This window comes from Chlamydotis macqueenii, chromosome 10, assembly GCF_036417535.1.
Source record: "Chlamydotis macqueenii isolate bChlMac1 chromosome 10, bChlMac1.mat, whole genome shotgun sequence".
NCBI classification, from domain to species: Eukaryota; Metazoa; Chordata; class Aves; order Otidiformes; family Otididae; genus Chlamydotis; species Chlamydotis macqueenii.
This window is the reverse complement of record NC_141565.1, coordinates 2,983,405-3,115,247: the sequence shown is the minus strand read 5'-3', so window position 1 is coordinate 3,115,247 and position 131,843 is coordinate 2,983,405. Positions and strand designations below refer to the sequence as shown.

Here is a 131,843-nt window from a genome sequence, read left to right as displayed (position 1 = left end):
CGAGCTAACTAGTCATTGCCTGTACCTACAACTTCGACACCAGAAAATTATCCCAGAGGAAACCTTTCCTTCTTATCTTCCATCCTTACATGTGACCAGATTAGCAGACTGAGCTGAGCTTCAAGAATAAGGGCAAGCCCTAGTCCTACAGCTGATTGTCAATATTATGTGCTTCCTAGGTTCTTCCTGGGATCCCATCTGCTATAAATGAGTGCTGCCATTCCAAAGGAGACCCAGGCACAGATCATAGGAGAGTTCTTTCTGGAAACTACTCCAGTAGTCTGGACACAGTCTATACCCTGCTTGCAGCGCTCCATCTCAAACAATCCGACACCCAAAAGTCTTCAGGCCACTGCATAGCACCCGTGTCACACAGTATGCCCGCGGCACTGCTCTCTCAAACAGCATCTCACCGGGCAGCAGCACAGCGTCACCATTATTTCAGTCCCTGTGAACTGAAAAGGAAAATAATAATAATAATAATAAAAAAGACTAATAGTCCTCTTAGTTACTTTGCTGAGATACATTCCAAGAGAACGTGACCTGAGTAAGCGTGAGAAGGGAAGTTTGGTATGCGAGAAGGATGTTTTTGTTTCTTCAAGAAAGAATGAGATGCGAACTACAATTCACACAGCTGTGCAGCAAGTGAAGAGGAGTGATGGGACGAGGGCCCAGATCATCCGCTCTCTGATCCGAGGATCTACACAGTGGAGATCTCCTCTAAAGATGCATCTGAAATCTAAAGGCCCATCTAAAGATCATCATAATGTGTTGGGGTAGATGCAGGCACAATCTTAGGGTGCCTAGCAAAGTCTATCCTATCCCTAGAACATCAGGATTGCTACAGCAGGCAGGAGCACCTATTTGTTGTTTTCTATGTCAGTGAGGCTGATGGGTCCTGATTGTGCCAGACTTCTGCCCAAACGCGGTGCAGGTGCCTCCGTTCTGGCTCCGCTGGACTTGTGTATGTATGACTTTGTGGTGTGTATGTCGTAAGTTCAGTGCGTTGCACCTGTTGCTCCATCCGTGGGAGTCCTGTTGGGCTCGCTGCTTGTGTGTTGCACATTTGGTTTGCATGCATGCGGTGGCTATCTGTTAAAGGACTCGGGCAACCTGCTCACAGGATCTGCACTTTCTAAGGGTTACGTTTCTAAGGAAAGAAAATAATACTTGTTGGGGAGAGGCCACCCGGTGCTTTTAAATCCAATCCAGTACCCAGAAAATCCACACGTGTGTGTTCGCCTTGTGCAGGAGTAGACATTCTGTGAACCGAAGCAGGGAATTGGTCTTGTTTGTGTTTGGATGCAGAGGACTGACACATGAGGGGTCCAAACTGCCTTCTTTTCACCCAAATCCCACTCAGGCCAACTGTTAGTTCCTCACTTCCATGAGCAATACGCTAAATTGGAAATCCTAGTTACAAAAAACCCAAACCCACATCTGAAATGAGTCCACTTGACCAGCAAAAACCTGGTCCCGCTGCAAGCCTGAGTTTTGAGCTACGGTGTGTCCCTTAGACCTGAGCCTGCGTTCCATGCCTCGAGGGCGGTGGAGATGGAGCATTAGTTGTGTTGTACTCTGGCCCTGCAGGGACAATCGTGAGCTCCTGCTATCCGTGAGCAGAGTGACGGGCCGTGGCACCGATCCCGTGGTCCTCATTGCTCCGCTGGGAAGGCAGAGTTGGTCCCGTGTTTTGCATTACTCCGCATCCTGAAAGCCTTAAAGAGATGATGGAATCTCAAAGCAGCTTTTCTCTCTCTTCTCCACAGGCAGACTCTCTCTCTTGTGTGCTCTCTACAAATATTTAAATATGAAATGTATTTAAATATGAAATGTACTTAAAAGAAAATTCTTTAAAAGCCATGAAATAATTCGTAGCATATGCACGCATATATAGAAGCACATACGCATGCCCAATCACACACGCATACAAGAAGAGAGGATTTTACTTTCCAAATAATTTTTTTAACACAAAATCAAGCATACATTTTAGTCTCCACTGTAATTATAATCAACATCTTCTTCTAGGATGATAAAAAGAGAAAAGTGGGAATCAGGAAAAGGGAAATGTTACAAGCCTTTTCATTAGGGTTTTATGTATTTAAAGAATTTACATTTTTAACTAGTGGCAAATTTATTTCATACTGCACAAGCTCTGAGGATCCTTTGGGATAAACAGCACGAAAGCTGTCATTTTAGAACAATCATCTATTTTCTCTTTATTGAAAGTTTGCTTTTTTTGCCACGGTGTTTTGCGTGTGGCTGGAAATATTTGTTCAAAATTATAATCGTCAAACAGCTTGTTCTGTTTGGAATGGATTTGTTAAAGAGAGCTGCTTCTGTTATGAAAATAGAGGGAACGGTGCCAGCTGGTTTCTCTGGGCTGCAGGTTGCAACCTGGGAGATCTCCTCTGTGCCCTAACGCGGGGTGTAAGGTTCCCTAACAGTGCGACTACCAGCCACGTGCAGAGGCGTGAAGGAAAACCTGCCGTAACCTTCACAATTTGAGGAGAGAGAGCCTGAAATCTGTGTGTGGAGAGTTGTGGGTGTCACAACTTCAGTGTCTGTGAGACATGGACATCCAGTCATTTTCCATGGGAACTAACTGATTACCCAAGGGGTAATGGCTTCAAAATAGAGGGGGACAGACTCAGATCAGATATTAGAAAAAAATTTTTCTGCTGAGGGTGGTGGAGCACTGTCCCAGGTTACCCAGAGAGGCGGTGGATGCCCCATCCCTGGAAACATTCCAGGCCAGGTTGGCCGGGGCTCTGAGCAACCTGATCTGGTTGGAGATGTCCCTGCTCCTGGCAGGGGGGTTGGACTGGGTGGGCTTTGAAGGTCCCTTCCAACCCTAACCAGTCTGTGATTCTATGAATTAGCGGATGGCTTCATTCTGTTTCCCATCAAACAATGCTTACGTCACTGCTACTGATCTAGCCAGTCTAGACTAGATCTTTGGGGCTTTTTGGTTTGGCATACTCCAGATTATACAATCTACCATCAGTATAAGAGGGGTGTGTTGGCGATTTTTCATCTCTAGCCTGCGTCTTGGGATGGGAGCATGGTAGCCACCTGGGGTACCACAAAGTAATGTGAACTGAACTTTTACCTTTGGCCCATTTTTCTGAAAAAATCATTGCGACTCTTCACAGATGCTGTGTCTAGTTCTTGGGCTCTGTTTGTGTGTGTATTCAAGACCCACTGTTGGTTACAAGGGCTTAAAGATCCTGGTTGATGAGAGATGCCTATCAGCAAATTCTAACCTGAAAAAAAGCAGCCTCCTGACTTCTGAAATGAGACTGCCTCAAATGCGAACAGTCACTAGAAGATGCAGAAGTATGGGTGTCACGAAACTTTGCTCAAGCACAAGTGAAGACACAGTGCTAGGATCTGCTTCACATCTTGCTGGTTATTTGCAGATCTAGAACTGACCTGTCTTTGTCTGAGTCCCGTTGGTCCTTATTGTGTTGACTGTGGGAGCTGAGAACACCAGGATTTTTGTCTGTGTTTTGAATTTTAATATGAATAGCAGAGAACTATTTATTGTCTCAACAACTATGACTTTTCTATTCAGTCCAACAGAAATAGAGAGAAACAAAGTCTCCTCCTCAACTCAGTGATAGCTTTTCAATGGGGCACTATGTCTTTGAGATGGCACTCAAGGGCTGGGACAGGATGGAACATGAAATCTGCCAACTTTTAGCCCAAGAATAACGTTCTGCTTTCTTAGACACGAATTATTTCCATCCTTGCCTTCAGTCTAGGTTTAAGGTAAATCCATTTGTAAGTCAACACATGTTTCCTGGCCTTACGCTCATTGTAAGGCTGTTGCTACTGTGTAGCGCTATTGATAAAAAAACACTGTCACTGAGTTTCGGTGTCCTTGGAGCAATCCCCTTATCCTGAAATGCTTACTAACATGTAGTCCTTCCTCCTCCAGATAAGTGTATTGTTTGCTGTCCAATTAATTAAACTTCTCATTTGTTTTATTTTTGGATACTGTGGGTTGCAATAATTCTTTCTTTAAGTCTTCTGTTTAACTACTAAATGTAGAACACAACCATTGCGCGTGGTGGTTGTTGGTATAGACTTTCCAAAGGTCACCAGCAAAGACTGCATGTAATCGTTCTTGTTTTGCGAATTCGGAAGTCACACCCAGCAATAGTTTCATCGCAAATAGTGATGTTTGTGTAGATTTAAGAGGATCAATAAAATCTCCAGATGCTGTCTGTTTGAAACCTGTGGTTTTTTTGATGGACTCATTGCTACGTGTTGCTCCCAAATGCCCCAAGAGAGCTGACAAAATAGTTAGATGTTTTGGAAAGCAGTGACTTTCACACCAATAAAAGCATTAATTTAATTCTGAAGTAAGAAAATAGGGTTAATAGTGTCTTTCATTATCACAAAGCATCCTTGGGAACCAAAATATCAATGCAAAAATCAGTAGCAGGACGATCCCAGGAGGCTCAGTGTTGTTGCTAGGCAACTCTTCACATAGGCTTTAAGGCACTTGTACGGTGATACGATTGGGATAGAAATCAGAGTTGCTGCTTTCTTTAGAAAAAAATAATAATTAACACGTTTGTTGGCTTTTTGTGGGAGAGAGGTAAGAGAGTGATCTAATATGTACCGCAGCTAAATATAAGGCTTGAAAAGAAACACGGCTATCTCTGTGCTCAGATCATATCATCTTACAGAAGAGTTTGGAGAGCAGCCCTTGAGGTGTCCTCATCTGAATAGTACTGAAACCAAGTCCATTTGCTGCTTTCAAAAATGAATGAAAGGAAAATTATTAGTCACTAAGCTCTTCTTACCAACAGACTGATGTGCAAACAGAAGCTGCAGATTCTGCATACGTGTAGCTAGGCGTTCTTCTTGGGGGAGATTATTGCCAACAGCCATCGCTAGGTGACAGCGAAACTGTGATTTAGCTCTGGACCGGAGCAACTTGTACCAGTCTCAAGAAGCATCCACTGTAGGCAACGTAATGACTGCAGCCTGATTTCTGCTTCCAACATTTAATGGAACTATGGAAAGGTGAAGTTGAAGCTAAGTTAATTAACAGCCCTTTTCCTTCATTTTTTTAATATCTCACTTTTTTTTTTTTGTCACATCTCATTTATGGCGCACTCCTAACTGAGTTTTAGAGCTGGGGATGTATTTTATTCCACCTGTTAATCCTGTAAAAATGTCATTCTCAGCTGGTTAGCAAAGCTCTGCAAACTGTTCTCTTGGAACAGAAATAAAATAGATTTCCAGCTACAATATACAGAAAAGATTGTGTTTCAGCCTTCGGGTGTGCATGATGAAATCTTGGATCCATGGACAAGCCAAGCACGTGGGAATACTTAAGACATTATCTTCTTCAACCTTTTAACCCCAAGTCTTTAAATTCAACACTATTTGCTACACAGACACTCTTTAATTGGAAAACGTGAAGGGCTTTGCAAATGAGATGATTGAAAATCTTTGCTTCAGTGAACAGGCCCAAGCTTCCTCTGCAGAGGCAGCATCTTCCACACCGGCTGCCTCTGTCGCTGGAACAATGAACATTTTATTCCTTACCTGGCAATTCATGAATCGAAAACAGTTGTAGGAGGCAGCTCTAACATCAGATGTTCCCTCTCAAATGAAACAGGACAATACACACCACCAAGCTGAGAAACAAACTGGAAGCTATTTCTGACCCTTTTTTTTTTTTTTTTTTTTTTTACTTTTTAAGGAAAGGATGATCAAAGGAGCACCTATATTTCTTTTTGCATTACGGATGGTGCTTTGGAACTAGGGCTGGTGAGCTGTTGGAATTGTTTTGCCAGAAGGCTGTGATACGGGTTGGTAGCCAGCTTGCTCCTAGGGGTCTCTGACGACGTCACCACCGTGCTGTTTGCTGCAATGATCTTTACCTGGGAACAGAGGGTTCTCCTCACTGAAGCAGATCCGTCCACTGAATGTTGGACATCTTCTGTTGTAGTGCACGTTCAGTTACTAGAAACATTCATTAGCCTTGAAGCCTGCAGTCATCCCATCTTCTGTAAACTTAAGAAAGCCTTCATTGCATTTTCTTAAAAAAAATGAATAAATGAGAATCCTTCCAAGGGCTGTAAAATTGTGGTTCAAACCACAGAAACCCACGAGTGTCAGACTGCTAACAGAGCAGATCCAGCACTGTGTCAATGTCATGAATCTGATTCTTCTCTTACGCAGCTAAATTTCCGTGATTTCTGCTCTTGCGTTGTCACCCGTAAAGACTCCATTTGTCAGTGGGTTTATGCTGCTCTTCCCAACACACCACACTCCAAAACAGAGCACAGCTGTAAGGCTTCATAAGGACAGCCATGAAATATTTCTGTACGAGACAGAAACACTGCTAGGTAGGAAGACTTAATGTTCATTTCCTGACCTTCATCGCTTTCCTTCCTGGCTTTAATTGCACTGGATGAAATCCTCAAGTAGCACTGGGAGGCCCAGCTACGCCCTCGGCATTCCCTCCGCACGGCTTGGCTGCTAACGGGGGAGCAACGCTGCTTTTGACAGCTTTGCCCTGTGGGTTTTTTTTCTGTGGACTATATTTGTACGCTCTCCTCTGTAAGCCATGAGAAGTATTTGCAACATGAAATTCTCCTTGACTTTCTCATGTAACAGAAAAATTAGCAGAAGTCTCAGCTCAGTAATTTGAAATAAAGACTGAGTGCCCCATGCCTTGCTTTAAAGAGTCAGGCAGAGACTCAAAGAACACACAATTTGGCTCGGGTGTGTATGCTGTACTGTATTTTTTATTTTTACACACAGCACAGTATACTCTTATGAGGGATGAGTGGTGTCGGCTCAAGCCGACAGCAGCGTGGGAGGTCCTGTACAAACACTGTGGCAAATGCTGGTGACGCTCTTGTCAAAGGAAGAGGTGCAGTGACACTGTGCTTTTCAAATGGGACACCCTGCTCTGGACATCAGATTCGGAATGAGGTGAGATATTGGGAATTCTGTGCATGAAATGAGAACTGAGACTCCCACGTAATCCTCACGTGTCTGAAGATATCCGTATAGAAGAAACTTCAAGTAAAACACAATAGGCCTATACTAAAGACCTTGCTAGATTTTCATATGAAAAATTTTCTGTTGGTCAGAGCAACTTGGAGCTTTTAAGTGGGAAGCAGCTCTTTGAGCATCCCTGCTGATGCTCAGATTCTAAAAAGAAAAATAAATCAGTGAATAATAAATCCTTTCCATGCTTTGCTTCTGTTCCTGTCCAGATGTAGCTTACACCAGTTCAGCTCTGCCCTGATTTATTCTCTGTGAAGTGCAGAAGGGTGGCAACATTGCCATCAACGTTTGCCAGCCTCTACGCTTAGTTGACCAGTGATTAAAAGGAGATCATCTAAGCTTCTTCACACTGCAGCAAACTCCACAGTGCATTAGCATTCTGACTGCAAAATTTAAGAGAAAAGGTTAATATAAAACTCACAGTTGAGATAGCAGAGAATATTAGAGGTGACATGTTGGCCATGAGCTCTGCTTTGGGCTCTGGGGAAAAAAAATAGAACAAGGTTAGTTCTAACCTTGAAATTAACCTTTTTCTATTTTTTTCTTCAGCCAGAAGAGGACCTACAGGCCAAGATGTCACCTCTAATTTTTCGTGTGTATTTCAAACATATACTTTGACCCCATTTGTACGGTTTAGTCTTTGGACTTATCCATTATAATGTGGCTGCAGTGCTGATGAGTCTGTTTTGCTGGGACTAGAGAAAAGATTCAACATTATTTGTGGGCTGCTTTAGAATTCTTGCTTTGTTTCAGCGGAACCTAATGCAGTTGTCTAGTATTCACTGTGCTGGTTTTTTTCCTGTGGCCCTACTATTTTATTTCTTTCCTGGCTATTTGTTCCTTGTCATTTGCAGTAATCTGATTTCATTTGTTCAGCTCTTGGCGTAGTATCCTAACATAGTCAGCTGCTGCAATGAATGTGTGGAATTTCTGCAATCTGACTAAATATCAATAGACTATTGAACTTTTATATTATGCGTACTTGTAATCAAGTCAACTGCTTGAGTATTTGCACATCTATGCATTTAGATGTGGAAAAAATAGTCTGTGTTTATGTAATTAAAGTCTATATCATAATGCTTAGGCACAAAAGGGCCAAATTAAGGTTTTGCAGGCAAGTTTAATTCCAGCAATTGCTCTTTGTTTAGTGCTTGACTTTGCAACCTGAAAAATACCTGTAATGTCATTTCTTTATTCATAATATCCACTGAAAACTGAGATGGAGAACTGTCTGTGGTCACGGTTCCTAGCTGGTGTTCACTATCAAGGCACACAACTGTTAAAGGTGGGGTACAGGAGAGGAAGTAAAAGCTACCGAGCTTTCTCAGCACGGACTTTGTATCAGGATGGGAACTGTGAGGAGGCAACATCGGGGGCCTGAGGGAGAGGAGGAGATCGCACCAGGAGCCATAAAGAGTCTAGGAGTAGAGTGAAGTGGGGACTGGGAGAGGTAAGGGGAGAGAGAAAATGGTGTCAGTGGGGTCAGTCCCCACCCAAAAAGTGACCTGAGTTAGTCATATTCTGCTTCAAGCTCTGATATTGCTCTGCTGTGTTACCTTCCACGCTTGCTCTTCATCTTCACATCTCACATTTCATTGTGAGCCACTGAGGACAAGGATTGCTTCACCCTGTGTGTTTGGTGCCTTGGAACCCCGATATAAAATCACATCTATTAAACTGAGAGGCAGCAACATTGCATGTGCAAGACAGAAGAAAATAAAAGGCAGGTTGAGAAGCGTACGGCTGAGCTGTGGAACCTGCTGGAAATAATGAAACGCGTCTGTTCCCAAATAATACAGTCAGGGCCACAACATATGAAGGTTTGAGACCAGGGGCTTTCTTTCTGATATCAGGAAGCTGCAGGCTAGCTTCAAATTGTAGGATTTCATCTGCTTGGTATCAATTAGATGCTAAACCAGGAATTAAATAGCTTGATAGAAATTAAATGGACTCCTTTGAGTGGAAATTGAATGACTGGATTGAAAGGAAGTAGCTGGACAAATAAGCAATGTGAAAGACAAGATCAATATTAATCAAATAAAAAGATGATGTCTATGTCCAGAACTAACTTGGTCGACATGGGGTTGGAGAGGCTGAAAGGAAACCAAAGGGGGACTTTGATGAGAAAGTGTTTGTGACTATTGGAAAATGAATGATCAGAATTGCAGCCGAAGAAGGCTAATTGTGCTGGAATTGGGCCATTTCAAAAAGAAATTTAAAGTTGTAGAAATTATAAGAGAAATAGTAAAAGAAAAGAGAAATTGTAGAAGACTTCAGGATATATATCATTTGTTGCTAATACTGGTCTGGGAGAGACTTGAGCCATTTTTCACTAACAGGTTTATGGTGTTTGCTGAACCCTTCTGCATCAGGTGCTTCCCTATACAAGACAAGTCATGAGTTGCTTGTAGTCTTATCTCTCTCCTTCTGGGGATGGAAGACCAGACAAAGAGCACTTCTTGACCAAAACACAGAGCCTACAGCTCTACTTCTCCCTCTGATTGCTCTGGGATGTGAAGCAGCAGCTTGAGATGTTGGTCGTTAACAGCATGTCATGGCACACCGTGGCAGTTTTCTAGGGTTTTTTCGTTTGAACCGATGGGTGTCTTTGATGTGTAGTTTATCTGGAATGACCAGTGTGGTGGCATGCTCCACACCAAAAACCTCCTATTTTGGATCCTTCTTACTTTAAATTAACCGTGGAAGTAACTGTTAAACCAAAGACATTTCTAATTCCTTATGCTACCTCCTCTTACATCCAGTTCTCTTTCTGCACAGACGCAATGCTCCGTTTTTGAGTATGTCATCTGAGGGACCTGAATATGTGTCTCAAGTCTCTAGCCTAGAGAATAAACTTCATAAACTTCTCCTGTTATTCTTGTCCCCAGTCACACTTGTTAATCCTGTCAATCTACTAAATTTCACCAAAAGAGGTGACCTTTTTCTTTTTTGTTTCTCTCTTCATGTATTAATTCCACATCTGAGTTTTCTCTGCCTTCTACACCTAAATAACAGGCAATTCTTTCTTTTCAAGTGCTCAGAAAGTTGTCCAGTGTTGCAGCCTTATGCATCCCTGATTGCTATAATCTTCTCCTTCCTTAAGAAACCTCCGCCAATGTCTGGAAAGAAGACAGGAGAGTTTTAAAAGTGCATCCAGTAAAATCACAATCCACAATGACTGCCCAAACCACAATGCCATCTTTATCTCTGCTCACCCACAGAATGTCTGCCCTCATGTTCTTTTTTGACTTCAGTCAGAATTTCCACCCAGGCCTAGATCTCTTGCCCATCCAAAAGGAGAAGAAGTGGTGAAATAAATGGCTTTGTGCCACTTCTATGCTCCTGCTTCATGGCCGCGGTCTTGCGTAGCCTGTGGCAGGCAAGAGACACACCGTAGTTTGTGTCACCACCGTTGTGGTGGGCACAAACTGCAAAATCATACCAAAGCCCTGGTCCTGCTCCTAGCAGGGAAGAGTCCAGGTGGAAGACAAGAGGCACAGAACAGGGTATACTGTTTTGTCTCTACCTATGGGAACTTACAGCCTGGGGAAGTTTTCCTGCCAAAGGCCAGATGCACATTGCTGACTTCTTAATATCACCAGCAGAAAACATGCCTTTGCCACCAAGGACTAAGAGTCTTGATGCTCTAGACGGCTCAGCTTCTCACTGTGTCTCACTTCCCGCTGAAATAACTCATTGTTCTCTAATCCACCAGACACTAACCTCACCAAACCAGGCATGCATCTTTCCTTTTTGTCTCCAAGTCAAATACTGGGAGTGGGGAGAAGAAATGAATAGAGAAACTGGCTCAGATGTCATGCACGGCCTTGCACTTCACAGATTGTGTATCCCTTGTTGCCATGCACCTCCTGCTTCTTTCATGAAGACCCAAGTGAAAAGGCATCAGCTGATAAACATGGACAATATTCAAACTCCTAAATGGGCTGAATGTGCAGGGATCTAATGCATCACCGGCCTGTGGGACTGCAGCTTCCCAGGCACTTGACAGTTGGTGGTTTTTTGGAGGGGAGATGTGGGGGAGTGTCCAAAACTAGGGTAATTTATCAGAAATAAATCCTTCTTACCAGCTACAGGATCATTTCACTTGATTAGCATTAGCATCTATTAGTGGTTACTTGCACCATTTGTTCTACCATTTCCTGCCTTTCCGCGTGATAGCCTCTATTTAAAATGCTTGAGTCCAGGAAAGTGTGATCAGCTTCTCTCCAGCATCTGACACGCGCACTCTCTTCCCCTCATTTCATGCTCTACTTTGTTTTCTAATTCAGCTCTGCCATGAGGAGCCACTTCCTCCTCGTGATAGAGACGCTGTAATGATAATTGTCTTTTGCAAAGCAATTCAAGGTAACTGATCAGAACAACGAGAGCAGCAGCTGCAACTTCTAACGAAGTTAGAAACTGTCAACCTTATGGTAATCATTGTCTTCAAGAAAAAACTTCACTAAATTTTCACACTCAGTGCGCATGGGCCCTACATTCATTGCCACTTTGAGGGAGATGCACAGGAGGTCACCCGTTTGGGGGCTGTCGTATCATCATTTCATAGCTACAGGATCATGTCTGCTCTCTGAAGCCTTCGCACTAAAACACCGTCCTTAAAGCAGCCCACCGTGCCTTCTGCCAAATGTCCTACACCAGACAGTTTCAGCAGCTCTCGCCCTCAGAGGCTCACAGAAAAGCACACAATGCTTTCGGTCTGATTACCTCAAACACCACGAGGACCAAACGCATTTAGGGCATGAAAAGCTGACAAAGGATCCGTTTCTTAATGGGAATAACTGGTAGCTAAGGTAGGCATGAAAACAGGCAGACAGGAAAAAATTACCGAATTTGGAAACGGTTACATCTTTGCATTCTGGCTTTAAAAGTGGAACGTTGGAAAAGTGTTCTCAAACTTAAGAGACTATTTTGCCTTATGTCTTGGGCCCTGTGTTAACTGTGTTGTTCCTGTGTGTTACCAACCAGCTTTCCCACGCCTCGCGAAAGCCACACAGGACACTTGAACCTGCAGTTCAGAAACGCGAACGGTGGTTTCTCCCAAACACGGGAGCAGGCTGAGGGACCGCAGCAAGAGTTGCCAAGGCTGCAGCCCCAAAATGCAACAGTTCAGCAGCAAAATTGCGCTGCAAGTTTTTCCGCAATCTTAGATCTGCAGAGCTGCTGCTCTTGCGGGTGGCATTTGATCCTCCTCTCAGTACTTCTTTTTCCGCTCTTTGTTGCCATCCCTGAGAGCCCTCATTGCAGGGGCCTATTTCCACGGGTGTCAGGAATGTGGGAATTCTGTATTTCTGTGTGTGCGTGGCAGGATGTCTCTAACTCACAGCTCGTAAAAAACGCTTTGTCCCTGGGTTACGCGCGGGGCGCTGCCCTTCCGAAGGCTGCAGCACAGAGCGCTCTTTTAAACACGCACAGAGACATTCTCCTGCTCACTGGAGGCTCAAGCCAGTATTAGCTTCTGCATTGCCTTGTGATGATGAATTTTTTTTTCAGTCCTGAATGAGGCTGTTTCCAGTGTAAACAATCCGTCTTTAGCTGGAGGTACATACACAAGTGCTTTGAGGAAGTTCCTACTGCTCTTGCAATATCACGCTGAGAATATTTTATGCTGTTCCCAGCAGATCTTACTATTATTTCTGTAAATATTTGCTCTAAGGAATAGCAAACAAAATTTTGGAAGACTGTAAAAGCATTATTCAAAATCATGGTTAAGATTCAAGGAATGTCCTCTTGAGTCACTATCTGCTCTCTTTTTTTTTTGGCTGGCTTCTTTTTTTTTTTCTGGCAAAATTATGTGTGAATCTGAATCCAGTTTCTTTATTAAAAAAAGTAACAGGTGTGCAAATGCCCATACAAGTGTATCTCTTATTTGTATGGCAGCTGTATCTAAGGACTAAATGCTCTGTTAGCTCTGCCATCCGCAGAAGAAAGTGCTTTTCCCTGAGAACGTGCAATGGTTAAAGGTGAACAGTAATCGAGAGACAAGGTGGTCTCCATTTTCAGGCTGAAGGAGGAGAAGCAGCTTGCACAGGGTTACACCAGTAACCTGGCAGACCTGTGAGCCAAAGTCCAGTCTTGAGTGAAGTCCTCCAATGGCCGTACATGTTTGTGTTAGGACACCTTGTGTAAGAGAAAATCAATCTAATGCTTCCTCTTCAGCCACTCCGTAACACATTGCGTAAGAGATCACAATAACCTATTCATGTGTAAAAGGTTCTTTGATTTACATTTAGCTTTAACTTAATTTTTTAAGTACCACGATTAGACTTACAAGTGTGAAATTGTTTTCAAAATGAAAATCAATTCAATAATTGGTATTCTATAACTTAATTTACATTTAGACATAGGAAAATAGATCATATTCGATGGTCCAGCCAAAGAGCATCAGTGTTTGAATTTCAAAACCCTGAACTAGCCACTCTCCAACATGCATGTCTTAGAGATTAGACTCTAATAATTTAAAAAATACCACTTGACTTGTTGGGCGTGCAACTTTCAAAGATCAACTTCTAAAATTGCAATTGTCATCGTTAGAAATTAATTTACAGTCTTTAACGAAAGCTGAGGTTCCCACGCAATCACTTAGCTGTGGTAGATGGGCTTTAAGAATTACACTGTAAATGCAAAACTCATGACAGACCATGGAGCCTGGCAAGGGTTGGGAATTAATCATAGAATCATAATCAGAGAGATCGCTGATAAACTGATTGTTATTGCTGAATCTTATCATCCTTTATCTCTCTGCTGGGAAAAACTCATCCCGACGGGAGGGCAGAAGAAACTTCATTGTCATCTGAGGACCGGTTTCTGCTTACACGAGAGCTAGTGCAACGCTCTGCCTCCTACTTACTGTCTTTGAAACGGGCTAAGCTCCATCAAAGTTCTCTGAAATGCTTCCTTTTCCAAGGTCTCTCTCCTAATTTTTTCTGTCCATTCTGCTCCCATCCAGGCAGCTGCGAAGCCCCGTTGGGGAGCAGTGGGGAAAAGGATTTGGGAGCCTGAACAGACATTTCCCAATAACATCTACTTTTCGCATTTTGCCATCTTGTCTCTCCAGTTCTTACAGCAGCTCCCTAATTACAGCAATGCTGCTAGGATGAAGGTTTTTTAAATATTCTGACATCTTCCCAAGTCTGGTGAATAGATGTAATAATTAGACAATGGGATTTTTCTATTCCTGCCCGCCCGCACCCCCTTCACTGACTGTTGCTTGTGGTTCTATTATTATCTGGCATATTCTAACAATGTTCTTCCTTTCAAAAGATTTTGAAGAGTGCAGCACAATATCAGAGAAATAATTTAAATATATGAGTTAAAGTCAGAAAGAAAGGACAATGGACCTTATGTTCATTTCACCACATAAACAATCCCAAAGTGCTTTGTGTCTTAACATACCATTCCCTAGGAACATCGAAATTTTCCATGCCCGTATTCAGAGCTGGAATGAAGTCTCTTTTTTTGTTGTTGTTGTTATTCCTACACAGAGATTAAATGGGAATAATTTCTGTGGATAAATACGCACTCTGTTTGTGATTTCAAATGGGGTTTTTTGATATATGCTGGGTGGATTCTACTGATTTGACTTCTCATCTGCTTACAGTGTTTATCTGAGTATCTTCTAACTTTCTAAGTTTTCCAGAGTAGGAAAAGGAACATACTGCGTGTGCCACACAAATATTAAATGTCAGTACCTGTGATGCACATTTTATTTGAGAGGGTAATAGTTTGTAAGACCTTCCAAAACACCATAGAGGAAATCAAGCACATAAATTCTATTTCTTAATGTTGTTTCAGTTGTTTAAAAGTTGTTTGACTTTATGAAACAGTTTCTGCAGTGAGGCAGACGGAAGTGTATGTGTCCACACGTTGTTCTCGTCCCCAGCAGTGCCACCTCGGCACCACCTGTGTCACCTGCATCAACACAGGGAAGTTGCACTCGCAATCTATGGCACTCCTCATATCAGCACAGGAGGGAAATTAATTAAACTCCAAAAGTAGGAGTATTTCTTGTTTTGAGTGGTGTTATAGCTAAAAATATCATGCAATATAACTTGCAAATAGGAAAAAAATCAACCTATAGTGCATAAAACACAACTGCGTCATCTCTCCCTTCATTGTACGGATGGACGAAGCTGGCTAAAATATTAAATGCAAGGAAAAGAGTAAAGATTTCCTCAGTCCAGGTTTGTCTTTATTTCAAGCTACACAACTCTGTTCTAATTCCACAGACACAAGAATAGGTTTTTTAGAATGAAATTATGGGAAAGATTAGAGGCCAAAAGAAAAATTTACTTCCTCCAAAACAAAAATGTGACTCATATAGGTGGTTTTTTGTACAATTTTCATCAAGCTGACTAGAAATTAAGAATTAAATTATGTAAGGGTGAATCCAAATATGAAAAATCTTCTTTATATTCTGTATACAGATGAAAAAGAGACTATTTTGAAATAGAGACCTTCCCCCAGAACAACATGGCTGCTAAGGGATGCAGTTGACTTCTAACAGCAGTGTCTAGAGCCTTAGGTTGTCCCTGACCCCCGCCAATCTAGAGGACAGAGGATCGTGTTGCCGTGTTTTCCAGTTCTGTTTGTGTGGATATGTGCTGCTTCTCCTTCCAGTCTGAAATGAGGAGGACTCTTCTGCATCCTGGCACAACTTGGTGTCTGAAAGAGTTCTCTGAACTGGTGACCAGTTACTAGATGTGAGTGAACAAATACAATTGCTCTTCTTCTGATTTTTACTTCAAGATTTCAAACAATTCCTTGAGTTTGAGTTGTTATAGTCTAGATACAATCAAAAGAGTGTCTTCTTTGACAGGGCAAATGCCAGTAGATAGCAAATGAGGTCAGTTCCCTTGGTCTGCTTATGTCAGTAACCTGCAAAGGGACATACCGCTACAGGGAATTATGGATCACTGGAGAGGAAGGCACTGGTTAAACTCTCATTTAGTTCACTGGTGTGGTTATTATTATTTTTTTTCAAGCTGAGAGGAGATGGGCACAGAGAAAATCCTTTATGCAATTTTTGTAGCTGACTTGATCATCCCCAGATGTATGTTCCATGTGCTAATTAATTGTAATTCCAAAAGCTTTTTAACCATGGTAAATTAAGGGTGTCACTTGGTATTCTAAATGGGATACATCACCTCCCACAAGATGGGCAGAGCTCACAAAATTCATGGTAGGGTGTTTAGGAGTTAACACACAGCAGGCTTAGATGTATGTTCTGTTAAATTATGCTAAAAATAGCCTGTGTGGGGGAAAAAAAAAACCAAAAAAAAAAACAACCCACAAAGCAAAAAACCATAGGCCCTTTTCCAGTTTGAAGGTTAATTATCTACATGATGGTAGTAAGGCTAGATACAGCACCACTGGCAATTCAACATCTGCAGCTGACATTAATGGATTTGCAAGGAGATGTGGGTGCGCTCAGGGTGGTTAAAAAGGGAATGTATCTCAGTATTTTGGAATGGAGGAGCTGTATAGAGCAGTATGGAGAAGATAGCTGGTAACTGAAAGAAAAATAGTTCTTATTTTTTTTTTCCCTTGTCCAAAAGAAGCACCAGAAGCACAATCACAGAGCACCTCTTAAAATGGTTCTGTTTCTTTTTCCAAGACTATCATTTTCTGGAACATTAATATAGGTTTTTATATATACATATATATGTGTGTGTGTGTGTGTGTGTATGCATGTGTAGAAACTGAGCCCATGTTCCTCAGAGAGAAGCTAGGACAACTTCTCTGGAGCCAGAGGTATTTTGGAAGCAGGTTTTTTTTTAACACTCAGAAGGGTGTGGACACTGGGCTTCAACAGTGTCGTATTCAGATCCAGCATTACTGGTTTTACATTCCTTTGCTACTTTTGGTATGTTAACTTCTGGAGATCATTTACCATTTTGTTGCTTATTATTGTGACATTGAGCAGTGTATTCTCATTTTGCAGAGACTGTAAAGAGTTGTAGTTGTTCAGTGGCTCTCTAGGGCAGTCACTTAAAATGCCGTTCCTCACATTTTTCCTGTGACCCATCCTCTTCCAGGCTTTATGCTTCGTAACTTCAGCTCAGACTGCAGCAAAAGAGTGGTTCCTTCTTGCTTGGGTCGTTATTTTGAGGGTATGTACATCCTGCCCCTTCTTTTCAGAGAACTCAGCAAAATTTGCTTTTCATTCTTCTCTTTCAGACATGGCCTTCTTAATTAAAAATTTTTACAAGGATGTTCTCTTTTTACACTTGTTTAATTCTGAAACAACCATATCAAAAGAAACTACTAATGCACTTGGATTTGTATCTAATAATGAAATTAAAACCTCTCCGCTCTGGTGGCCTTCAGGTCTCTAATTTTCCATTTTATTCAGAGAAGAGCTAAGCTGCACATATGAGGTATTTTTTCCCCTTAGATAACAACCCAGCATGATTACAAATGAAACTAAACTCCCTCAGAATTTTTCTGTAAAATGTCTCCATCTTACATCCTAAAAATAACCCTAGGAAATTGCTCAGCTATCGTCTTTGGCCACATTTATGGACTATTTCTTTAATGCTCTGGATTTGAGAAAGCCCAAGATTTTTCTTGGTGTTATCCAGCAGGTGCAGATAACCCATTTGCAGCTTTTCAAGGTTTTAAAGTGGAAAAAGTGCATGTGTCCTGTCCTTCCCTTGCCCTCTCTTGAGCATGTATGCATCCACAAAATGTACACTTTCTGCTATAATGGCAATACTCCAAGAGAATAAAAATACAGTCTCAGGGGTTTGGGACTCTTTGCTCAGGTTATGCTTCCAAAGTGAATTCTGTATTGCATTACTTCCCCCCCCCCCCCCCCCACTTTCTCCATCACCTAGATTGATCTGAACCAATATTCATTCTTCTTCAATAAACAGCAATATGATTAAAAAGAAAACAAACCCAAATCCATCAATGTTTCAATAATCCTCACATAGCCACAGCTACACAGGTGCTACATGTGAGAAATAAATTGCCGGAGCAGTAGGATGAAGCCATTCAGGTAAACGCCCTGGCAGATGTTTCTTAAGTAACATGCTTTTTTGTCTTAGCATGCTGTCAGGCATGGAGAAATGAGAAAGTGTACCTCAGTGCAGATACACTTCTCATCTGGTATTTGATTAAATTCTGGGCCTTTGACTGAGATATTTTTTAGTCATGGCATGTGATTTGAGTTGCCAGTCTTCATGCCCTAAATCACCTACCAGTTCACTGTGAAATGCCATACCAAATGTCCTGAATAGGTTTTGGATTGCACAGATATCTGTAGTGCTTTGTTTATTACAGAACAGCACCTCATTCAATACCATGTCCTGTGTCCTTGCTTTGATGCCACGCTGGTGTGAATCCAAGGTACTCTTCCAAAACGAATGGAAGAAGCATTAGACTTACACTGCCAACATGAGGTCAGAGCCTTGTCCAGTCGAAACATTTTAAGGAGATGATTTTTATAAAGGAAAAGCTAGACAAACCTTGGGAGCGTAGTCTTAAGACATAAGCAGAGCCAAGCCCTCCAGTCAAGTCTGGCACACATTTGATGAGCATCGAAATGCCCCTGGTTTATTCCAGCAGTACTTTCTTGTTGCCCCCCCTCCCCTAGTCCTCAAATCCCTTGACAATCCAGCTGGTATACCTGCAACTGCATGTCATCTGGCAATAGGTGAAGCTGCTTCCCTGGAATTTGGTCCTGAAATGTATTTTGTCTCTGACACTATTGTGTCAGAGTATGAGCGTCTTGGCTGATTCAAACGCTTAAAAGCTTTTCAAAGCTTGGTGTCTGTCTTCCCAAAGAGCAGCGTTCGTTTTCTTCTGCCCATCAGTGGATTTAGCCTGTTCTTTGCCTGATGACAGCTGGCTGTAGGTAACGGAGTGAGATCTCCCGAGTGACTAGTTCTACAACACATGAGGTTCAGCACAGAGAAGGAGCTTTCATTTGGCTATTACTATGTTTCAGCAATTATCCCTCCAGAATATTTTTTTTTTTGTCTGCCTTTGGTTCATCTGCCTGCACTGCTGTACAGACTGGTGCTTTGAGGGAAGGGTTTGCTCACAAGTGCCATCAGCATTTTTCTCATTCCAACAAGTGCTTGAGCTAAGCTGCACTGTGTCTTTATTTTGCAGCTCTTACCATTAAAAAAAGAAAACCAAACACCACATTTCTTTGGCTCACAGCTCCAAATAAATAGATTTTACTGTACTAACTATTTATACATTGCCACAAGCTATGAAGATTGACTTATCTTAGCTGCTTCAGCAGTAACTTCCACAAATAAGAATGGCTTTGTCTTTACAGAGGATGGAAGAGACTTATTTCATATTCACAGAACCTCATTCATATTGTTGATAGGCGACTCCATGGTATATGGCCTGCCAAAATCTTTATAGGCCGTTGACAAAAAAATAAATTTTAAAATGCTCTTCAGTCCTGTGTAATTTAGAGAGGAAATGCCTGTCTCTTCTTTTCAAGACACAACATTTACAGGGTCAAAAGCAGGATACAAGAACAACTTGACTACATCCACAGAAAGTGTACTGGAAATGAAATACTAACATCAGATATCCCTGCAACATCATTTTAAAGCAATAAGCTTTTTATCTGTGTAAGCTTTCTGGTCACCTAGACTGAGGACAATGTCTATGAAGGGTTTTTCCACTTACATTTAAACGAATGCGAAAGGAAAACTAGCCTATCAACTGGAAAAATTTCCAAATTAATTTTGCTTTCAAGGCCCTTGTGTATTTTTTTTTTCTAAAAAGAGAAGCAATCCTCTGGTCCTAATCCTACATTTACTTATTTCACCACCTCAACATCTGGGTTCACTTCCATCTGAACAGAGACGATGTGCAGTTTATATGTCCCGATTGCATGGCGTTATTTGATTACCTTCCTTTGAATAAAAATTCTTTGCTGTACATCCCAGTTCCAAGTTCCCACTGTTTGCTGCTGAAGTGCTGTCTCAAATATCAGCGCCAGGGCCCTTGTGTTTTAGAAAGGGAACCAGCACTGCTAGCTTCCATATCTTTTGCTTAGAGCATCTCAAGTTTATTCTTTGTTAAGTCAATGTAACAGACACCAACGTGCGTTTGTGCTAACACCAAACAAACCAAAGGGGTGACAGGGAAACACGAACATCTGTGTGTCCAGTTTAGCACCAAATTACCCTCACACAGCGCCAGGGAAAGGACCGTTCACTTGGTCTGAAATTCCAGCTCAGAATATCGAGTGCAAAAAGGCAATGGCCTCTGATTTCATTCATAGAAAGTGTTCCTCTGGCTTAAAATGACACGCTCAGCACGAACATTTGAATGGTGCATTGAATTCCCACTTTCTCTTTCCAAACGCCAATGTGGAAAATTAATGTTGAGGAAAATTGTCTATCACCCTTTGCCATTGGCAGCCACTAGATGTTTCAGGACATCTTTGGAGAGACTGTTTGTTTGCGACTTGTGCATCAGCCCAGTTTAATAACCCAGCACCAGCTGTATGCACCTTACTGGGCCAGTTTCTCTGCTGTGCTGGGCCTTTTGCAGACATTGGCACTGGTACAAGTCCAGATCAAGATGATAATGTGATGCCAGTGTTCAGAGATAAACAGCTACAGAAAATGCCAAGGAATACAAACCCAAGTCATTTAACCCCCAGTTCTCACAACCACGCAGTGTGCAGAGGAAGCTATAAAAAACCTCAGTGAGAGAATGTGAAGCTGCTGCTGGTGGTGGTGGTTTTTACTTCACAGTAGCTCCAGGTAAGGCAAATCAGTGGTTGCTTGGTGTTGCTTAACATACCTGCCCCTCTGATTGAGCCCCACAGTGGTTCCCCAAGGCTAGGCCTTCTGTTGGACGCTCATTTGGGGATAAAAGCAGTCTGAATTTGCTTATGCTTATTTTAGGCATGAGTATAATCTGGTTTAAATATACACCTTCTGTGTGAATGTTCTTCTGTGTAGAGCAGGTTTCAGCTGCCTTTCGGTGCTAGGAAGGACATTTCATTGCTTATCTGGCCTTTCTTCCTGTCAATTGTTGCAAATACATCTACATCTTACTGGGTCTCTGTAGCGACTCCCAAGATGAAGTGAAGGGAATTACAGAATTCCACAGCCACCAGTAAATTGAGAAAGATAAAAACGCCTTTGAGCGCAGGAATAATCCACCCAGACCAAGTTACGAATCTGGCTTGGAGTACAAGACTTGACTAGGAAAACGTAATTTTTGATACTTTCAAAGGGATTCCATGGATATGAAAGCTCTGAAAGCTGCTTCCTGTGGGAGCACATTGGACAATGAATCCCAATATCTATCAGTGAGAGAGAAGCTGAGCTTGAGGGAGATTTGGCCACTATGCTTGGTTCTGGTCCATTAATTTCTGAAAAATAATTAAAAGTGGGGTTCAATTTTTTTTTCTCTCTCTCTTTTCCTGAAATCAGTTTGCCTTGTAATCAGGCTATGATCCACTGGTTGACCACTGACTACAACTGTGCTCCTAACAGCCTGTCCTGGGAGAGCACGTTCATTCAGCTGTCTGGAGCACTGCCCATGTCCAGCTTCTGGAAAACAAATGCGTTCTCCTCATTATCTCCAAACCAACAGACCAAACTGACCCTCCTGATCTAGAGGAGTGGTTGCCCCACAGCCTGGTGTGATTGTTTTCTCCTCCCTCTGCCTGTGGCATTTGATTATTGTGTAGGTGTGATGACCACCTTACTGCTACCCTAGACTTTCTAAATGGCTTTAATGGAACTGGCAGACGGAGGTGGGAAGAGACAGGAGTGGACTGGGTGCCGATGACAAACTTGTACAAGCTCTTAAACGGCGTTAGAGGCAGATGCGCACATTCTGTGGTGTAACTGGAATCTGAGTGGCTGCTGTTGGTGTGGCATGGGTCCAAGCTCGTTAGACTGGCCAAGCGTTGGGCTTATCAGCCACAGCCCTGTACTGTGTTAACACAATTGCACAATGTTCAGATTCAACCTGCTCCTCGCATCCCGTGGCTCCGTGCACTGGACCAGCCCACTGGAGGTTCTCCTGACAACACCAGAGGGATAGTTCCATGCTGGGCACATTTCGGCATCAAAGACCATGGCGGGACACTACAGCCAAAGCTGCTTTGTTTGTTTACTGCTGGAAATGAACATGCCAACCTCATTTCAATCTGCTCCTCGCCCTGATCTTGATTTTTTCTCCCCCAACTATTTGCCCTTGACCATGTTTATAGCAAGTTATGGATATTTTGTTTAACCATGAATTGAAACATATTATACAGCCATTAAAATTCAGAGTTTTGTCTTCAACTCTAGGAAAGTATTAAATTAAATTGTCCTCATCCTTGACGGAGTTTAATTTTTTTTAGTCTATCAGTGTTTCTCAGGCGAGCCAAGTGTCACATTGAGGCATGATTTACATATTCATGAAATGATTCGTATTCAGAAGCATTGTTTAATGTTTTTTGGACAGTTTTTCATACTAATAAGTGTTTAACTCAAGAGACTATGCAAGTAATCTGAAAAACTAAAGCCTACCATAATTTTTGCAAAATATTAGTTGTAAGTCTAAAATAAATAAATAAATAAATGAGTGCTGAATTATTGCATTTCTTTGTTTTATCAAACAAGTTACATACACAGCAATGAAATACACTTTTTACAAGAAGATAATGAGGAATGTCCTTATTTCTGAGGCACAGTTATTTTTCTTCTGCTTCTTGACTGTAGATCAAACAGATATTGGACAGTTATTCTCAAGTAACAGCGGGGTTCAGGTTTAAGCTTGATTTATACCAGTATTTCTCATGCATGGAAAATGTGCACTTGTGCTCCTCTAGCTAAATTAAATTTTGATTTTCAATTTATATATTTGTCAATCAATAAATATGTTTGATGGTAGCAAATAGACTCTCTCTTTCTTTTTCTACTGAACAGACTCTTCTCTCATTTTTGTCTGTTAGATACCGAGTGTAGTGTTCAACTGGTCACGCGAGAGCCTGAAGTCCGAGCTCTGCTCCACGGAGGCTGCGTGAATTTTCAACAGCCGATGGATCCTACTAGGTATTCTCCTGGAAACAGTTCAGCGAAGCCTGGTGTCGGCATCTTGCAGAGCCCCACTGGATTTGCTGGGAACGTGACTCAGGCAGTGCTGCCAGAGCTGACTGCAGGCACGGCATTTGTACTCTTATACTTTATACTTCTTAATCTGCCAGTGTGCAACCATGTCTCAGTCAAGACCCATGGCCTCAGCCCTGAAACTTGTGTGTATAGTCATTCCAGCCTTACTCTGAGCCCTACTGTTACACAGCAACAGGTCCATGAGTGCTAGAAGAAAGATGTTATACGGACTCCCTATGGTTTTATACCACGTAGTTACAAAACTACACACACTTCTGTGTAAAATTGCACGTATCGTGTGGGCGTAATACAACAACAAGCCCACGAGGAATCGGTGCTTTGTGGCAGATGTTCTCTCTACTCTTGCATTCCCTCTTTGCCAACACGTGCTAAAGGCCCATCCTTGCCCAAGATACTCTGGGTGGAGCGGTGCCGGACAGACGAGGGACGCCATGCCATCTGTGTTTTTGGTGTGGCTAGGCAGCAAGGACCAGGTCAAGGAAGCTCAGCAAAGGCCAGTAATGTGCATGCTGGTCCCACATGGATTCCAGCACAGACCAGCTCATCACTTTACCACTGCAGACGTTTCTAACTTTGGGCTGGGACATGAAGAAATCTTAGGGAAAAGAGGGGAAGAGGAGTAACACTGCAAGGCATCCTGACTGTGAAGACGATGTGCTATGGTAGAGAAAAAACCCTGGGCTGTGCCTTGCACCCTAAGACATTTTCTAAGCACAATCCATTTTAAAGAGAAAACAAAAAATTCAAAGTAGTTTAAAACATGGAAACTATCAGTCTTTTCCATGATGCTGTCTAAAGGCATCCCCACTATGCGTTACTCTGGTTTATGGTTGGATCTTTTGACAAGAACTTGACTTTTTCAGGAGATGTATCAGGCGGAATCAGGTTTGCTGTGATGTTCCCTGGTTGACTATACATACACTGTGCATAATGCATTTGAAGACAATGCATGTTTTATAAACAGAATGAACGCTTCCTAGTATTGAAGTTGAGAAAGAGGTCTATGTGGGAGAAAGCAGCTTATTCCCAAACTGATTCCTCTGACTGGTGGAGAGCATGCGAGCTATTTTCTCTGATGGACCATGAGTCTTTCTTACTTGGTTGTGACCAGTGACTAATTCCTACTACAGCTAATGGTTAAGTGTAACAGTAGCTGTTAAAGAAAAGCTAAAGCACCCCTGTTGTTCACTGTTTTTCAATACAGAGCCACTTTTTGAGGTTCCCAGACTCAAGCCTTTCCTTACAAGGCCTGTAGGGAAATTCCTTGTTTAAGGAATGATCTCACACTGGAGGGTTCGTAGAACAGTCATTAGTAAAACGCATTCAGCTTGAACAGATAGGACGGCTTTAGGGATTGCATGACGTTGCTGGGCGACTATCAGAAGACTGGAAAGGGGCAAATGTGACAAAAAGGCGGGTGCATTGCTCAGAGAACCTGAAGAACCATTTCCTACAATGCATAACTGCAGTGGCATTTGCTGCTGTGGGAGGCTGAGCAGGACTCATAGGTTCACAAATGGACGAGCCAAGTTCATAGAGAAATGTTGCTGAGCATTGAACAAACTGAGTTTGTACAACCTTCAGTACAAGGTGCATCAAACAGATTTGAGGTATCTGTCTTAAACATCCACTGGACATTGGGGATACTTGTTCCAACTGGTAGCAAAGCACATCAGGATATTTCGGGTGTGCGTTGGTGTGTATGCATACACAGGTCTGCCATGGGTTGCCATTCATGGAGTGAAGGGGTAGGCAGGACAAGGGGTCCCTTGACATACTCAAAAGATCAGACTGGGCACTGTATAGATTTTCCCAAAATCACACATATTTGTGATTAAATTCAGCTACCTTCAGCAGCAATGACTCAATTTGCATTGGCAATTATGTTGATTTTGCATGTAAATTAGGTACCTGCTTTGCACATGCACTCACAGACCTTTCTTGCCTTGTGACTGACAGAAAGCGGGGGCCTCCTTTCAGAAGCAGGTTAGTGGTAGAGGAGGAAAAATGCCAAAAGTAAAACCTCTCAAAAGCCTTTTATTTGGTTGCTTTCCAAGCCCCAACAGCTGCAGAGGGTGATTAGCTTCATGTGGTGTCGGCTGCGTTTTCACCCAGCTTTATTCTGTGTTTGTTTGCTCTGTGGGACGTTTGTCCTTGCTGAGACTGCAGCTGCGCATGCCCCACGTTGACCCACTGCCGCAGACGTTTCTGCTGGAGGGAAAGAAGTCACCACCCAGGAAGGGTGACAGCTCTGCTCTCCCATGCCTTCTGGTGTCTGTCATCTTCTCCAGCGTGCAGAAAACGCTGCTCTGCAGAAAACACACTTCAATGCTGACATCTCCACGACACTCTCTTCAGGTGAGACCTCTCTGGAAACGTATTTGGTGGCCCATGCAGACAGACAGCAAGGCCAGCATTGTGTCTCTTGGGGTAGGAGAGAGGAACGCAGTGTCACTCGCACGTCACCACAGTCCAAGGATTCAAGGGCACCCTGGCCAGCTGTACTGCATGACAACGGTGAGGACAAGAGGAGAGGAGGTTACAGCAGTTTCCTTTTAATTACAAGTACCGGCTCATTGTCTGGCCTGGGTTTCTTACCCCACATCCGTTCCTTTCTTCAGGCCAATATTATTTTCTATAGTTCCTGCAGAACTATGGTATTTCCTGGTTACACTCATAATTTCCCTTAAAAAAAAAAGCTTTAAAAAGCTCCAGGAGGCTGTATGGGGCTGGGAACCCAAAGACCTGGGCTGGGTCTGGGAAGCACATTTGGCTCCTTCACAGCTTTTTACCTCTGAAAAGGAGACAAACCACAGGTCCTCACCCAGGCTGCTTTGAGCCCTTTGGAAGCTACCAGAGTACCAGTGCTGTGCTGTCAGACTGAAGCAGATAAAGCAGCACTGGTCTCAGGGTGCCAACAGGTCCCAGACATGACAGCAGGGCCAGCATCACCAAACCAGCATGCCTCGTATGCGCCTAACAGCTCTCAAAGATGAAACCAGGCCCTGCTTTTCTCATCCAGTCGGTGTCCTTGTTGCAGCTTCCATGATGACTGGGCAGGGATATGGAAGTGGTAGGGAACTGTGTCAGAACGGCTGTGTGTATGCACAGGTAACCCATTTGCTCAAGGACTGACGGAGCTTTGGTGTCCAAATGTTGTACAGCGGTCTTACAGAAGCAAGCTTGTCAATCAAGCCCTGTATTTTTTTACTAGGATAACTCTGACTTTTTCAAATTGCTGTGCTTTTCAGTTCATTCTGCATTAAGTGAAGTGACAGGCTGCTGCTTCAAAAAGTGGTACAATATCCTAATGTATTCCCTGACCCCAGCCCACCTTTCATAGCCACGCCATGACTTTGCTCACCCATCCTTTTTCCCTGTGACTAGGAAATCCTGTCACTGCAGAACAGAGAACAGGACCCTCTTCTCCACACAAGCATATATTTGAAAACATCGCTATTTAATGACACCTTCAACACTGATCAAAAATTTTTATTTCAACCTTTGGCTCAGTTCAGCGCGCTCCACATTTTTAGTCCTTTTGTCAGCTGAGCTTGTACTTACATTCACCACCGCTCTGTTAACGTCTCATTGAACTGCACCCCAATGGTGGCTCTCTCCTTGCTGCTGTAAGGCCAAGCGTTTGGAGAATAATCACTTACATTTGCATACCTCCCCTCATACAGACATCTTAGGAACTGTTCAGAACAAACAGTAACCTCCACCCCTAGTCCAGCTGAGGCAGCAGGAGAAAATTAGGTGGGCAGGATTCAAGACACAGGGGTGGTCAGGGACTGACTCAGAGCCTGATGTCAATAATTACTCTACTGGAAAAAAATGGCACTCTAAAGCTTCTCAGGGCATCTTGCTACACATATTAACTCCTTTCCTTCCACATTTCAACTTCACTCATCCTTACTCATTGATCTAAAAAAATGTTTCCTGGATTTCCTTTAAGTGCCCTAATGTTTCAGACAATTAATAAATAGCAAATGTTCGCTCTGGCACTGCCAACTTCTCCCATGCTTCCATGACTGCTGTGCATACCAGCCCGGGGCAAGAAGCACAGCAGTACAGCCTGCGGCAAAGAAAGCAAGAAGACTAACGTGTTCTAAAGCCCTGTCTTGCTATGAATGGACAGGACAAGAAAATACCTTCTCTCATGCACACATGCCTTTCCTGTTTTTGTCTGCTCATGAGCAGAACTGCCACAGCTCTGCACATGAACCCCGAGTTCACGATAGCCTCCACCCAGGAACACCGCAGATTCTGGGACCATCTGTTTAGTTGCTGGGCTGAGGAGTACTGGTTTTACATGAGCTTGACTTCACTTTCTCTAGCTCCTCCACCTTTTTACGGCAGACCAACAAGTCATAAGAGAGGAGCTGCAAAACCAAGGAGTACCGTGAAATGAGTTAAGGTCGTCCGACGGCCTTACAACTGGTAGACAGCTCTGTCACGCCGGGTGTCGCTGACAACACCAACCTGCAGTTTACTCGGCGTTGCTCCGGCATGAGTTGAGCAGGGTGTTTTGTGAGTACGTGAATAACAGTAGTGGTCTCAGCGGCAGTTCGGTGCTCCCAGTTGTACGTGTCCTGCAACGCTCTCCTACTTGGTCAGACTGTGAAACCTGTTCAAGGAGACTGCTGCTGTTTGGCTAATTATAAGCAAATGATTACACAGAAATCAAATCCCTTGTACAAAACTTTACATCTTTTATTTTTTTTTCATTTCCTACTCCTAGGTCACGGACTGCCTCTTAGGCAGTATGGTTCGAAAGACGCATGGTGGGAAGGCCTCCGCAGGTGATCCTCGGAACACTGAACTAATCTGCACAGAGGAAGATTTCTGCAGAAATCAACCCCTAGGAAGCATCTCCTCCGCTAACTCCTGTGTAAAGGGCCACTGCTCACACTGCCAAAGTTAACAGGATTTACATTCAAAGCCTCCTCTTCTGCTGCCTGCCTTCTAAGCTCTTCTGGTTTGCTTCCAGCTCTCCCCATCTTGCCTCTGTAATGCTTAAGCTCTCCTAATTCTTTTCTCTGTTACCCTGGCCTTCCCTGCAGCTCTCTCATCTGCACGGGAGCGAAGCTGCCGCAAAGCCTCAGGAATCCTAACGAGCGGACAGTCCCCCAAAAGGGCACGCTTCGCTAAGGAGCTGGTTTTGTTGCTGTCAGACATGAATGAGAGGTTGCCTTCCTCACTTGTTACCTCCAAAATAACCACAAACAAATGTGATCAAAAAACCAAAAGAAAAGAAAAAAGAAGGAAGAACCAAAATATTTTTACTATGACTGCTAGTGGTCAGGGTATGCGGGATTATTGTGATACAGTCCCTCCAGAAGACGAGGTTTTCTACCATGGAGGGTGAGCCAAGATTTGTTTCCTTCTTCAGCTTGACGTTTTCAAGTACTGATTAGGTCTCTGTCACTTGCTCCTTTTCCTCAGTCACTTTTAACTCCTGACAGTACTAGAGAAGAAAAAAAGCTACAAAAAAAAAAAAAAGAGATTTCCCATTCCATCTCACATTCTTTTCAAACGCTTCCACTCTGATTCCTGCAGTACCAACAGTTTATAATTGTGGAGTTATTTCAGCCAAACACATTAGCGTGCATTAAATCCCCCGGTCCCTCGTAGGCCCTTAGGGGATGCCGCAGACAATGTGTTTCACGGCTGGGTAAACCGAAGCCGTGGACAAGGAAGGCAAGCTGCACAGTTGAGATTATAATGCCACCATCTTAGGTTCCTGCTCCTTTCTGGGATTTTAATTCCTTTTCAGAGTGTGAAGTAGATTGAGGGAAAAAGCCTTGCCTTTCGCACTGTCAGAGGTAGCTCGTGTTTGTAATACTGAGGACCGCAAACAACAGGGCAATGCAGGGCAAAATGCAATGAGAAGCAAAGACACAGGACGTTGACTTAAAAAAAAAACTACCTCAGCATCACAAAGCAGGCGAGTATTTTGCTGCTGTTTCATTTTGACTCGATTTGACAACCTCGTTTCACCCTAACATCACAGGAAATCACAGTACAATCTTTCTACGGCGTAGTGTTAAATATAAAGAGCCCTATATATGTTTTGCTTCAGAAGAGAAGAGAGTTAACATTTATAGGCTTTGCCTAGCAGGGGCTGCCTAGGGCACCAAAACTGCCTGCTACGTCCCCTCCCAATTAAAACCAAAATGGATAGGTTTTACTATTCCTGTGTTCTTTTGCCTTTCCGCTTGACTGAGCATTACTGGATGCTGTCTCTCTGTCAGTCACATTTCATCTTCTCCTCTTGCCTCTAGCCCTTTTGGTCCAGAATTGATTTTTCTCACCACTTTAAGCAGAAACTGTGAGATCTGTATGTTGGCACATTTCTTAGAGCTTTACGCAGCAGTGGCAGCGGGCTGCATCCTACATGCAGCTGCTGAATATCTTTATTCCCCTCTTGAAGGCAGCGGAAGTTACAGACACTCAATAATCTTAGCGGCTGTTCAGAATTTTGCGTAATTAAATCCATTTTTGATGCTTCTAGCAAATGTTTCCATGAATGTGTACGCATACGTATGTATAAATACATAGAAATATGTGCAGGCATGTGTGCATCTGCATGTATACATGCACATGTTTTCCAAGTGGAAAATTTTGCTTTCTAAATAAGTTTGTCCCTAAGCCGTGGGAAAAATATCAAAAACTCTCAGTCCTTTAAATAAAACTTAACAAAACCACATTCCAATCGTATTCTGTCAGTTTATTTTCTAAATAACTAAAATAACCTCTGATCTAATTTGTGATGTGAATTGAATAACTAATTTCTACAGTGTCCCTCACGTGAGTAGCTCACAGCCCTGTATTGCAGTTGTTAGTTTGCTCAGGTAAGCTGTCCCTTAGACAAGGGACACTTAGGATGCCCACCTTCCTGCTGAAGTTCGTTCCCTTCTTTAAGACAACGAGGGATTAGTGTTATGGCTTCCCTTTGATATGTTAGAGAAGCTGTGGGATTTTAGGTGGTTTCAACACAGTGAAGGGAAGTAGAAGACAAAGTGTAAAGGGCAGAAATGGACCGATATCTGTCCTTGGATTGAGCTGAACAGCCGAGGATGCTACACTCTCACAGTTAGAGTGGGGTGCATCCACCTCTACCTGCAAACACGGGGATTTACTCACATAGAATCCTCTGAAGAAGTGGATTCAAGATAGAGTGAGGATTTGGGGTTTATGTCCACTTCAAAACCATGGTGACTCATTCAAATATTTGAAGTAAAGGAAAAGGGAAAGCAGTTTTTTCCCCGTTTGAGTGCCTCCATTCTCACACCAGTACGTATAGGCCATATTAATGCAGTGTACTGTATATGAGAGTGGTTCTGCAAGGAACCAGTAAGGCAAATACAATCCAAAGGGGTCAGAGACAGGCAGCATCTCGGTGTTTCAGTAGGGCATTCCAAGGGAACAGCCTTTATGCAGAAAGTGCCATTAGGATGATGTCCTGAGCTTTTGGCTTAAATAACGAAAGATAAAAGACAGAAAAACAAGCAAGAAAGAGATCTTCCCATCGTTACATGGCATGAACTGGTGTGTCAAACACACAGAATTCTGAGAAAATAAGAGTCAAGAGGAATCTTTCTTTTTCTCCCATAATTTACAGTGATTTTTGCATTAACTGACATACAGCGCATCAAACAAGAGTGGTGGTTGTGCCTTGAGCTTTCAAGATCTGTCTCATTCTTGCCGCCAGAAGCAGTAATGGCCCATTCCGGCTCAATGCTAATTTAGCCCTTCTAGCTGCAGCAACAGCAGCAGAAGGAACAGCTCCGGGCTAGAGCCGTGTGTGTACATACGAAAGAGCGTCTGGGCTTGTGTGTAAAACACAGACTCTGTGCGTGTGCACATAAATGCATACAGGGTTTTAAAAATTCCACATTTTGTGGAACTTGCAGCTATGAGCAACAGAGCAGGCAGAATGATTTGCTGGTACGGTGTGAAAAGAACGATGCGAGTCTCTCAGAAGCCACTTCCACTGCTTGAGAGGCTGTGTGGTTGCTCCCCAGCAAGAAAGGTTTGCTGTATCGGGTAGCTGATTTATCTCTGCCCTACTGTTTTACAGCACTCACCCAAGTGAGAACACTTTCCCATACATCCATTCTAGATCCGTCACTCTGACACGCAATAGCATCCTTTTGGTTGTATATGGAGCCATCTTTTGAGAATAAGCGGAGATTTCAGCAGGCAGCTGGAGAGTCTGTGGGGGAGAATCATTTCTGTTTATTGCCTTCTCGGTGTGTGAAGGCTCAGTAACGCCAAAGGAAAAATAATACCCAGGGTAGGGAAGGTTTGTTGAACAAAATGTATTTCCCTTCACTTCATGTCCCATTCTTCAGTTCTGCAGGTAACTGTCTTCACTTATTTTGATTATAGTTAAAGCCACTGGGGCTGGGCCTTACATTGCTACGAATCTGTACATTAACTCTAGGCATCTCTTTGGACAGTAGAGCAGAGCAAACTGTCATTTCCCTGGATTTTCTAGAATCAAATGTGTTCACTGCAATGAATATCACCTCATAATTGTCATTTCCAGTGACTATTACCTGCGTCATTTCTAGACACAATTTCTCTGCTTACAGAACTCTTATAGAAATTATCTGAAGACAGGAGGAAAATATTTGAGAATAGAATCTCTGATAAACAACAATAAAATTTAAAATTGCAGTTGAGAATGTTTATATGCTTCCAGTAAGTGTTTCTGTGCATTAATCTCATTCAAAATATATTTACTGAAGAGAACTGTAACACTGATACATATATTTTCCCTTTCACCACAAACATGTACTTTCTACTCTCACACCGTGTTGCTTGGCTGGATGACATGAAATGCCCAGGTAGATCATCATTAGTCCTGAAGAATTTTTAAAACATTATTCCCTACTTCTTACTAGGTAAGGTTAAAGTTAGAACATGGTTTGATTTCTGAGGGACGGTACTGTCTTACGCAGTGTAAATATTTTTTTTTCCCTCTCACCTGAAAATTAATCTCACACAATTGATGCAACTTCCCTTTTTAGCAGCAAGAGATGTAGCTCTGTTGGTACTGGTGTAACCACTCCTTCAGCAGCCCATACCGCTATCTACCATCAGCACAGCTTGACTTGGCATGAGTGGTGCCTTGAGGTCATGTCACAACTGACCTCTTTAATTTACTGAAAGAAATTCGTTAAGAAATTCTCTCAGCCAGACTGAGTAAGATTTGTCTCATTTAATTTTACAATATAATGTTTCTATATCAGCTAGTCAAGGAGGCTTTCTTGGCAAGGAATAAATGGTCTTTTTTAGGGCAAGTTTTCATCAGACTTACTTTAGACGTGAACCAGGAAGACAGGAATTGGCTCTTAGACTTTATTAGAATACTTAGACCAGGTTTCCACTGCCTATAAAGGGATGCTGGGCAATTCTTTGCATGGAGGTTTCTGCATTTAGTCAGATCAATACCCTTATTTGTCTCAGAAGGAGCATCTTGCATTCTGTTTGCTGCATGTATGAATAAGAAATGCCTTTGGTCTGGGTGAAATAAAAACTGAGCTTCTGTCACAGATACATTATTTCTCCTAGGGTTCTTATGATTCCTAGATGGTATGAACCTAATAAATACACACAAAAAAATCCATAAAAAACACTAAAGCACAATTGAGTCACAGAGGCATGAGAGTAATAACCTCGCACCTTTAGTATTTTTACTGATTAAATGTGCCTATGCAATTGCCATGGTGGCTGCCAGTTTGTGTACAGCCTGCTGTCACAGCACACCGGTCATTTCATCCAAAATCCTGCCCTCTGTAACTCTGTGTTTCAGGGGTTTGTTCAGAGTCTGAATTTGTCCATGAGATCCTTCTATGGAAGAGGAGAAAACTGTAGTCAAAAATAGCAAATGTAAGAACGATTGTTTCATGCCATGAGAAACAGCCTTGCCCCCGGCAGCATCCATTCTATTATCTCTGACCCCATACAAAGCTCAGCATATATTATAGTATCTCTAAAACTTAAAATATTCCAGACTCACTGGCAGTTCAATTAAAGTTCATCTTGTAGGAACTTGAACAATATGCTATAAAATAAAAAACAGCTCCCATCCTTTCACAGTTATCCTTAAGGGACATTAGGATTTAAGCACCAGTTTCAGATACAAATTTTTAAAATCTCTTTTTTCCTTTAGCTGAGTCTCTGATGGAACTTTCATTAGAACTGTTTCCTGTATCCTCCTTCATCTCCCACAGAAAATATAATTTTTCACTACCTATGCCCAAGTAATTGTCAGGGCAGCAAACACAATATTCCCAAATGAGAAAGGGAGAGGGGTTAGAATTTTATTGTACATTAATGTAAAGCAGCATTTAAATTTTCATCTGAATTAGGTAATGCATTTACTGATTTTTTTTTTTTTCCTAAGCCATGCAGAGAAAGAAGATGCTATTCCCTACACCAAGACACTCTAGGCCTTCATGGCCCTGTCCAGCTGCACCTGGAGCCTCCACCCGCATCCTCCACCCGTGGGCCCAGCAGCCCCAGGACGTGGCACTTAGGGACATGGCTCAGTGTGGACTTGGCAGTGGTAGGTTAACGGTTGGACCCGATGATCTGAAGGCTCTTTTCCAACCTAAATGATTCTGTGATTCTATTTAAGCTCCCCTCAGGCCTAGGAGCTATAGCTTGTAGGAGTATGATTTTGTAGCTCGGCCACAGCCATGCCAGGAAATGGGACTTGATCTTTACGTGTTAAGCGCCCTTCCCAGCTTGATCTCAGACCTGCCTTGACACCATGAACTCACTGATTATCGGGCTCTTTTCCATCCCCAGCCCTGCCCAGCTTGCCTCACTCAGGTATCGTGGGCCTGCCCCACTGGCTGTGTCATCCTCTGGGCTCCCTGGGACGCTCCGAAAGTGGAGTGTTGTCTCTCTAGAACGACAGAAAGAGACAGATAACAGCTATACAGAAAACTTTCCAGTAGAAGCTCTACCAAGACAAACAAACAAAAGATCTTTTGGGTAAAACCATGTGAAGGCTAGGTAGCTTCAGCTTAATGCCTATGTGAAGCAAGAAGTATAAATTGTTATTTTTTTAGTTCCATCTCTTAGAGACAGGATAAGCTAGATACAACAGGATAAGCTAGATACCCCAGCAGCTCTTCTGAATAACGTTCCCATTGCAGATACCTCTGGGGTATCCAGGCCAGCTGAAGACCACTGAAAAGTGGCCTTTAGTGACCACGTTCTGTGTGACTTTGCCGTAGGCCAGGTCTAAACACAGGAGCTCAGTATTTGAATCGGTTTGATCACATAGAAACATGTGAGCTTAGTGAAAGAGAAGGTTTCTCTCAGTGATAGCGAAGAGTGTGATAGATGTATTCCCTTGCCTGCAGTTAGAGCTCGCTGCTCCTCTCTGTTTGAGCAGGAGATCCCTGTGCTAGAAGAAAGGCAGCAGCTCGGCTTGAGGGAAGGCAGCTTTACAGCCTTGCTGCAGCGCAGGGATGTGCAGGATGTTTGCTGATGTCCCTGATACCTCAAAAGCATTCAGCAGAAGTCTACAGAGGGCAGGTATGCCGACTGGCACTGCCTCAGTTTGCTGTGCTATCTGGAAGATCATCATCAGTTACTGCAAAGGACATTACTGGCAGGAAGAACAACATGAATTTGAGGGAGGAAGAGAGGAAGCCTGTTGGGAAGAATGAAGTTCAGTTTCAATGGGAAATCTATTACTGACTCCTCAGATTTCTCTGTCCAGCTTGAAACCTTCTCACATCTTTCAGCTTATTGCAAATTTGATACTTTTCAAAAAGTTTGACCCCCTATGATGGTTTTCCACTTTCCCTCCCTTTAATGTCCAAGGCTTATACTAACCTCTGCAGGATTTCTGTACTGTGCCATACCTAACGGTTTTCCAGTAGTTGATTTCTCAGAACATATGAAAAAGGAGACCAAAACCCCATCTATTTGAAGTATTTGAGGGAAGGGGTTCATCTGTTTGTTTGTTTCCACTGGAAAATAAATTAAACAGGAGAAAGGGATGGAGTTAATAAAGGAGAGGCAGGGAAAAACAAAGGAAAAGAGCAACCTGAATTTGAAACTGTATGGTGAGCCTTGCAGAGCCATTTCAGAAGAGTTCTACAAAGAAAGCTAGTTTGATGAGCAGGAATTATTTTGTTGTGTTTGATTGATATGAGCTGGTGCCTATCAGTAATTCACATGTATCTACCTATTCCTGGGATATGCTGTGAAGCCGTGGTGTAGAGAGCTCTCCAGAGCCGGTGGTGAGAGCAGGCAGCCTTCCAAGGCAAACAAGGAGCTTTAAGCAGCGGTGATTAATTCATCAACCCAACAAACCGGAAAGCTGGATCTCGATGAATGGCTCATTAACCTAAACCATATTAAGCTGCTAACACTAGTTAAAGTCACATGTAATAGTGACTGACACTAAAGGGAACACCAAGTGGCACATTCACCCCTTATTCGCTCCTGAACTACTTGTGCCTGAAGAACGTGATGGAGCCCAGCATGGCACGTGGGCTAGCGTGGAGAGGACCTCTCGGGAACAAGCAGAAACCAAAGTTCAGGCTCTCACCTCTGCAAAGCACAGCAACGTCAGCTATACTGTGAATAGTGGTATCCAATGCACGTAATAATTTCTAGGAGGTAAAAAACCCCCACATGTCAGTCAAGCACATCTCTACCCCTGACACACAACTGTGTCTGAATCAGGGCTTGATGTAGAAGTCTGTGAGACTTACTCACGGCATTTCTGCACTTTTAACTGCAGCCACAGCAGCAAGGACAAGCGGCTAGCTGCATTCAGTAGTGGTTATTCCAGTTGCTACCCGGGCCTGTGTTCGAGCAGATAGAAGCCATTGCTCAAGGCAGAATTCCAGCTCTTCTGCAATTACTGCCTCACCACTCCTGTTTGCAGATGAGTTGATACAAGAGTTGACAAGTGGTATACACTTTTGGTACATAATTGAACTGAAATGCAGTTTGAAATAAATTCTTCTAGAGCACCTCTTGGAACAGCTTCTAGAGTTGTTTCCTGTATTAGATTTTCCATAGACCTGGCTGCTTGGGACAATGAATTTTCTTTATTTAAACCGAGAATCCTGTACCTCTGTCTTCTGTCCCTCTGGTTAAACATTGCTTTCATGTCATGGGGGAAGTTTAAAAACATTCTATTTGCCTTTTTTTTTTTTTTACTTTTGTTTTACTTCAGCATTTTTCTTTAACCTACAGGGAAATCCTAACTACAAACACTATTTCTTTCTTCAGCTGTACCGGTTTGGTGTACAAAGAATTAGATATGAGAGTCCTGTAAATGCTAATGGAAAATTCACACCTTAGCATCCTTTCCCACCAAGCTGCAATTTGTTCTGTCCTTTTGAGTCTTCCCATCCATAAACTCTCTGTGTTACTACTTAGCATTCAAACCCGAGCTACCTGAAGCTGAGTAGCTTACTCACCATAGTTGAATTGAATTTGCACCTACCTATACTGGTAGTCAGCTGAACTGCAGGCTCACACACAGAATTCCGCTGTCTTCTTTTGACAAAATATGCTGCTGACTTTAGCAAAATCCCTGCTGTCATATCACCAGTCATTCTTTCTAATAGTCCTTACTGCCCCCCCGGCTTTTTTTAATCTCCTGCTCTTTCTTCGGAATAAAGCAACGTTTGCACACCAGCAGACTTCATTTAAACGGGCAGGATATCAGGTTTGTTCACGTTTCCAGGTACCACTGAAAACAAACACAAACAGTTAAGTTATTACCTGATGGTAAAGGATCTCAATTAGTTCTGCACTCTGTTCTGGTTATCGGAACTTTTGCTCACCGCCTTTTGATGGAGCGCAGCAGTCTCTCCACAGCTAGGCTCTTTGACTGTCCGTAACTGCTTGTGAGCGGTATGTGCCTAAATCCAACCCCACTGCTGCAATTTAGCAGCCAGCATTGGAAGTGGCTTGAAGATACCCTTCTATTTTACAGGTTAGGCACTGATCTGGCACCTGCTGACTTACACCAACTGTGCCGTTTCCTTTTCCTGCCAGCAACCTCAAGGCAGTATAAATTTCCAGTGATACGATTCTCAGGACAAATCTGTGGAGGTTCTTGATTTTGTTCCCTAACTAAAATTCTTCAGCCCCTGTGCAAGTGAAGGTGGAAGAAGGAGCTTTCCGCACATTATGCCTCATGTTGGGGGCTGTGGGGAAAGAAATTACAGGTTTGCTTTGGTTAACAACAGATGAAATATGAACTTCCTTTTATCAGTCATCAAAATACATTGAGCAAGACTAAAAGGCAAATGGATAAACAAAAAGAACATCTGTATCTAATTACTCTATAAAAGCAAGAAGAGTTAAAAAAACAAAAAGCAAACTGCACAGGAACAGCAGATCTATTGATAGGATGATGCTTTTCTGTCCCTGTTTGCCCTGCAAAGAGCAGTTTCCCGGCAATTTAAGTCACTGCGGGCTTGATACTGCTTGTCAACACTGAATGGAAAAGGCAAACATCACTTTCAGTCACACTGTAGTTTTGTTTGGCTGTACGGGTGACTCACTGCCATTTCCGTGTAACAATGTTCCCTTCATCATGAAGGACTTAGGGGTATTTTTGGCAGGTTGTCCCACAACGGTGCTTTGTTCTCTGCTACCTCCAGCTGTGTCTCTGTAAACTTGGGATGCAACGTGGGGAAGGAAAGTGTGTGATTCAGAGGGATTTATTTTTCCCCTCTTACTCCCCATCTGCTGGCTGTCTTTCAGGACAGAGGATAATGCAAGCTTCTATTCTGCATCACAGAATTCCCAAATGTATTCGCTGGGGAATGCAATTTCCCAAACACATTCTGTGCAAGCACACTCTGAGGGCTCCCCGTGACACCGCCGGTAAAGCGACCCAAGGCCATAACTGTTGTATTGACGGTTGCAATACAAGCCGCAAATTGCCCGCACCTTGTAGCAAGGTATGTTGAAGGGGTTTAAGGAGAAAGGTAGATGATCACTGTGCAGGGATTTGGAAAGGAAATGTCATCAAGCAACATTCAGAGGCAAAATACAAAGTAAAAAAAAAAAAAAAGTACTGCTGATGGCAGATGCTGGTTGAGCAGGATGCAAATTGCAATCAACCCTTTACAAAAATAACTGGAACAGACTTTGTCTTCTATTTGGAGAATTATCCTTTTGCATTTGCTGCTCTCTTTTTTTTCCCTCTTTCCTGGGATTTTTTTTAAATGTCATTTCTGATCAGTACTTCAGGATGATCCATGCTTTCACAGGTCAATCAATAGGCAAATGTAGGCAAAAATGATCCATAAATGTCCCAGGAGAAGTGCAAGCAGGGTGACGTTGCTTTTTCACTCTTTGTATTCACTATAGACTGAAAGAATCAAACCCACCTTCTTTCCGCACCAAATACACTGACCCAGTACATATGTTCAGAAGCACTGAACACAAGTCAACAAACACTCACCAGGAGGACATGGAAAGTGTAATGCTGCCAACAGAAAAGGCAGAATTTGAAGGTAATACCTCACTACTTCATTAAAAAAAAAAAAAAAACCAAATGAAAACAAAAGGAATTCTTGACTTCAGATGTTTTAAATTCTTTTTTTTTTTTATACACAGAAAACAAATATCTGCATCTTGCTGACTTGCTAATTGCAGCTTGTTTCCTTCTCTCAAAGTGTTAATTCAGGGGATTAACAGCTAGTTAGACTTCAGATTTCCACTATTTAAAAGATAATGATCTAGTGCTAAAGCATCCTCCAAAGTCACCTTGCCAGTGAACCTTCTCCAGGACGCAGGTTCTGTAGAACTTCCCCTGGCAGAACACATGGGGTCTTCGCCAGCTGCCAGTCACGTAGCATCATTTAATTTAGTCATGCATGTTCTGGGCAAGGAAGAGGACTTTCCTTACAGGCTGAAGTACAAAGTAAGTTTGGAATGGTGTCATGTGGCAGTTGAGAAAGGGGCCAAGTCCAGGTCATCGCTGGAGATAGCTCCTAGCAGAACAGCGGAGGGAATTCAGGCGCTGAGCTTCCCACTGAACTGCTGTTACAGATCTCGCTTTTAGGCAGATGGTCTTGTCTGGAATAGACTTGCCTCTGCCTGAGTTCCTCATCATCCCTAGGAGCAGTTCTGCTCTGGCTGTGACCTTTCCACATCTGGACGAGCGCAAGAACTATTGAGAGGCAAGACATTTTAAATAGACTATCTGCTTGTTAGGGTTCTGCTCATTCTAAACCTACTTGGAAATTTTGCATAATATTTGGCAACTAGATTATTTTTCCTTCCACAGGTTCGAAGAACTGAATTCTGGCAAAGTCACAATGTTTGATTACGACCTTTTCTTTTCAAAAGGTTTCGATTAAAAGCTTTAGTTAGATTTGTAAAGGGACCTGTGCAGATTTAAAAAGAAAAAACAGTTTGACCCAAACCAGACTTGCTTTGCTGAGTGGCGCAGGTACGTGGCTCAGAAATGGCTTGCAGGCTCTGTAAGCAGATAAGCACCGTTATCTAGCACCGTTTCAGAAGACGCTAAATCCTCTATATTAAAAGCATTGGTGATGTAAATTAATAGCAACCGACAGCAAATTCTGCTCAGTGAAAGCAGAGTCTAGCGGAGGGGCAGAGGGGAACAACAAAGCAAAGGCAAACTGGAAATCAAATTCTCTCCCCAGCTCCTGTCACATTGTGTCTTCCTGCCAGCTCCTGCACTCTCCATACTACTATAAACTGCATCTTTTTTTAAATTTTATTTCTTTCTTCTCTCTTGCATTGCATGCTTTAGGCAGAGATTTCTGACTGAGTAGATGTTTTTGTAAGTATCCATGATGTTAAGAGCATGGATTGTATTTGCTTTAAATAGGAACCATGTCCCTAAACTTCTTCAGCTTTCTAGGAAAAACTTCCTAAAATAGAACTTCAAATTGGCAGAAAAATGTAAGCATTTTCTATTATCTCCTAATGAAATGTGTTAGCTTGTAACTTGAACATGACAGCTGGTTATGAATCATAGAATGGTTTGGGTTGGAAGGGATCTAAAGATCATCCAGTTCCAACCCCCCTGCCCTGGGCAGGGACATCTTTCACCAGACCAGGTTGCTCAGAGCCCCGTCCAGCCTGGGCTTGGACACTGCCAGGAATGGGCCATCCACAGCTTCTCCAGGCAACCTGGGCCAGTGCCTCACCACCCTCACAGGGAAGAATTTCTTACTTATGTCTACTCTAAATCTACTCTCTTTTAGCTGAAAGCCATCATCTCTTCTCCTGTCACTACATGCCCTTGTCAAAAGTCCCTTCCCAGTTTTCTTGTAGCCCCCCTGAGGTACTGGAAGGCTGCTCTAAGGTCTCCCCAGAGCCTCCTCTTCTGCAGGCTGAACAGCCCCAACTCTCTCAGCCTGGCCTCACAGCAGAGGTGCTCCAGCCCTCTGATCATCTGCGTGACCTCCTCTGGACCCTCTTCACCTGGTCCATATCCTTCTGATGTTGGGGGCTCCAGAGCTGGACGCAGTGCTGCAGGTGGGGTCTCACCAGGGCAGAATAGAGGGGGAGAATCCCCTCCCTCGACCTGCTGGCCACGCTCCTCTTGATGCAGCCCAGGATGCGGTTGGTTTCTGGGCTGCAAGGGCGCATTGCTGGCTCATGCTGAGCTTCTCGTCCACCAGCACTCCCAAGTCCTTCTCCTCAGAGCTGCTCTCCATGCATTCTCCACCCAGCCTGTGTTTGTGCTCGGGAGGTACCACACGCAATGCCAGGTTCATGTTTATATAAAGCTTCCAATCTGATCTTGGTGTGTCTCAGCATTTTTGGTAGGTAGCTGTCTGGATTACCGTCATGTTCTACACAGCCAAACTAGCAAAAAGCTAAGTGACTTGACTAGCAATTTGTGACAAGTGGAAATAGGATAAGGGACTTGAGAGATTAAATCCTGCACATTTTATGTGAGTAACTCTAACTGGTCTGGATCCCAATTTCATGCCTTACTGCCTTAATCACAAAACGAGCCTTTCTCTGGGCAGCAGCTCCAGAGAGAAGAGAGAAACATAAAGCCTGTCTCGCAGAAGTCATAACTCGCACGCTGACAGCCCTCTAAGGGAGAGGCTTTAGCCCTGCTTTCCTAGCAGCCATTTTGGGACCACAGTCGGTATTCACCCAGCCAGCCGTGCCAGCCTCCCAGCCGGGACTGCTTTATCTTTCGGCTCTTGGTTTTGCTGTGATTGCACACAGTTTGTTTTCAAATGAAGCTCACAACGTGGAATTAAAATACAGTGTGTTCAGAATGTAGGACAGCATGGTAATTTAAAGGCAAGAAAGGGTCTGGAAAGCCTGTAAGGGATATCGGAGAGGAGAAGTGGTTTCCATGACAACAAATCCACCAAAATCTTTGCATTCATATTGATTCTAGTGATGGATGAGCCAATTTGGGGGCAGGGAAGGAAAAAAAAAGGAGAAAAATATTTAACCCTGATGAGAATGCATTTTCCTTAGGGAAAAAAAAAATTACAGAAGTCTTTCTCCCTGAAGTCCTTAGCTCAGATCTGGGCTACAAGGGACTCAACGCAAATCACGGCTAGCCTGGCCAATTTCCCTGCGGTCTGTTCCGTTTGTAAGGTGTTTTGTTAATTGTGCCCCCCAGCTGAGCTAGGCAGAGGAGAACGATACTGCACAAAACGGGGCTGAAACTGCTGGAATAACATTACAGGGGACGAGGGGGATGGATTTTCTCTGAGTGTGACGGAACGCAGCACTATGTGGCTCCTCTGAGCAGCCAGCGCTGGCGCAGGCAGGGAGCAGCGCGGGAAGGAGCGGATTGTGCTGCAGTGGAGCCGCCCAGGACAGCTCTCTGCTGGGCTCTGTTCTTCATGGAAGGCTTTCTTCCTTTCCTCAGGCCAGGCAGTGAGTGACACGCTTGCCCCTACACTGACGTGAGCATTTACGTAGCTTTCGTGGTGCTCTATGGGACAGGTGCTCTGAAGCACTTTAGGAGCACAGGCTCAGCTGCTCCAACGGCTTCTCCCTTCCTGAGTCATGATGTCATTGGAAATTAGCCCCTGGTAGGTCATTACGTACCTCAGTTCTTTTTAAATTCTTCACTGCATACATATCCTTTTTAAAAAAGTGTGCTGCTGTAGGTCTTAGTTGTGTATAGACCACTCTATGACTCTATGATATGAGGAGGATGAGACAAAGGAAAATGGACCAAAGGGTCACAAGCCTTCAGCGAGAAACTTATCAAGAAAAAGTATTTGGTGCTGTATGATCTCATTTGGGCACCGTTACTGCAGGTAACACACGCTGCTTGCAGCCCCTGACACAAACAGCCTGCGTTTCATTGACCTGCAGAACTACAGCTACACAGTGAATCTGCCAACACCTTCCAAAAGAATCCTTTGGTTTTGATCCTTTACTCCTCAACATTTTACACTCTGTGCACGCCTCAAACACCATTGCTCTTTTAAAGACACGGCCACGTTATCTTTTAATGCATTAAAAGCTGTTGCAACAGGACTGACACCTCCTGGCCATCAGCGGAGCTTTAGGGACGATGGCCTGGCTTACCATTCCCACCCCAGGGGGACGGGGCAGGAAGAGGTTTGTTCTGCTGCAGTACTGAAAGCAAACGCAGAGAAGCAGAAAACAGCGCTGCTGCTGCTGCTCGAGGGACCCAGCAAAAACCCAGTGCAGCGCATGCAGCAGTTCATTGCTGAGATCCCTGACACAAGAGCAACGCCTTCCAGAAATCAACACCCAGGCTCTGATCCTACTCTGCACACTAACATCCATTTCTAATAATCGCCCCGTTACAAGGTGATATACATACACAGAGTAAGGGAACTCATTTGTGGTTACGGGCTGCGGTGTCAGCCAGAAAAGGCAAATGCAGATGCACGAAGCTACTACACAGTGAAGCGTCGGGCTGCAAGGAAGCAGGCTTTCCAGAAGGGTTTTAGGGTTTGAAACACTCGCCAGATTTCTGGAGGGTGAGGGCAAGGAAGAGACGTAAGCGCTGCTGCCAAGAAGCGATGTGCTGAGGACTGGGTCACCGGGAGCTGAGCAGCCAGCTGTTGCGGGGACAGCGGAGAGGCTCTGTTTTCAGAGAGGCGTGGGGTCTGGAAGATCTGGTGACTCAGGCCCATTTTTCTTGCAAAGTGGTTAATTCATAAATCCTACCATCTTGAGTTTTTTAACTTCCAAGCTAAATTAATTTCAGTCCTTAAACAGATAACAAGCTGAGACACCGCTATGGCTTATTTTTAAAGTTATTGCTTTTAGATGCTGTTGGAAAAAATATGGGGACATGAAAGCTCTTTAATGTAGCATTTGCCATTTTTGTTACCATAACATGTGTTGCCGTGTTTGGTATCAAGACTGAAACTGCGGAAAGAACCTCTTCAGTCCAACAATCATGGTGGAATGGCCTGTGAAGGTACATGGGGGGATTGCCCTGAGCTCTTTGATGGCAGCAGCACGGATGCACCAATGATGCCTCATAAGAGACCGCCTCCTCATGCAATATTTTGGCTCTCTCAAACTCAGGCTAGATTAATCTTGGTTGGTGTCTAATGGAAACATGAGGAACACTGTTAGAAAGAAGCTCTTCAAGTTCTTACACTCTTGCCCTCACTGTTCAAGATCTACTTAGGTTTTGCAGCTTAATCTGATTCTCACCATATGCACATCTCTAGTTTGAGACAAGAAGTGACTTAAAAAAGAAGCTAGTTTGCCTCTGGAAGTCATGATGAAATTCATGCTGTTAATGTAACCAACAACAACTAAGGGTGACAATAATGGTGAAAAATACGGCTTGGCTTCCATGCAAGAACAAGTCATAGATTAGGACTTGAGAAGTCTTGGAAAAATTACAAGAAAGAAGTATCATATATCAATAAAATTACACATGGTCTGGAGATCAACTGAGACAACAAACAAGCATTCCCATAGCTTAAGCAAGTGGCAACCAAGGAAAATAGCAGACAGTAGATTTCCAGGCTACCAAAAATAATACCTTTCTGTTACAGTCCGTAACTAGACTTTCAAATGCCATCCTAGTGCAAGTTACAAATTAAAAAAATATAGATAGCTTTAAAAACAGGACACTACCTTCTCCACTGTTCCTCGAGGGTGCTTGTAGCTGGGGTAGGAAAGCAGGGCCTGAGGCGAGCAGGTCTCAGCGGAAGCACGACTTCCCTTGGCTGGCCAGGCAGCTCTTGCCTCTAGGCAAGGTAGTGGCATCTTGGTCCTGTTCCGCTAACTGCCAAACTTCTCCCCTTCCATTTGTCCTCCACCTCATTGCAGGCAAAGCTGTTTAGAAGTAGAAAAAGCACCATGCCCTGTTGAGAGTCAATTGATGGAAACATTACTGTTCTGTGAAGTGTTAACTTCCCATTTTCATCTACGTATTTTGGAGGTCACTTTGGCTTGCAGGCTTACCACTTACACAGTAAACGAAGCTTCAGCTGGACCTATAAAGAAACCAACCATCAAGTCTCTGATTTTAAATTCATTTAGGCTTTGTTCCTACAGTGGACTTCGGTAAATTTGTGATTTAAATTTAATTTTATTTTTACTTATTTATTTAACTTTTAGGTCCTTCTGAAACCCACTGAAGGAGCTGAACATAGCATTACATAAACAGCTAGCATGACACCTACTCCTCATAGTACAGCAACTGTTAATCAACATTACTTGGATTTAAGCACAGAATGTGTTTTAAGTGGCTGTTTGCAATATTTCTCCTGTCTTCCTGCTACATTCTTGCAAATCTCTGGACAGTCTCTATGGGTTAACTAACAGAGTTTCACATCATCTCCTGTTACAACAATGGGAAGGAAACAAAGCAGGCAGATGAGGGAACTTGCTGAATACCCCAGTGACAAGTCAATGTTGGTGCCCTGCTTGCACCGTTTGGTTTATTTTTAGGAGGAAAAGCCTTCCCCTTTGAACAGGGAGAGCGAGCTGGACAAGCAATGCAGGTCCTAGGCAGAAGAGAAGAATTCAACGCCTGGACATCCAGTGTCTTAAGTAAAAATAGGCTTTTTACTGTCTCTCTGCATACAGAGATGTTCACCTGTAAGTAGCAATTTCCCAGAAAGTTTCTGATTAACCAGAGCAGAGAGCTCATCTGCTGTAACTCAACACAGTTTCCTTGAAGCCAGTGGGTTTAACTAGGGGAGAATCTAAATTACAGCAGTTAGCTCAGCTTTGATATTCACAAATTATGTCCTTGAAATGGATATAGAAATCAGTTATCCCTCATGAGACTAAACAAGGGCTCTGAAAACTCAGCAGGCATTACACAGTGCATTAGGGTGGTGTGAAGCACACTGCTGAACCTAGCAGTGAACCAGCATGGTAACCTGACAGGGTTAGTGGAGCTGACTCTAGAAAGTGATCATTGTATTAACTCCCACTTACAAGAATTAATGCTTCGTAGCACGCCTCACATCTTAAAGCACTCCTGGACACTGAGGAACCCTCTAACTTCCCTGTGAGGCAGCTGAACAAGTACTTCATCTCCAGTTCACCACTCTGAAAATTGGGTCACAGCCATATTGACTGGTTCGTTGAACTCTCCGTTAGCTAACGGCAGAGCTGAGAGCAGGCTCTGACCACCGGCCCCACATGCGGCCCACGGCCATGCTTCCTCACGCCCTAGGAACGGTGTTCCTCACTTGTGTGGGCTGCAGAGTGGGCTTCCCCAAGCAAACTACCATCGCTAAAATCCCCATTTTATTTATTCTTTACTAAAACATTCTTCTGCGTTCTTCTGTTCATTTATTTATGTACAAATTAGACATGTTATAGGAAGTCTAAAGACAAGACTTTGCCTGAATAGTCAATGTGGGAGAGGTTTGGCGCTAAGGAACTCTCTGTCCTCATAAAGACAATACAGCTGTGTCCTTCACCAGCTGCTGTGTGGGAAACAGCATCTGAGGGAGAGGAGCTGGGGTGGGGGGGAAGGTAAAATAGGAAAAAAATATAAACAGAATAATTTGAGACAGCCGTAAACTACTGAAAAACAGGCATCAGAATGGGGAGCTGGAAGTCTGACACCCTGCACTACTCCTGAGTTAAGCAAGGGACGCATGTAAACTGTTGTCTCTTTTTAAGGGCAACCACGTACGGGACAGGAGGTCTGGGCTCAGGCTCTCAGATGGGTGCTCTCGTCTTTCCTCGGTGAATCACTGACTCCAGTGAGAGTATTCTCAACAGTAACTCTTGCAGGAACACTAAGGAGAGCCTGGCAGCCGCACACACCTTCAAAAATTCCCAAGTATGATGAAAACATGTATGCAAAATACCTAAATGAAGGTACAGGTATGTCAAAAACTAAGAGTATCACTTTTATATCTATGTAGAATGCTGACCTGTCAGGTAATACTAGTGGTAAAATCTTAGATATTAAGCTAATTACTAAATTACATTTAGTAATTTAGGTACGTAGATTTAGGAGGTAGATTTAGATTGGATACTAGGAAAAAATTTTTTACAATGAGGGTTGTAGAACACTGGTCCAGGTTGCCCAGAGAGGTGGTGGATGCCCCATCCCTGGAAACATTCCAGGCCAGGTTGGCCGGGGCTCTCAGCAACCTGATCTGGTTGGAGATGTCCCTGCTCCTTGCAGGGGGGTTGGGCTGGGTGGGCTTTGAAGGTCTCTTCCAATTCTAACCATTCTGTGATTCTATGATTTTAAAAGCTAAAAGAATTGACCCTGAAGAACTTTGCAGGTTTATAATTAATGTAGACACAATGTTACTATTGGACACGTTTGCACCAAAATTCAATAACTTTTACTTTTCCGTACAAAACATGACAATATAAAAAGCAAACCCTGGGACACCGTGCAAATCTCTCCCACAGTCAATCTGAAACGTAAACACAAGGCCAAGTCCAACCTAATTAAAAGAAACCAGATATTAAACCACTTTTTTTTTTAAGCTAAGTGCTTGTGGATTTTGCACTTTTGCTAGAGGATAAAGCTAAATGGATTTCAGTCTGCTACACTTATCATTTGTTCTTTCCACACAGAAACATCTGGCTAAGCCAGGCACTGGCCAGATGTGCCCTGCGCACACGAGTGTCTCTGCTGCCTGTTAAATACAGGGTACCGGGATTTTTTTTTTCCAAATAGTTGGTCCTGATGCCAGCATGTAGCTTAGGGAATGATACCAGTGTTAGGAAAAAATATAGGAGGCAGAAGTCTGAACATACTGCATTACCAAAAGGAAAGGAATGCACATAAGGAATATAATTTTGATCTGTGAAAAACATTTAGACATTTGAAATCTGCAGGAAGAAAGCCCTGGATATTAGCAGTGATAATGAGAGACTGTCAGATGCTAACACTTTGAATCACTGTATTTACAAATACATCGCATTTCCTTTAAAAAGTGGGATTTTTTTCTCTTTGCACGTGACCACTGGTCTATTCCAGCCGCACTCAGCAGCTGACATGGTGACTGTTTAGTTACGATTCCCGCAAAGCCATTTGAGCAAAGTGCCTATGTCAATATACATGTTGATTGGATTAGCATGGAGGATAACGGATTTATGGGAGGAGTAACCAGGATCTGTGTTATTTTGAAGCATATCTAAATTGCTTACAGTAAAGGAAAAGGGAATAGCAAGCCATGAAACCTCAGAGCGCGCTGCACTCGGGATCTGATAACAATATCAGGGTGATGGCTTTCAGGGAACGGCTGCGAAGCAGCATGCTGTGCGGCTTTCTGCAATAACGATGTCTGGAGCCCCCAGGCCACCAGCCCCCTGGGAGGGTGTGTAATTGCTACCTTCTGTGGCCCTCGAGGTGTCGGAACCAGCCGAGCAGTCGTGCGTGCCCCGCAGCCTGCTGCAGGGACTCGGAATGACATTGCAGCCGCAGAAACGCGCAGCGCTTGGGTAAATCCACACCCAATCCCTGGAAGACTATTTGAGTGTAAAGGCATTCCAGATGGGAATTTAAATGCTAAATTTCATGTCATATGATTTAGCAGGTTAGCTTAGCCCTCATTTGTGCACCATCTGTCATTATTTCAGGGAAAAAAAATGCTTTTAACTCATCAGCCTTACAAAGCCAGAAAAGATTGCTACCTCCCACCAAAGATGACCACTGTAAGATGTAATTTCAGAATAATTACAAATTATAATGACATTCTTAGGGAAAATTTTGCTTTGCAGTTGTTTTAGTTAGCAAAGTCAGGATCACTACTCCAGCCTTGATTTTTTGTTTTGTTAGGATTTTTTTTGTTTGTTCCTGCACACACAACTGATGAGATGTGAGAATGGGTACATCTGCCTGGCAAATCCGTGCTGTGCACCGATCGTAACCAACAGGCACAAAAATGGACCCAGACTACAATGCAGTCACTCCCTTGGCTGAGAGTGTTGTCAACCGTATTTATGGTTTAATTTCCGTCACTGCCAATTTGGGAGTGAAATGCTGTACTTAAAACCTTAGCATATTTGGAAAACCAGCAGCTGTTTATCTGCCAAAGGATAATGAGCTGCTCTTTGCTCACCTGGATTTCATTATGTAGGGAAAATAAGGCGACTTTTCCAAACAGAAAGAATGACAAAACCCAAGAAACAATACAAAAGAATGCAATGAAACACAACAGTTTCTATTTACAGGTATTCCTTTACTATCAAAAGTGAAATAAGGTAAATCTCAAAAGTTATTACCTATTTTGAAAATTTAGTTAAATAAAATAAGCATTCTTTTCCCCTCTCTGTTTCCCTACGGAGCAGGCATGGAAGGGCAGAGTTTCCCAGACACCGAGGTCAGTACGTCTTTGTACACCTTCCATTCACCACCCAAAGGTGAGAACCCTGCTGCACTGAATGATGTTCTTGCCATTGGTCAGAAAAGCTTATTAAATTTATAGGACCAGAGGGACTATTACGATAATCTCACATGCGATTTTAGGTTTGAGTTGATTCTTATTATTTCCTGCTCTGCTAGATTAAAAAACATCCCTTCCCAAATACTCCATGGTCAAACTGCCAGCATCACTGTCATAGTCACATGGTAACACTTGTGCTTCCTGGCACGACACATAGAAATGGTTTAGGATTTTGGTTTTGGGGTTGTTTTTTTTTTTTTTCCAGTCACTTGTGCCTGTTCACAGTGAGTAAACATCAAAGGTATCGGGAGTAACATTTGATAGCAGTAGAGGGGAAGATTAATTGAACATAGACTAAAGCCGCCCTTAGAAAGCTGTGAGAGATTTTGGAAGTACATGTGCTTTAGGAAAGCTTTTGACACCCTTTCCCACAGCATTCTTCTAGAGAAGCTGGTGGCTCATGGCTTGGACAGGTGTACTCTTCGCTGGGTAAAAAACTGGCTGGATGGCCAAGCCCAGAGAGTTGTGGTGAACAGAGTTAAATCCAGTTGGCAGTTGGTCACAAGCAGTGTTCCCCAGGGCTCAGTGCTGGGGCCAGTTCTGTTTAATGTCTTTATCAACGATCTGGACAAGGGGATCGAGTGCTCCCTCAGGAAGTTTGCAGATGACACCAAACTGGGCAGGAGTGTTGATCTGCCTGAGGGTAGGAAGGCTCTGCAGAGGGATCTGGACAGCCTGGACCAATGGGCCAAGGTAAACTGCAATGAGGTTCAACAAGGCCAAGTGCCGGGTCCTGCACTTGGGTCACAACAACCCCACACAGCGCTACAGGCTTGGGGAAGAGTGGCTGGAAAGCTGCCCAGAGGAAAGGGACCTGGGGTGCTGGCAGACAGCGGCTGAACAGGAGCCAGCAGTGTGCCCAGGTGGCCAAGAAGACCAACAGCACCCTGACTTGTGTCAGGAACAGTGTGGCCAGCAGGAGCAGGGCAGCGATCGTGCCCCTGTGCTCGGCACTGGTGAGGCCGCACCTCGAATACTGCGTGCGGCTTTGGGCCCCTCACTACAAGAAGGACGTTGAGTTGCTGGAGCACGTCCAGAGAAGGGCAACGAAGCTGGTGGGGGTCTGGAGAACAAGGCTTATGAGGAGCGGCTGAGGGAACTGGGGTTGTTCAGTCTGGAGAAGAGGAGGCTGAGGGGAGACCTCATTGCTCTCTGCAACTGCCTGACAGGAGGGTGTAGGGAGGCAGGTGTTGGTCTCTTCTCCCAAATAACTTGTGATAGGACAAGAGGAAATGGCCTCAAGTTGTGGCAGCGGAGGTTTAGGTTTGATATTAGGAACAATTTCTTCACTGAAAGGGTTATCAAGCACTGGAACAGACTGCCCAGGGAGGCAGTGGAGTCACCATTCCTGGAGATACTGAAAAGATGTGTAGATGTGGCGCCTAGGGACATTGGTTTAGTGGTGGACTTGGCAGTGTTAGATTTATGGTTGGACTCAATGATCTTAAGGGTCTTTTACATCGTGAATGATTCTATGTTTCTATTATTCTAATTAGAAGAACATATTGCAAGTGGCAAAAATGAATCCAGAACTATTCACAAAATGCAGCTATAGGGAAGAAAAGAAGCACACAAAAAAAAGAAGGAAGCGGTGAGATTTCATTAGGTGTCTTTGCAGGGAACATAGGTAGTGGTTTATCCTTTGGAGAGACCTGTATCTGCAGTGCTACTAGCTGGATACAAGAGCGACGTGCCGAGCGCATTACTTTGATGTGTATTTGATCTTTGCTCTCATCTGCCCTGGCTTTCTCTGGCCAACACTGTCTCCAGTTTCAATCCAGGAGAACTATATTGTCTAACCTCTGCATTTCTGACCTGTACTCAGAGCAGATGTGATCTACCTTGGGTTGTAAAGCCTGCCTGTATTCACCAGTCCCACAAAGCTCCTGCTGTTAAAACTGAGGGAAGTCAAAATGCTGGATTTATTATTAAATCTGACTCCAACGCTATCTGCAAGGGATGAAGATGTCAGGCATCAGTCTATGCCAGTGTCAAGGGTACAGGGACTTGTTGCTTCCAGAGGAATTAATGGGTAGGACTCATTCAGTCCCTTCATACTAATGGCCAGATCCTTCTCTGTATCACATCATTTCAGGGACAAGGAGAACGTAACCCCAAGAATCAGAATTTCACATCTTCTCATTTAACACAGCGTATCAGAGGGAACCTGGCCCTCCAGGGCAAGGCGTGCTCTGGTGCATGTGTGCCGCAATCCCCGCACGGTACCCACATCCTGGCTCCCACATCCTGGCACCCACTGCCTGTTGTCACCTCCCACACAGCCTGGCAGCCAGCGCAGGTTACCGCAGAGCTGGCCCCGAACAGAATGCGCCACACAGCAGGGCCTTGTTCTTGCTGAGAGACAGAAAATTCCTTCTCCTGCCTTCCCAGCTGTGCCCAGAACATGGCTTCTCCCCCATGCAGATGCTTAAACTTCCACGAGTCCAACTGCTCCGCAGCAAATGTCTTTCCAAGCTCCTGGTCTTCAGGTTTGTGATGTCTGAATTAGTTTAGCCTGTGCAAATTCATAGGCTGCTGACTCCCTAAGCCTAATTTTTGTGCTTAAAAATCCTAAGACATAGGTCTAAAATGAAGCGGTTATTTTAAAACAGTAAGTAAAAGTTCTTTACATTTTATATTATTAAAAAACAATAAAAAACATATCAAGAAGGTGTTGCTATTACATTTGCTGGAGAACTCGTGGAAGGATATGCTGATTCTGCCGTTTCTTTCAAAGCAGGACCTGATGTGACCTGATGTCCCTCGAAAGGAGAAGTGGCTGTAAGGATAACGACCTCAACAAGAACCAGGAGACAGGGCCCCTGCTGTAGACTTTGCTGTGTCTTTTTAAACCCTCAGTTTCCCAATCTGTACAACACAGCGTTACAAAATTTAGCTGGACCAAACCTAAGGAATGGGATGCGACCATAGCGAAACAGGCAAAATAGAAATCTCTTCCTTGGGGTTTGCATCTATCCAGTCATACACCTTACAGTAATTTCTAAACTAAGCTCTTGAAAAGACAGAAACTAGTTGATAACTGAAAGGCATTGTCAATCCATTATGCAAATGGCAAAATAATTGAAAGGACCAGAGGACTGGGCAGAACACAGAGTGACTGTGGTTTCACAAGACCAAGCTATTGCACAGAGGGATGCAGAGTTGGGGTGTTGTGTTATTGAGCAGATAAAAAGGCAAAGAGGGGGGTCTACCTTGTAATGGAAACAGTGCTTCAGGGCCAAGGACTGCTGTGACTCCAGATGTCAGTAGTTTGTTAAACATAATACAAAACAACATAAAATGTAAAAAATGCGACTGGAACAAAAGGTTAGGCTGTCTCTCTCCATGCCTCAGTGAAAAGAATGAGAAGAAAAACAGAGTAACTTGGCAGCTGGTGTTCCTCAAATCTTGCCGCCACTCTGCTGTCTCCTCCGTTGCCAAAGCGGTTGTATCACTACCCAAGCAGCACCCTACCATTAAGCAAATAGGGTCTCTGTCATCCCAGCTTCACATAAACAGTCCCCTGCCATGGCAAAAGCATCCTTTCATTACCACGCGGCATCTCGCTATTTCCAACACAGCATCCCACTACGGCCTTACAACTCCATTACACAGCGACGTGTCAGCAAATTCTCTCACTAAGTGGCAAGTTCAAGAAAGCATTACTGAACTAAACAAACAGGCCTGCTCGGTGTTCTTTTTTTAAAGCTTCTCCAACTTTCTTTCATCTTCCTACTCCCATCAAAGGGTCAGAAAGACATTACGGGTGAACTTGGGTCACCATGGCCAAAGGTCTTACCTGGTGCCTTGGCAGCAAGCAGACTGCACGGCCCAGCTGTCCCCTTTGCTCATCTGGGACCACTCTGACCACCCTGAGGAAGAATATTCCTTCCAGGAGAATGGAGGTCATCCCACCTCCGCGCTGCTGGACTCAACTCTTCCAGCAGAGCTAACGCTGTTATCTACAGCCAGGACCGTTAGCATGGACCTAGTTTCCGGTAAAGATACGTCAAAGACAGCCTTAGAGATTCTCCCACTAAGAAATCAGGTAATGAGGTGAAAGGAGCAGGACTTAGATTCTCTACTCTGAAGGATAATTAGATTTCAAAACTTCAGCTGTATTTCTAAATGGAACAAAATCCTCAAATTTTGAAAAAGCATATTCTGAATTTGTTTTTAAAAAATGCCTGTTCTCTTCTAATTTGACTAAAAATAGTAAAAATTCAAAGCAGCAAGTCATTGCAAGCTGCGAAATAAAAATCTAGGCAAGCTTTTGAGGAAATGGCAGTAAATTTTATTATACCAGCTGCTGTTATTGGTAAACAAGTCAGGTTTTGGGGCACGCAGCTCCTGCTTCGGGTCTGAAACAGAAACGGTCTTTGACTCCGTTCCAGATGCATCATCTGGTCTAATAAAAGATATTAAGTTTCCCGGCATGCCTTGTCTTATTCATATGTTTAGACTTCTTCTGCTACAATAAATAGTAATAATAGGATATTTCTGTAAGAGAAATGACATTTCAACAGTGTTAGTACTTCTGTCATCAAAACGTCATTCAAGAAAAGTGGCCTGGGTTTGTCAAACTATCCTTTTCAGCCGGCACAGGCTTTGATATTCTGTATAACAATTCAATTTAGCACAAATTAGCAGTGCTCTAAAATGATACACTGGTAAAGTGTGATGATAGCTTTCGTTTGGGAAAAGCTTAAACAGGCTGGAGATGGAGCAGCAAGAGGAACAAAACCAGCTACAGCAGAGGCACCGCAGAGCCTGAGATCCTGTGGCAGCCCCAACCCCGGGACGCGGTAGAGACAAAGAGTGTTGTAGGAGTCAACCGGCAATTTTTAATTTGTCACTAACGGGACCACCTACCGCTGAATTAGAGCCACATATCTTTGAGCACGGCCGAGTCACCAGCTGTGACGAGAGCGTCATTGTGCTGCAGTATATGTCCTGGAGAAATCTTTTCAGTTTTCCTTAGGAATATCCTGCACGGGTGACCGGGTACTTCCCATGCAAGGCTGTTTTATTGGGATACATTGCTATGTACTACGTGCAAATAGACACTGGCTTTCCTCATCTGTCATTTGATGCTCCTAAAGGTGAAGGGCATCCTTTTTGGACAGTTCTAGTATTTAAGATTTTATGACTAAACATACAAAGGAAAAAAAAAAAACATTGAGCGCTTCTCAGTTTGCACCAAAGCCTCTTTGGTGAAATGGAGTCTCCTACTTGAAACGTTGCAGGACTGGATCCAAGCTAAGTTTTCTGTGAATCTGAACACTGCCTATAACCAGGAGCTGCTGTACTTAATTGTCCTGGTAGCTCAGCCTGTCATGGGAGGCAGACCTGCCCAGAAACAGCAAGGGAGACTCTCAGCTAGGAGTAGGTATCTGTTGCACAGAAAAAAAACATCATATCGCTTCCTAAATTATCCCATTCTCCCCAAACCAGCTGGTCTGGATGAGCACGGAGAGCTATAATCCAACTGCCTTCTTACTATTTTCCCACTCAACTCTCCATACTAACATGAGGTGGAAGGAGCGGCAGAGCAGACAGCAACCCCATTCCTCCCGCAAACAGGCAGCCAGAGACTGCGTGGAAATAATGAACACAAAGCAGCCCTGACTGCTGAAAGATGGGATCTCACAGCCAAGCCTGTGCTCTCACAGGTCTTCGGTCATGGACCCTCGGTTAGGGTGCCTTAGATGTTCCAGAGAAGTCAGCAGAAACAAAATCAACAGATCAATAACTCCAATTCAATCACCTCCTCCTGCTCAATCCATACGACAACAAATAATTCTAATATCAACCTTCTGTAGGCAGCAAGTTATTCATTATCTGTGAACGCTGACAGTCTAAGAAAATTGCAAGACAATCAGTTTTTTCCATATAAAAATATGATTGTATATTTTTCTGAAGAACCACAGGACAATACTGACAACAAGAGGCTAGATTTGGAAAAGAAAATGAGCTCTGGAGAGGTTTACTGGTTCTGTTGAAAAAGCATTACCAATCCACTACTAAGAAGAGAGTTTTCTCTCAGACAGGGGCCAGTAGAAAACTAAGACTAGATATTTTACACCTGATAGTAGGCATTAAAACCACGTCTATGTCCCCAAACATTTCCTAGTAAAACTATCTTCCATGAGGGTGCTTGGCTGCTTTGATGTCGGGAAACCAGGGGCGGGACAGGGGCAATTTTGTATATCTGATTAAAGAAAATCCTGTTGTTTATGTCAGAAGGACACAGACTCCGAGCCAACCTTTCTGTGGGAAAACTAGTTCCATCTCTAAGCGAAATTCTGCCAATTTTCTGCCATTTCCACTGGAAGAAGACCTTTGTTCTCCTTTTGCAAACTGTAACCCATCATATGAAGTGATTCACAGGAACAGCACCAAAGCAGCTTTTCCTTTCTCTGGCAAACATCCATCACCCTGTGGCTGATATGTCGTGAGGAACTCACCTGCTTTTCCTTTCAGAGTGAAAAGCTTAAATTGTTTTAGCTCCCAGATTTGTTCCTGATTGTTTCAGTTGCCAGTGAGCTTGGATAGGGGTTTACCACTGACTCTGTGTCAGTTGTCTGTTTAACGGTACCATGGGATTTCTGTCTAATGTTTAACCATGGGATTACTAGTACCTCATTCCCTATGGCTTAGAACTGCATTTCCACTCCTAGTAAAGCACAGATAACCAATCCTCTTATTTTAAGTGTTATATTAAAGGGCTCCAGACAGTACCTAGAGTGAAAGGTACCCTTCCATCAATAATAATCTTGAGAGAAACTATTAACTAAACTTCTATTTCTTTTAAATATAAAAAGATGACGATGAACATCCACTCGGAGCAGGTGGGATGCTGACTAGCTCTGAGTTATACTGCCTGCTGTTACTCACTCTGTATCTCACCGCTTGGCCCAAGCCCCGTACGGGTTCACCTCAGTATCCTCGATGCCCAGGATGAGCTTCGGCTCCAGAGAGTCTTGACACCTTGCTGGTGTGTACAAAATTCACTTTCTGCCTGCACGGATCTCTTGAGACTGGAGAGAAACAAAGTCATTTAGACTGACAGCTGAAAACCAGTGTGCTTAGGGAACGCGTCCTTTTGAAAGGAGAGTATTCACAAACTTGCCTTGCTTGAAATAAAGTATAGATATTCTCCTTTTTCAAAAGGATTCAGTCCACATTATTGAGGAGTAGCCTGCATATTTAGATTTAAAATGGGATTCTTCCATGGATTTGAAATGACAGACTATTGGACACTCAAAGGGATGGCTGGAGCACTGCTGACTTTCTTATCTGAGTGATCTACTCCAGCGAAAACTACTGAGCAAAAAAGCTACATAATCTGCTTTAAATAATGTCGTTAATTTGAACAGCAGATGCCTATCTGGCCTTCTAAGACAGCTTTGAAAAACCGCAATTTTGATTTCATCATTTAGAATTTATTTTAGTGGAAAATTATTTCATGTATCCCACCAAACCTAAATCAGAATGTCTTCACCCGTTCGGCAAGATGCCACCCTCAGGCACTGTATTTCTCCAGCCTGTTTGTGTTACCTCATTGCATTGCTCTACGTTTTCCCAGGAGATGCTAACTAGGGAAGGATCTCTCCACCGAAGCCATGCAATGCTGAAGCATCTGAACAAGAGGCATCGTTCCAGTACTCAGGGTAGTCAGGAGGATACCATCCTCCTGAACAGGTAAGTGCTTGCGTGCTCTTGGGCACTTTGCCTCAGGAATACTGTCAGTGTGCCGTTGACAGGACAGCTTCCAAGGCATGTCTACAAATGTGATAAACAGTGTACCACAAAGACCAGCATGACCTTTACACCATTACACCTTCACCTGGAAAGCTTATTGCTGTTGCCTCAAATGCCAGTGCCTGTCAGGACGGTATAATTGCTCTTTATTATTACGTCTTGTGACTTTGCCTTTCCTCCTCCACATGACATTTTCTTACTACAGTAATGCTAAGTATTTTAATGTTCCTGTGCTTTTGCTTACAGCCCTCAGATAAGCATTTCTTACTTGCTCTTTACTGGTACTGTTCTTGGAGACTGCTGTTCCAGCCATTTACTTCATGTAGAACATTTCTTACCTGCCAGCTTATTTACATCATGCCTCCGAGTGCCAAGACACCTGGAGAGGAATTCACAAACTTCTGACATCCAGGAAAAACACTATCAGCCTTGACAGTATTTTTTTTAAAACTGCCATCTTCTCACACTTGTTTTTCCACAACACGTAGATGTAAGAGTGCATTTGTGTGTGCAGCTGCTGAGGTCAGAAAAGGGCAAATAAATAGAAATTTTTTTAGCAGCTAAGTATCTTCAGTTCCAAATTCCTTAACTAAAGACAGCCAATCCATATGATGGCAAGATAAAGGAAGGTAAAACAGAGTATGACATTGCAGCTGCACTGCTTAGTGGTGATGGAAGCAGCAGGACAACGTGAATTCACCAACAGACTCAGTGGGCACTGCCACTCCTTACCACAGAGAGAGGCCTTGGGTGGACCTGGCCCCAGGAGAGTTTTCCCTAGAGAGGGGCATTTAGCAGCCTTAGCTAAAAGCAGGTGATATCTTTCATCAAATAGTTTCTTTAAGGAAACTTAGGGTTTCAGTCATCCAAAATGACTCCTTAATCTGGAGTCAACTTGGGGTATTTTCTACAAAAAAAACCAAACCCTATATATGAAAATAAATTAGAATAGTATTTAGATTTTCCTATCATTAATCCCATTTGACACTTGAAATAGTCTAGTACACAAGAAAAAGTTTAAACAATGAGCAGAAATAATGACTGCCTGCCAGTAACTGCTGATATTTGCACAGGTTTCCAGGGCACCTGCATCTCTCACCTTCCTCACCTTCCGGTCCAGAGCTCACGCTTAGTAACATAAAACCACCAAGAACTGAAGAGCTCCCTCGCTGACACCTCTTACAAATGAGACGATGACTTGCTACTATATCTGTTTGAGAAACTGCCATCACCTGTGTCTTGACAGACATTTTCCAAAGATTAACGCTGGCAGGTAGGAAAGTGTGCCCTTTTGAACAAAAGCTGGCATGTTCTCTTAAATGATGCCTTAGTAAGCCTAAGCCCAGAAGCCCTTAGGCCCAGACAGCTGCTAGGTACAGGCCGTAAGAGTGGCAAACCCACTCCAGGACGGGGAATTGTGTCTCCGTGCAGAATATGCATTGCCAACAGAGCTGCAGGGCAGGAGAACTACAGCCACTAAGGCACTTGGAATGTGTTCTGCCTCTGACGCCACCACCTCTGAAGTCAAGAGATACTGAAGTGGAAATTTAGTTAGTGTTTGTGGTCTGGGAAAAATCCCTGTCCAAAGCATAAAGGGGAAGTGCAGTACTTCTTCAGTCTCCTTCCGATCCCACTTCCCACCAAAAGTAACATTAGGTTCCCAGGTCAGTCTCAGGAAAAGGGGAGGCTGGTTCATTTATTTGATTTTAGAGGAGGGTGAATATTATTTGTCATTATTATGTTGTGGGACTAAGCTTCTTGACAGCTGGCTTTAGGCACCATCCATCAGAAACACACCAAACAGTCTTTTTAGAAAGTGGAAATAACTTTCTGCAGACAATAACCAAGAGGAGGAGATGCTTAACGTTATCGCATCTTACCAGAGAGCATATGAATTTGCCAAGTCTTACTTTTATGACTGATGAAGACAGAAGCGAGCAGAAGAATGGAGGAAAGTCAGTAGAAAATGAAGATAACATCAAAACATTAAGATTTAAAAAGAGACAAAATTATTCTGAACTCCAAACATCACTGGATGGCAGAAGCGAGACACATTATGTGTAATACAATTTGTGTTCACTTTGAATCTGTTCTATGCTGCACATGAAGCAAGGAGGCATCAGCAGAAACAGCTGTGCTGCCCTCATTCCCTTCGCTCATCCTTCCAGGGAAGTATCTGCAGTTACAAGATCTTCTGGAGTCACACATTTGGGTTTACCAGGCTTTTGTGTTTTCCTGCCCACTGGTAAGGGCACAAACACCTACAGCATAAGATAGACCATGTTTATACATCCGAGCGATGGGATCCATCCCAAACTATTCACCGTTCAAAACCAGAACCGCGTTGTTCATTTTTATCTTAGTTATCAGTCTGCAAACAAACCGGTCTCATGAGAATCTTATGCCATCCCATCAAAACTTGAAAACCGTTTGGAACCTCAAACAGATTTTGATGTTCAAGTTATGTGTTCTTTTTCTTTACATGAACAGCTAATTAACGTTATCAGCTTAGGTTTCAACTTATCTCTTACCTACAGGACATTCATTTTAAATGTTCTTATCAGAGCAAACCAGAAATAATCTTTGCACTGGCAATCTCTTTAGCATGGTGACAGCACTTGTCTATTTTCCTACTATAAATAACTTCTAATAGGTTGTGCTCTGCCCTTCCCAAATAATTCCTCACAAATACCTTGAATCTGAACTTCTGAGAGTCGTCAAACAAACGTCCTTCTGCAAGAAAGACATGAATGGATGCTCTACAGCCACGTGTCACACAGACTGCAAGCTTTTTCTGTTCTTTCTAAAACAACATGGGAAACCTTTTCAGAAGAACATGGTCGTTTTGGGTGCTCAACCTGAGAGCCTAAATAGGTGTTCAGAGCACTGCTGCTCAGCATGTCCTAGAAAACAATCCTTTTCTGATTTGTTGAGAACAGACACTTGAAATCACAAATCCCTTTTAACAATCTTAGCTTGTTTTATATCTCAGTAATAAACCCAATTTGTCTTACAGCTACTGTCCCAGTGACGCTTCTCTGGCAAAAATTAGAAGAAATGCCCATTACTGTTTGACATTGGTTAGTGGTTTATTAAGAGGAGTAAGTACAGAGTTCTACGGTGAAATTAGATTAACTGCAATGTAACCAAGTGGCCAAGCTGCCGAGCAAGATTGAGCAGTCCCAGCGTGTCCCACGCCACAGGGACTTGCCATGCTTAGCACAGGGCTGCTAGCTGATCTGGCTCTTGGAGAAGTCGGCTAACAGGTATTAACTGAGCCCCAGGCACAGTCATGTGGCAATGGACAGCTGAGACTGCTGGAAAGCAGTGTCACTCCTCCCCTGTGACAGCCTCCTGTCTTCTCCAGACTTCCACGTGGCTCCTGAGGTACCCGGTACGTAACCTGCGGCTGCTGGCCACGTAGACTATGCTGGGTAGCTCCCAGGAAAGCTGGCCAACCTGCAGCATGGTAATTAATAAATATGCAGGCAGGCTGGAGAGGTGGGCCTGTGCCAACCTCATGAAGTTCAACCAGGCCAAGTGCAAGGTCCTGCACCTGGGTCGTGGCAATCCCAGGCACAAATACAGGCTGGGCGGGGAATGGATTGAGAGCAGCCCTGAGGAGAAGGACTTGGGAGTGCTGGTGGACGAGAAGCTCAACATGAGCCGGCAATGTGCCCTTGCGGCCCAGAAGGCCAACCGCATCCTGGGCTGCATCAAGAGGAGCGTGGCCAGCAGGTCGAGGGAGGTGATTCTCCCCCTCTACTCTGCCCTGGTGAGACCCCACCTGGAGTACTGTGTCCGGTTCTGGAGCCCTCAACACAAGAAGGACATGGACCAGTTGGAGAAGGTCCAGAGGAGGCCACGAAGATGATAAAAGGGCTGGAGCACCTCTCTTATGAGGACAGGCTGAGAGAGTTGGGACTGTTCAGCCTGCAGAAGAGGAGGCTCCGGGAAGACCTGATAGCGGTCTTCCAGTACCTCAAGGGGGCCTACAAGAAAGATGGGGAAAGACTGTTTAGTAGGGCCTGTTGCAATAGGATGAGGGGTAATGGTTTTAAAATAGAGGGGAGTAGATTTAGATTGGAAATTAGGAAAACATACAGTGTTTGGTTTATTTGGGGTTTTTTGGACATACGAAATTATTTTTAATAAGTTTATATAGACATTAATAAACTAGCAAAATGTGAGACATTGTGCTAATAGGACTACACAATCACCATCATCAGTGGAATACAAGTCAAAACAGAAATACGTAATACCTGCTTTTTCTCCCAGTGAAAATCAATTCTCTTGTAGCTGCTTAATTGCTTTTCCCCTCTCCCTCCTGTTCTGCCAGCTGAAATTTATCTTAGAACTGCTTTTGCAAGTCTCCCATTTAACAGGCACCCATGGCTAATTGCAAAGAACATAGTAGAACAGTCAAGTTCTTCATAAAATGTTTTGTTGATGGGCTACGGATATCACATTTGGGGTTAGAGTTAGGTGATAAAATAAACTGAAACTGAAAATTCATTATGGAGGATCAATGTCTCTGCAAGGATACAGCTCTGAAAATTTCAGAAGAGGACAAAAAAAACTTTGGCACATTTTTGCAAAACGACAGTGTCTCACCCTCTCCCCAGGAAATTAATCAGAGTGTAATCAAAATGTATTTCCAGCTGCTGAAGTTCACTTCCTCCCTTGTAGATTTTTCTCACATAAATCGAACCTCAAATTCAAAGTCACGTTAACTGGACAGCTGCTTTCACAAGCTGTGTGAAGTGGCAGGATCTGCTCTTATCTCTGTTGTGCTTTCCGTTGCCCTGCTTGACAGGACTTCCTTATACAGAGATCATATGTATGGAAAAGAGAAACAAAAACAATGCAAAAAGCCCTGCAGCTAATATTTACTACAAATCAAGCAGAAACTCCGTGGCAGTAGAATACATACAGTTCTCACTTTCTCAGAATTGTGACTTCTGCTGTGGTATTCCCACCTTGCAAACTGGGATCAATGGAGCTTACCAGTATAAAGTGAGAAAATTCATGGGTTGAGATAAAGACACTTTCAAAGGTAAAGCAACAGCTGTGTGCACAAGCAAAGGAGAACAAGGAATTCAGTCACTATTTCCCATTGGTAGGCTCATGTTTAGCCATTTCCAGGAGACTGGGGCTTCACCAAGCATAACAGTTACTTGGGAAGACAAATGCCATCACTCCCAACGTCTTCTACCTCTCCTCCTCCTTTCCCCCAGCTTTTATTGCTGAGCACAATGTCATACGGCGTGGAATACCCCTTTGGTCAGCTGGGGTCAGCTGTCCCGGCTCCGTCCCCTCCCAACTTCTTCTGCACCCCCAGCCACTCGCTGGCAGGGTAGGAAACAGAAAAGGGTGAGAAACAGGAAAAGCCTTGATGTAAGTGCTCTTCAGCAAGAACTAAAACATGTTATCAAACCCGGTTTGGTCACAGATTCAAAAGCCAGCCCCATACCAGGTACTAAGAAGAAAACTAACTCTATCTCAGCCAAAACCAGCACAGCAGAAAATGAAGAAGAATTACAGCAGCAAGGAAAATATAGGGCAGGCAGAATGCAATTACCCAGGTTGGAATACAGCCAGAACACCGGGGCTTGATGTTCTTACTCTTGTGAAAGGAACAACAAAAAACACTTGCACCACAGCAGCCAGGCTCTCCAGTTTTGCTTTATCTGAACCACAGCACCTCCCCTGGCACCATTCCCAGCAGCCACAGGTTGGAATTGCTCCTCGGGAACTGGTCCCTGTTGCCTTTTTGATGTTTATTGCCCTAGGTGTGAAGCCTGAGGAAAGAGCCAAATAAATTCAGAGACAAAGCCAAAATCAGCTAGGTAATTTAAAGGGACGTGCTGTCAAACTGCACCAGTGAAACAGGTGGCTGCTGGGAATCCGGGTTCTTCAGGTGACTCTAAAAGTAATTTGGACATCCTACTGGAGGAAAAAGCACACTAGAGAAACAGAAATAAAAAGAAGCATCAAAATACTGAAAATATTGCACTGTTGAGCTAGAACTAATTAATTTGCCTAACTACCCTGAACAGGCATTGCAAACACACCGCTGAATATAGCCACAGTGCCAGGAGAAAATGCAAAATGCTGGTAGGCTCCTAAAATGGCACTAAGTCTGTTAAAGGGCTCTGCATACTAAAATCACAATTAAGATTTTAATATTCGTATTTTTTTGAACTGAGGTTCACATGGATGAGTGTATGCCAACTCCAGAAGTAGTATATATGCGAATACCAGAAGGAGATGGCAGAACTTCCACTGTGGAAGACTTTGTCCTGATAATTCAAATTCAAAGCTTGAATGAAATCACTGACAGTGTTCAATCTCTTTCAAAACAGATATATTTGTATGGTTTTTTTATAACTGTGAATATTTTCATCATTCTGTCACACGAATGACTAGTATCGCTTTGAATGCTACTCAGTTCTTCACCTCAAGCTCACACAGCACGGCATATGTGTTCTTTGGTGAAAAAAAGGTTGTCCTTTCACAGATTTGAGGACTCCCTTTTCCAAGTTCCTTTTAAAACTTTCTGATATCAGTGACTACGCTAAGTCAGCGGCTTGTTAGGAGACAAGTGGGGATGACATTAACCTGAGGCAGTCTTTCTTTATAGAGAAAGACCAAAGTTTTGCTTTGCTGAATAACACAGAACTCAACAGAGATGCCATTTCTCGTTCTGCGTTCAGCTATCTTCACTTTCTAGGATGTTCCCTCTGAGCTGGTAACAGAAATGTTCCTTCTCACTTCTTTTATTCACACAGTTCCACCAAATAGTGCCATAGGCCCTTGCATTTAGTCCCTAGAAAATCCTCTTGGCTCAGAAAATCAGATTCTATGCATAGACATGTACCTGGTGACGCTCCCTACATTGAGAGAAGAACTTGATTTCTTTTCTGTAGTGGTATCTAACTTCTGGAGGTGTGAAATCAGGAGGCAGATTTGTCAGGTAGCAGTCTTGCGTTGGACAATTACTACCTTCGTACTCAAGGTATGCCACAAACTGAGGGCTTGGATACACAGCAGTGTTACAAGAATGAGAGGACGTTTACTTCCATCACACACTTCTTGACAGAGGAAAATACAATGCAGGTATTTGTATGTTGTAGATATAAACATATATGTTTATTCTGCAGATAACGGAACACTTGCACCCCCTAAACCTGTTCAAGAGAGTGCGAAGGATAGATCCTCTGCCTGTACAGTCATTCTTCCAGGGTTTAATCCCCCTCTGTACGAGCAAGAAACAAAACCTCTCTCACACCGAGCACTATATACACACACAAAGCTTAAGATTCTGCTCAGCAAGTCACACTGCCTCCACACAGCAAGATATCAGTTGCACAAACAGGGGAAACATGCTGATGGGATTCAATTAAGTGGTATAACAGAACTCACTCCATTGGCTTTGCACATTTCCCACAGACAACATCGAGTAAGCCCCAAGAGTGGAATGATCAGTGAATCGAGTACAAAGTCCTTTGGATGTCTCAAGGTCTCAAAATCTGAAACAATCAATTCTGAAAGATTTTTTTTTTTAAAAAGAGACAAAAAAATTGCTATAGACTAGAATGGTATGCACAAGCCCAGTTCCTGGGACAAGTGCCCTGCAATCAGAAAATTGCACATTTCTAGCAATGTGTTTTGTATGCCTCTACAGAGAAGAAAGGCGTAAGGTCTCACTAATTCCTTTGCGCTGTTCACTGATAACTTAAGAAGCAGTTTAAAGGTGAAAAAACCCTTATGAGGAATGGCTGTCTTCTTCCCATGGCATACAGGAGTGCGTTCACCCTGTGCTCCATCCTGGGAGCTGCCTTCTCTCCCCGGGATTCGTGTTGTTGCAGCACAGTGGCACCGGGGCCACGTAGCCAGGCTGCGCGAGACGACGTGTTGCTGGGCGAGATGTCTTCCTAGACAGCAAGGTGTTATTCTTTCCTGAAATGCACCCAACACACTGTGCTGGTAGGAGGAAAAAAACACGGCCAGACTAATCAGACATGCTCTGCAGTATGAAAATAACGTCCATTGCATTTTTTTAAATAATCTCCTTAGCTAATATCAATAAACTGTACAGATCAGTCTCAACGCTAGGATGCCTGTCGGTCTGAAACACAGTGTGTTGAGGAAGGAAATGCTGAAAACTTTTTTGGATGACAGGAGATGTTGGCACTGCCACCATCCTGACAGCTATTGTCCCTGATGAAACTGGCTTTTGCTACTTCCTCAGCCACACAAGGCCTCTATTACAGTCTCTTTTCTCCTTTAGTTGAATGCTGTGATGAGAGGCTAAAATCTTTTGTCCCTGCTATACTTAGTATCTGTCCCTGTATGCAGTAGTTTTCTTTCCCTTCCAGATGTTATCAAAGTCCAATAACTGCTCTGGAGAGCCAAGACAGATGTAAGCTATTTTTTAAAACATAATTCAAGCCAACTTTCCTTCTTTGAGACGTAAAAATATAACAAAATATTATGAATGCCTTTTAACGCTATAGAAATGCAAAAATAAGTGCTATAATAATCATTAGATTATTTATCATCATCTGTCAAGGCCAAATCCTGGCTCTAATAGCAATCACCATGGCTAGGCTCCAATGCAATTATTACCAGGGACCTGCTCCAAAGACTGTTGTCAAAGTCAAGGAGAAACTTTTTTGCACTGAGTTCAGGGTACTTTGGATCAAGCTCCAAACTAAGCTTGCAGAAGCTGCCTTTGATCCTCCCAAAGGCACAACGCAGAGGTTGCTGGTGGGGGAGATGCTTCAAGACAGCAATCTCCACAGCACTGCCTGGGGAAGTTGGGCCAACCAGCTTTAAAAAACTTCTAAAAAGTCCTTTCCTTTGTTACATCTGGTTGCTGCGTTCCCTACTGTCACCTGAACAGCTGAGGTGCTGCTGATTACTGTCAGCGCTGTCATTTGTGCTTGGGGATCCTTCAAACGGACGGTGACTATCAAATGCCCGATAGTGACTTGCAGAAATGCGTTGCAGCTTGGGCAGCAAGGTACTGAAAAATGGCAGCAAGATCTTTATTCTCCCAGTGTCTCCACTTCATGCTTGAATACGATAAGGTGTTAAATGATAACAGCTAAAGACTTCCAAATCAAAACCAACTTTGCCGAAGCAGTATAAAGTTTTTGTTGCTGTTTGACTCTGTGAAAAGGGAGATATGAGTAGCTTTAATAGTGACACACATTCCTGCTGGTTTTAATCAACAGATAATTAATAGCAAATTATAATCGTAATAGCATATTTCATCCCAAAGGCTTCAAGCGCTCTTGATAAAAAGTTGGCCAAATGCTGTGCTTAATTATACTCACGCAATCAAGTTCAAGTGAGGGTGGACTTTCTTTAACCTCTGCAATGCAGCCGCTTCCAAGAAGGAGCACAGCACCTGCTCATCAGAACACGCTGCTCCGTGCAATGAGAAAGGGCAAGAAGGGAAGACTGAAAAAATCAACTGGAACACTGGGGATTACTTAGCAATTATTGCGCAGACAGGAGCTGGGTGAGGGAAATGTTAGTCTTAGCTCAGCTGAACAGAATGCTATGGGATCTTGCACGAAAAACGCTAGCCAGGACTAGATTCAGCTGATCCACTTCCAGCACTCCATACAAGCACCTTCCTGCTCAGGCAGTAACATCACACTGTGCAGCACCTGTGCGACTGCATCTCTCATCCAAGTCCTGGTTAGCCATAACCTTGCTAGGCTTTCAAGATCCGATAACTTATAACCACAAAGGGAATGGCCACAAGCCTTAAAAATTTAGCAAATCGTCGGCAACAAAAGCTAATTGCTACTGCAGGATATGGTGCTTGCGTACGGTACGCTACTCAGCGCACGATCTTTATCTGCTGTGAGTTAGTTCCTATCTGATAGCTAACCACCAAAAGCTGCAATGGGAAAAGGACAAAAAGCAAAAAACAACCAACACTGACCATGGGGATGTATTTTCCTTTTGGCAAAGATACCCAGCAGTGTAAATGCTGCCTTTTGGAAAGATTACATTCCAGGATTGTTCAAGCAGTTGACAAATAGAATCATCAGAGCAACAGTCTGCTTATCATGTCATCTGGAATAGCATTAAAAATACAGCACTGTAGCTTGTAAGGTTTAGCAGCACTAAAACTGGTGCAAACACCGCCACAGCAACAGTTCCTAAACCTGCCAGAGCAAGGGCTGAGCTGCTTTGTGCTTATCAACGCAACTGTCTTCTTCCTCAGGCCTGCAGGTAACAGCTTCCCGTCGACACTCGGTTTTGGTTTCCTGAACTGAACTCTCACGTTGAGGGTTTCTTCGCCAGCTCTGTGCATCCCGGAACCATACGCTCAACAGATTGCCCATGGTACCCGCTTCTGAGTCACCAGCTTGCCAAAGCAGCAGGCGAAGCCTGGCACATTTATAAATAATCTGTGGGGAACGCGAGGGAAACCGTCGTTTTCCTCCCTCACAGGAGCTCCTTTAAACAGGAGCTCCCTTTCCTTAGATGTTTGTAAGGAATCCTGCAGCATACAACAGCATTACAAATCTGATAGTAAGCCCGATGGACAGACAGAGACCTTCAAGCGTAGGTGCCAAGAGCAGCACAAGTATCAAGAACACCACAAGCTTGCACAGCCTCTGCTGAAATCCATGCTGCATTCTCACGGCTTTTAGTTGAAAATCAGCTTGGACACATCTGCATGCCTTGTCAGTCAGCGTAACTGCAGCCCCCCAAATCTCTGAGTTATGATGGAACAGTAGCAGATCTTTCCCAACTCAACGAACAGCAGCATGACATCCAGTTCTAAGCAGAACTTTCCACAGGAGCCTGTCACAGGTCTCCTAGCAGCTCAAGCTGAAATAGTTAAGAGGTTATGACACTACTGCCTCCAAAACAAATCACAGACATCTTCCTTTCAAGGGATGCAGTCAGGAAAAAGTTGTAGGTACAAAGGCAGGGAAGGAAGGAAGAAGGGAAGGAAGAAAGGAAGGATGGAAGGAAGAAGGGAAGGAAGGAAGAAGGGAAGGAAGGAAGAAGGGAAGGAAGGAAGGAAGAAGGGAAGGAAGGAGGGAAGGAAGAAGCGAAGGAAGGAAGGAAGGAAGGAAGGAAGGAAGGAGGGAAGGAAGGAAGGGAGGGAAGGAAGGAAGAAAGGGTGGGAGGAAGGGAGGAAGGAAGGGAGGAAGGAAGGGAAGGAGGGAGGGAGGGAGGGAGGAAGGGAGGAAGGGAGGAAGGAAGGAAGGAAGGAAGAAGGAAGGAAGGGAGGAAGGAAGGAAGAAAGGAAGGAAGGAAGGAAGGAAGGGAGGAAGGAAGGAAGGAAGGGAGGAAGGAAGGAAGGGAGGAAGGAAGGAAGGTTGGTTAGCATCTTGGCTTTGTGATACTACAGCACCACCTTCCAAGCACATTGGATCAGTAGGGTAATTTTAACTTTCCAAATCCCTCATGGACCATAATCAGATCAAACCGAATTGAGGAGATCTTGAAATGCACTCTCTTAATACAGGTGCGCTGCTGAAATGTAAATCCCATGCAGTGACCAGCAGCTCACGAGCAACAATTCGGGAACCACTTGGCTAGGGTTTGCTCTGCACAGTGTTGGCTATTAATGGAATTTGCCGCAGAATGTAATTCCTTTAATGTTGAGTTACTCTGCAAAACTTGAGCTTTCCAGTAAAAAGAAACACATCTAGGCTAAAGCATGCCATTCAAAAATGTGAGGAGAAGTGGTAGAAAACCCTCTACCTGTGGCTGCAGATGGCCAGTTTATGTTTTCAGATGGTAGTTTTGACCTTACCCATGCAGGTTGTCACGGAGGTAGTGACCCCACTGCATTGTAACCGGTGCAGAAGAAACCTAGACATTCACAGGGCCACAGCACGGCGGGCAACCCGCAGACGTCTGACCAGACAATGCCAACGGAGCGGGGAGGGTTGTGGGCCTCTTCTGTACGCACGGCACAGCCCTGCCCCGATCCAGCCTCAGGTGAACTGAATAGTCAGTACTGCTCTGGGAGCAGGTCTAAACAACCAAATGTATCCTATATTTAAAAAAAAAAAAGCCAAGTCAGTCAGAACAAATACTTAGCCAAAACCCACGGACAATGGGACTGTGATGAAGACAAGGGCTAATCGAATCAGCAGCAAAATCTAGAACCCTGAAGGAATAGTGGAGACGCCAGAGCAGTAGTTACTCATTGCCACTGTACAATTCAGACAGCTAGAGTACCACTGGCTATCAGCTTTTCAAACCACACAGGCAAAGAAAATTCCTGATTATTATGGTGGATTACAGGACAATCCACTTATTAGTCTCTGCATAAATGCTCCTTGTAATTAATGGGCAGCAGTGTTGAACTCTGCTAACATATTTTCTACATCAAAGCTCACAAGCAGGTCATTGAAGATTTTGAGCAATCTGGCCACCCCAGCTCAATTAGCTGGGTTTCACAATGGTAATTAGCCAATTTTGTGAGATGTACCCTCTCTATCTGCATGTCCCAGTAACAGACATCAGTGTTGGTATTTCCATTGCTGTATGATTGTCACGGATTAAACATCATCACACATCATCCTTAAATTCACACAGAGCAATGTAGACAGACAGACATTTGGGGTGGGCTCATAATCCACTGACGGGGTAAACGATAACCAAAAAAAAACCCTCCACACCTGCTTGGGAGGAAAAGGAACCAAGGTCTTCCAGACTTGACAAGCGGATGGCAGTGCCATGCATGTTGCGGGTTTGCTACTGATTTTTTGTATAAGACAACAATCTTAGCAGAGATTGTGAACGCTACTTCGCCTTCTAAACAACAGAGGCTGCGTTTTAATGCGTGAGACACGGGAAAAGACATGGGACCAAGTCTTCTATTCCAGTGATGGCGACTTCAATCCTGCCGCAAGAGAAACCAGCGTACCTTGAAAAACTCTCTAGAAGACACTCTTTTGGTTCAGTCCTCTGGCCAGTTGTCACTGCCGTTCACTCATTTCAGAGAGGTAATTCAAGGGGTAATGGGTTTAAATTAGAAGGAGGTAGGTTTAGATTAGATATGAGAAAAAAATTTTTTACAATGAGAGTTGTAGAGCACTGGAACAGGTTGCCCAGAGAGGTGGTGGATGCCCCATCCCTGGAATCGTTCAAGGCCAGGCTGGATGAGGCTCTGAGCAACCTGACCTAGTCAGGGATGTCCCTGCTCCTTGCAGGGGGGTTGGACTAGATGACCGTTGAAGGTCCCTTCCAACTCTAATTATTCTATGATTCTATGATTCTATGAAGTCAAAGGCGCCAGTGGTTTTTTCCTTCTAGCATCCGTTGGACATCTGGGATGTGGCTGTCCCTGGTGACACACCGCACGCCACGGGAGCGCGAGCATCCGCTCTGCAGTCCCTGGGACAGGGCAGTGTTGCTCCAACACATCACCCCAGCGCGGAGCTCGCCCTGCTCTTGCGCTCTGGGAAATGTGCCCTCTGGAGAAATGGCCAGGGATTTCTAACTGGAAACCTTACCGGGAGGAAACGCCAAAGTGAAGAGGATCCCAAGAAAGGGGTGATTCTGACCATTTATTTTCCTACATTTTTGAGGAAGTTTGAATGGTATCTACATTCCAGCACTTCCAAAACACAGTTCTAAGCTCTCCTGTTTGAAACCTCTTTCCACCTGGAAACACAGCTCAAGCTCGGTCGGAAACCAGTTCGTTTTTCTAGCGGCTCCCCAGACTTGCCGTTCTTAACTTCTTCGTTCAACTTCCCTTAACTCCGGCCGAGGGGGAACCGGCCATCGCCGAACTGCTCAGGGGAACCGATCACCGGCACGGTGACAGGGGTCCTGGAGACGGACGAGGGGGAAGGGGTGAGTCGGTAAAAGGCGTCGCCTCCACGCTGAGCGATGGGACCGGTGCATCCGGCCGCGCCAGACCTGAGGGGCAGCCGGCGGGACCGCGGCGGGCCAGGCCCCAAGCGAGGGGGGGACCGGGGCGGGCCAGGGGCGGGACGGGGCCGGGGGCGGAGCGGGGCGGGCCCGGCCCCGCTGCTGCGCGGCCGCTGCTGCGTGGGGAGGGCGCGGCGGAGCGGCGGGCGCCGAGCTTTAAATGAACATTACTATCGCTCGGGGAGGGTAGCGCCGGTGGCTCGGGCCGGTTGGCGGCGGCAACGGCAGCGCCTCCTCCTCCTCCTCTTCCTCCTCCTCCGCCACGGCGGCAGGTAGGGTGTGCGCGTTCCGGCGCAAACTTCAGTCCTTCCCGCGGGCACGGCCGCCCTCGGGGGAAGGGGGCTGAGGCGGCGGCCGCTGAGGTAAAATCGGGCGGGAAGCGGCGGGCGGGCGCCTGTTGCCGTGGCCCCGGGGCGGCTTCGCGGGCTCGGCGGGGCCGCCTCGTTCATTTCGGGCGGCCGGTGCCGAGCCCCGCGGAGCCCTCGCCGTTCCGGGCGGGCGTGTGCGGGGGTGCGGGTGCTTCAGTAACCGGGGTGGGGGGAGCGGAGGTCCCGCGTTCCCCGCGGGGCTCCGGTGTCGGTGGAATTCTTGGACAGCCTGGTCCGAATAAAAAGTTATTTCCAGAGGGTGGGGTGTTTTATTTGCTTTGATGTTAAATGTGTCCCAGCGCTGTGCTAGCCGGTCGCGGAGCGCGGTTTGAAACCGCCAAGTGTGGGGCCGGTGGCTGCGGGGATGGAGCTGCGGTTTCGGCTCGTGTTCGCCGTGCTCGGCCGCTTCGGACCTCGCTTAAACTGCGCCTGCCGCAGAGAGGGGTGAACTTTAAAGAAAATCAGGTCAGGCATAGATTCCGGGCATCAAACCCTTTTCAGGTCCCAGAAATAGCCGCAGAAGTAGCGTGACCGATTCTTTTTTTTTTTTTTTTTTTCATCCACAAAGCTTTTCATTTTTTTTTTTTTTTCCGTTGGAGTTTCTGACAGATACTGGAGCTCATCAGCTAGACATTGTCAGCTTATTGAAGCCATGGAAATAAGCACGCTCTCTAAGCTTGCTTTCTTATGCAATTACGTTACTCTCCCTTGGCTGTACGAAGTTTGAGTTTCTGATGGAGATTGTAGTTCTTAAAATGATAAAGTCTGTTCAGCACAAGCTTTTTCTCTTTGCATTTGTAGGGCTTAGGTCTATGAGAAGGTGAAAAGGAAGATGACTGTGAGGGAATGTGCATATTAGCTGTTATGGGGTTAAAAAAGGTCCTTAGATATTAACAATAAAAACAGGTTCACTGAGAATGATTGATTGATTTCAAATATTCTGCACCTGAAACAACGGGGTTCTTGAGTTACTGTGTGTCTCACAAGGTGTTGAAGCAAGAATTGACAAATATTTATCGGGCAGTAAATGGGTCAGATGATAACATCTTCCACTGGATCTCTGACTTCTGTATTGGATGGCTTTGGTTGCTAAGTAGCTATGGATTTCTAATCCCAAAGTAAATGATGTCATAATGACATCATCACATCCTTTCACTTGATTGATTCTCATAAGAGAACAGTAATGAGATTTGATATACATGTCCCATCTCTTTAATATTCTTCCTCTGCTTCAGGGGATTTCCTGACCTGCCTGGCAAATTCCAGTGAATCGCAGTGAGCTCCAGAAAAAAGACATTTCTTTTGGAGACGAGGTGGAACATTAAAGGGACAGCAGCTGATCCTGGTCTCCTCAAAATCTGAGGAACTTGGCAGTTTATCTTTTTAAATGTGGAGATCTAGATATGAAGGGCAGTGATTTAAAACGTGGAGTTATTCAATTTGTGTGCAGGTGCAAAAGTGACATGAATTTCAAAGGCACTCAGCTTGGGCTGTCCAAATTGACTTTAACTGGGTATGTGGAACTTCAGCACTGTTGGGGATCGAGTCACTTAACGTGTGTGAAACCAAATACTTTAGGTGGGGTGGAGGGAACGGAGAAAACATAAGCTGATCTCTTCCTTCAGCTGCCAAAATAAATCTCAGTCTTAATGGTAAACGGGTGAAATCTGTCAGAAATTGCCACGTTAATACTGTGTTAAGAATTGACAGCTCAACTCTATCTTTTTTTTTTTTTTTTTCCTATCTTGGTAGCATAATTTAACCATTGATAAGTTTGAAGCATTTTAATATCAACACTGTCATCCTAGGGAATTCCTTGTAAGAGAGCTCTAAATCTTTAGAGTTTTTAGAATGTGTAAGAAATTGTTGGATTTTGTTTCTTCTGAGGTTAAAGGTACAAGTGATGTCATTTAGTGATGATCAGCATGGACTGCGAGTTTTTACGGTTTATTTTTATCGTGTGTTTGTGCTCATATGAGCGTGGGTCTTTGCGAATCTTAGGCAGTTGTTTTCATGATAAATAGTTGGTTTGTGATCATGAATTTCTTCATACTCAGTGCATTTGAAATACTCTAGACGGGGCTGTGTGCATTTTATGTGTGTAAATTGTAGTACTTCATATGCGTGTGGAAAAGGGAGAAATTAAGCAATTTTCATGTCTGCTTTATTGAACGTGTAGTTTCGTTTGGTGAAGTTAAAAGCCGGGTTTGTTTCTTATAATGTTCAGAACCTGCATACTCCAATGTCATGAATACCGTGCGTTGCTAAAATGCGTTTTGAAAGTAAACGAGGATTTTTTTAGCACTGACGAGTTGGTGGTTAATATATTTGCTGAAGATGCTGACTGCTGATGTGACGCTTCTGTTATTGCTAAAGCACTGCGGTATTGACGGCACTATTGAGTATAACAGAGTAGTAATTGAGCACGAGGACTGGGAACAGGCGAAGTAGGAAGGTGGTTTTTGACTGTATATTTGAATCTATTCCCCAAGCCATCGATGCAAAAAGGAAATTTCTAAATAATCCGTAAGAGTTCTGCACTCATCATCCTGTATGCGGTGACAAATTTCCACAAGCTTTAGATGCTTTCTGGGATGACTCAACTACGAACAAGTGATTTGGAAAAAAAATATTATCTCTGAAGAGAATCCTTGGTGACAACTTCTTTTCAAGTTATCTTAAGATTTTCTACTTACCATGATTTCTTCTAACTCATGCTTGCCTTGAACTTTGGAAACGAAAAATGAATTTGGACTTGGGGACATATCTGTGCCTCTCGACTGCATGTTACATGGTCATCTGTGACATTTGCATGGTTGTGCTTTTAATATGGTGACACATTTGGTTACATAAATGCAGAAAGCAGTGCACCTCAAAGCCTTTCTGAATTCTTGTAACGGAACGTTGATGCTGCAGTCCTGACCCCTTTGAACAGGCGATGACGGTGTAGACGTGGCCAAATAGAGAGAGACAGCGAACGCTGTCAGAGTCGTGACATATCTCGCTTAAAAGACAAGGTCAGCGGTTGCAGTGGTCAGTAAAACAGTGGGCAAGGCAGCAAAGTCTTTTGTTGTACAAATAGCAGTAAGAAATGCAATCTTTAGACTCGTGTTATCTACCACAAGACTAAGCTGCATTGAGATCACGGGTGAATTATGTGGTATCTGGCTTTAAAAAAAAAAAAGCAAACGGTTGATACACTTCAGAACTTCTAGCAACTGAGCTATTTTGTGCCCTTGCTTCCAGAAGCAGGTCCTTTGACTGTCAGCGTGAGGACAGCCGGTGTTTCAGCCCCAACTTCTGCTTTTGTCGTAAGCTCTATGTGAGGATAGAATGAAATACCAAGTGGATTTTTGGATTTACACTTTTTAATTTATATTTTAAAGGGGAAAAGAATATCTATAAAATCTGAGGCTTCCTCAGGCCACTTGTGTGAGCTTTTTATAAAGGCAACACCAGCGGCTGGATGTTTGAGATGTGTTTTGTTCAGTCAGGTTGGAAGGGAACCTGATAAGCAGGTTCAGCTATACCTGGATTTCCCTTACTGATGGAAAAAAAATTGCCAACTGCATAAAGAGTGCTATTTACAGAGTGCAGACAGGATTTGGTCCCTCATATACTAGCAAGTAAAATAATTAATTGTATTTTTGTGCATGTACTCTACCCTCCTTTCCGTTATGAAGGAGTTTGAAGAAGGAAGGTCACTCAGTGCAACACAAATACAAACTGTTACTTTCCAGGAAACTTTGTGGTTTTTTATTTTTGCACAAATGTATTTTGCAAATAACTTTAGTTGTTCAAGATCTGGACAACGTGCAAGCTTGTGTGAACACAGAAGACGCTGACCACGTCCACCACAGAGCTGATGTAATCTGCAGCCCAGGGACTGGATGCTGCTGCCGGTCGCACCAGTGTCGCTGGGACAGCGTCAGCCCGGGAGGTCAGGCTTTGGCTTTGCCCCAGGGGAGCAGATCCAAACCGTTCACGTTAACGTGCTGGTGTCTCCCTGTTGCTACCCTGAGCAGCCCTGAATGTGCAGAAAATGCCACTCTCTTAACAAGAATTCTGCTTTTATTGGGTTGATGACAGCTGTTCGTTACGGGGAGCCCACGAGGTGTAACAGGTACCAGCCCTTTGGCTTCAGCTGTGACTGATGCAGCGCTTTCGGCAATCACTCTGGTGTCTCAGGAGTCCTGTGTGTGTCTTGCTCAGAAGGAATTAAGATGTGCCACTCTTGTCTAGTTAAAAAAAAAAAAACCACACCACAAAAAAACTCCAAAACAAACCCGACAAAACACAAAAAAACCCAACAACAAAACCCTAAAAAAAAAAAAAATCAAACCCAGATGTGAGCCTTACACACTAACCTTATCTATTAGATATGAAAAGGCTTTCTATTTAAGAATTAAGTGAAGCATATTCAGGTATCAGTTGTTCCAAAATCACTTTTCCACTCAAAGTAACTTCTGAAATAATTCATTGTCCAAAAATAGAAGTTAGTGAAGAATCATTAATAGAGTGAATCGTAGATCTATTCTATGATTTGTTAAGCTGTAAATTTTTTAATTTTTATTCCAGTTTTGATCTTTATGTTTTAAAAGATGTGATATGTTGTTAGCAAATTTAATGCTGATTTTAGTTCGTAGCACTGGCTCTAGAATAATGTTGGTGTAAATTTAATCATCTGTGTAAAATAACAATTATTTCAATGTTTAATTAGACTGATGTTATCATGAAAACCATACAGTGAAAAATCAGTACTTTTGATACCAATTGTATTCATGTGCTTATCGAGCAATACCTGCACAGTTGAGGTTCATTCTGTAACTTTATGAAACTGTGTAACAGGACTAAAATCTAGGGTTAGAAGAAAGGAAGAAAAAGTGATGTCGGTGGTGAATAAACACATCACAAAATTTTAATTTGAAAAATGTATGCTGTCAGTTACCAATCACTGTATTCCTTTACTTATGAATTTTTAGTTTCTATTGAAATTGTCACAGTCTGATCTTGAGTTCTGTTTGTGCAAGAAATTTTGGATTCTTCTTAATTTTTTTTTTCCTCCTTCTGAAGTAAAACAGATAAAACTAAGCTCAAGATGCAAACTGTTTTCCCAGAGAAGTTTGTTCGGTGTTTTCATCACTTCTGAGTGGTGGGTGCTGGAGGGGCGGGGGCAGTCTGCGTCGTTTGTGCTGTCACCTGTCTTCCGAAATGGTACCCTTCCAGTATACCCTCAGGAGTGAAGGGCACGTGCCACAAACTCTTCACCATCCGAACCCTGGAATTGTTCCTTTGGGAGTTCTGTAAATCAGCTCGGGGGAATTGGTTTGCTTGTCGGTTGATTTTTTTTTTTTTGATTTTTTTTTTTTTTTTTTTTTTTGGTTTTGTTTCCTGGCTGAAATGTCGCGGAGCCTCAGTCTGACAGCTGATACAGTGCTCAAAGAGAAAATATTTCTCTCTATCAAGGTGATATTGCCATTTAACATATCTCTCAATTTCAGGCTATGACAACTGTTTCCCCGCTGTGTGACTGTTTTCTCCGTGAGGCTGAGATGGAATGAGGCGGCTGTGTTAGAAACAAGTGTCAGAGGAATGAAACATGGCCTCCAGTTGTGGCTGCAACAAGGGGGGCACTGTTTAGTATTCTTCTCCTCCTCGGCTGTTTTTAAAGGCTAATGAAAGCCTAAGCAGACACTCAGACAGTCACACTAGCACAAACCCCTATTATTGCTCTGATGATGAGCCTTGATGCTGGAAATTTTGCATGCTGCATCTTTGTTGCCTTCTGTAAATGCTACAAATAGCAGGAAGGGATAGATAAAATGACACAGATGCCTTAATTATGATTTGATTACAGAGCAACCAGAGGAGTCTATTCTGAGGAATGTGCAATTAGAGAAAATTCTGAGGACTATCTAACCTTCCGAAATTAAAATTAACGGGGATTATTTGAACGGGGTTTTAACACTTCTGGAAGAATATAATTCCTCAAGGATCCTGCTGCTCTTGTGTCGTAGATCCACTCTAGCTGAGCAGATGGGTTTTAGGGTAACACAATGTCATCTTCCACAGCTGCATCGCCTGGTTGCCTTCACCTAGCAGCCCCATCTCGGTGTCCCTTGCTGGTCACGTACAGGAGGGTGACGCAGACCCTGCATTTGCGCTGGAAGTAAGCAGCCATCCTTGCGTTGAAGCACAAAAAAAAAGGAAGAGCAGTTTAAGCATTCCTGGGTCATCTCTCTGTATCTTCTCTGTGGAAACAGAGTTTTTCAGTCTCGGGAGCAAGACAATCAGAGTTGTGCATACTTCTTATGCAGGTTCCAAAGGGAAGGTGTGGATGGAAAATTCCATGCCTTTTTTTCCTCTTGCGAACTATTTATTAGCAGAAAGCTATATGATTAAATATGTTAAGCTGCTTTGTGGGCTTAAGTGGTACAAATGACTTGAATTTAATTCCATTGATTTCACTGGCTGTCAAACATGAGCAGAACTCAGAATCTGTCCCAGAGCTGAATAGCAACTTCAGCCTCGGATGTGAAGACGCTTAAACCATGGAAGTTACATTCTTAAATAGTAATCATGCTGTCTTCGCTTTCCTTGGACAGGCAGCATCTGCCTGGAGACTGACAGCAGGCACGGAGTTGATGAAGCAGCAGGTGCTGCAGAAACAACGCAGGTGAGGGCCCGGAGCCGGTCACTGCTCTCTCTGAACCGGTGCTGAGCACCACTGAGCTTACGCGTAGCAGCCTGTCAGCCTCCTTTGGCAGCTGTAAGGGCACTTCCTAGTGTTCCGCCTTCTTTCTTTATTCTTTCTTTCTTTTAACATTGCTTTTTAAAAGCCTTCAAACCCTCCAACTTCAAAGTATTTCTGTTCCTACTGACCCGTGTGTGTTACACAGGGATAAAACCTCTAGCTAGCAACTTAGGGATGGTTTGTCAAGGGTCGCTTTAATAAATTAGGGTATTTATTTTCTGTCTGAAATTCCCTGGGTGGTGACTAAGAGAAACTTGGTATTAAGCTGTGCAAAGCATAATGAGGTTGCTTTGATGTGGAAATGCTTAAATGCCAAAAAAAAAAAGTGGTGTTATTGATAGAGAAAGCTTACTTAAAAGTATCTAGGGACAATTTAAATAAACCAAATATAGATTATACTATAAAGATTATAGATTTTGGTAATAGCTGTTTAAAACTTAATATTGGATGTCATAAAAAGGTCAAAATCAAATTATTTTCTTGAACTGTTCTGCAGATAGTTAGAAACTCAGTCCTTTTTAAAAATAAAGATATATTTGGTATCAATGATACAGAAATTAATACAGCAAGGTTTTTGTTTCCTCATACCTATTACAAAGTCATTCTTCATCAACAGACTTACTGAGCTGACTGTTAATTTTTCTGGAATTAACAGCCTATAGTGAATTTGAGCAGTGTTCGTCTCGCTTAATGAAGGCTGTTATATAAGAGTCGCTTCCCCTTCGCCGATGGAATTGTATTTCCCAGGCCACTTCTTGCTTTCCATGTTGCTGATAGATGAGGAAAACAGAGTTTGCTGTATTTTCTTCTTTTCTTCTTGTGTCTATTCTTGAGGCTTATTAGCACAAAGTAGCTCTGAGCCGTGGCTTGGACACCAGAGATTCTGAAAGCCTCAAATAGCCAGAATAATGGAGTTGGATGAGGGATGCTGGTTGCCATGGGAACAGTGCATGTGCCCCACAGGATAATGTAACTGCTGTGGTGCAGAGATCTGTGCTGCATATTGATTGCAAGATTTCTTGAATTCCTTATAAATTTTGTGCTGTGTGTTCCACCTAGCAAGTGAGAGAAGCTTATCAGCTGACCTAAAACCAGAGAGATTTTGCTAATTTGAGAAAAGTTGACTTCTGCGTGTGAGGGGAGAGGAAGGGGTCAGGACCACTTGAGAGCATTGCTATGTTCACAGCCTTTCCTTGTTGAGCTGGCGGCGTCCGAACTGTTGTGTTGAATGGGAGCTAATGAAGTTTTGGATCTGAGGCAGTACGGGCGAGTGCCCAAGTTAAAAGGGACAATGGAAGGCTTTAGGAAACCGAATTTTCACCTATAGAATGTTTTGTGTGGTGGCTTGTCACCTGGACACCTGCACAGTACCCCAATTTCCCGGTGTACCTTGCTGGTGTGCTGCTGAAAAGTTCGGTTTTGTTCCAGCTTGACGAGGACAAATGTGATTAGTGGTGGAGCTGTGAAAATATTGTAATTAAGAAATCTCACACTCATTGACAGCCAAGACAGTGAGCGCAGTGTTGGTTATTTCACCAAGCAGGGGGAAGATAAAACATGCGGGTTTTGATTTGGGGGAATTCTGTGTGAGTTTAGAACTCTTTTTCTTTAAATCTATGAAACTCACACCTTTCAGAGTGGCAGTGTCTACCAGGTTAGTGTAATACTAGTGGGCTGCTAAAACTGCCTGCGATCTTGTATAAAAATGAATTAAGCAGGACTGGATTTGCTATAAATGTCCAGCCTAAGTTCTTTAGGTTCTAGAACAACAACATCGAAACTCTAATAATTGTCCCGATAGCCCAGATCCTCACTGGCATAAACCAATGAAGGTCCATCGGTGGTTACTTGGTGGAGCGCTGCATCGCTGCAGGTGAGCCCTGGCGCATGATCTCGGCCGAGGCTCATAATGTCCTGCTTCAGGATCCTGCTTCCTTCACTCAGAGGAGGTCTCTGGGACACATTTGTTCCCCAGTGCAAGGCAGTTGCGTCCACTGTTGCCCAGGATGATGGTGCAGATGAGATAATGCAAATGAAAACTGCCCTTCTCGTGTTACCCCCTGGGAAGGGTGATGCCAGCAGCTCTCGCTTACCTTCAGCCGGACTGCTGGTGATCGGCCACTCTCCTCTCTCTAGAGGTGAAAGTCCTGACATCCCCAGTGCTAATGTTACTCGATCAAACCTGCCACTTCCTTCCTCCAAAGTTATATCCAGGATACGTACTCCTTAAAATTTTTCTTAAATCTGCTTTCACAAATTTTTCACTATGAGGAGTTTGTGTCAGCAAACAAACTTCTGGCAACTATTAAAAACAAACAAACAAAAAAACCCAAAACAAAAAAAAAACCAAAAAACCCACAAACAACAAACCCATAAACAAAAGCACCACACTATTGACACATGAGACTTATTGGAAGGTCTCTGCTTTTTTGTTTTTGTTTTTCTTTTTTTTTTTTTTAATCCCTAGAAAACCTCCTGTTAGAGAAGATACCATGTAATTATTGACCTTACAAGGTTTTTGGATATGATGTGTATTGTTTCATACCTACCTCATGTTCTTTGAATGTCTGGATGTTGTCTCAATCTACCGTAGAAGTAGCAGAACTTCAGGAACTGTGAGTGAGTGAGGTGTTCTGGGCCTGCTCTAATAAGATACTTATCTTGAGGGAGAGGTGGCTAACCTAAAATATATGTGGGGTATTATTTGTCAGAAATGTGTCTGAGGGGTCATATTTAGAAATGCTAGGCTATTGTTCCCCCCGGGCATTATTTGCAAGGTTGTGTGACTTTGTTCATCAGTGCAGGTCATCTCCAGCGTGGTGCTCAGATATCCGTTCTGTTTGTTCTTGACTGCTAGTTCTGTTTTTTCTTGACTACTGTTCCTGGCTTTGGATCCTACCACCACATCCCAGCAGAGTACCTGGTTTTATTGCCAATTAAAAAACTGATTGTACAGGGTCAGCTTCTCTGGAGGAGTTCTGGGATTTTTTTTTTGTACAGCCAAGACAAACTGAAGTATTATCCAAGATGCCTGTTTGTAACCAAGGTGCCTGTTTGTGATGTATAGACAGTTACATTTCAGACCACTTAAACATAGTAAGGGACTAGTAGCCCTGCACTCTGATATGTTTAAAGCCATTAGGGAGGGGATTCTGCCCCTCTACTCTGCTCTGGTGAGACCCCACCTGCAGCACTGCGTCCAGCTCTGGAGCCCCCAACACAAGAAGGACATGGACCAGTTGGAGAAGGTCCAGAGGAGGCCACGAAGATGATGAGAGGGCTGGAGCAGCTCTGCTGTGAGGCCAGGCTGAGAGAGTTGGGGTTGTTTAGCCTGGAGAAGAGGAGGCTCTGGGGAGACCTGAGAGCGACCTTCCAGTGCCAAAAGGGGGCTGCAGGAAAGATGGGGAGAGGCTGTTCAGCAGGGCCTGGTGTGACAGGACAAGGGGTAATGGTCTCAAAATAGAGGGGGGTAGATTTAGATTAGATATTAGGAATTTTTTTTTTTTTTATGCTGAGGGTGGTGGAGCACTGTCCCAGGTTCTCCAGAGAGGCGGTGGATGCCCCATCCCTGGAAACATTCCAGGCCAGGTTGGCCGGGGCTCTGAGCAACCTGATCTGGTTGGAGATGTCCCTGCCCCTTGCAGGGGGTTGGACTGGATGGGCTTTGAAGGTCCCTTCCAACCCAAATCATTCTATGATTCTACTATTTCTTTTGTAAGCCTTTAACATTTTCTGGGATTATGTAATAATTCATGAGGGAAATTGTTAAGCTTTCTTGAAATAAAATATATGTTGAATTTAGTCAGTGAACTTGGACATCAGACATGGCCTTAGATGTCAGTAAAACTCCCCCCTGAGTGAATCCTGACCCTCGTGCTGTCCGTCATCCACCAGTTTGGCTGAGCCCTTCCTCGTTTGAGTGGTGCCTCTGGTGCCCTGTGGTCACTTCTTACCTGGCTGTTCTGTAAGTGGAGACCGGGGCCTTCCAGGGATGAGCCCGTGAGGTTTGCGTAGGGGTGTGTGTGGACACGTATAGATAACACCCCCCACACTCTGTGCAAGTCTTATGGGCGTGTATACTCTACAGTTCTTACATTTTCCCGTCAGTTATGCTCCCGCTGTCACCTGACGATGTTTAAGATGATCGTTCGGGTTCAAACAGCCTGAACTGAACGTCAGCTGGAGCTTTAGTTTTGGCCTATGCTGTGTGCCCAGCTGGACATGGCTTGTCACCGTAACAAGGTGGAGTGTGGTTCTGAATGAACGCTTAGCAGTGGCACAGTTATTGATTGGCACTCGTTTCTCCTTGAACTATCTGGAACTGCCCTGGTACTGTCACAATTTTAAGGAAATACACATCTTTTCTGTATGGGCGCGCGTATGGGTTTCTGTGAATACGTACAGCGGCCTGGCTGGAAGTGCCCGTGAGGAATGCGAGTGTGGTGCTGCTGCCCCCAAGTCTACTACATTGCCCACAGGAATTTTCAGTGTCGAAACGCTGCTGCACTTGGTAAAGGCAGGGACTGAGTTTATAGCACAATATCTTCTCAACTTACATTCTTCTTCTGAACAAAGTAGAGTTTGAGGGGCTAGGTAACAAACAGGGAATCTGTGACAGACAGGGAATCTGCTGCTGGCGTTCTATGGAAAACCATAGAAGTTACCAAACGTCTCAACTTTGCTGTTGTCCCTTAGGTGACTTTTCTTGGTTGAACCCCTGAATCTGAAAGCTGCTGCTGATTGCCAAGCTCTTGTGTAGCGCACAGCATTCTGTAAATCTACTTTGTTTCCTGTACTAAAGCTGTAGGAATTGCGTGACTCTAAAGTAACCATTAACGTCCTGAGGCTGAATAGACCTTAGGAGAGCAGGTCTGATCAGAAATGCAGCTGCCGCCCCCTCCCCTGTCCTGCCAAAAACCCCCAAACCCACAGAAACCCTGGCGTGTAGGGTACTCGCTGGGTTGAGTACAATAATGTTCCAATTATCAGCTTATGTGGTTGAGAAGGGAATAGGAACGAGTATTTCTGAAGAAAACAGCAGGAGACAAACGCTTACCTTGGAAAGGTCAGTGAGTTCTGTGGAGCAACGGTGACTGTTACTGGTTGTGGATTTGGCCACATCTAGGTCCTATGAGGAGCAGAGGAAGGGTTTGGCTGGGTTTTTGAATACAAGCAAGTGGAGACTGTCTACGATTTATCGTTCATACCTCCCTTTTCAAGTGCTCATAGCAGCCTTTAAGCCTTCAAGAGGATGCAGCGATACCTGAGGATGCGTAGATACATGTCGTAGAATTTAATCTTCATGGCTGGCTGGAAAAGGAGATTGATGGTTCTGCTTCACAGCAACACTTGGAGGACTGGGAGGAAGATTGTTTTCCCACATTTGCATTCATCTCCTCCAAGTCTATCAAATTCCACTGAGCATAAGAATGATTTTGATTTTACACAACGAGAGTTCCCAAGGAGGCGCTAGATTTACAGGAGCGGTTGCCAAGGGTCTCCGAGGGACTCGGCAGATTTACAGAGTGATGACATTCTATTAGTGTGGTCTCAATGGAAATCAGGCTTGATATCAATAGTAAAGAGCTGGAGGTGCACAAGGACAGTGTTCAAAAGCAATTTAGAGAAGCTGTGGAACACTTTGATTTGTCTCAGTGTAATTCCTCCCACAAAAGGGAGTTGATCTGTGACTGGTGGAATTTGTTTATTATAGCTTTATGCTTTTTAATATTGAAAATTGAGCTTCAGCATTATGCTCCACTTCTATCTGTCTCTATGCAGATTGTATAAAAATAAGTGGATAGTTTGCAAAGGTAAAATCTTGCAGGTGGGGAAGGTTTAAATGAAAATTATCAAATAATAGTTTTTATTTTAAAAGAGTATGTATATCTTGGCCAAAGCGGTTTAGTAATGGACAAATATGGGTTTGGGGAATGCTTATGTAGACCTTTGAAAAACTGTACAGATTTCCTGGATATTCTTTTTAAAGTCTATTTTAAAAAAAACACCGCACACTATTATTTGCAGATCACGTCTGTGCCAGCACTGACAGTATTAGAAAGGCAACCATATTTAGTTTGTTCTTTATATAAGAACTTGCTGCCTTGTCTTCTGGGTAGCACGAAAGCTATTTTATTTCTGAGGAACAAATGCTTTCCGAGTGAATCCTGCAAGATATTGGTTTTCTTTCATGAGGCCACTATATTTTCCTTTTGCCACTATTTCTGAAGTTGTAGAAAATCACAACAGAATGGCATCGCAAGGGCAGAGCAGCTTACACTGTGATTTGCTTCAAGTGGTCGAAGAAAAGAATTGCTGAGAGGTGCCGAAGATATGGCAGCTGAGTATGTGAATGTCCGCGTACCTGCTAGCTAAAAACCATGTGTATTGTGGCTGCAGATGAATTCTTTTCATTTACAGATGTACTGATGGTAGAGGTGAGATGGAAGGGCAGGCGAATAATCTTCTGTCTTCAAAGGTTATAGAGATGTTGTCTTGAAGTGCATCGTGTTCAGGCTCCCTCAAAAGCTATCGCAGCTAATTTTTTTTGCTGCGGTGTATTTTGGGGATTAATCACATTCGTGTATTTGCAATCAGGATTAGCTGCTTCCTCACTCCATGCGGGCAGTCTAAAAATCACCCTGATGGTGGGTAACACTGGCAAACACATAAAGCAAACCAAAAAAGTGTGCAGATTGACGGGCAGTTTTCTTCTGGGGGGATGACAAAGGTGTGCAGACTGAGGGCACTTGAGCTGTTAGGAGACACGCTGCTGTTGTTGAAGCAGAGAATGAGGAAAAATAGCTGTAATTGCACAAAAAATACACCAGTTGTACTTCTCTTGTGGATAGGAAGACATGTGAATAGCTGACCCTGCAAGGGAATGGCCACAATGGAAAGAGTCCAGTGTCATCCTCTGGTCTCCTCTCTGGAAAGCAGATGAAGGCTCTCGCAGCCCAACGCCCTGCCTGCCTGGCTGCATGCAGGAGACTTTGGCAGCGGTGGAAGAAGCAGTGCTGGAGCGATCGCCGCTTGGTGCTGCCCGAGTGGTGCTCGCTCCTGCTTGGACCGTTTGGGATCAAAGGGTGGCCAAGGAATATAACAGGAGTGGATTTTGTCCTTCATGCACCACTTCATTCCACTTGGTCTCGTGCTTTTTGGCTGGATGGTAACAAGAGTCTACTCTGAGCAATTTAGTCTTTCCCAGCTGGTGTGGGATTTGGCACTGGCCCCCTCGAACAAGCTAGGTCTGTGAGGAGAGCTTGCAGCTGAAGAGCATTTGATGGCAGCAGGTGACAATCTCCACTTGAAGAACCTCACGCTTGTCACTGGGCCTTGCTCACTTCTGGATTAGGAGCATAAGCAAAAAATTCTGAGGTGAGGAATGCTGTAGCCATTAAAAAAAAAAAAAAGCAACAACACCACTTTTCCCTTGGAATTGTTAAGAACTAACATTGGGTCAGAAGCAGGAACACAGGTGATTTACTACATTTAGCACCTAGCTTGTGTCTGAGACCAAAGTGTATGGCTGTCTCCAGATAGTTCTGTCCAACAACACAGAATTCACGCACTCCTACAGAAAATGGCTGGAGCAAGGAGATTTACATGGGTACCACACACCCTTAGATTATCAGTGATCATGCTGAGTTGGTTTCTGTGTGAAATGCCTCATGACCCTCTCTGTAGATTTGCTGGGCCAATTAAGATCATAGAATCATCAAATGGTTTGGGTGGGAAGGGACCTTCAAAGCCCACCCAGTCCAACCCCCCTGCAAGGAGCAGGGGCATCTCCAACCAGATCAGGTTGCTCAGAGCCCCGGCCAACCTGGTCTTGAATGTTTCCAGATCACACTGCTTTGTTTATTTTTCTTAAAGACATTGCTGTGAAGTAATTGTGTAGTTGTTTATCTTATGTGAGTGTAACAAGAATTATTCCCTATTCCTAGCTATGAATGTCAGTTGTACAGCAGTCTTTCTCCATGATGTTCCTGCCTTCGGGATGGAGGATTTGCCCACGCAGCCGCTAGAAATGAGTGGTGCTTTTCCAGCAGAAACTCATGTAGTGGAAATCAGGGGGCTGAGGAGAGGCTGAAGTGTAAATTGAAAGCTGGGGGGTCTTGGTGCACCCACAGCGGTGGACAGAGCAATGGTGTGCGTTTAGAGATGGCTATGGGAAGCACAAAATGTTGCCTGGACGGCGGCTGGGCCGCCATGACATTCTGTGGAGGAGGGTCCTTGTTTTCATCTGGAAAGCAGAGTCGGTTATTGTTCTGTCTGGAGGACAGGGACCACAAAAGAAAGCTGCTTCCACTTGTTTCCTAGAGGGTTCATTCAGTCCCAGCTACGTAGCATCACTGTTGCTTCCACAAAGCAACTTCCCCCTTCTGGAGCAGCAAACTGAAATAATCTGCATTCCATTTAGAACGAGGCTCTGTGTTTTGTTTGAATAATGATGACAACATCCTTAAAATCGGAGGTGAAATCCCATCACTGGCTGGATGTGCGGAGGAAGTGAGTTGTGTTTGAGGATGTCTGAACCGTCTTGCAAACAAATGTCTGCAGCATCACGGTTTCTTTCTAGGAAACTTTATTTAGCAGGAGCGTGAGTTCTCTCTGCCATGTAGCAGCCAAGACTCACAGGTTTTGTGAAAGCTCTCCTACCACAGGAATAATGACCCTTTGTTTGCAGGAGGGGGGTCAGGAAGCACGCTTCAGGCTGTTGTTCGTAGCGGCTGACGCGCGGTACAACACGGACGTGCCTTTGCTGTGGAATCTTGGATTGGCATCTCTGCGAGGAGGGGGAATCTTCCAGGGCAGCTCTAAGCTGACACTCTGTCATCTCGCTGTGATGCGCCCGAAAAAGAGCCGTTGTGTGCGCTGGAGTGTGTTATGCATAACAAATACGGAGTGCTGGGAGAGCTGGAAATGGCAGTTTGTATTCAGTAGCTGAATTATGCAAGGTGTAGAGTGCTGTCTTGTGTGGAACAGTCTCAGTTAATGGGAATTTCTTTGCTAATAAAAGGAGTCAAGATTTGGTCCAATGGGTCTTAAAAATGGTAGTGCTATTTGGGGATTTGATTGGCAGCTGTAATCCCTCTCCTGCGCTCATCTCCATCTCTCCTTTCCTGGTCTCTGCCAGCCATTAGACCAAAACAGAATTAAATCTAGTCTTTCAGAACCAAAGCAGACGTGAATCGTTCAGGGTACCTTTTTCTGTTTCTAAGTCTAAGAAAGACAGACAACTTAATCCCCCTGAAATGCACACAGAGGTATTTTTGGCTCCTTTGACAAATTCAGCCACATTATTTAATATAATCCAGGGGTGATTTAGAATCAACACTCTCCTAATGACATACACATCTTTGACATTCCCTGTGCAAATATTGTGAATGAATTGGAAATGTCATCTATTGTTGAAAAAATGATGTTACCATAGTTGTTCTTTCTTATATATTAGTTGTAAAAAATAAACAAGTTTTACTCTTTTTTTTTTTTTTTTTTTTTTTTTTTTTTTTTGCTTTTTTAATTGTACCATTCGATACCTACGAATGCTTCTATGGCATAAGAGGAATGAAATTTCCTCAGTTTCCCATTATCTTTGGTTGAGGTAAGCGATGACTTGCCGATAGCCGTTGTACAAGCTTGCTTTTTGTGAACAAGCCTGGAAAAACAGACCAGACAATAAAAACATACGAAGTAGCATCTGAAGTGTGGCAAGCTGGTAAAGATGTTGCCTTCTTAAACAAAGTACCAGACTTGCTCTGAATGTGGTTACCCCGTAAGGCTATTGAGAGATGAATTCGTGTGCTGGTGTGTCCCTGTAACGAGCTGCCGCATAGAAGGTCAAATGGTTTGAAGGCAGGAATGATGGAAGTCCAAAACTGGTGATAACTTAGGGTGGCCTGTCCTCTACTGGGTGGAGGCACTTTGCTGAACACTTACATAAGTAGGAAATAATATTTAGAGTTTATTTGCTCTATTATTTAAAAAAAAAAAAAAGACAGGAGAACTTATTCTGCTTTCCTTGATGGAAAGCTTTATCCACAGCAGCTGTCCTAGTATAAACAATTAAGCAAGAGAAGCTGTGGTTCTTGGGCCTGACACATCTTCCTTCCTCTCCTCGGGTCTCCGAGCAACATGGCACCTTTGGAGATGGGGTGGGCATCGTGAAATCTCATGGTAGACAAGCATAGAAAACTCAGACTGGGAAGAACCTCTGGAGGTCATTGTGTCCATTTATGTGCACTGTGCGAGTTGGGTTGGTGTTTGTTTGTTTTGTTTTGTTGGTTTTTTTATTATTATTTGTCTACATTTGAAGAGCTTATAGAAAAATCTGAACAAATTGAGAAATTTTATGCATGTCAGTCAGGTTTCTCACTTTCTCTGCTGCTTTCAAGTTGATCACTGAAAGCAAATTTTTATCGCTATGGGGAGATGAATATTTCTGTCCTCACTGCAATAGCTTTATGGCATGGCGTGCTGTTTGCTTAGGCTTGTGAAAATCTGCTCCGTTTAGGCCTTCAAAGTGGCGTGAGGTCCCGGTGGAAGCGAAGGATATTCACCACTCAGTGGAAACGAGCCCTCGTTTGCTCAGTCCCTGCAGTCTGGCAGTGAGTTTGGGGTAAGTCCGTTATGGCTGCTGTAGACTGGCTTAGAGCTGAATCCGAGAACATTTCACTCTCTGTGCTGTGCAGATAAGAACTGATATTTGTCTGTGGAGAAATCTGGCTTGGTTTGCCCCTTGTTGTTTCACTACATTCAAAGGGAGTCCCCATTTTCTGGTTCATTCCTGGAAGACGTGGCTTCAGAGGAGCCAGGCTATGTTGCTCATCTTCAGTATTGTGCAACACAGAAACATTTCTTTTCTTGTGGAGAGAAGATGCAAGGAATTGGTTGTTGTCTAATAAGCAGAAACATTTTTTTTTCTTTGCTTTAGGAAAATTAGTGCATTTTAGAAAGGAGGTGATTAGTAAAGAAGGAAAAGTGTAGAAATATAGCTTTATTATTTCAATCTAGGTTTTATGGCACTGGGTTCTGGGAGAAATAAAAGGACTGACTGTGTGTGTGTTGGTATGAACAGGTGCAGCAATTGCTCTTGAAATGAGTCCAAGCAAGTAACATTAAGTCCTCATTTTACACCTCACTGAATGCTGTGCAAAGAGCAGAACTTCCCAGCAGCATGAGCAGATATAATTCCATTGATAGCCTTGGCGCTGGGCCTATTCACTTAGACCAGTGAAGGAGTATCTGCTCATGCCTCAGTAAACAAAACCTATTATACTATATAGGTCAGGATTTGTTTTGGGACAGTTCTCAGTCTTCTGAATGCTTTCCCGTCCAAGGTTAACTCTGTTCCCAAAACCAACTTGTATTTCTTCAGCGTTCCGTTTCTGAGGCTGGGAGACTTGTGGGACCAGTATCGTCTTGCTTCAGCTGAGACTTTTGGGGCCTGCATTTTGCTGCCAGACCTCCAGAGTTTCGGTCAGGCTCTTGGTGTGAGGGGAAGGGCTCACAAGATGGGCTCGTGAATGCACTCGTAGGAGCGAAGCGTGCGGAACGGTTTTATTCCCTTTGGAAATAGCGCGACTCTGTAGGACTAGAGTGTTCCCAGCCTGAGACCTGGAAACGCAGTGGTTAGGGAAGGTTCCTAAAGCCAAACACCACTATGCTGAAATGGGGACAGCTTTGCTTCTGGCTCGGTAGGTGAGTGAGAGTCACCAGAGAATTATCTGTGTAGTCACCTTCAGTCAGTAAAAAGAAAAACACTTTAAAAAAACCTGAGTTTATAATACTGAGTTCTACAAACTCATTGTTCATGAGGTAGAGTGGTGGTTTGGTCACAAAGCTGTAGCAGCCTCTTGGAAGGGAGAGCTACCTTGGGATTCTCCATGCAAGTGAGGAGATGCCTTCTTGCCATCTGGGTCCTGGGGCAGCGGAGGGGGCGAGAGGGGTCTCTGCCATATTCCCTTGGTACGCAGACCGAGTAAAACAAACAATGGAGAGCAGCCCCCAGCTAATATTTCCAGCTGTTCCACACAAGTGATACAGCTGTGAAGAGAAGAACTATGGGGGCCAGTGAAGGACCACACTTGCCCTCTTGTCGAGGTGATCTGGCTCAAGTACGCAGCTTTTTGATTGCTGCGGTCAAACAGCTGGTGACAAAAAGGAGATATGACTAAGGGACTTTATCTTAGGAGACAGATGGCAGAGATGACCATCCTGCCCCCGTCTTCTGACACTCAGCCTTACTGGCCAGAGCAACTTTGCCTTGTACATGGCCCTGATTCAGCTGTGTTAAACTTCTTGGGTGTTACCTTAATTTCAAGCCTGTGCATAAATCTTACTAGTTTAAAGTAAATCTTATCTATTATAGTTTAAAAAAAAAACAAAAAACAGTAGAACTAGATTTAAAGAAGGAAAATGTGTACTTCTTCTTATTAAATACTGATTAAGTTATTAAAAATTCCATATTTTGCCTGTGCCATTACTGCTGTATACACTTACTAAAAAGAAAATAATGCTCTGCTACAGAAAGCTGTGCTCTCTTAGAGCTTGAGAAAGCAGCGGTTATTTGCTTCACATTTGGAAGGTGACATTCCCAGCTAGCTGGCCTAGAAAATTGTTTTCCAAAAGTAAGACAAATTAGTTCAGGAGGGCTGTGGAGCATCCAGCGCTCTCCTTCGCAGCACGTTGCCACGTCCTGGGCAGTGCATGGCCAGTGACCAGCATTCACCTGGGGGGGTGAACACCTCTTCCCTTTCCCATCTCGGGTCCGCTTGCAGAGCTGCCACTGCAAAATTCATGTGTCTGGGGCTTTTCTGGAAATGGATCAGCTGAGCAAGGGTGTTCCACTGGCATACAATGAACATGGTGCCTCATCGTACTGCTGCCATGGTGCTTCTGGTTTTAAAGAAGTGCTTCTATAGCATGCTGTACTCATTTCCAAATTGTAGAAGTTAACAGACCCTGAGATGCAACTCAAGGATAGAAAGATGTTTGTGTCATTTGAGGGGCTTTTTGTAGCGGTTTTCATGTGTGATGGTTTATTCTTTTAGAGAAAGCTGGTTTGTAGTTGGCTTTTACAAATAATTTTTTTTTTGTTTTACTTTTGCTCGTAAGTATGACAATGTGCCTTGAAAACAGTGCAAAGTGCCATGATGCCAATTTTGCTTCATTATAGATGTGTTTCTCAGGAGCTAGTACTTGACGCTGTTACCCATGTGCTGTGGGACTTTCTTTTCAGCCAAGGGTTGGAAACTTGGGAGCGATCTAAACACCACCGAGTCGCTGCTGTAGGCTGGGGGAATGAGCGTTAACGTGCCGTTGGTATTCTCTCTGGGTTTCTGACCAGCATTTCAAAGAGAAAGTGTCCTCAGAGATCGACTCCTGTGACTTCTACTGAGCCCAGCTATTGTGTTGGGATTCTGGGAGCTGGAAAAGAGCACAGAAAGAAAAAGAGCATGTGTCTGTAGAGCAGAGAGATGAAAAGTAAGGCTTATAATTATGTTGCTCATTATTAGATTTGTTCTTTGATTTAACAGCTTCCGGGAACCTGGGATACGGCACCAGTCACATCTGGGGTAGAATTCGTCAGCTGTTTGGTGGAAAAGAAGAGCTGCAGATAGACAGAATGCAATCACCACAGCTGAAATCTTGCCAAGACTCTGGATTTACTTTTCAGAAAGTGCCAAGGCATCTTTCACGGTCACAAATTATGACACTTACCTTTTGGATGGGACAAGAATGTGGTTGCAGGAGTAATGTGCCTAGCATATAAATAGTGTCGGGATGTGGTAGTGTTCCTCAAGAGGGGACAGCGAGACAGCTGGGCTGCCAGGCAGTGCGGATAAACTGTGTCTGGAAAGGGAAAGTACTGGTTATGGGAGGACATAGGTAATTGGTGCCATATGTCGTTCCAAGCTTCTTTCTCAACTGAGCAGTCATGTATTCCAGTACAAATAACTGAAACTGCTTCAGACTCATCTGTAAGTGACTTTGCATGCCAAATGATAGCCTTGAGTTCTTTTGGACTGTGAAGGCCTTAATCCAAAAATCTCGATTATTTGCTTTTTCAGATGGAATCAGTGGCATTGACTAAGGGAGAGAAATGAATGACAAAGACAAACCCCACGTTTGAGGCTTCTGAGCATCCTGAAGCAAGCAGTTCTTTGAATGCTGATGTCAAGTACCTATATAATATTTAGTAGATGCTGACTGTAAGAGAAAATTGGGATTGGAAGAAGGAGCTTCCTTCAGTTCTACAGGAATGTATGCTACTCCAAGGTCTCTGTAAAGAAAAGAGGGTGAGACAGGATGAGAGGCAGAAATGAGGAATGCTAGAAGAGTGCAGGAGTGTGTGGAGTGCATAAGGGATGGCCCATTAAGCTGTGCTGGGAAGAACAGACCTTTTCCAGAAGGCTTAGTCAAGATTAAAGTACTTTTTATCAGTAGGTAGGGAATGATCAAATAGGAATGAGTGTTTAAAGATTTTCTATATAAATCTGACCTCTGGCTTTGCAGGCCAACGGAACAGGACTTGGCAAAGCCCAGGAGGCACACTAGCAGTGAACAGTACCCAAGTGACATTTCATACCCCAAATGCAGTAATTCCCTCCTCCCCTATCCCATCTTTTCGTTGTCTGTCCAGCTAACTTCCTGGAGCCTTGTCGTGTGACAGTGGATTTATCCTCAGCTCAGACTTATTTCATTTACCTCAGATTTCCAGTTTGGGTGGGTGAAGGAATATTGCTGCAGTGTAATTCTCCACTAAGAGACAGGCCTTCAAAATCTCCGTGTGCTCCCCTGGGAGTGTTAGGGTGGTATCCAGCACCTCACCTACAAATTGGTTCTTGACACTGGGCCTTATTGTTAAAAGCCAAAGAGAATTTGTCTCCAGGGTTTGAAAACTGATAGTGTGTGCTATAGTGGAGGATCCATCTTGCTAATTCTGGCACCTACGTAGCTCTAATCCTCTTAAAATCTCATTCTTCTTTGGTCATTGCACATGAACTCCTAAATTACCCATGTCCCCTTTCCATAATTCTTTGTTGTTATTGTCACTGCTTCTTGTAAATTTTTCCCGCTTGGCATGGCATCATAAAATAAGCGTGTTCTCAGGCTTCACGAGGGGCTGAGATGATGCTTCCAGCCTGGGGAGAGCACAGCTGGTGTGCGAGCTGTCTGGAGATACACAGTTGTTCCTGCTGCATTATCTACAACACACGCTCGGACGCTGCTCCTCTCTGTCTGGAGGTCTTCCAAACCCAGGCAGGAAACAGGGATGAGCTAGCACCTTTAGAACAGAACCTGTGGGTGAATAAGTATATTGAGGCACTGGAAATTCAGAAACGAAGGGATTTCCTGCACCACAAAGCATCAGCTCTTACTTATGACAGCATGTAGTCATCTGTAGCTGCTGCCATGGTTGGAGAGGGTGTCTGAGTGGACGTAGACTCCACTTCTTAGTATGGCTCTTGCTCACTTTTTTCCGTCACTTCAGGATTCCCAAAGAGCAAGGTGAAGAATTGCAATCCTAGCTGTCCCAAGGAGGAGTTAATCTTCTCCAACCGTGATGTGTTTCAGAAGTATGGAGTGGAAGGAGGGAAGAGTAGGAGCTGAGCTGTGTTTCAGAAATGCTTGTTCTTTAGGCTTTCGTCAATGAAGTCGGATTTTTCTGTTGTGGTGGTTTGTTGGGGTTTGCCCCCCTCTTTTCCTCCCCCAGTGCTGCAGGCTGTTGAAACGTGACTACCTGTGGGAATCTCCTCATGCCTAGTGTTGGTGCAGCCCTCTGAACTGGTCCGTGTTGCTATCGTGCCCGTGGCTTCTGTTGGGGTCTGTAAGCTCTCGGACAGGTCACGCTTGGCAGTGGAAACTTTGCCCAGGACTGTTCCCAGTGTGTCTGGCAGTAGCCTTTCCATCCTAAGTAATGAATGCTTGCCGCGATACGGTTTGAAGAAAGTAGGTGGTGGTGAATTTTTGGACTGGCAGGAGGATGGATGTGTGTGTATTTGATTTTATATATATATTTTTCTTTTTTTTCCCTTCACTGCATCTTCAGAGAACTGCGCTCCCTAGCTGGAAGATATAACGGCTATATGAATTGCTATTTAATCAGGGATGCTAATTAAGTCTTAGCTCTTAGTGCTTTCATGGGAGAGCTGTATATGATTTGCAGTGCCTGGAATTGCAGTCGCAGGCAACTAAGCTGCGCTTGGCTCTGTAGGACCTGGAAGTGCCGGTTTAGGAGGGCTATGCGGAACTGGGAAAGATCTGCCACCCTCAACGCTTTCCGTGGTCTGAACATGTTTGTTTTTATTATTTTTAAAAGGAAATAACCTAAAGCAGCGAGACAGTGAAGAAATACATTCATTTCAGATTTTAAGTAGTGTTTTGTGTGTGTCTAATCACAGGAGTACATCCACTTTGACACAGCTAATATAATTGTTGGTTAAATATAAAGCCCATTCTTAACAGAAACCTTACTCGGCTTTCCAGCACTGCTTGTTTCATTTTACAATGCAGCTGAAAAACTGAGATTCCCAGTCGTGGCTGGCTGCTGCCTCCTTGGATGCCGAGAAAGGCTTCCAGCTTATGGGTCTTGGCCATGCTTTTCCATCAGGTGGGTCAGACTTAATACAGTGGGTGCTCTTAAATGAGAAACTTTGCAATGACTGGCACAAAGAACAGTAAGATCTATGAGCTAAAGGGGGAGAAAATGTGTGGAATCCTTGTCAGGCTTGTGTAGTACAGAGAAAACCAAGGCAGGAGCTAAATACCGCCACAGAGAGCGTGCAGCTCTGCTTAGTGATTACGAATAGGCTGGAAGTTTTAGGTTTGTTTGGTGTGTTTTTTTTTTTTTATTCCCCAAACATTCTATCTTTGTAGTTGACATCAGTGATAATTTGTGATGGTCACCATAATCGGTGGTCCCCTAGGAGCTGGTTCAGTGACACGATTGTGTCACGGCCCGACATCCAATGTTGTGCTGTTTCTGCGTGGCAGAGGGATGGAAGGGAGAAGGAAAACCTTGTACGTATTCCTTTATCTCAATACTGCTTGGAAAGGTGGGCCTCTCTTAGGAAAAGAGAGACATTTCAGATACTTGAGGCAGCAGAAAGAGAGCACAAGATGGGCTTAAGAGGTTCTAGAGAAAAAGCAGGGTGTGCAATCATAGCCAGTGAGACTAGGGAAGTGTTTCACTTTGTTTTCAGCAGAATCAACTCTTTCCTTCCCCCTTCTCCCTCCCTACCGTGGCAGTCCCTTCTCAGCAGGGCAGGAGCTGTGAAAATGGAAACGCAGAAGTGATGAAATAAACAGAGAGTCGGGAAGTAGTGACATCATAAGGAACAGGAGCTCACCAAGCAAAGGTCAAACGGTTGGTCTCTACCTACTCCAGCAACATAGGTTGGGAAGATGACTTTTCCTTTGGCTCAGTGTGTTCATTTCCGTCGCTGGAGTACGCTGAACAGCGAGGCGGTGGCGAGATGCTGACAAATCCTGATGGAGGGCAGCAGAAGCCACGTTCTGCAGTGATGCAGCTAGCATGGGAATTGGCAGTGCCAACGCCGTCAAGCAAATACACAGAACTCAGCAAATTAGCTGGGGTACTAGAAATGCTACAGCGGCGGAGTTGATGAGCTTATTCAACTGAGCTGCATGTGGTAGCTGAGCTGGCTTTTTCAGAGCCACTTTAACTGTCTTGGTGCTGGGCTGCTGCAGAATTTAGTGTGGATAAACACTTTCTGTAGCTTCTGCTGGTCTGTTGTGTGCATCTTTACCACTGAATTTCCTTGTCTGTGCATAACGACAGTGAAGAAATCTGACGTGGGATCACCCTGGCTTCAGTCTGCTCTGAACTACCTTCAGTTACCAAATAAATGTTAAACAGGCAGAAATACTGGTTGTAACAGTTGATAATAAATGGATCTCTTTCCGCTTTGCATCTGAAACCTGTTCAGAGCTGGGGTTAGCTGACTGTCCTTCAGGATTCTTCCAGGTTTATTCTGTGCAAAGCTTTTGCCACATACTGGTTTGAGTTTTGGCTCAAACTGCCCTGCCCCTCTTGCGATCAAACTCCGCGGGTGAAGAGGGAAGTTGTTTACGGCAGAGATGGTCAGACTTCAGATGCTCCCCAAGAATCTGGACACCCAGTTGCTGCTGAAGTGCTCATCCAGATACATGTGAATCCATGAGAGAAGACTTTTGGACACTGCGAATGGCACTCTGATTTTGAGAGAGGAAAAGGACAGACATTATGTAAGGTATTATTTTTTTTTTAAGGGCATAGTCCCAAAATTAGTGACTTTTGAGAACTTGAACGTTACCCATCATAGACTGCCAGACTGACCTCGGTACGGGAAGAGGTTGCCCTTTGAAATATTTACAGCCACTCAGCCCCCTCCCTCTCGCTCCAGGGAATGTGCGTTTTGACTCATGAGGAAATCGTTATGGTATAGGGCCGGATATGGGCTTTGTGAAGAGGATGAGGTTCCAATTCCAGGTTAATTAATTCCTGTTTGATTGCTGCCATTTCACCTTTCTGAGTCTCAGTTTATAATTGCTGTAAAATAGATGAATGATTCTATATTGATTGTTACTGTGTGACAAGTAACATCCTAACAGCAAGGAATTCTTGCTGGCGAGAGAACTCACAGACATCGTGCGAGATCAATGTCTCCCTAATTTGTTCCACTGTGAAAATACATCTTTTTCTAAGATCCATTCCCCTTGTTTACCTGGAAATCTGCTCTGGAAGGGTTGTCTGGGCCACACTAAAGTACTAATCGCAGTAGAAGGCATCGATCCTGAGGAGCCACTGTGGGAGGATTAAGTGAAGTCTTTGAAGGGAAAAGCATGGAGCTGAGTACGTACTACAGCGTGGCTGCGGAGGAATAGACGCTAATCCAGCTCAAATAATACTGGGATGCTGGAAGCCTGCTGATGAACAACATCACTCATCTGTTATCCATCAGCAGCTGAGAACACAGGTTTTCTTGACTGGCAACAAAATATGACTGACCCAATTTTCAGGCTGTTTTCTCAAATAAATTAAGAGAGAGTATCATTGCATCTGTGGCTGCCTGAGGACATTCTTCCCAGATCTCCACTTGAGAAATTCTGGCACAATTGTAGAATTTGGACACCCTGCAAATAGGGGTCACTTGTTAATACTTGAACGCCAGAAGTGTGCGTTGTAGTGCGTGTATGCATGGCTTTTTCCTGTGCAGATCCTCTGCCAGCTCAGAACAGAGCTCGGCCTATTTTACAGGTGGTTAAGGGTGAGACTTCCAGATGTTTGAGGATCACAACTGAAACGGAATTCTGGATGACTTTGGAGTTTTAGGCTTAAATTTCAGTTATAGATCTTACCCACAGCGATGTTTAAATGCAGAACTGAATACTATATAACTCTTGCTGTTGGGTCGCATTGGGGTTTTTTTGTTTCTTTCCCTTGCAAACACATCTTATCTACACATGAGCTTTTATCTGTGTTGGAATTCAAGGGGCTTAAGTGATTTTGAAGAGAAACACTTAAAACCGTGGTTTCTTGGGTGAATCTGAAGCAGACTTCACTGATTGAGTAGATGGCTTATTACCCCCCATGTTGTACCGGGGGGGCTTGGGTGATCGTTGCCTTCAACGAAGAGCTTTATGCTCCAGCTGGAGTTCTTGGAGCAGCCCGGCTAGGGAGGAGGTGTGAGCTGGGGTTTTGTTGCTATTAATTTCATTAGGAATAGAACTGTTGTCCAGGAATAGACTCAATTCTTGAATCAGAAACATGCACAGGCTTTAAGTGTTTTGGTGGAAAGGTGCTTTGATTTACTCTGAGAATGTCTTCATCAACATAGCTTGTGTTCAAGTTATTTTAATGTCGGTTTTATATGTGCTTACAGTCATTAGTTTGCAAATGATGATTGAATTAGCAAATTAGATTCCTTCACCCTTGGCAAGTGCCACAAACCTTGCAATTGCAAGGTTATAAACGCCTGAGAGGGAGAAAAAGCAGTTTCCAAAACAGGGGAAAAAAAGCCATAGCAAATTACTTGCTGCAGCAAATGAGGTTTTGTCTGATTTAATTAAATACACATAACTGGTGGGGTTTTATCTCAACTGTCAAATGGGATTAAAGTGGTATCAGAATGAACGTTCAAATCCCCACATGTGGATCTGGAAGAAATATTTTCAGATGCGCTGCTGTTCAGGCCAGGCAGATGGCAATCTTGCAGGTTGGTGCGGGCTCATCCATTTTTGGAACAAGGGAAGCCACGTGTGCACTCCTACCTGATATGAAAACACATTTTTCCTTTCTAAACCTCTTCTTGATGAACTGTGTGCCTTTAGATAAAGGGTAAGCTTAACCTAATCTTCTCTAGGAAAAAATCAGCAAAATCGTACCTCCCATGCATAATGTTTTTGCTCAGGTGCCTTACCAGTCAAACAAATGGAGGGGAGAAGATAGCTCTCTCCTTTGGCTTCTCGAGAAAGAAAAGCCTTCTGAGACTCCAGCTTGGACTTTGTACTGAAAATATACACCTGGAGATCAAGGAAATTTGTATTTTGTAGTGACTGTTACTAAACAATTAAGTTTCTGCCTTTGAATGAACAGCTGTCATCTTAGAACATCAATGACCGGTGGGTTGAAACTGAAGATTTAAGGCTTTCTTTTTGACGAGGCCTGATACATTGCTAACGAGGTTTCTCAGGGCCCTCCTCTGTCTCCACAAACAGCCTGTTTGCTGGCCCTTGTGAGCAAGAAACCGGGCACTTCACTCACCCAGGTGCCATGTTTTGTCTGGGACTTGCAGGTTTTCTACTTCTCCTGCCTGTTGGTCTGAACTCCTCATCAGCTCAATTATCCCCATTAACTACTGGACCAGTGTGGCATCAGCGTCGCCGACAGAGCTCTTCCAGAACTGGCGAGCACTGGTTCTGGGGCTTAGACTTTGAGGGGATAGTTGTCCGAAAAGTTGACTGTGGTTTTCAGAGTGCAGCCTTTGGTTCCAAATTGTCCTGTGTTCTCCTTGATGTGTTGATGTTCGCCAGATGGTGTCCTGCCTTATAAAAGAAAAAAAAAAAAAAGTAGCACGCTTTAATTAATGATAGAAACCAAAAATTGCTGGCCTCATGATCCTATCAGTTGGCTTTCAGTTATGAGTAGTGTCACTGTTGGTATATGTGATGTCTTCTGGTACGTTTGCTGCAAATAAATGTGTGGGGTGGGGAACCACCAAACCCAAAACCAACCACCACCAACAACAAAGCAACCAGAAAACCAAAACAAAAAAAAAAGAACCCCAAAATCAATTTCTTCATGAGGTAAAAAACTCTTAGTCTATGTTTATACTGCAGTAAGTGGAGAGTTTGTCTTATGTTTAAAATCAATGACTGTGTGTGAGGGCTAGCCATTCCTAATGGTCCCAGGCAAGAAGAGATATTAGAGACAGGTAAAACCAAAATTAGAGTGATTGGTTTACAATGTGTGTGCCCTCTGTACTGGAAACCTTTGTACTACATGTCGATGTATTTTAAATAATCCTAAATATAATAATGCTAAAAGCTGTTTGGAATCATCATGCAGCCAGAAGGTAAGAAACGCCTGGGTACGTTGTCAGCCGTGTAACTGAAGTGCCGCGCGGCGCAGGTATGGCTGCCCTACACCAAGGCATCCCGCAGCCGAGGGGTCCCAGTCCTCTCGGCGCAGGAGGGCCAGCGAGATGGACAAGGAACAGAGATGAGTTGGGGCTGCACGCAGAGCCCCAGGTCTGCTGTCTTGCCAGGAGCAAATCTGAGCCCCATTGTAACGCGTGGAAGACTTGCGTGGAGTGCATGGAGAAGATAACAGCAGGTTTAGGGTATTTAGTCACAGAAAGTTGAGCCTGAGATGCTGCTGAGTTGTTGTTAAGGGAGTTGAGGTTAAATACACAGATGCAAAATACACAGAATGCATCTGCGTTTGGTTCAAAGCGATAGCAACATTTTTTAGAGGAGAATCTGACCCACTGCTTGTCTAGAGACGGGCTTTCGGTGTAGCCTTAGAGTTGCGTGAGACGGGGGTGAAACCTTACCCCGTTGGTGCTGTCAGGCACTTGAGCCGTTAGTTAAACCAGCAATGACTGGGTGTCGTGTACTGACCACTTGCAACGTTCTCAAACTTATCTTGAGCTTTTTTTTTTGCCTTTTTTTTTTTTTTTTCAAGTGAAATGAAAGCAAATCGTTCCGTTTATCTCCTGCCTTCAGAGTGAGCTTCCCGATTGTTTGTCCTTATCACTTCAAGCCAGAAAGTTTTACAGATTTGCTGGGCACCTCAGTATTGCAGCTTCAGATTCATTGTTTGGCAGGAGGAGAGAGGGGAGAATTTCTTGTTTCCCTTCAAACTGCTCTTAGTTCAGAACGAAATCCCATTTCAACTTAAAGGTTCAGATTGAAATTTGAGGATCAAAGAAAACGGAAGAGAAAGAAAACGTGGCTTTAGCTTGGAGCTGTATCTGAAAAGGTAACTCAGGGCTGCTGAAGTGGGATATGGGGTTCTGTGGGAGGAGGGAATGAGCTGCAGTAAGGTGATACCAATCCGAGGAAGCTTGGCTTGCACGAAGGCATACCCAGCCTTGGAAAGTGTGGACCACTACCTCCTCGTTTGTTAGAACGTGTTGCTAGACCTGACTCCGATGCACGGGGCTCCGTGGATCCTGTGTGCTGGGTGGGTCTGCAGCGTTAGACACCGTCCCACGCTGATGTCATCCAAAGCGACTTGCCCGCTCACACGGAGAAAATCTGATCTCCGCTGTGCCGAGATGTCATCCCGTGAAGAGCAAGTTGGCCGTGGCACTTTTAGGCAGTGTTTTCAGATTTAATACAAACCCAAATATCTCCAGATTTAGCAAGTGGAGGTGGCAGGAGGAGCACAAGGGAAACATCCAGCGCACAAATGCAGTGTTTCTGTTGCCCAGACTCTTTTTATTAAACCACAGCTTTTGAAATTTTGTGACTTTACATTTTCTTCATCATCACTTTGCAGAAGTTGTTTTTCTAGTCCTTTTGGTTTCATAGTGAAGCATGAAATTGAAATTTGTGGGTTTGGTTTGTTTTTGGTTTTTTTAAGGCTAATAAAAAGAATTGTAAACACAGTTCAAATTCTATTTCTCTCTCCCCTCCCTCCACGGGTGAAGATACACCATTAAGACTTAACAACAGCCTTTTCAGATTGGATACCTATTTTAAGACTGTATCTGGTCCAAATTTGACCAGATTGGGTACTGGGAATTACATGGGAAATTATAGGTTGAGGAACAGTGTGCACTTAGGGAAATTCTGGATGTTTGGGTCAGATTCTGTGAGTTTTGGCTTTGAAAGCATGGTCAGGATGTGTGGTGGGGTAGCATGGCCGTTGCCACAGCTCCCCACGTTACGGTGGGCTGCCACGGTGGGCAGCGTTGTGAGCGTTGATACGAAACAGGGGCATTCACGGGCTTGTGATCGATGGTCAGTGCCTGTATTAAACAGGGAAACCTCAGCCTGGAGTGATGCGCTTTCTGATATATTCTGTCATGTGGAGCAACATGTTTCCAACTACTCTTGCCCAAAACAATAACACTTAAAAAAAAATAATTTACACAGTGACAGATGGGTGATGCTTACAGACATCAAACAAGCCAAAATCCCAGGAGACTTGATCAGCACATAGAGAAAGAAGGCTGAGTGTTTTATATCATGTTTTCACATCATGTTGTCACAAAATAAATATGTTGGGCTTTGGGGACATGGCAGCTCCCGATGAGTTAGGCAGCGTGCGAGTTTTCCTAGCCTTCTGACAGCATCAGTAACCCCAACGTGATGGCTGCCCCGGGACTGGCTCTGGGGGCTTGGCATGGACGAGCTGAGGGGTACCGGCCTGGCAGACTGGTTTCATAAAGAGAGTCCCCACCAGCCTGTGCCAGCTGCAGACCCCCAGCCATCGTCAAAGGAGCAGTTTGGGGCGCTCACGAAGAGGGGTGCTGCCATCCCCCAGTCTGGCTCAGGCAGTGACAGCCTTCGGGCAGCACTGCAGGGCCACCTTCTCCACCTCCAGGCTACCTGGAGATGGCGACCTGCCGGCAGGTGTGGCTGTCCCGTATCCTCTTCGAGAGAAATAACACGCGATTGGTAAAAATTAAATAACAAACGCTACCTCCAGTTACTTACCCTGAGATATTCGGGTTGTTGGTTTTTTTTTTTCCCCTTGAGTAGAGGGAGGCTGTGGTCTTTGCTTGAGCCTTTATTCACCTTCACAAGGCGAACGGTCTTTCACACCTGATCGTTTGTACATGTGGGAAGTCAAAAGAGGCTGTTTGGAAAGCGTAGCAATATTACTGTTGAAGGTTTGGGGACTGCACTGGGACTCTGCTCTGCATTCTGCCCCAGACCGCTGCTTGGGCAAATTGCTTTGCCTTTCCATTGCACTCGCTGCTCCCTTTTTCCGTCCTGGCTTCCGGCGTTGGTGCGTCTCCAGGGCCCCGTCCCAGCCAGCAGCAGCTCGGTGCCTGCATGCGGGACATCCGAGCCGCCCCCTCCTGCCCGCAGCAGCTCCCTGGAACCGGCCCAGGCGGAAACTGCTGGGGCAGCAGTATCGCAAACACCAAACCAGGGTGCCAAACGGGCCGGCAGGGAAAAGGCAGATGGGCAGGCTGCTCAGCACCCTCATCTCCTCGTGGGCGACGGGGAAAGGGGTGAGTGTGAGAAAGGGGTCTGCAAGGGAAGCAAACCCTGTGGCAGTGCCTGTAGGTCAGAACCCGGTTTGATCTCTGCAGTTTGGAGCAGGACGGTAAATCACTGCTCTGCTAAACTTGTCTCTGCCTTGCCTCTGTGGCCGAGAGGGAGCTGGTACGGTGGGTTGTTTCCTGAATGTCAGCACGGGGATACTGGAACCTGTCCTGGCATCAGCCAGGATCCTGGCTCTCACTAGTTATGGCTTTTTTTGAACCTCTCCGTGTTCCCTAGGCATTGCATTTTCCACACTGAAACACAGCGTGGGCTCTGAGGGAAGGCCTTTGCGTTTGCCCAACACAGATGCTCATTAATACCAATTAAGGCTGAAGAACGATACCCAACCAATGTGAAGAACCATGGGCAAAACCACTTTTATACAGCAGTAACTTAGGCCATTACCCTGCTTTATAGAACGTCAGAGGGATGGGGCACGGTCGGTAGAGGAGTCCGGATAAGTGTGGGAATGCTGCCCTTAGCGGACGGGTTTTCTGGAGCAAGTCGGATTGACCAGCTGACTGCCGTGATGCTACAAGTCGGTGTGCGGCTGCAGTAGATGGTAATTATTATAATTTGTTGCTGTAGTCAAAGTCTAGAAGCTAATAATGGAAATGGTGACAAATACTTTATTGCAAAGAACCACACCCATGGAACCAACAAAGCAAACGTCGTGTTCCATAAGGTAGGAGTCACCAAAATGTCTGAAGTAGGTACCCCACGCTGTAAGGGTCTGCTGCAGCTGGCTAGGAATCTCGTCAGCGTTTGGCCCAGAAATGTTTTGATACGTGAATAGAGTGTGGTAGGGCAGATTGTGCTAATGTGAGCTGGGCAATTACATCCTCAAATCATGTACAACTGCCCACAGCCGTGTTAAAATCACCAGCGTTGACTGGGAGCTGACGTTAGTCAGTGTAAAAGCCTTGCAAGAGGCTGGTTATCAGCCCCTCGATTGTGACACAATTCCATGGTGAGCAGGAAAAGTTTCTCCTTGCATCTCCCTCCATGATCAGTTGCCTCATTTAAACAAAAATGATAATGGTCCAGATGGGAAAAATCATTACAGGTTTACAAGAAAATGTTGCAGCTTTTGAAACAGACTTCAAGCAGACTCCCAAGATTGTCAGGATAATTCTGACTTGTGGTGCAGGTGTGTTTGTCTTTGCTCTTACCTTAACAAGAACAAAATTAATTGTCTTTCAAAAATAACCTTACTACGAGCTGTATGAACCTGTGGGTCAAGGTCAGCAATATTTGACAGAAAAGAACCTAAAATCTTAAAGACTTCTATTTATAAGCTTCATAAAATCAGTCAGAGGCAAGAGAAGACAGTAAATCCGTTTCCTGAAAAGTTGCAGTGTACAAGCTTGTATTAGACATCAGAGAAGTCACATCGGAGGATGTCACTGTGCATGTTCCAGCACCAAGACAAAATTCAGCAAGTATCAATCACATTGAATTCCACTGCAAGATGCAGGCTTGACCAGCCTGTACCTGCTTAAAGGCATTCAGCACTGCTTCCTTGCAATGCGTTCGTTTAGATACCTTCGTATTAATTGGATCAAAACCGTGGGCTTTGCGCAGCCCCGCCTCTCGTTACTGGAACGACTGTCCTTGTTACATCAATTAGGTGAGGTGACAGTATTTATTTTTAGTTGTTACTGTATTTGAAAGCCTCCAGCCCAAGCAGCACTGTGGGGTAACGTTTCCGAAGCAGAGGTGGCTGAGGGGGTGGAGGGGGGTGTTGGTATACGGGACGAGTTCGTACGTCTCCAAAGTGCACCGTGAGTACGTCCTGTTGGGGACTGTTTCGTAATCCTCTGTTCAACCGAGCACTCCTACTTTTTCCCCCCAAGCCAAGAGTACTGTTCATAAAATCAGATCTTTGCAGAGCAGCATGTAGGTTTTTCATGCATCTTTTACGCTTTTATATAGCGTTCCACAGCCCCTCAGCAGAGTAGATGTATGGTGTGGAAAGAGTTCAGAAGAAAGAGTAGGGAGATGCGTAGATCTCTGTGCGTGGCTGGCACAGGCAGATGCTCAGAGGATGTGTAATTCAGATTTCTTTCTGCAAGTGCTGCTGTTGTCAGTAGTGAAGGAACCGTGGCTGGCTGTGCAGATTTCATCAGAGAGATGCTTCAATCTGACACGCTTGCTCCTCTGGATCTCTTTTTTTTTTTTTTTTTTTTTTTTTTAAATCAGAGGGAAGATTATGTTAAAGTCAAAATGTAGACTTGTATAGAGAAAAAGGAAGCTTTTAACTTGAAAAGAAGCTGCTACGCACAAGCAACCTATGTAATATAGATACTGCGTACAACTCTGGTTTGGGCCAACTTCAGCAGGGCTGGGATGCTGGTAGGGTCCTTCATCTGCTGCGGCGTTATCTTTGGATAACACCTGGTGTGCTTCGCTAGCTACAACGTGAGAGTTTGGGTGAAATCATGTCATGTTCCATTAGGCAGTAAAAGTATTAAGAGCTGCTATTTAGTTTATGCAAGCTAAACACAATGAAACCATCACAGAAAGGCTCATGCCTTTAAATTAATCCACAATCTAGCAGTGTTTTTCAGATAAGGCCCTGATGCTACCAAGCTGCTGTCATTTCGTATCACAAAAGACCAGGCCAGCTTCAGTTCCCGTTTGCTCGCTGTGGTTTGCCAGAGCTCTGTGGAGCGCTCAGCTGGGGAATCTGATACGGACTGATTTTGTCGCAGTGATGCCAGATTCCTCATGCTCATCTTGAGAAATGGAACAGGGGGACAAGCATGGTGGAACACTGCTGAAACTTGTGAGGGCTTTTCATGAACAGCAAGGAAGTTCAGAAGAGGTGAACCGAAAGAAAAGGAATTAGTCTGGTTTTTCTCCTTGTGGGTTGTTTTCTTTCTTTGTGGTTTTTTTTTTCTTTACAGATGTGTTTCAATACATGATTTAGCAATTGTACGTAAAGGAAATGTCTCCTCCCATTAAGAAGCCAAAGGTGGCGTGGTTGCTGGTTGGGCCAGTGAGCATCACACAAAGTCTGGAATCAAAGTGAACACTTTGTGGAAGTCCACGTAACTGGGCCAGCATTTTCATGAGAGGTCTGAAGTACCAGATCTGCTGACATGGGCTGTGTATTTTGCTGTGAAACTCAGCATACGCGTGGCGTTCTCTTGACTTGATTGCCCAGTACAAATGGAATCGTAAGTGCAAATAACTTGTGGCCACATGGGCTGAACTGGAGTACCATTCAGGTTAGATGAATAATACCTTCTCAGTTTTATGAAGCCAATGTGGCATTTTAACAGCATTTCTTGAGTGGAGCTGCCATAGTCTTGCCGTGTGTGGAGCCCTTGGAGCTGCTGTGCTCTGGGGCGGGAGGAGCACAGCAGGTCGGGGGGGTGGGTAGTGCACTTTGACCGCAGTAACGGCTCATCGTTTAACGGGACTGGGGCTTCCTGCTGACTCTGTGTGTGTTTCTGAGCTGCTCTTTATCACCTTTTGATATCGCGTGAGAGAGATGATGGTAATATTGCTGCTCACTTTCATTTTATGTAGCCAGTTCTAACTCCACTTTTATGCAGATGAGGAGAGAGAAAAATGCTTTTATTAATTAAGTGGCACGCTCTTTGTTCCAGTTTCCCTGGTTGTGCTTATTACCTTGGCTGCTATGTGTGGTTGGCTCTCTCCAGTCATTCTTCTCAAATGTGTTGGTGGTGCGGGACAACCAGATGGTATCCAAACCCTGCTTTAGAGGGCTTTCTCCTCTTGGCTGAGCAGCCCTAGTAACCGAAGTCAAGGAAGCTCTATTGTGCTCCGAGGAATGTGGTGGGAAGCTACTGTGCCCTTCCTAACACACTCAGTGTTGGCATGAAGGAACTGGGGGAGCAAAGACCAGCTTACTTAAAAGGTCTCGCCATCTTCTTCCCCCAAAGCGTAACATTGCATAGCCAGTGCCGTACCTGCTCTGCTGACAGTGGCAATTTGTATTTCGTTTTGCCCAAGCCAACCCACAGAGCTTACGTAAGTGTCTTTCTGTCCCGTTCCGTGTCAGACCTATTTTAAATTTCAGTCCCAGTGCTGTGGGATATTGCCTAATCAGATTGGAGAGCACGCACCAAGTATCTGTACTGCCAGATCTCCTAGATTGTTGCACGTAAGTCATAGTTTTTGAAGTGTTGCTGTATGTAAAAAGTGTGGATTGGAGGTTAGGGGCTACTTCTGCTGTTGTAATGTATCATTCTTAGGCTTGGGGGAACTATTTTTCATAGCATGGGAAAGCCTCTACTTTCAAGCCTATGGAATGAAAGCATTTTTTCGTGGTCTGATGCTCGTTTGCTGTATCGCCATAAGTGCACAAATGTCCGTGCACTGACGCTGCTGACAGTAAAATCTCCAGCGTGGTCTCCAAACGGAATAATGGCATCAGCAGTGGTCAGTCCATGTTCCGCTGGCTTGGTTGTTCCATTCAGAGGTTCAGCACCGATCCTTTCCTGGAGTGCCGTCCATGAGGATGAGTCAAACAAGAGATGCACACACATGTATCTCTCTATGTAGTGCTGATTTCTTTGGCGTTTTTTAAACGTTGCTTTGGGTTTCTTTTCCCACCCATCTTCAACACACTCAGCCCCTTCCAGTACTTAGAAGCTCCTGCTGATACTCACGCACAGCCCAAATGTAAATGACAACAAGGACGACAATCAATCCGGTGCAAAATACTGCAAGGCCCTGATGATCCTCAACTTCTCCGCACAGCCCGTGTTGGCTGGAGAGAGACACTTCAGTTCTGTCTCCTCATCAGCAGGTGGTGCTGGCGACCTGCACACTGGTTTCGCGCTCCAAGAGCGTGCTGGACCTTAGGCCACCAGATGTGTAGGTGGGGAGGTCAGTATTTCAAGGTGGTCTCAATCCAACCTCAGAGCAGGAGCCCCATTTTGCACGCACAGTTATCTGTATTTCCTCACACAGAAGGAAATGAGTTACGTGAACTGCTCAAACTTCCGACTATGGCCAGGAATGATGGGGTTTGGTACGCAGAATTGGACAGTACATTGGAGTACGGAAAACTAAGCATCGGAGTAAGGAAAACTAAGTCCCCAGTTTTACAGAGGGGAGATATCTGTACGCAGAAGGACCTGTGAGGACGTGGGAGTACATGGACGGAGCTTCCCTCCTTGAGTCTCACCTTGAAGTGGAACAAAGAGGGAGGTTACAAGCACGATCCGTGTTTCTCTCCTCATCCCAGTGTACCTACAGCTGATTCTTCTTCAGCACCCAAGTGAAAACTTTTTAAAAAATTGTTGGCTGTGGCCTTACAATAAGCATTATTGTCACACAGCTATCTGAAATGAGAAGTTGAAGAAAAGCACAGTTTACAATAGAGCGTTTACATGGTTTTTAATGTTTCTTTTAACGTAATTTACAATTAGGTGTGAATGGCAAATAATCTCAATCTTCCTTTTTACAAACGTGTAGATAAGATTATCATTGATCATTGCATGACCTCATGGCCGCTGTTTGACCAGCATTGCCAGAAGGTGTAGCTTCACACCGGCAAGGGATTTTTGGAGGTAATCTCTGGTTTGAGGACTGGTGACTGGCAGATGGTACAAGAAGTTGTTGAGAGGAGCTAGACCGTAACGGCTTGTGAATGGGCATGCAGCAGACATGCAGTAGACACCAGCTACTGTGGGTTTTTCCGGTTGAAGTGGAGCTGTGGAAGTTTCCAGGAGTCGCACACGCTTCAGAGTTGACTGAAATGTCCTAGGTCATTTTTCATAATGCGTATTTGCTTCCTGGATTTTTCCTTTCTTCATTTCAATTCTGAAAATTTATATAGTACTGGTAACGGGTTTGGGAAGGGCGCAGGAATGCACCCCGCAGCAGGGAGCAGAAGCTGAGGCGTGATCGTTGCAGCCTGTTGCCTTGCAGGGTTTATGGTTTAGGCTTAGCGAAACATTTCTCTGGCATTAACGGCTGATGACCACCACGTGTAAAACTTCACCTCGTTACCCAGGAGTGCGTCCCATTCCTTGAGCTGGTTTATTGTTTAACTCCTTTGGGAGTATTTTAGAGAAAGATCTTTTAGATAAGTGCACACTGTTCATAACTTTTGAAATCCACTATTAGAGGTGGCAAGTGCTATTTCATGATAGCTACAATTGCTTGTGAACAAAGGTGCTTTGCAGTTGTGGGAGTTGCCCTTTGGTTTTTTAAATGCAGAACAATGATGTGCAATAGGTTCATTGCCCAGGCTCTGGGCCCTTATCTGTGTTATTTACTGGGCTGTTAAATAGAAATCTCGTTACAGAGTAATTCTATATATGGAGATATATGTAAAACCTAGGCTGTACGCTACGTGAAATACAATGCTGCATTTTACAATTATTTTTTTTTCTGTAGACTCATGAGAGATCTATGGAATCATAGAATCACAGAATGGTTAGAGTTGGAAGGGACCTTCAAAGCCCACCCAGTCCAACCCCCCTGCCAGGAGCAGGGACATCTCCAACCAGATCAGGTTGCTCAGAGCCCCGGCCAACCTGGCCTGGAATGGTTCCAGGGATGGGGCATCCACCGCCTCTCTGGGCAACCTGGGCCAGTGTTCCTCCACCCTCAGCATAAAAAAAAAAAAAATTCCTAATATCTAATCTAAATCTACCTCCCTCTATTTTGAAACCATTACCCCCAGTCCTGTCACACCAGGCCCTGCTGACCAGTCTCTCCCCATCTTTCCTGCAGCCCCCTTTTGGCACTGGAAGGCCGCTCTAAGGTCTCCCCGGAGCCTCCTCTTCTCCAGGCTGAACAGCCCCAGCTCTCTCAGCCTGGCCTCACAGGAGAGGTGCTCCAGCCCTCTCATCATCTGTGTGGCCTCCTCTGGACCCTCTCCAACAGCTCCACATCCTTCTGATGTTGGAGGCTGCAGAGCTGGACGTAGTGCTGCAGGTGGGGTCTCACCAGGGCAGAGCAGAGGGGCAGAATCCCCTCCCTCGACCTGCTGCCCACGCTGCTGGTGATGCAGTCCAGGATGTCGTTGGCCTTCTGGGCTGTGAGGACACATTGCTGGCTCATGATGAGCTCATCTACCAATGGAAAAAAGAGTAGGGGGAAAAAAGAGTAACTGCAGCTTGGCAATAGTTTGAGGGGGCTATGCTAGTTCTGCTCTGCTTCTTACTGAGACAATAAGAAAAAATTCGGAGGGCAGAGCCGAGCTCTTGGACAAGATTCCCTCGTTGCATCGCTTTTCCGTGAACGAGCTCTCCGGTGGCGGCGTGTGTCGAGGTTGTGTGCCGTACTGCTGAATCCAACCAGGATTCCCTGATCGTGTTCCTTGCAGGTGGCCCCAGGAGCAGGTGCAGGAGCACGGGGTAGCCCAGGACCTGTCCCAGCGCCGGGGGCCCGGGGAGCTGGGGTTGTTTCAGCCGGAGGTGCAGCTGCCCGCGCGAGGAGGCGCCAGCCGCAAAGCTGCTGTCCACGTGGACCGGTGGTGAAATCCCGCGCCCGGCCGCTGCCAGAGCCCCTCCCGCCAAAGCCAGAGACATGGCCACCAACGGGACAAAGGTGGCAGACGGACAGATCTCCACGGAAGTTGACGCTTCCATCACCAACGACAAGCCCAAAACCTTGGTAGTAAAAGTGCAGAAGAAGAAGACGGACCTTCCGGACCGAGATACCTGGAAAGGGAAATTTGACTTTCTTATGTCCTGTGTAGGTTACGCCATTGGCTTAGGGAATGTGTGGCGATTTCCATACCTTTGTGGCAAGAACGGCGGAGGTATGTTTGCTGTTTCATTCTTAGAACCTCTGATATATTTGCACATTAATACTCACTATAAAAATTATCAGTTTTGAAATTATCAGGGTTTAAGAGCTTTTCCATCTCTGTAGGTGGGGGTTTTTTGTGGGTTTTTTTTCTTTATGGTAGAGCACCATTTTGGAGTGTGGTGCTCTACTTTGAGTTTATTTTAACTTCTAGTTGGCAGGTGCTCTTAAAAGACCGTAAGGCATTGGAGCAGAAGGAAAGCGCATTGCCCTCCGAGCCTTCAGAGCCCTCTCTTTCGGATTGGGTTTCTGAGCGGATTGCGTGCGGGCTGTAATACCGACTCTGAGCTTCGATAAAGGCTAGCTCCGGCTGGAGAGCAGCCAGTTCTGCTGAAAGCCCTTATGCTATCTGCACGCTCCTCAGTCTTTTGGATTTTAGCTTTTGACTTGAACAGAAAATATTGAAATTATGAGGAGATCTATTTTTCCCTTATTTTCACCTCTGGAGACTCTGGTTCAGAAGTGTACATGCGCCTTCCACTAACTTTTTGGACAAATTAAGAGGAAAAAAATGTGGGTTTCTTTCCGTAGATCCTAGGGACGGAAACAGTGGCAAGTCAGTAGTGTTTTTCCCGGCCGTAACAGACTTTGTCCTGTTTCTCTCTAGGTGCGTTCCTGATTCCCTATTTCCTTACGTTAATTTTTGCTGGAGTGCCGCTGTTTCTCCTGGAGTGCTCCCTTGGGCAGTATACGTCTATAGGGGGCCTGGGGGTGTGGAAGCTGGCGCCCATGTTCAAAGGTACAGTATCAGTTCGCATTACTTGCCATTTCTTTCCAAGGTGCACAAGGATGTTTCTTTATGCCTTTCTATTTTTACTTAAACTATAATTTTCTAGAGAAAACCCTAATTTTCTGAGGTGTAACTGAAAATTTTGAAAAGGACTAGGATATTCTTCATTCCCCATTAAAAATAGCAAGAGTTAGGCATTAGAATTTCAAGAAACTTACTTTTGAACTTCAAAAACTTTTATTTTTTGCTAGGAATGTATAAAGACTGTTCAAATAGCATGCTAAATCTGGCAGCATTTGTCTGAGCAGGTGTGGGACTCAGTTCACAGCAATTTGGTAAATATTGTTTCTGTTTGAGGTCACAGAGCTTTATATCTCTTGTTGTTCTTTACTGAAATTCAAAAGCCAGGCACTTCCAAGATGGCAATTTCATGCTGAATTGCTTAAGAGAATCTTACTCCCTACTTAGATTTTTAGCTAGTTTGAGGTTTCTCATTGCTAGAACCTCAAGGTTTTGAACTAGGTTCTGCATAGACCTACAAACCTCACAAACTGTGCTTTTCACCCTCTAACCCCAAATCCTTTGACGCTTGGAAGCTCCTGAGCTGCCTCCTGGCCCAGCAGAGGAGCAGGCTACGCACGGAGTTGCAAATCACCTCACGCTGTAGGACTGCCAGTTAGCAGAGGGTGGGATAAAAGTTTGTTTGGAGTGGATTTTGTTCTGGGAAATTCTGTTCTGGGAACACCCAGAGAGATGGAAGTGTTTCTCACAGGTAAGTATTTAAACTTTGTTGGGGTTCCTGCTCTTGGTAGGGGACATGATGCGAAGTACAGACCTTGCTTTGCGTTACACTGGTTATTGGGGCGCTCGCTCCTGTTCAGTGCCGTGTGGTAACTGCCACCAGCCTGAATATTTTAAAACACCCCTGAGGACAAGGCATTCTCCCTGCGGAGCCCCTGGCGTGTCTTTAGTCTGAGATGACATAGTAGCGTTACAGCAAGCCTTGGCCGCTTTGATCAGCACGCGGACTGGCTGGCTGGTCCTACAGCTCATCCTCGCCGCACAGCCATCACAGAAGTTGCGGTGGGACCGCTGTTTCGGAGAGTGGGCTGGTTTAGCTCTTTCCCCTAGAAGCAGCGGCAGATGTGAGCGCTTACCGCACCGCACAGAGGACGGGACGCTGGGATTGAACTGATGGGTGACTGAGCTATCGCCCCAATTAGTGACCGTTTTATAACGGTATTGCTGGAATTATAGCTTGGCTTCTGCGAAGTTCCGTAACTGGTGTCTGCCCCACGTGCTGTATTTGTCCTTCCGAACTGCAGCTCTTCAGCTGACGCGTGTCCAAACATTACTGAAAGTTCTCTTCTCTTGTTTCTTTTTGTTTTGTTTACAGGTGTGGGACTGGCTGCTGCAGTCCTTTCCTTTTGGCTAAATATTTACTACATTGTGATTATTTCCTGGGCCATATACTACCTGTATAATTCCTTCACCACTGTAAGTGTGTGCGTGGAACCGCTTGTTGAGTGTAAAGCAAAGTGACTTATAGACAGCTGATTAATCTGTCTCACTGTGAAAGGGTGCGGGTAACACCAAATGCACAGAGATCAATACGATAAGCCATGTCTTACTAAAGACAAACAATTTTGTAAAAATCTCTCCTTTTTAATTTTTGGGTTTTTTTCCCAGAAGAATTGTAGAATAGAAAACTGGGAGGAAAATATTCCACTCCAAGAATGTCAGTGAGAAACATGATAACAGGTTATTTTGGAGCCACAGGCTTCTCTTCCTTACTGATTTGTTTAAAATCCCTCACCTTAATCTTGAGAGCCACAGCTCTGGTCTGTACCCTTCTAGTTTCACTTATTACCTGTCTCTGCCCTTCAATCGCAATCACGCCTGCTCGCTTCTCTGCTCTCCTGCCAGGCAGCTGAGAGTCACGCTCGGGCGTGGGCTCCTCTGCCTTGGAGCCCGCAGGCAGCCAGTCGTTCTCCCAGGAAAAATTCTAGTGTGTAATTGATATGGGGTTTTTTCCTTCAGTAGCAACCACACAAATGTTAGTTCTTTGGGAAGCTGTATCATTACAATATGGTTTAATGGTGGAGGGGTTTATTGAAGAAATCTCCATGCAATGGAAGGTCTGTGGCTTGATTAGCTCTGAACTTCCATTCATTTTTGCTTTGCTTTTGTTCTTTTTAACACTATTTTTGGCTGCCTTGTTTTCCCCTCTAGGATGTTTCATCAGCTGAGTAGGTTTTGTCTGATTTGTGGGTTTTGGACATCTGAGGAAGCATGACTCAATAATTAATGTATTGTTGTTCAATTTTTGTGTCTTCTACTAAATTTTGTTCATGCTTGCTTGTTGTCTCCTGGCCAAGTTTGCATTAATTACTGTCTGGGAGCGACATGATCATTTCTTTTTTTGTTATCCTCAGAACTCTTAGTGGTCAGTTGTAGTCTGGAAGTGGCCCATATTAGATGAATATTGACTTCTAATTCCCTTGCAGCCTCTTGTCCTTTTATTTAAATCATGCAGTACCCTGATACAACATTTTCTGTGAGAGGATTTTCCAGGATTGGCCATCAAAAGAACATCTAAGTTGTATCTAAATCAGATTAATTCTAATGGATATGATGTGTAAACAGGCTCTGCTTCTCAGAACTTCTGAAAGACAACAGTGTAACGGACACACGTAGAAACCAGAAAGTTTACCGTTTTCTAATTGTCCCCTGACCTGAGGAGAAAATGGAAATCCGTGATCAACAGCCATCACGGCTTTATCAGCTCCAGTGCGACAAGAGGTGGCAGGACCTCCAGAGGGTCCTTTCTGCTGCCCTTGTTTCTTGTAGTGTGCTCGGTATGCTCTCACATGCTGAGACCTTTCAGACTCCAGAGCGTTTGGAGTGATACATTAAAGAAAGGAAGAAATATCTTCACATCTAAGTCACACAATTGATATGGAGTGAAATAACTTTTGTGGCAGAGATGAGCACACTGCAGAACTCAGGGTATGTTAGTTCTCCACTCAACTGTCATTTCTAGCACAGAGGGAGATACCCGAGGTAATGCTTACTCAGAAAGCAGTTGACTGTTTAGGCTTTTTTCTCTCTCTTTCTTAACAGACTCTTCCTTGGAAACACTGTGAGAACCCATGGAACACTGACCGCTGCTTCTCCAACTATACCTTAGCAAACACCACCAACATGACAAGTGCCGTGGTCGAGTTCTGGGAGTAAGCCGATAATTTTCCTCTGTATCAGTCCTGTGCATATGCAGGGATCAGCTTGTTATCGTTCACACGCTATCTTCTGAATTAGTTGTCAAATACACCATTCTGTTGGCTTATTCTAGACGCAACATGCACCAAATGACTGATGGATTGGAAAAACCGGGGCAAATCCGATGGCCGCTAGCAATTACTCTAGCAATTGCCTGGATTCTGGTGTATTTTTGTATCTGGAAGGGGGTAGGCTGGACCGGAAAGGTAAGATTAAAAAGTACTGTAAATACCTTTCAATTAAAAAAATGCCCATTTTACTGAAATATTCTGAAAATTCTTGAGGTAAGAGGCACTGGGGACAGTTTTGCTGGAGTAGCTCTGTGAAGTGTTTCATGTCCATGTTCTTGCGCTGATCCAGCACCACATTTTTGAAAGAGCTGGCTCTTCTGTAGCTAGCTCTGGCCACCGTCTCAGATGGCATGTTCACTTACCGTCTTCTTGGCTTTGCCAGGTATAAAATTGCCTCAGACTTTGTCCGTTTGTTCTTGGGATGAATATTCTAGCTAGTCTGGATAGCAACAGAGTGAGGATGCAGTGTTTCGGCTTCAGTGAGAAGCATGCATTTGTTGCAGAGTTCTTGCTGGACTTAGCTATGCAGGTACTTGTTGAAGCTATGTCACATAGAGGAGCTACTCCCTCCTTTCCTTTTGCTAGATGAGAGCCAGAGGTGGTTCTTGCCACCAGCGTGCTTGCATGCGCTGCTCCTTGGAGGCTGGCTGGTTTCTGAGTGCAAAATAGAATTTACTAAAGAATTAAAGTCAATTATGTTGTTGACTTTCTCCAGGAATGAAAGGACAACAGTGTCTGAGATTGGCATACACCTCTCCCCAAAATGACAAGAAGAAATCTTACGCAAATGAAAACCCAGAGCCAAGAGGCCTGGTGGCAACTAAAGGCTTGGGTTATAAGACCCCGGGCCTGGTGTAGAGGACTAGGATTTTTTCACACCAAAAGAATGAATTTTGCATCTTTTGGCAAGGTGGTTGCAACTGTGACCCACTTCAAGCTGCATGGTGAACGTGGCCTAGTTGAGCTCGGACCAAACCAGTTCATTTCTCCAGTCTGCAAAGAAGGTGGCAAAAAGGGGCTGACTCTTTAGAGTCTGACGTCGTAGCGTCTTTCTTGCCTTTTCAAAAGCCTTATAAAAAGAGTAGGATCCTGTGGGGCAATTATCTCATAACATAGGCAAGGAGAGAGCCTTGAAAATACAAGAGCAGGTTTCTGCAAGCAGGAGAACCATCAGCTGTGTTCTAAAGCAGGGTAGGAGTACTTGAACCTTGTGCTTTAGGGAGCTCCCCTTGTTGAGTACAAAAAAAAGAAAAGCTTGAGCCCCTTGTGCAAAAACATCCCAGTCCACCAAATTCCACCTTCAGGGAAGTCGGCACAGCCGCCTCCCTCGTAGACTCGGTGCGCAGGGCGTTCGGCAGCAGGCGCTTCCTTTCCACACCCAGCTTTCCCACTGATAAACGCTTCGGCTTTAGAAGTCAGCCTCAGTTGGTGCTACAGTATGTGTAGGGAGCGAATGTTTTCTGAAGTGTTAACGAGCACAGATCATTCTTCCTTCCACACTTACAATGTCTTGTTTCTTCACATCAGGTGGTATATTTCTCTGCTACTTACCCCTATGTTATGCTGCTTATCTTGTTCTTCCGTGGTGTAACGCTGCCTGGAGCAAAGGAAGGCATTTTATTCTATATAACTCCCAACTTCAGTAAGCTTTCGGACTCTGAGGTAAATATTCAATCCTTGTAAACAGAAGTTTCATTGCTAACTGTTCACCTTTCAGACATATGACCTGCTCCTCAAGTGCAGACACAGATTTTTTAAAAAATTATTTCCTGCAATCAGGTTTGGCTGGATGCTGCCACACAGATTTTCTTCTCCTATGGTTTGGGTCTTGGCTCGCTGATTGCCCTTGGAAGTTACAACCCCTTCCACAACAATGTTTACAGGTAAGCAGATGACGGCACGTACCGCAATGGCACTTCCCTCTCAGCTGGTGCTGGATTCTGTCTTTCTGTGTACTGTGTCATGGGAATCGAGTGTAGTCTTGGATCTGAGTGTTAGATGTCACACCTCACGAGGAATGAGATGTGTAACTGCATTTACACCAATGGGAGAGACAGTATGACTTGTCCAGCGTGAAATGAAACCCAAACTGTGAAATCCTAAATCATGAAATCTCTTCACAGGAAGAAAGGGTAACACCCTGGTGAACTGCTCTACCCTCTGCTTAAAGCCCCTTTACCTTTATTTCAGGGACTCCATCATAGTGTGCTGCATAAACTCATGCACAAGCATGTTTGCTGGCTTTGTCATCTTCTCCATCGTTGGATTCATGGCTAATGTTACAAAGAGGCCTATTGCAGATGTCGCGGCATCAGGTACCCCGTATCTTTTTCTCTAAGTGGTTCACTGACAGCAGTTATTTTTTAGTTTGTACGTTGTATCCAGCTGCTTCCTGTAATTGTTCCAAATCCCCCCCGCCAAACATTCCTCAGCGCCCTGTCGTTCCTGTCGCACTTGCTGATTGCAAGTGGGAGAGCGTTGCTTCAAATCTCTGGAGGCAGCACCAGCGAAATCGTTCCACGTCGAGCAGACTGCCTGCCCAGTGCTCCCCGAGCTTTGGCTGGAGAGCGGGCAGCCAGCGACTGGCGCCGGGAACGCTGACAAGTGCTGCTGACGGAGCGCCGTGACGAGAGGCAGCAGCACGGTTAGCTGCTCTGGTGCCTCGCTGCGACATCAGATCTTGCTATGGAAATTCTTAAAAGGGGACTGAAAGGAGGAGCAATGGTCGTTGTGTTTTAGGAGCCTACATTCTCAAATTCAGTCAGGTTTTTTAATTCCTGTTACTGTTTCTTGAGGTTAAGCCCTTTGAGGCAGATCTGTTTCTCACCTGCTCAGCCCTACAGCTGTCAGCCAATTTTATAGAATCATAGAATCATAGAATGGTTAGAGTTGGAAGGGACCTTCAAAGGTCATCTAGTCCAACCCCCCTGCAAGGAGCAGGGACATCTCCAACCAGATCAGGTTGCTCAGAGCCCCGGCCAACCTGGCCTGGAATGTTTCCAGGGATGGGGCATCCACCGCCTCTCTGGGCAACCTGGGCCAGTGCTCTACAACTTGCGTTGTAAAAAATTTTTTTCCTAATATCCAATCTAAATCTACCGCCCTCTGTTTTAAAACCATTACCCCTCGTCCTGTCATGCCTATTATGGCACCCTTTATTGTGAAAGTCACTTCAGTTAGGGCAGTAAGACATCCATGGAAGGATCTGCTGCTCTTTGCAGTTCCTCGTCTGTTTTCCAGATGAGGACACTGACGGGAGCGGAGCAGATGGCTGCCCTGACCCAGCTGCCGTACCAGACCCGTGCAGCAGTTCTGGGCACGGGGAGGGTTCTGATAACCGTGAGCTTGGCTGGAAGTCACTGGTGGACAAAATATGTGTTATTCCACTAGCAAACATACCCCATTGATGGAATAGTCCCTTAGAAAAGAGTTTAAGCCTTGAAAATAATCTTCAATAAACTACACGTACAAAGAAATTAGCAAAAAAAATTATGATGGCACGCACTGTTGTCAAAAAATGCTCTGGGAAGTCAGTGGTGTGTGAAATAAGCTGCTTGGATTTATGTATTTAATACAGATGTAACTACATAAAGACTATACCTGCAAACAAACCAATATTTTGACATCACATTTAGCTCCTAAATACATTTTAAGGTACCTAAGATAATGGATTTTTCAAAGATGCACATGACCTTCTGTGGCCAGTAATTGCAAAGGGTGTTTGGAAATTTGCCCTTTTAATTAAGGCTCCTGTTTCTCCTAGGAAGCTCAGCATCCGATGGTTTTTTAGCACCAGGAGACACGTTGTTTTGCAGTCTTTTATACAGCTTTGTAAAACAAATGACGTTATCAAAAGCTGTAGCTGCGTTTTGGTGAAATGTCCAACAGAGTAAAATGACGAACATATTTATCTGACGTTTCTTCTGCTTTGACCGCTGCCGTTTGGAAGGCGTTCCAATCGTATCAGCTACTGCTGGCAGATGATTGTTTCAAAATCTGCGCTGCGTTTACTTTGACAATTCGGGTGTCTGGTGCCAGTCCTGCTTCCCTGCTCTGGGAGCTCTGTATGTCCAACCAGTTAGCACAGACAGGCTTACCGGGAATGAAAACCCAAAACCGGGGACCCTCCTTAGATGAGGCCACACTGACTTCATTTCTCTGATTAGTTAGTTTGCTAACTAATTTGCTAACGGGTTTCACTCTTAACCTGACATCAGGTGGTTTCCAGCTAAAACAAAAAGAGCTCCTCCTTTTTTAATAGGAATTTAATATTCTCCTCCCAGCGCTAGGACCCTGTCAGCAGTTAGCAGGCACAGAAATGAGGAGGTTTGCGGGTTTGCCTGTTTACAACTGCATATTTTATTAAAATGTGTGTTGTGAGGTAATTCCTGGAATGGAATGGCAGATGGGAATAGTGTAAATGCTGGAAAGCGTCTTCTCCATTTCCGAGCTGTCTTTGTTTCTGCTCTGCGCTGCTTGGTGCCAAGCAGAAGGTCACGGCTGGCAGTAGGGGAGGGAGGGAAGGCTGATCCGTGCCCGGAGACGTATCCTGGCCAAGGAGAACGTCTCTCAGTGTCTCTCGGGAGCAGCTTCTGAACGGCAGCTAGGGTTTTGCTTGGTTGGTTGGGTTTGGATTTGGGATTTTTGTTTGTTTGTTTTGGTTGGTTGGTTCATTTTTGCAGGAAGATACATGCACCGACTTCTCGGTCGGTGACCACCGATTAATCTGAAATGCCTGGTGAGATGCTGCAGCTGTGGCTGACTCATTCAAATAAACCCAAAACCTGTGCATCAACAGGAGCAAATAATCACACCACCCAAGCTGTCCCATTGACGTTTTCTCTCCCGTTTCTCCTCCCAGGCCCTGGACTGGCATTTCTGGCTTACCCAGAAGCAGTGACGCAGTTACCGATTTCTCCTCTGTGGGCAATACTGTTCTTCTCCATGTTGCTTATGCTCGGAATTGACAGTCAGGTAAAACTGGCGTAAAAATTATCAACGAAGACAAATTTTCTGCGAATGTACGGTGCAAGGTTGGCCTCTCTCTGTGCATTCTGCACTGCCAGTGGTTAGTGGTGCAGAATGGTTTCTGGAATAATAAGATAAATAATAGGAGGTGTTAAGGAGAGCAAAGACTAAGAGGTTCAAGGAGCCTGGGATAGTAAAAAACAGTAAAAACCAGCTTTTTCATGAACTGTTGGAAGCATGTACGAAACGTGCAGAAAATTTATTCTGCAGACTAAAGGAACCTTCTTTGAAATCTTAATCGTTCAATCGTAATATTAAAAATACCTTTGCAGTGTTAATCCATGTAGAAGACACTGGGATATGCTTTATCCCAGATGCCAGAGATATTTCTGAACAGCGACTTCAAAACTTACCGCGTGGAGGAAGAAGATGCAGTGCGCATTTCATTTTAAGAACATGAATGTCAGGAGCACATTCAGGAGGCAGTAGGCTCATTACTGAGGATCTTCTGCGTCTCAGCGTGTTCCAAAATCACTTCCCAATGGTAAAGATTGAGATTTTATTGGCTCAGGCCTTAGCTAAGAGTTACAGATGGTGTCTGACAACTGGAAGTGAATGGGGACACACAACCTAGAGGCTTTGCAAATCCATGTAAGATATTCTCCAGAGTTACTGGCTAGATTAAATACTTAAAAAATAACATAATTAAGTCGTGGAATCATTAGAAAAATGTTTATTGCCAAATGAACAAGAAAGCACACAGAAGAAGAAGCAGCCCCTTATGTGCTAGAAAGGGCTATGTCCAACAAAAGCTTTCGTTACTGAGTAATCATTTTAATACAGATAGCAACTCCATGGTAAGCACTAACTAGAGCAGCCTGTCTTATTTTGCCAAGCACGCTTTGAGGACCTTGTCAGGGAAGTCCCTTCTGCCTGCCGAAATGTTGGGTCGTTTCTGCGTGCCCATCACAGGCAGGTGCATTGCCCTGCTTGCAGCCCGTCGCGGTTCCCAAACCAGCACCCTACGTTAGGAGCACAGCCCTCATGCCGGAGCACGTCAGTTACAGGACTGTACTAGTCCTTCAGCAGAGAAAATTCATCGTTTTCTAGAAATCCAAGTTGACTTCAGCTTGTGAACCAAAATATGAAAAGACCAAGAGGGCATTTTATACTGCAATGTGAAAGGACGCTGAAGATTTATATTTTCCACTTCTTTGTTTTTCAATCAGCTTCAGGCTTGACATTAAAACCTATTGCTCAGTCTGGGGAGAAACTGCTGTGAAATTAATTGGGTCAAAAATATTCTTGAAAGAACTTGTCTCTAGGCAACTAACAGCTGAGGAAGGTACTCTAATATTATTTAAAAAGACTCTATATCTACAGCCTGTCATGCTTCCTTCATTTTCTATCTATCAGTGAAACATTTCACATGCTAGAATTTATAGAAACTGTAACTATTGGTTAAATTTTGATTGCACTGCTGGAAATTAATACAACTTTACACACATTTTTTCATGACTGCAGCCATCATAATCATAACATATATTTTCAATATATACCTACAGAGAAAATCTGAAGTGTGGCCATGCTTTCCGTGTGGAGGACCACATCCTCAGCAAAAATCATTTCTGGGGATACAGATTTATTACATATGAGAATCAATCTTGTGTCTTTAACCTTCACCCTGAAGCAGTAATCTCATTAGGTTTTTTGTGTCTATCGGCTTTCACGTACGTGAGTAAATCACAGAAAGGAGAGAGGAAGTTCTTGAAGGATCTGGGGGTCAACTCTAGGTTGTGCAGTCTGCTGTCACAAGAGCGAGCACTTTATGTTCATAAAGCACAGGCTATAGTTGATAGTTTGGAATTTTGAGTGTTTTTCTAGCTGGAAATCTTTTCGCAGAGACCTTTTTAGACAGAAACAAGGATGTACGGAAGCAGTGCTTCCACTGCAGTCAAGTGAATTTTCGTTTATCGTTTAATGAATGCAGCCTTAGGCCAGTGATGAGCCCTGTTGAGAACTCCTCCCTGACTGTAATCCTGCTGTTGTAGTGCATTGCGTTGTATTTTGTGTCTAACTTTACTTGCAGTTCTGCACTGTGGAAGGATTCATAACCGCTCTGGTGGATGAATTTCCTAAGTTACTGCGCAATCGAAGAGAGATCTTCATTGCTGTCGTATGCATTGTTTCCTATCTGATAGGGCTGTCCAATATCACTCAGGTATGTTCTGTAGAAGAACGTGGTCTTATGTCTGACATACATAATCTGTTTTATTTCTCCCTTCCTCCACTCCAACCAGGAGTCATTGCAGACCGTGGAAGTGGCAGGGACCTATCATCAACACTATCTAAAGACTTCAGGCAGCAGACATTAACTTACTGCTGTAAAATTCCTGTAGTGTGTGGATGCGGTTTGTCCTGCTTCATGGTTCAGGCAACAAGAAAATACGCATCTCTCCCGTCTGCCTGGCACTCTGAGACGTGGTGGCAGGGGGTGTCTCCACTGCTTCCTGTGATCTACTAGACTTTGCAAACTATTTGAGGGAAATGATTGAATTATTGAACAAAAAGGAGTAGAGTGAAATTAAACCAGTTAATTGAATTCTAGCAGTAATCTAATTTTGGACAGTATTGACCTCGAGCATTATAAGACTTTAATGTGTTAACTTTAATTAATTTACATTAATATGTCTCTAACCTATTCACCACTGTTAGTTTGTAGCTTGCTTTTTAATCTATCTTGATATTAGAGTCCTTACTATTTATTTTAACACTTCCTTCTTCTGTGTTTTAGGGTGGAATCTATGTGTTTAAGCTTTTTGACTATTACTCTGCCAGTGGGATGAGTCTCTTGTTCCTTGTGTTCTTTGAGTGCATCTCGATATCCTGGTGCTACGGTAAACAATATGTTTTTATTTTTTCCGTAAGTTTTGCACATCATAAGGCTACTTCATCTAGTGATTTCTTCTTTTGTGTGTGCACGTGCTGAGGGTGGAACTGGAATTTGCCTTGTTTCATAAGCATTTAATCCCACTGGGGACTCAAAGCTGGCTTGCGGAAGGTACTGCAGCCTCTTTAAAACACCCTGTGTGTAAGCCTGGAAGTCAGTTAGTCACCAAATAGGTGACATCTCCCTCTTTTTCCTCATCCCTCTTCCTGGGAAAGCCTGGCTCCTCAGAGGTGTTAGATACTGCGGTTCTCAGCATAATGATTTAGGTCTTTTGGAGTTCATAATGCTGCTGTTCCAGAAATGACTCTGTCACTCGAGGATCTTGCCGTGAGAGCCAGGCTCCTTGGGCAGTTGTATCTTGCAAATTTGCCCTAAAATATCCAGAAGTCTGGACCGACAAGCTCTGGGTATAAAGATTAATGAATATATATGATATTCTCGCCCAGAGTATCCGTGCATTTGACCTCCATTCCGTGGTCACTAGTCCAAGGACCTGCTCCCCTGACTGCTGAGGCACTTCAGCTTGTCGTACAAACCAGGTCCAGAGCCAGGTAACTGGAGTCTTTCTGCTGCCTTTTAATGGGCTTCAGAGGATGGAACAGCATTTTATAGGGAAGAGATACTGCCTATGAATCCAGCAGATGCGAATGGAAAAGTACACGAGCTAAAAAAAGGAAGCAATCCAATACAAAGTTTTGAGTGACAGGATAGACAGGCCTTTTGGAAGATGAAGAAGTGCTGGTGGGTCACAGCAGCAGCAGAAGGGCTACTCTGATTTCATATGCAGTTCTGTGTATATGGTGTGCGTGTACCCACCCAGAGTGGAGCAGGTTAACACTAGGGTGGATTTTTTAAAAATTTAATTTGTAAAATATCATTTTAAATCTCTGGTTCTAGTAAGACTTAGAGTTGAAATTAACCAAGGGTGATTTGTTGCATCTGACCTTCAGATGTGCTGACTTCCTCAGCCTTTGCAGAGGAATAAGTGTGCTGGTCAGTGATTAATTAATTATGATGTGGAAGAGTAAGAACAAAAGATTATTGGTGCTTCTGAGTTGGCACATTTGTTTCCCGTTCAGACTGTTGAAAAGTTACGTTGGGGGTCTGTATGGTGCTTCCAAACATCATTTATGACTGTGTCTCTCAAAACCACTGAGCTTTGAATTGAGTCAACCATCTGATATGTTTCTGTACTGTTTCTTATTTCTATATGCAGGTGTTAACAGATTTTACGACAACATCCAAGAGATGGTGGGATACCGACCCTGCATCTGGTGGAAACTCTGCTGGTCATTTTTCACTCCTATCATTGTGGCAGTAAGGAGCAAACTTTTGTTCTATGATTCAAAGGCTGTAAAGGAGGTGGTCTGTGTACCGCAGCGTTGTCGTTCCCACCCTCGCAGGTTCATGTGGACTCTGACCCCATTCCTTTTTTTTTTAAGGATTTGAGCGATTCCATTGAAGGCAACAGGCAAAACCCAGTGCCGTTAGAGGAAGCCTGTGCCTTCTAAGAAAAAGAAGCCTTGTGCAATTTCAAGACTTTTATTAATCCTCTGGAGATGGTAACTAGTCAAGAGTCTGATTGGCAGAGATTAGAAAACTGTAAGAAACAAATTTTGACCATTTATTGTATTTTTAAACTTTACCAATCTCTTTAAAGTCTAAATTTTCCATATCCACAAAAATGCCCAACTGAATTCTATCACAGGCACTATTCTGGTAGCAGACTGGGATTATAAACCGACGTTCTTCTCTCATGGGATTCCGTGGAATATATTACCCAGTTTATACTACATTGCTACTGGTTTTTCTGGCAAACCTTGCAAGGATTTTGTGCACTGGAAACCACAGCACAGTCTTTTCCTGCTTCTACGCTTTACCCAGTTACGCCCATACAGGACATTTTGAAGTTATAAGCGAAGTGCTGTAAATTTACTGCACATGATGTAGTCAGCTCAGACGACCAATACTGAATGTCAGACTTACCAGATTTCTCCTGTTTCGTAAAGTCTTCCGCAGGATTTGTTGTCCGGTGTGCGTTTGCAGGTGGCGATGACACACTAATACAACTTCCCAGTCCGCGTTCTCCACTCCGGAGTATGTTCTGCACGAGGCCTGAACAGGGGCCAGAACGAGCTTCCTCGTTCCCTGGTTCAGTGCAGCAGGTTTCCCCGATGCGGGCTGTTCTAGACTTTTGAAACAGGCCAGAATAGGAGTCTTCCGTGGGAACGTAAAGGAAAAAATACCATTTTTGCAGGTCATCTGTTTGAAAACAACAGAAAAGCACCCCACAAGTGCTGCCCACCAGCGGTACAGTATACACGTGTGTGCAGGCGGTGCTTCCCAGGACCCCCATCTTTCCCAGTAGCCGCCCTTGCTCTGGTTTTGTGCAGGTTGTCGGAGCGCTCTAGTAGTACCCGTGGCTTCCCCGTACCAGCACACCTGGGTAACCTGAGACACAGGTTATGTGTGTGAAAATACTGTGTTAACCTGGAACGTTGAGATTAATTTTGGTAAGAAGCTTCTTGGGAAACTAGGAAACTATCTCCTCATCCCTTGTTATTGAAAAATTCAGAGTGGTTTTTGAATTTGACTGGGTAAGTTCCGTTATACAGACCAATCCGTAGCCGCTCACTGAACCACAGGTTCCATTCTGGCTGCCCTCATTTTCCGTTATGCGTCTGCTCAGGGGACCTGAACGATACCAAAGCCTCTGGGCCAAGCACTCTGAGGCAGTGATGCCAGAGAGGTCAGTGCAGAGCCAGGCTTTAAAGAATATTTCTTATTTAGAGCCTCTAGGAACGTGTTGCTGACCAGTACGGTAGAGCTGTACGGATACGAATATTCCAAAAAACTTCACGCTTGCAGAGTTACAGTTCAGTCATTTACACGTTCCCACACTAGAGATCAAGCTAGCAGGGCATCGGTCAGTGCCGTGGGCTGGCACTTGCCTGTTTTCTGCCACCTCCACCTGAAGGCTGACCTGCAGGCCCCATCTGCGAGCCTGGTCCCGGCCGCCATCACCAGGGACCAAAGGAACCCTTTTCTCCCTGCCTGGAAGCAAAGGCAGACTTGAGGTCCACATCAGCCCAGAAAACCTCTGGAACACAGAAAATCTTATCCAGATCTTCTTTTCTGCTGTATTTTGCAGGGGGTGTTTATCTTCAGCGCAGTCCAAATGACACCGCTCACGATGGGAAGCTACGTTTTCCCAAAATGGGGCCAAGGGGTTGGCTGGTTCATGGCTTTGTCCTCGATGGTGCTGATACCGGGCTATATGGCGTACATGTTCCTCACCCTGAAAGGCTCCTTGAAACAGGTAAGGCTGTTACTGCCTGCGTGACCCGTGCGCACTGGTAAAAAAGAGACCGGGCAGTTATTTTCTACTATGTGTTTCCTGTGGCCTCGCTTGCTTAGCCCAGTTATTTTGCGTCAAGCAGAAAAAACATAACAGCAAGAGGAAGACAAGACAGCGTCTGTACCGTCTGTTGTCAAACATCACTCACCGTGTGAAGTGTGGTCCTTATCTCTGGGCCTCACCAACTCCAGCTCCTGCACACCCCAGCTCCTGCTAAGCACCTGCTAAACAAAGCAGCCGGTTACAAAATGAGTACGTTTGTCCTTATTCATAGAAGATGTACTGCCCCGTGTCAGGGCAGGCGATGCTCTGAGGAGCTGGCATCGGGACTAAACCCACATAACTCCCGTTTCCAGGAGTCTGCTCGCAGCAACCCTGCGTAGCGTCTCCCTGCAAGGTGATCAGAGATTTGAGCTCCTGCTCTGCGTTACACCCGTTCTAAATTACAACGGCTGCCTTGTTCTGCTGCGGCTGAGAGAGAGCACGTGTGAAATCCTGGGAGGATATGTTCTGATTATGCTGCACTTCCCTTTAGTCTTTATTTAAGGGACTTCTGTGAACAGTTACTTCATGGAGAACATCAGAGGCCCTTTTCTCGTCGCACTGTGCTCTTGCCCGCTCCCGATTCCTTATTCCCGCTGTTAAAAGGAGACAATGCCTCCCACGTGAGAGGGGCGTTGTAGGGCTTAACTCCATTTTAAGCCCCTCAGAGAAATGCTGCTAAAGGATGTGAAACGTTAATGAGGTTATTGACCTGTTGAATAATTACGTACAATCGCCACACTTAATTTTTCTTTTTTAATCTGGGTGCATCCTCAGTTTTCCCTCTCCAGCCAATAATCTCATTCTGTGCATAGCAGACACTTCAGCGTGAGTACGGAAACACACATCTCTGTCCTTTGTAATGGTGGGAACCAAAGAGTGTCACAACGAATTTGTCAGAATTTCTGGAATATTCTAAAAGCAGCTGACAGAGCCGTCTTTGCAAAGGGACAGATGACCTTAAGCAGAATTGACGAGTAATGCCTCATGAATTGCTCAGATCTTGATCCAAACATTTGTCTTCAGCAAATTTTAAAAGACTCGGTGATGCTTCAAAGAAGCCTACCAAAAAAATTGTTGGTTTTTTTTTTTCCCCTGCTTGTTCTTAGCTCCTACATTTTGAATAGCTTTCCCTTGGTCTTACGGAAACCTTTACATGCAGATGGAGCATTGTTGCTCTTAAATATGGCTGCTTTTTCAGCAGACTTGTAGAAGACAACAGTAACAGTCCGTCATCTCAGTCTTGCTGTGGATTAAGGTCTCATTTTTGAAAGTATTGTCAAATGACTGGTAAACAGTAGGAGGAGCCTGCACCACTCACGGGCTTTGACGATCGAAACTGGGCTTGCTTTCCTAATACAAATGTGAGCTAGCAGATAAATTTCATGAATGGAGAACACAAAAGGACTAGGAGAGACAGACTAGAAATAAAACGGTCTTAAATACAAGTCTGCTTTATCTGAGGTCCAGCTTTGAGTCCCTGTTGCCCACCGCAAACTTGCAGCCCCTGTGCTTGAGCTGTGGGTTTGCAGCAAGGTCCCTCCTCACCCGCCCCGCGCTGCGGCGTCTCGTTGGTTCTCTTCCCTAGGTGTGCGCGGTCGTTAGTGCCTCGTGGTACCCACCAGTCGCATGCGGTCCTTCAACTACTGCTGTGTTCAGAACACAGCTAAAACTGGTTTTAGTGTGTGTGACTTGCTGCCTTTTGGGGCACTGGGGAGATGGACAGGATTTTTCATTTTAGCTCCAATACCTACACAGGATTGCTTAAAAAAAAAAAAAAGCTTCGGAACAGTTTTTTACTGCCTCACATTTATTGTTGCTCTTTAAACAGCGCATCCAAGTAATGATTCAGCCAAGCGAAGACATCACTCATCCTGAAAACGGGCCAGACCAGGCTCAGCAGAGCAACTCTGCGAACAAGGAAGCCTACATCTAAACTTCTGTATCGTAAACGTACCAATACCGCTCCAGAAAAACAAAAAATATGGTTGAATATGACCACAAATTTATGTCTGAGAATATAATTACCTACCTCTAGTGGCAAAAAAAAAAAAAAAAGAAAAAAGAAAAAAAGACAAAGGTCATCTCCACTATAAGGGAACCGCCATGGGTACGACCCAACCATTGCGTGAGCTCAGATGTTGGCAGTGTTCTGTGTTTTCTGGCAATCCACAGACTGTTAATGTTTTTATCCTTTCACAAGAATAGTTGCATATCTCAGAATTTGTAAATTGATGTGCCAAGACCTTTTTAATCTACCTTTTAGCACGACTATTTGAAGTTTTGTGCTGCTGATTTTTAGTAGTTTATCAACGTTTCTTACCGCTGAATCCCAAGACTGTTATTTCTGACTTTGCAGGAGTACAATTAAGTTTGGAATTGTTTTGTACAAAAGAATGACGTATTTTGTAAACAAGTGATTTCCAGTGAAAAAGTCTGCCCTTAAAATTTGCTCCAGTTGAGGCCATTTGAGGGGGAAGAGCCTCTTCCCTCGCTTCCCAGTAGACACAGCTTCACAAACATTCCTGGTGCCGACGAAGTGGCGCGGCTCTTTGCGGCAATGCCGGCTGTAACCGCCGTCGGTGCTCAGCCTTCAGGAGAACTTTCCAACCAGATCAGAAATTTATTTTAAAATATATATACTGTTTCTTAGAAAAAGAACATGCATGACTCGCTGATGTTCGAGGCAAAAATATGACCTCTAAGTTTTTTTAGCAGAATGAGAAGTAATATCCAAGAGCTCTTAAAGATTCCCAGGAGCAGAAGGAATACAAAGTATTTGCAATTCAGGCTCAGAGCTCCTGAGCTTTTATTGTGCTGTTATTATTCTGCCATTATTGCGTTGCCACCGAAATAGAAACCAAAACAATGGCTGGCAGACTGAAGCTTATCCTTGTAATTTTGATTTCGGGTTTAACTCACGACTGTTCTTTTTAATCCGTTAAAGGTCTTTAACAGTTGCTAATAAGCAAATTATAAAATACGGATCGTTAGCACTTTGAAAACACTTTTATTTTTATTTACATATTATTTGTGGTGATGAAGGCATGAGGGAAAGCTATTTCACTAATAGAAAAAAATCTCCGCTCTGGGCTCCGTCTGCATTTGCCCCCCGGCTGGAAAGCCCGCCCGGCTCTCGGGAGCTTTCCCCCGCGGGGGCAACGCAGCGGGGCCCCGCCTGGCATTTCTCGTGTGGCAGCTATACGACAGACACCGAGGATTACGGAGAACGCAGTAGGTGATGTCTGATTGTACACGACTGTGACAGAACTGTGCAATGAAACATGCTTTTCAGCAACTTTTTGTGCAGCGTACAATGTTAGATAGCACAATTTCTGTAGAACTACTACGTGAAAAACATGTCAACTGTGAACGTTGGGTTTTTCGTTGTTTTCGTCTGAAGGTGACAAACATGTTCTTGCAATAAGGTATTATTCTCAGAATGTCAAGCACATTATTGTAGAAATAATATATATATATAATACACATGTACTTCAAACCGCATCAAATCTCAGCGTACGTTTGGTAGACTCTAAACCGTTCCATCCCTAGTTCAATTGTAAAATACGAGATCTACGCTACGTCCTCAACGGCTATCGCTGCAATGCAGAAGCCCTGTGAGTCTTTGGGATTTAGAGGAAACCCGTCCATCCTCCACACCCATTACACACGACACATGCGCATTATAATTGTGAATTTCATTAGACTAAGGATAAAAACTCCACCTTTCTCTCTCTCGTTTAATGTAACCAAGTCCCACGTTGTTCTAAGAAAAATGCAGTATTTAATGTTTGATTGTAAACAATTATGACAGATGTTTGACAGACCTGCTCTCTAGCAAACAGCTGTACAAACGTATCATAGCACAAGATAGTGTTGTAGAACTACTGTGTGTAAACTGTGAATAGCTGTATCTTTTTTGTAGTACTTGCCCTGAAAAAAAAGATTATTGTATGATCATATATGCTTTTTGCAATAAGGAAATACCTGAACACCAAGCAAATCTATCTCTATATAAAAATATATATGTAATATATACATATTCAAAAGTATATACAGAGCCTGTTTAAAAGAGTACAGTATTATTTAGTAAATTGCAACCTGTTCTATGGACCAAATGTAAAATATTTATAAATTAAGATGCATTTTAAATGTCTATAAATGGTGTCATAATTAAAGCACGATTGTTATGTAAGTTTCCAAGAGTTTAGAGGAAAAAGAATAAAGGTTATATTATACATTAAATTGGGAATTCTGCAGTCTTTCATTGGACGAAGCCAAGGGGGGTTCTCTTCTGTGAAGCACATTCTGTTTCATCTGTTTTTATAGATATTAAAATACATCCTTTAAATGTCGAAATGCTGTAGCACACTTGTGATGTATGCAGTTCATCCATACTGGGCTGTCTATGGTTTAGTTGGTATGTGCCTCCTTTATACAGACAGGTTAAAGGTTGCGCCCTGCCTGGCTGCTTTCACACTCCTGGGGGAAGATGCAGAGCAGGAGGTCTGAGCAGCCGGCGCTAAAGCCTGGATTTATCATAAACATCCATTGGGGATGTCTAGGGGAGCGAAGTCAGGTGTGAAACCTGACGTCGGTGGTTTCCAAGCCGTCACTGAGGAGCGTACCATCCCAGTGGGCTGGCCTAAGGGGACAGATGATGCATTTCCACAAAAAAAAAAAAAAAAAATCATTGTTCTCTGTATCAGCTGCCATCAATGTGTGAGAAGGTGCCGAGCAGGTCACACATCAGTCTCCCTTACGTCCGAGGCCATGCAATAGGTTCTTCTCGCTGCTGAGGAGCTGTGCTCTGAATTTAGTTATCCAGCTACAAAATGGGAGTAGGACATCCTGCTGGGAAAGAGGCAAAACAATTTAGAGAACATGATTGGAATTGAAAATGCTCCTGATAGAAGCGTCTAACATCACAGAGTTCAAATTCACCGTGCTGACCGTAGGAAGGAGCACTCAAACATGCGCACACGGCGAGGGCAGGTCCTCTTCGGGCTTTTAAACAAGGCTGGGAGGAAGGGCCGGGGGGAGGTCAGGGATTGTTCTGGAAATGGGGGAAGGAACAACTCTGATGCTTTTCACAGAGGGATTGTAAGGAAAAGGAGACTAGTGGCGTGGGAGCGAGGCAGGGACGCGGTTTGGTGCTGGGTGGCTGAGGAAAAGGAACCCAGTCGGAGGATATTGCGTTAGTGCTGTGATATTTCCATGTTCTCCTCGAGGAATTTTCTCTTGCTGCGCTGCAGAAATCCCAACAGCAATTCAACAAGAAAAATGCAAATAAGGTCACTTCTTCCCTGCGGGGCTGCAGGATGCCCCGGGAGAAACCCACGTCCTTGCTCGTCAGGGGCATTAGTGCAGCTACACGTGCGTTTATTCCAAAATAACACTGTGTTGCTTTTGGGTTTTGTTTGTTTTCAGCCTGGTTATTTCTGTGTCGTTCTGCTCAGGCCACACTAGCGTTATGACAATTAACTCGTGAAATGACTTCGCTCCCGCTGTCGGCTGGGTCTCGCAGGCCGGGTTATACCCCATGGCCGTGCATTCAGGTGCAGCCGATTGCACGCGTAGCATAGCCCGGATGGGGTGGCATCTCCTGCCTGCCACCAGCCCTTCGCGGTGGCACCCACACTTGGCAGCTGCCATTGAACCCGCCTGGGAGCAGCAAAAGCGGGTTGCACTGAAACATTTGGACATTCACCTCTTGGTCCCTTCGGCTTCAGGAAAGATTCCCAAGGCAGAGGAGTCGCAAATCCGTTGCACAGCTGCCTACAAACACAGACAATGAGAAAAGCAACGACATAAAAGCTTTATGTCCCAGGAATCTCAACTGATCAGCTCAGAGGGGAGAGTTCTTGGGAGAGAACACCCACTACCACACAACCAGAAAACCTATCCCACAAAAAAACCCAACAGCATCCGTCCCCCCCTCTGCCATGTGCTGTATGTATTTATGGCCAGTTAGCTCTGGTGCCTGGCGATGGCCCTGAAGG

General features: G+C 44.2%; 1 protein-coding gene across 1 annotated transcript; it reads left to right on the top strand.

Annotated features, from left to right (window-relative positions):
• The first annotated feature begins 70,929 nt into the window (after positions 1 to 70,929).
• SLC6A1 (solute carrier family 6 member 1) lies at positions 70,930 to 130,086 on the top strand. The gene is made up of 15 exons (XM_086755407.1): positions 70,930 to 71,058; positions 109,959 to 110,396; positions 111,051 to 111,182; positions 112,570 to 112,670; positions 114,297 to 114,406; positions 114,526 to 114,658; positions 116,051 to 116,185; positions 116,303 to 116,406; positions 116,714 to 116,838; positions 119,385 to 119,497; positions 121,581 to 121,712; positions 122,286 to 122,388; positions 123,658 to 123,758; positions 125,593 to 125,760; positions 127,673 to 130,086. Exons 2-15 carry the CDS (start codon positions 110,162 to 110,164, stop codon positions 127,775 to 127,777), a joined length of 1,797 nt encoding a protein of 598 aa, XP_086611533.1. The 5' UTR covers positions 70,930 to 71,058; positions 109,959 to 110,161; the 3' UTR covers positions 127,778 to 130,086.
• The last annotated feature ends 1,757 nt before the right edge of the window (positions 130,087 to 131,843 follow it).

Coding starts and splice junctions, on each gene's coding strand:
- SLC6A1 (XM_086755407.1), top strand. CDS start 110,162: ATGGCCACCAACGGGACAAAGGTGGCAGACGGACAGATCTCCACGGAA. Junction 114,407..114,525: donor GCCGTGGTCGAGTTCTGGGA/GTAAGCCGATAA, acceptor GGCTTATTCTAG/ACGCAACATGCACCAAATGA. Junction 116,839..119,384: donor TGCAGATGTCGCGGCATCAG/GTACCCCGTATC, acceptor TTCTCCTCCCAG/GCCCTGGACTGGCATTTCTG.